The 116,502-nt window shown below is 42.6% G+C and overlaps 1 protein-coding gene across 1 annotated transcript; it reads left to right on the top strand.

Moving 5' to 3' along the window:
* The first annotated feature begins 6,136 nt into the window (after window positions 1-6,136).
* Window positions 6,137-113,860, top strand: LOC126108579 (zinc metalloproteinase nas-4-like). The gene is given in 11 exon segments (XM_049913906.1): window positions 6,137-6,323; window positions 34,434-34,546; window positions 37,337-37,403; window positions 37,833-37,927; window positions 38,181-38,221; window positions 41,174-41,220; window positions 58,432-58,549; window positions 64,165-64,340; window positions 80,823-80,891; window positions 101,391-101,500; window positions 113,729-113,860. Coding segments are annotated over 11 exon segments (1,155 nt in total).
* The last annotated feature ends 2,642 nt before the right edge of the window (window positions 113,861-116,502 follow it).

Genomic DNA, 116,502 nt, shown 5'->3' with positions numbered 1-116,502 from the left:
CAGTAATTCTGAGAATAAAGTACATTCTCGCTTTATTCACACGACTCGTAGAAACGAATGTTTGTGGCTTTGCTAGATGTGGATTGAGGGGTATGGAGAGGGGGGAGGGGCTCACCAGTAGCGGAACCACTCGACCGGCCGGCGGCCCCTGTGCCCTGCGTGGGCGGCTGGTGTGGTGTCTCCCGCTGTGGCGGTCCCCTATAAAGCGGCGCTCCGCCCTCGCCGCCGCACACCGTGCTGCGCGCAGATACCCAGCCAGCGTCGCTAGAGGCCGAGGCGTCGCCGCGCGCACATACGTACACACACGCGCCACCGCAGCCGACGCCGACGAAACCGCCCATGACTTTACGCAGGTACGCGCCAGATTTGCCATGCTAATATATCCACTTGTAACCGTAGTCTCTCCTCAGCTGCACGGCTATGTGCACAGTGGCATGTGAACATCAAGGAACGTGCTGCCGTACCACTTAAGGCATCGATACCTGATACTACAGACTATAACAAAACGTACATGAAATACACTCTCATTTCCGAATATGGTCAACTGTCAGGACCGCGACTCGAACCCGAATGTCCCGCTTACCGCGGGCGGTCGCCTTACGATTACGCTATCCGAGTACAGCTCACGGCAACATCTAAACTTCCATATGTTGTCAACCATGTGAATACAACCTGCATATATATTCTCGTATAGGAGAGAAATTTCCCCTGTACTTCGCTACGTTGTGCAGTTTCCGAGTTTATTTGCGTTCCAATTAGCCAGTCGGGCCGTTGCGCGTGCAAATTCAAGCGGCCCACCTGAGACGGTGTCGCAAAACGTGTTCTTCGTTTGGTATCCTAAAATCGAGCAAGAGAGCGAAACAAACATTGTCATCTACGCTATGAGAGGAACATATGTTCATGATCTTAATGATCAATTATACATATAACTCTGTTACATTCATTTACAACAGTGTACGAGGGCTGTCCAGAAAGTAAGTTACGATTGATCGCGAAATGAAAATCACAGTGAAAATTAGAAATGTTTAATTTGTAACAGTTAGCTACACCTTTCAGCTACTTCTCTACGTAGTCGCCGTTCTGACTCAGAATTCGTCGTAGCGTTGTACCAGCTTTCCAATACCCTCATCATAGAAGGCAGCCATCAGTGCTTTCCGCCAATTCTCTACGCTGGCCTAAAGCTCGTTGTCTGTGCCAAAATGTTGTCTTCATAGCCAGCGGTTCGTTTGAGCAGAGCTGAAACTCAGTGGGAGACAATTACGGGCAGTATTGTGGGTAACCAAACATTTCCAATTGAAACGATGCAGGAACATATTCATTGCCCCTGCAGAATGAGACTGAGAATTGTCTTGAAGAAGAAACCGCACGACACTTATGTAATGTTGGTTGCATAGCTTCAGGGGGAAAATTCTCACCAGGCCATCGTACTTGGCGGGAGACACTATTTTCTATAACATCTTTACGCGCTCACTAAGAGCTCTACCTAGAGTCATACGAGAGACACTGCCCAACACATCTTTGCAAAGCTTTATCGGATTTTCATAGTCGTTTCCATTTCGCGACCGATCGTAACTTACTTTCTGGACAGCCGTCGTACATTAGAATGTTGCGTGTTAAAATATATGAGAAATTGCGCATCGCCAAACCATACTTCCCAATGTCATCCTACATACTTTTCTGGTGTGCGAGCTGTTTGTTGTGCACGTTTCTTTGTCGAAATTATTGTTTTACTGCATTCTTACAGACCTTAAAAACAAAATAATGTAGATATGAAGTCAGATAGACTTACAAGCTTTGGCAATGATACGAACATAGACAGCTTTGTCTTCGTCTTATTTACAAGCGCTCAGATAACAGTGTCAAATTCTGCAACAGCATTACAGCGAGCTCGAACTGTTTTAAATGCTGGAACAGTACAGTTTTAAAATTTGATTGCATAAAATAGAATCTATTGCATTGTGTGGTCCATTTTCAGTCTGCTGCAATTAAGTTATCAGTTGATTAGTTACATATTCCATAGATTAATTGAACCATTCTTTTATCGAAATTATACGACAACAATCAGTTAACAGAATGTGTATATATGATTAGCGTTAACATCGATGAACAAATTCTTATTTTAGTCACATTCATGCAATTACACTTAAAATCAATTTTTATTTTATTTTGTCTTTACTGGCTACCAGTTTTTAAGTAGAAATTCATTAATGAAATAAAAGTTTTCAGGAGAAGCGATTTTAAATTAGATTTAAAACTTGCTATGTTACCTGTCAGACATTTTATGTTATTGGACAAATGATAATAATTTTTGTGGCGGATATTGAACTCCTTTCTGAACAACTGATAGTTTTATTTTGGGCAATAAAGGTTATTTTCCCTCCAGTGCTGTAGGTATGGGCATCATAGTTCTTTTCAAATTGTGATGGATTAAGACACAAAGGAATTACAGACATTGGCTGCGAGAAGGCATTGATACAATTCGGTGGGGAAAGTTGAAAATTTGTGCCGGACCGAGATTCGATCTGGATATTCTGCTTACTAGGCAGATGCGCTGACTATAGAGCCATCCGGGGACATTGGTCATTGCAACGGCATGTGCATATCCGAAAGAACAGGCACCACATATATGTGACGGATTATTAATGATGAATTTCACTAGCGAATGTATGTACTGTGACAGCGCAGATAAAATACCTAGCTCCTTGAAGAGGTACCAATATGACATCTGCTTTTGTGCAATCAATACTTCATTTGTAAGTGACGAGTTATCCTAGAAAATTATTCGTCAAGACATTATTGAGCACAAATATACAAAATATGTCAGGAGATATATTAATGTTTTCCAAGATAAGCAGTTATACGAAGAGAAACAGTAGCTGAACTGTTTGAGACCCTCAGTAAATGCTTCTCCCAGTTTACGTTTTCATCCATGTATGCAGCTAAACATATGCTACATCAATTGTTGGCATGATTCTATTTGTTGTACAGAACTGAATATAGTGTTTTCTGTAAATTTGAGTAAAATCCGTTTTCTGAGAACTATTTTATAATTATTTGGAAAAAATCATTTACTATCTCTTCTGTAGCTTTATCTCTAATGGAATGTATTACAAAACTAGTATAATCTGCAGAAAGTACCAATTCTGCATATTGAATGTTAAGTAGAAAGTTATTCACATGAATAAGGAATAGGCGCCGACCAAAACTGTACCCTGTGGGACTCCATTTGTGATGTCTCACCAGTCACTAATATTTTCTACTCTTCCAACATTATTTGAAATATTCTGCATAACCTTTCGTATTCTGTTTGTTAAGTATGTTTTAAACCACCTGTGCGTAAAGCCATCAGTTCCACAAAAAGCGAGTTTCCCCAAGACAGTAACATCATCTACACAATCAAATGCCTTGGGAAGATCACACATTCTGAGCTGACCAACTCTTTTGGAATCCAAACTGTGATCTTCTAAGTAAATTGTTTCCTTTTCAGTGTGACTACATGACTTTTTTAAATATATTGGAAAAAGATATCAGTAAGGAAACTGGTGCTAATTGTTTTAGTCTCTCTTGTCACCTTTCTTGTAAAGAGGTATAACAGTTGCATGTTTTACCTTGTCTGGAAGAATTCTCTGTACCATTGATGCATTGCACATTTCATGAAAGACGTTACTTATTAAGTTGGATCAACTCTTCAGAATTATTTATGAAATGACATCAACAGCTCATGAGTTTACTTTTTTCAGAATTGTTGTAAATCTATTAATTTCAGTGAAGCATGTTGGTGCTATTTCTAGTTGCTTGCAAGTTTTGTGCAAAAATATTTTTAATATATTCTCTTGCTTCTTCGACTGAACCATTTACCCCATTTTTATTGCAACATTTACAAAGTGATTCTTGAAAGTACTTGCATCTTATGAATTAATGTCTTGTGACATCCGCCCGGAGAAAAAAAAAAAAAAAAAAAAAGATGGAAAGAGCGTCTGCCATGCTAGCAGGAGATCCCGGGTTCAAGTCCCGGTCGGGGCACATATTTTCACCTGTCCTCGTTGATATATATCAACGCCCGTTAGCACCTGAAGGTGTTATTATAATTCCAATTTCGTAGAAGTAACTCTGTCAATACCTGATAAATTGCTGCACAAAGTATTACGAATAATTTAACCTAATGGCATTTCATCAAATTAAAAAGGATTACAGAGGTGTTTGTACCTAACGTCTCCTCGACTTTGAGTTCATTGGAGACTGTATGCTAACAGAGTGTGGAATGAAAGGAGAAGGAAGTTGGCCATAGCCTTTTGAATCAAGCATCCTGGAATACGCTTGAAACAATTTGTGAAGAGCTCTAAAAAGCCAACTAGGACTGATGGACGAATTTGGAGACACACAAACGGTTGTTAAATGTCCTAAACACTGTTTCACAGAATTATCTGTGCTCACATCACCCCGTTGCTCACATTGAGAAAACTCGTGTTTTACTGCAGCCTTGTAGCTAATAGAACGCACAATCCAACGTAACAGTTGCAAATAGGCCAGTCATCGTGCTATCCCTAAAGGCCTCGCAGCAAGAATAGATTGTATTTTTCTCCCCTTCATTCATGTAGTGCACTGTTAGAAATGAAAACCACTGATAGTTCCAGCTAAAGTTGTAACACCTTCCAAACCAGGATGTTTGTAAACTGACACTTCCTCGCAGAGTCACCAGCCAGCACACTAGCAGTGCACCAGTGGAGGAGAGCCCGTAATGACTGAAATGGTGGACTCGTATTCAGAAGGGTTCAGATTTAAACTCTGTCGGGCAATCCTGGCTTTGATTATTCGCAGTTTTCCTAAGGGCCTGGATGCTCCAAGAAAAGCGACAGCCCATTTCCTTCACCATTCTTGTACAGTTCAGGTACTCTGTCTCTAACGACCTCGTTGTGGATAGGAAGTTAAATTGTAAGCTGTCTTTGCTTAAAAAATTTTTCTTCAGATAAATATTCAAAGTAAGATTGTACTTACTGTCATGGTACAGTATTGACGTGTACTTTACAGCAATTCATAAGAATGACGAGTATACATACAAGCCTAAACATTTCAAACATTTTCAGTCGTCCCGATAGAAATGCGTTTCTTCTAGATGTTTTTGAGTCGCAAGTACTAATATTACCTCAGTAAGCAGCCCGCTACAACGATTTAATTTTTAATTCGGGTTCTGAATGAAAATGTTCCAGTTGTGTCTATGCTTCGGAGTCTCCAATTCATTGATATCGAGCTGTGGTTGAAAAGGAACGAGGACACGGAACCAAGATTTATGGCAACAAGTAAAGCCTGTTACAATAAGCTTGCTAGTAGATTCATGGATTTCTGAAAAAAATCATATGTATATAGGTAAATAGTTGGGTTAAATCACGTTAATGCTTCGGGGAGAAATTGTAACGACTGGAGTAAATCACTCGTTTGAGGACAGAAATGGGCAGTAGTAATACACATAACCCTCCTCTCATCGACCGTGACTTGAATACAGTGGTACTGGAAGAGCGAAAGATTTACTGGACATAACAAGAGAAACTTTTTCATATTGATTTTGAAGTTTTTGTGTTAATGGACAAGCAAACTGAAGGTACGTAACATGCCTGCAGATGGCTCTTGATGATTGGATCACAAAAACTGCAAAAGAAAATATGCGGGCACTTTATTCTGATAAATGCTTGTGGCCAATTTATGAAGTTATAGAGAAGTAAGTTCAATGTGCTGGAAGAATTCAAGACGTATTTGATCAGTAGTATTGTACATACGGTTAAATAATGTTGGGGAAATGGAATACAACTAATTATCGTAGTGATGAAAATGTTGAGTTAACGTTGTAAGTGGTGGCTATGGAAGTTGGGAACGCACAGATGATGTCTGCAGTACTGGTAATCTATGCAGGAATCGAACAAGAAATCGAATTCGTTCACCATTATCATTCGACAGTAATAATGCAGGGTAATGGGTTGGGAAAACCTGCGGGGCAGCTTCAAAAATACTCTGGTGTGCAATGTAATTAGAGGTAGCTGCTACGTTGGTACGAAAGCTCTCCTGTGGTCTCAGCGATTTTGAGAGTTTGGTTTGGCATAACATCAGACGCCACGGTGAAGTCCTAGCTGCAGTTGCGCGCAGAATGGTCAAGGCGCGAGACTTTAGTGCACTTGGTCGCTACCATATCATTAGAGACAAATATTTGGGGCATAAGATCTATGAAGTCGTCGAGACAGTGGATCAGAGATCAATTGAGAGTAACCTGGTGATCCAGTTGAAACAGTTGCTGGCAGGGCCTCGTGTTTGGATCAACAGCACGTGGATAACGTGTTCGTCCGCTGAATGGGATACAGGGGAGCGTGTCGCTCACCTGCTCATTGATCGACTGGTTCTGCCTTCAGTGGCGGACACAGGAAAACCTCGAGGAGGGACCGCTAAAGATATCTTGAGCTATCTTTACTTTTAACGTAATAACAAATAACCAAGTCAATTGCAAAGTTTAAGATAGTTTTATTTAAACTGACTTCTACGCTCCTATTCTTCCTGGCAAATTGGTTAATTACATCGTCAATGGGACAGTCAATGCCAGGGTGAGCATTCAACAGGGCTAAGTCATTAAGTCGATCCTCCATCATTGTCGACCTCTGCCATGTCTTTGTACGCCGCAATGTTGAAAAACTTCTTTCTACTGTAGCAATATGCAGGTAGACCAGCAAATATTTTGTACAGCGTGTGCAGAGTAGGATAGTCAGATCTAGGACAGAGCGCCAACGCTTGTATAACAGAATCGCGATCATTAAGGGCATTTATGCTCGTTTGCTTGTACTGAAGAATCTCTCCCATTAGTCTCTTTTTAATCACAAAGAGTGATCCTTCTTGAAAGAACGGTTGTTATGTTAAGTACTGATTCAGTTTATGTACCAGATCTTTACCATTATGTTTCAGTAGTTGTGAGGGCAAAGGTATATTGAATTTTAAATGATAAACATTTTTTTCAGTAAAAAGGTTCTCTCATATCAGTCGTAACATGGTCCAGTGTTAGAATAAATACAGTTCTTTTCCAATATATCATAGCATCATCATTATGATCGCAGTTTTCCCTGTGTCTTTGTTTTCCTGTAAGACGAGGAACACTAATCTCCACGTCTAACTCTTCCCTAACTGCCTTCGCCTCTTCAACAATATGAGCAAAGTGGCTTTCAGCATTAGCTCCCATGCACCCCCACAAGAAAGGGGGAAGGGAGGGTTGCGCGCCCCCCCATATGTATCCATCACTGCGTTCCACCAGCCACCAACTGCATCATCCTATCATACTGGTTGGATCAACATTTCATAGGGATGAAAGTAATTGCCTGTGACTATTTGATTTCAGTCTTAATGAGCGTATCTTTGGCGCTGTCGTGAAGGATGCTACTCGCCTTGAATCGTATAGTTCATCAGAAGACACAGTCGCATAAAGTACCCTATGGAGTCCGTGCCTCGATGGGCCGCATCGCTCATCAGTGTGAAACACTTCCTTCCTCTTCAAACTACTTTCAATACATTAAAAAAACATTCAAAGAAATTATCCATGAAACTTAGTTTGCATAAATCTCAGTTGTTGACGTTGCCTTGCTAACAAGACCAACCATAGTATGACGCCTGATATTTTCATTAGAGACGAAGAGGTCAAAAAAGAATATCCAGTTGTTGATATCAGTTGAATGGTCTAATTGCCCAGGGGTACCAGATTTTTAACTTCATCAATGAGAACATTTGCTGTTCTATATTAATGATTTATTGTTCTTCGTGCTTTAGTTAAACCTTTCTCATAATCAACACAAATTTATTTTTCAATACAAAGTCATATGTTGGATTACAACTGACAAACGAATTTGTTGAAAATTCACAATTTTAAACAAACAATACTGATAAACTGCTTCATAACAAAAAATGTTTGTCGTGAAAAACGACATCCGCTCGTCACTATAGAGAAAAGAACTGCATACAAAAAAATGTGTACAAACAACAAGGGACAAAGACTCTGTCTAGTGTGCCTTTTTTTTTTTGACAGCCCCCCCCTCCCGCCGTCCCCCATGAACCATGGACCTTGCCGTTGGTGGGAAGGCTTGCCGTACCGAAGGTGCAACCACAACGGAGGGGTATCTGTTGAGAGGCCAGGCAAACGTGTGGTTCCTGAAGAGGGGCAGCAGCCTTTTCAGTAGTTGCAGGGGAAACAGTCAGGATGATTGACTGATCTGGCCTTGTAACACTAGCCAAAACGGCCTTTCTGTGCTGCTACTGCGAACGGCTGAAAGCAAGGGGAAACTACAGCCGTAATTTTTCCCGAGGGCATACAGCTTTACTGTATGTTAAATGAAGATGGCGTCCACTTGGGTAAAATATTCCGGAGGTAAAATAGTCCCCCATACGGATCTCCAGGTGGAGTCTACTCAGGAGGACGTTGTTATCAGGAGAAAGAAAACTGGCGTTCTACGGATCGGAGCGTGGAATGTCAGGTCCCTTAATCGGGCAGGTAGGTTAGAGAATTTAAAAAGGGAAATTGATAGGTTAATGTTTGATATAGTGGGAATTAGTGAAGTTCGGTGGCAGGAGGAACAAGACATTTGATCATGTGAATACAGGGTTATAAATACAAAGTCAAGTAGGGGTAATGCAGGAGTAGGTTTAATAATGAATAAAAAAAAATAGGAGTGCAGATAAGCTACTGCACACAGCATAGTGAACGCATTATTGTGGCCAAGATAGACACGAAGAGCACGCCTACCACAGTAGTACAAGTTTATATGGAATGGGGCTAAGAAATGAAAGAGGAAGCCGCATGGCAGAATTTTGCACAGAGCATATCATAGCTAACATTTGGTTCAAGAATCATAAAAGAAGGTTGTATACATGGAAGAGGCCTGGAGACACTGGAAGGTTTCAGATAGATTATATAATGGTAAGACAGAGATTTAGGAACCAGGTTTTAAATTGTAAGACATTTCCAGGGGCAGATGTGGGCTCTGACCACAATCTGCTGGTTATGAACTGTAGACTAAAACTGAAGAAACTGCAAAAAGGTGGGGATTTAAGGAGATGGGACCTGGATAAACTGACAGAAACAGAGGATGTACAGAGCTTCAGGGAGAACATCAGGAACGATTTACAGGAATGGGGGAAAGAAATACAGTAGAAGAAGAATGAGTAGCTTTGAGGGATGAAATAGTGAAGGCAACAGGGGATCAAGTAGGTAAAAAGACAAGGGCTCGTAGAAATCCTGGGTAACAGAAGATATATTGAATGTAACTCATGAAAGGAGACAATATAAAAATACAGTGAATGAAGCAGGCAAAAAGGAATACAAACGACTCAAAAATGAGATCGATAGGAAGTGCAAAATGGCTAAGCAGGGATGGCTAGAGGGCAAATGTAAGGATGTAGAGGCTTATCTCACTAGGGGTAAGATAGATACTGCCTACAGGAAAATTATAGACTTTAGGAGAAAAGAGAACCACTTGTATGAATATCAAGAGCTCAGATGGAAACCCAGTTGTAAGCAAAGAAGAGAAAGAAAAAAGGTGGAAGGAGTATATGGAAGGTCTGGACAAGGGTGATGTACTTGAGGACAATATTATGGAAATAGAAGAGGATGTAGATGAAGATGAAATGGCAGATATTCTACTGCGTGAAGAGTTTGACAGAGCACTGAAAGACCTAAGCCGAAACAAGACCCCGGGAGTAGACAACATTCCATTAGAACTACTGATAGTCTTGGAAGAGCCAGCCCTGCCAAAACTCTACCATCTGGTGAGCAATATGTATGAGACAGGCGAAATACCCTCAGACTTCAAGAAGAATATAATAATTCCAATCCCAAAGAAAACAGGTGTTGACGGATGTGAAAATTACCTAACCATCAATTTAATAAGCCACGGCTGCAAAATACCAACTCGAATTCCTTACAGACGAATGGAAAAACTAGTAGAAGCCGACATCGGGGAAGATCAGTTTGGATTCCGTAGAAATGTTTGAACACGTGAGGCAATACTGACCCTACGACTCATCTTAGAAGCTAGATTAAGGAAAGGCAAGCCTACGATTCTAGCATTTTGACAGTGTTGACTGGAATACTCTCTTTTAAATTTTGAATGTGGCAGGGGTAAAATTCAGGGAGCGAAAGGCTATTTACAATTTGTACAGAAACCAGATGGCAGTTATAAGAGTTGAGGGGCATGAAAGGGAAGCAGTGGCTGGGAAGGGAGTGAGACAGGGTTGTAGCCTATCCCCGATGTTATTCAATCCGTATATTGAGTAAGCAGTAAAGGAAACAAAAGAAAAATTCGGAGAAGGAATTAAAATCCATGGAGAAGAAATAAAAACTTTGAGGTTTGCCGATGATATTGTAATTCTGTCAGAGACAGCAAAGGACTTGGAAGAGCAGCTGAACGGAATGGACAGTATCTTGAAAGAAGGATATAAGATGAACATCAACAAAAGCATAACGAGGATAATGGAATGTAGTCGAATTAAATCGGGCGATGCTGAGGGAATTTGATTAGGAAATGAGACGCTTAAAGTAGTGAAGGAGTTTTGCTATTTGGGGAGCAAAATAACTGGTGATGGTCGAAGTAGAGAGGATGTAAAATGTAGACTGACAATGGCAAGGAAAGCGTTTCTGAAGAAGAGAAATTCATTAACATCGAGTATAGATTTACCGTATGTGTCAGGAAGTCGTTTCTGAAAGTATTTGTATGGATTGTAGCCATGTATGGAAGTGAAACATGGACGATAAATGGTTTGGACAAGAAGAGAATAGAAGCTTTCGAAATGTGGTGCTACAGAAGAATGCCGAAGATTAGATGTGCAGATCACGCAACTAATGAGGAGGTATTGAATAGAATTGGGGAGAAGAGGAATTTGTGGCACAACTTGAAGAAGGGATCGGTTGGTAGAGCGTATTCTGAGGCATCAAGAGATCACCAATTTAGTATTGGAGGGCAGCGTGGAGGGTAAACAAGGTAGAGGGAGACAAAGAGATGAATACACTAAGCAGATTCAGAAGGATGTAGGGTGCAGTAGTTAATGAGAGATGAAGAAGCTTGCACAGGATAGAGTATCATGGAGAGCTGCATCAAACCAGTCTCAGGACTGAAGACCACAACAACATAATTTAGTATTGTCCCCAGAATCTTCTAGAAACCCTTAGTGTCACATCAGTTACTTTTACTGCAGTCGGTTCTTAGGAGCAGTTTAAATTTAAAATTCGCGCTGTAAAATCAAGTAACTAAAATAGTGGCAGTAGTTATTTTAACTAGATTTTAAGTTGGAATGTCACACAGTGGGAAGGCTATGGGTTTTTCTTTACATATTGATGTTAAGTGATTTTCCCTTAAATAAAAGTATTTTGTGCAAAACCAACTAATTTTCCGTAATCAATAAGGAAATGCCGGCTGGTGATAATGAAACTGCAGCTACTCACGGAGGTCCTGTGTGGGTTGTCATTATCGTATGGCAGCGGAACCAGGTAGGTGTTGTAATGCATTAATGCGGAACATATTTACGCTGAAAAAGCAAATTAGTTCCAAATCTGGCTGCCAGGTGCAAAGCTGGTGCTGTGAATGCAGGAAAGACGTATAGAAATGTTTGCATATATAATGGATTAGGAACAGAACGTGGGCAGAAAAGGTCAAACAAGTGAGAAAAGCGTAATGTTGATTTTATTATTAACTGCCACTTACACAGTTCTCTCAAATGGGCACTGGAGATGTCGATGAGATGATATATAGCGACAGATTTGCATCTGGTGACCAAAACTGGAACTAATTTTTTTCCAGTGTAAATCGGTTTAAATCGGTTCCGCATTAACGCCTAGCATATCTATCAAGTTTCATTGCCATACGATAATTACAGCACATAGTGGACCTCCATGAGTAGTTGCATTTTAATTGTAACCATCCGATATTTAGCCAACGAATAATTAACTTTGGTCCTGAATAACATAAATAAAATTTCATAATCTCATAAGTTTACATGACATTCTTTAACACTTAACAGATTTAATAATGGCGAATTATGGTGTTTTAACATAAATGGAAAATTGTGTCCTCACTTATTCTCCTGTAATTTCTCCGATGGATGTCTACCGGTGTCATTCGTTCGCCAGCCACATAAAGACACATTTGATAATAACGTCGCCATACTTTATATTTCCAAATTTACGGCTCACACGTCGGAAAGAGACGAATGCTGCACTAATCCCTTGCCTACATATCGGTGCTTATATACTCGCATAGGAGTCGTGCTATGACACACACATGCTGAAGCAACACTCTCAGATGGAAACTTTTTTAGTGACCCTTATACACACATAAAAATAAGTTTTCTATCAACCCGATTCCCAGAACTCCTGAAGATAGACGTTGATTGTAGATATTGTATCACAGACACAGTCCCTTTGACTTTTCAGAGATGTCACTAACCCGCCCTAAGATATAAACAACCATGCATGAGCAGCGCCTATTAGACGGAAGGAGTGCGACAGCCGATCAGTTCCAGTCATTTCACCAGGAAGGAGGTACACGGTTCGTGTTGTCTGTCGTTCAACCATGCCTAGACGGTCAATACTGCGGTTCGATCGCGTCCACATTGTTACTTTGTGCCAGGAAGGGCTCTCAACAAGGGTACTTTCCAAGTGTCACGGAGTGGACCAAAGCGATGTTGTTCGGACGTGGAGGAGATATAGAGAGACAGGAACTGTCGATGACGTGCCTTGCTTAGGCCGCCCAAGGGCTACTACTTCTGTGGATGACCGCTACCTACGGATTATGGCTCGGAGGAACCCTGAAAACAACGCCACCATATTGAATAACGCTTTTCGTGCAGCCACAGGACGTCGTGTTAGGACTCAAACTGTGCGTAATAGGCTGCATGATGCGCAACTTCATTCCCGACGTCCATAGCGAGGTCCATCTTTTCCACCACGACACCATTCAGCGCGGTACAGATGAGCCCAACAACATGCCGAATGGACTGCTCGGGATTGGCATCACGTTCTCTTCACCGATGAGTGTCGCATATGCCTTCAATTAGACAATTGTCGGAGACGTGTTTGGAGGCAACTCGGCCAACCTGAACGCCTTGGAGACACTGCCCAGCGATTGCAGAAAGGTAGAGGTCCCCTCCTGTTTTGGGGTGGCATTATGTGGGGGCGACATACGCCGCTGGTGGTCGTGGAAGCCGCCGTAACAGCTGTATGATACGTGAATGTCATCCGCTGACCGATAGTGCAACCATATCGGCAGCATATTGGCGAGGCATTCGTCTTCATGGACGACAATTCGTGCCCCCATCGTGCACATCTTGTGAATAACTTCCTTCAGGATAACGACATCGCTGGACTAGAGTGGCCAGCATGTTCTTTATACATGAACACAATCGAACATGCCTGGGATAGATTGAAAAGGGCTGTTTGTGGATGATATGACCGACCAACCACTCTGAGGGATCTACACCGAACCGCCATTGAGGAGTGGGGACAGTCTGGACCAACAGTGCCTTGATGAACTTGTGGATAGTATGCCATGAATGCATGCATTAATGCAAGAGGACGTGCTTCTGGGTATTAGAGGTAGCGGTGTGTACAGCAATCTGGACCACCACCTCTGAAAACCTTGCTGTATGGTGGTATAACATGCAATGTGTGCGAGCTGTGCACGGCTCGTGTTCATGCCATTTATTGTTTGTCATCTTCTTTTGTGGTACTGTCACCTCGTTTTCTTATTCCATTTACTGGCGTCACGAACTTCTGCCTTACTTGCCCATGAGTGGTAACAGCAGCGCTTACCGATAAGTGCACTGTCATACCATCTCTGAAGCGACCGATTCCGGAAACAGCGATCGTGTGAAACCCAACTCGCTTTATTTGTTCATGAAACCCAGAAAATATTAGATACAGGCTCCCAGGTAGATGCCATATTCCTTGACTTCCGGAAGGCGTTCGATACAGTTCCGCACTGTCGCCTGATAAACAAAGTAAGAGCCTACGGAATATCAGACCAGCTGTGTGGCTGGATTGAAGAGTTTTTAGCAAACAGAACACAGCATGTTGTTCTCAATGGAGAGACATCTACAGACGTTAAAGTAACCTCTGGCGTGCCACAGGGGAGTGTTATGGGACCATTGCTTTTCACAATATATATAAATGACCTAGTAGATAGTGTCGGAAGTTCCATGCGGCTTTTCGCGGATGATGCTGTAGTATACAGAGAAGTTGCAGCATTAGAAAATTGTAGCGAAATGCAGGAAGATCTGCAGCGGATAGGCACTTGGTGCAGGGAGTGGCAACTGACCCTTAACATAGACAAATGTAATGTATTGCGAATACATAGAAAGAAGGATCCTTTATTGTATGATTATATGATAGCGGAACAAACACTGGTAGCAGTTACTTCTGTAAAATATCTGGGAGTATGCGTGCGGAACGATTTGAAGTGGAATGATCATATAAAATTAATTGTTGGTAAGGCGGGTACCAGGTTGAGATTCATTGGGAGAGTCCTTAGAAAATGTAGTCCATCAACAAAGGAGGTGGCTTACAAAACACTCGTTCGACCTATACTTGAGTATTGCTCATCAGTGTGGGATCCGTACCAGATCGGGTTGACGGAGGAGATAGAGAAGATCCAAAGAAGAGCGGCGCGTTTCGTCACAGGGTTATTTGGTAACCGTGATAGCGTTACGGAGATGTTTAACGAACTCAAGTGGCAGACTCTGCAAGAGAGGCGCTCTGCATCGCGGTGTAGCTTGCTCGCCAGGTTTCGAGAGGGTGCGTTTCTGGATGAGGTATCGAATATATTGCTTCCCCCTACTTATACCTCCCGAGGAGATCACGAATGTAAAATTAGAGAGATTAGAGCGCGCACAGAGGCTTTCAGACAGTCGTTCTTCCCGCGAACCATACGCGACTGGAACAGGAAAGGGAGATAATGACAGTGGCACGTAAAGTGCCCTCCGCCACACACCGTTGGGTGGCTTGCGGAGTATAAATGTAGATGTAGATGTAGATAATCTTTCCGGGTCGTCGTGAGTCTAGAAGTCAGTTGGAGACGGACCAGGAGTGCAGTGGCACACGGAGTAGCGTCGGGGACGGAGCGCCAGTGAGGTACTGACAGACAGTACTTGCCGACTGCTGGGGACACACATGCACTGTCCGACGGAAGGACACTGGAGCGGGAACGACCGTTGGTTGGTCGTACGGCCGGTCGTCTCATCGGCCGACGTGTATTTCCGTGTGTGAGGCAGTCGGTCGGTTGGTGCAGAGAAGCGAGGAAGTCTCCGTGGCGCATAGTCAGGCCGGAGCCGCTGGCAGCGTGCATGCGCGGTTGGAGTTGTGAGGCGCTTCTTGCGAGGGTTACGAAGTTCGTCGCCCACCGATCCTGGCCACTAAAGTTGAGTGCTCACTTAACCTACTATCAAGCCTCAACTGCTGTCACTTCTCTTCGCTTGATCCTGGTTGTCGCTTTCTGGGAGATTCCTGTGAGCAACAACGTGTGTGCGTTGAAGTTGGCTAGAATTGCAGCTGTCTTCCTGTGTGGCGTTTAACTTAATTGATATGGTTGAGAGCAGGATACAGGGGCTGCTGGAGTGGATGGATGAGCAACAAATTGAGGATAGATTATAAAATTTAATTTATTACGCAAGAAAATTCATGCAAGATACTGGTAACAACTTATTGACATATAACTTGTTCAATTTAAATCTACATCAGCTGATTCAATACGAATCATCGACAAGTTATCTAACATCAAACAATCTGCAAATATGAGATTTAAACCTTTCCCAAAATTTTAATGTTTGTAAAATGTCATTACGAAACACAGAAAATTTCTAAACTAGTCACTGTATTTAAGCCTTACATGACCTAATGGGCACAATGGCTTACAGGAAACAATGACGTCAAGGGGTTTCCAAAACAGTTTAACACTCAACAGTAGTGAGTAAGTGAAAAGGACCAAAAACAAACACACACGGCACTTACAATTAGCCTTGAATTATTCCTAGCTGTGGTTAAGATTGAAGTAATTTTAATCCAACAGGTAAACAGTGATGTCACAGTAGACTTAAACCTTACTTGACTAGCGTGACAATTTGGGGGTCCCTTAACTGACATAAGTGCAGAAAGAAACTGAAGCCGCGCGGGATTAGCCGAGCGGTCTTAGGCGCTGCAGTCATGGACTGTGCGACTGGTCCCGGCGGAGGTTCGAGTCCTCCCTCGGGTATGGGTGTGTGTGTTTGTCCTTAGGATAATTTAGGTTAAGTAGTGTGTAAGCTTAGGGACTGATGACCTTAGCAGTTAAGTCCCATAAGATTTCCCACACATTTGAACATTTTTTTTTGAACAAACTGAAATGCAATTTAAAGACACTCAAGTAAGGGCATTGTGAAACACTCCATCAACAATTTAAGCAAACACGCCCACATAGGCACTCCAATTCATACGTAAATCAACCAGGCCACACGTCAGTATTTCGACATGCGACGTGAGAACACTCACTGCTGAGCAGCGCAAGCCACAACACGACAGAAAGAAGTCTCGCTGTAACTCCACCAGATGAAGATGCACCAAACTAACAGCTCACCTTTAACAATATTAATCCAAATGCCGCTAATAGGGTACTGGCCAGAATAACACCAGCCCGTAGCCACAGCGTGAGGAAGGTTGAACTCGTAAACAGAACGAACGACAGCGAGTCACTGCAGCACCTCCAGAAAGCAACTGCCACACTCACACCACTTGCCGGCGCGACTTCCGCGGTCTTCCGGCGTCGCTCCGCCCAGACCCGCTCGCCTCTCCCTGCCCGAGACACCCTTTCAACTTCCCGCACGGAATCCCAGAGGGCGCACCACCCAGCGCACCGCAAGGCGAATCGAAAGAGATCGAACACACACCGGAACAAATAAGTCGCAGGAGCACACGGCACATTAATTTAATTCATTCCTTCATTAATGAAGTGTACCAGCTGTATCGTCTGCCTTGTGGCTGTTGGCGTTCCGGTGAACTGCCCTGGTCGTTGACGTAGTTTTTGGCAGTGTATTTTCCTCTTCATGTTGATGCTGTCCAGCACGGCGTGTAGTTCGACAGCTGAGGTGTTGTTAGTAGTTTTGGGCGTTTATTCTGACTTGGCTGGATTGGGCACCAGTATCCAGGACGTTGTGCTATTGACATCTTGTTGTCGTTTTGATGGTCGGGTGGAGCATAACTGATCTAGTTGGTTGGTCCGTCTGCTGGCTTTTGGGTGGGTTCCCTTCCGATTAAGAGGTTGTCGGTCTGGCTTCCTGTCTCACCTAAATGTGGGTTAGTGTTACCTTCCCAGTCCGACCCTTGAAACATTCTGAGCGCCGCTCCTTGTGTTTTACATACTGATTGCCTTTTTAGTCTTAACTACTCTGTGTGGCCTTCAGCCGAGTGTTAGCTTATTAACATTGCAAGGCTTTTCTTCTTAGGCCTTAAGCCGTGAATTTGTTTTGTGCATGATGTGTGGCCTTCAGCCGAGTTTTAACCTCTCTCAAATTCAAAGTTTAAAATCCTTGTCTTGCCCTTAAGTCATAAGATTGTTATTCTTTAGTATGAGGCCTTCAGCTGTGTCTTACACGAAATATTTTAAGGTAAGGCCTTCAGCCTTTTCAAATTGAAAGCTCTTCTTCCTAGGCCTTAAGCCGTTAAATTGTTTTGTTGGTTTGCGGCCTTCATCCGAGTTTTCAACCTATTCAGATTAAACACTGAAAATATTTGTCTTGGCCTTAAGCCTCAACACTGTTCTTGATTAATATGTGGCCTTCATCCGATTTCTATGGAAAAAAATTTAAGCTAAGGCTTTCAGCCTATTTATATTGAAGATAAAATTTTTTTTTCTAAAGAAGTGAAACCTCCTGAAGAACTCCTGTACCTCAATTCCTTGCTTAGGCCTTGTGCCTTGGATTTTCGATGTGGCCTTCAGCCGATCTAAATTAAATCAAAGAAAGTCTTTCGTTAAAGCCTCGTCAGTTTTGATTCTTGCTTATGTGATTGTGTTTTTCAACAAATAAAGTTTATATGTTGAGTGCAACTGACAGTAACTTATTTTGGCCCCTTTGCACAAATATAACCGCATTCGCTCTGTCCTGCTAGCCCAGGGATTTTAGTGTGGTTTTCGTGAGCAATAAAAAGGGCCGAAATTATGTTTATGTTGATCTCTATTCCAGTTTTCTGTACTGGTTCCGGAATTCTGGGAACCGAGGTGATGCAAAACTTTTTGATGTGTGTACATCGTGTCTACACCAAACGGCTGGTTCTATTGCTATTCCACATCTATGTTGCCCTGAAGATGTGGTTCAGGCTCGAAAGATCTGCACCCTTTGTACACACTCTGGCCCGGTTCTAAAAGTAATATTATGGTGCAATATAAAGTTACAGCTGTAATTTGGTTTGAAAATATCTCATAGCTATAACACTATTCTGATGTTAGTAAGTATCTAAAGATAAGTGTTTGATCCCTGCCAGATGTACAACGGCAGTTTTTTTCCGGTGGTCAGGAAGCGTTGTAGGAGCGAGAGTTTGGGAGGGTGTGGTTACATTGTCATTAGCGCAGCCCTCACTTAAAATGAAGTTACATTGCGATCCCGACTGAAAGTTACAGGAAACTTCAGGTTGTGGATTATCCAGCTTGCGAGTTACCCGTGCATTGTGTGCCAATTTTTGAAACAAATAAAAACAAAACATTAAGTATTCTGTTAGAATCCGAGCAAATATATTGGTATGGAACACAAATATTTGGTAGCAGAAACGCAGATGACATAGTCCGCGATTGGATAAACAGTAGTGTCTGTGAACCAGGATTTGAGTAACTAAATCACGCGGACGTAGTGAACAAGGCGTATTCGGCAGACGAAGAGAGCGAAGCTGAAGCGACCGAGGGACCAGTTGTGTATACCGGACTGAAATGTGTTCATCTGTTATTAGAGTATGCAGGACAAAACCCGTTTGACTATACCGATGGTCTGACTCTTCGGAAAACGAGGACGATCCGTTGTCAGGAGGAAAAGTGATTGAAAATCAGAAATCGAAACAACTGGACCCTCATTTTCCGAAAGACAGCTTAAAACATGTGGTTTGAAATACAGTGTCAATTTCCGTCTAGTAAATCGTAAGTTGGGGGTGACTGGGTGCTATCGGACGCGGTTAATATTGGACAAGAGCCATTTCTAAACTCGGCCAATATAGTTGGCTCCTGTCGCACCACTGATGTGTGAACTGTGGAGGAACGAGATCTGTAACGCGATTTTGAATCAAAACAAATGTGTGTTGCGGAGTGCCAACAAAGTCATCTGCTTCTAGGGAATTTCCAGTTCTTATAGTTAACTTTGGAGGATTGTGGCTCTGGCTCTGAGCACTATGCGACTTAACTTCTGAGGTCATCAGTCGCCTAGAACTTAGAACTAAAAATAACTAACCGAAGGGCATCACACACATCCATGGCCGAGGCAGGATTCGAACCTGCGACCGTAGCGGTCGCTCGGCTCCAGACTGTAGCGCCTAGAACTGCACGGCCACTCCGACCGGCGGAGGATTGTGTTTGCTTGATAGTATGTAATATCGCATTTTTATTATACCCTTAGATAAAAGTGACATTATTCTCTACACTGAAAGCTGCGAAAATATCTAACAATAGTAAGAACAATGGGAAAGCGTAAATAACAATAAAACAGTCCGTTCTGTTATTCAGTAGTTATGTCAGTGTGACGCCACAGACGGTGCTGATACCAGGGACTTCCTTCATCCGCCAAGCAATTCACAGATGAACATTCTTCAGCCGACGGCAGATTTAGGCGGCCTCACCACTTCGTTCGGGCAGTTCCAGTTCCTGTTATGAACGAGTTACCAGCATTTATCAACAAGTAACGTCCCATTGTCGCAGTCGAAGCCGGATGTCGCAGCGTGTAGCTATGAATTGAGCCCGAATTAAATTACTGTCACCGACAGCAGTCGCAACTGAACTTGTGTTATATTAGGTAGTCGTCTGTCACTGAGTTTGGTTAGGCCAGTTCAAAACTCTTACTTCAGTACCACTCCCTGTTATCAAACTAAAGTTGCGTATTTATTGTGTACATTCTTTTACTGAATGAGTGTTAACTGTTTCTCATCGAGTTGTCAACGTTATTTATATTTTAGTATAATGCTGCCTTGTGATTGGAGAGTTGCAGCGTATAAGCCAGAGGCGTTCACATTACGCCTTTAAACTGGTCGTGCTTGCCTGTTAGCCAGGTAGGCAAGCTGCAGCACGTTACCAGCTGAACGTGTCGCCGGCACGTTAACTCAGCGTGTTCGGTCAGAGAGCTAGCTGCCCTCTGTAATTTTGTTCGCTTTCACTGATGTGTTATGAGTGGAATTCGGAAGTTGATGAAAAGTTTTTCTTTATCCGAGTACCACAAAACGAGGCTCAGTTAAATATATAGGGTGATTATAATTAAAGCCGGCCGGAGTGGCCGAGCGGTTAAAGGCGCTACAGTCTGGAACCGCACGACCGCTACGGTCGCAGGTTCGAATCCTGCCTCGGGCATGGATGTGCGTGATGTCCTTAGGTTAGTTAGGTTTAAGTAGTTCTAAGTTCTAGGGGACTTATGACCACAGCAGTTGAGTCCCATAGTGCTCAGAGCCATTTGAACCATTTTTGATTATAATTAAAGTTAAAGTTTCAAAACGCTTTACAAATACCACCATCGGTCATAGCGGCGTCAAATTGCAACGGAATATTATTCAAGAAGGGGGAAAACGTGTGTGTCAGAATACGTAAATGGGAACAACTGTCACGCACACGACCCGTTGAAGTTGGTATAAACACGCCGGGTACACGGTTTTCCTCCTTTCGCGTCTGCGACGTTCACCATGACTGTCTCAATGCAGGATCGCCCTCTGCTTGTAAAGCTGTATTACAAGAATGATGACTCTGCAAACGTCGCTCTGTAGAAGTTCCGGACACTGAAGGCTTTGAAAAAATGGAGAATGGTCCGAACATTGGACATACCCGTGAGCACGGTGCGTAAAATCCTACGGAACATCCTTCTTTGCTAACCGTTCAAAATTACCCATGTGTACGAGCTGCTTCCTGTTGACCTGCCAGCAAGGGAGACCTTTGCTTTAGAATTTCTTGCTCGCATGGAAGTGGACAATGATTGGCCGTGGAAGATCTTGTGGACAGGATATGTCAATACACAGAGTTGTCGAAAATGGGCAACGAAAAATTCACACGCAAATCAATCTGTACCACCTCATGCTGAAAAGGTCACTGTGTGGGGCACGTTTACGGCATAATTTATCAGAGGGCCATATTTTTTCGAAGAGACAGGTGCTTCCGGTCCTGTTATTTGTACCGTTGCTGGCAACCGCTATGAGTGTCTTCTACGCAACCACGTCATTCCAGCTCCGCAGCAGCGTGGATGTGTAGATGGGATCATTTTTATGCGTATCGTATTCGTCCTTCGAAGTGGCGTTGTACAGTGCGACCTTTCCTGTTGACCACTGAGGAACTTTACTGGAAGACGTTGTTTTCCTGCTTCTCGATAACGCTGCAAGGTCACGCACGAGGTAGCTGGAGAGAAGGGTATAAATGTCCTGCTGGGGTAATGAGACATCGCATTTCCGTCACAGTTTCTTGGAACAGACATGTACACCAACGAAGAAAAGTTAGTTGTGCTTCTAGTGTATGGTGAAAACAGAAGAAATGCTGTTAGAACAATAAAGCAATATGGAGAGCTGTATCCTGATCGTGAGCGTCCTACGCGCCAGCTTCTTGCACGTATTTGCAAGAAACTGCTTGAATCGGGATCATGGAACGCCATACAGAGGACAAGGCAGAAAACTGCAACTGGCGAGGTACATGAAGAGGGCGTTCTAGCGTTCTCACATAACGACGCTACTGTTTCGTCGCGACGTATCGCCTCGGAATGTGGTATAAGTCAGAGAAGTGTTCTAAGCATATTGCACCGGCATGGATTTCACCCGTTTCACCTCTCATTACATCAAGTACTCTTCGGTGTGGACTTCGAACGGCGCCAGGAATTTTGCCGGTTCGCTCTGTAGCGCCTACAGTATGATCCAACCTTTTTCCAACGGGTGCTTTTTAGTGAAGAAAACGACGCTACTGTTTCGTCGCGACGTATCGCCTCGGAATGTGGTATAAGTCAGAGAAGTGTTCTAAGCATATTGCACCGGCATAGATTTCACCCGTTTCACCTCTCATTACATCAAGTACTCTTCGGTGTGGACTTCGAACGGCGCCAGGAATTTTGCCGGTTCGCTCTGTAGCGCCTACAGTATGATCCAACCTTTTTCCAACGGGTGCTTTTTAGTGAAGAAAACGACGCTACTGTTTCGTCGCGACGTATCGCCTCGGAATGTGGTATAAGTCAGAGAAGTGTTCTAAGCATATTGCACCGGCATAGATTTCACCCGTTTCACCTCTCATTACATCAAGTACTCTTCGGTGTGGACTTCGAACGGCGCCAGGAATTTTGCCGGTTCGCTCTGTAGCGCCTACAGTATGATCCAACCTTTTTCCAACGGGTGCTTTTTAGTGAAGAACCGACTTTCACCAACCACGGTAATGTTAATTTGCATAATATGCATTACTGGTCAATAGAGAACCCACGTTGGCTTCGACAGGGGCAGCATTAGCAACCGTGGAGTGTTAATAAAAAATAGCACAAACATGAAATGTGATGTATTCAAGTATCCCCTGTCCCTGCAATTCACTGTCTAAACGGCATCTTTGTATCTGTTATCGTTGGGGAGATAAAAGGGGTGTTATGACTTAGCTGCCTCACCCTGTATATTCCGAATTCTTAATTTCTGACCAATCACATTTAAATTAGGTTTCTTCATTTTGCTGCTCCCATCGTTATGAAAAATGAGCTGCAGTGAAACCACCTACGCAAACATATACCTGGCTAGTCATGTTGGATTGATAGCGCAACTGTTATCATGTACAACAGGCTGAATGGATCCCGTAAAGTTTGCCAGGCTTGCTTAAACCGAAGTCGGTCCGCTTGAACAACCGTGCTCCAGCAGACATGCGCTCTTGTGTCTCCGTTGAGCCAGGCTGAGCTGCTTTAATGGTTGCGGCAGGGAGTGGCCTTTCTAATGTGACATGTAACATGTTTGGATAACATAGCAAACCAGGGGACCAGTGCGAACCTTTCACACATTTATAGTTGTGAATAATGGCAGTATTTGGAGTAAGTGTCGTCTTGGGTTAAGAGTAGTTGTGGAAATGAAGAGCAAACATCTTAAAACAAACCGAATGAAGTGAAAAAACAATAATCATTAATCTATGACACATCCTTGTGTATGCAGTTCTATGCATATATGCGGGCAGGCTGGAAGGAGAATTTGTAGATCCCCGGCTGCGAGCACGACTCCTCAGTACAGCAACTGTTGTATGGAGCTCACTTACCGCTTCCTGTTACCTTTATGTTAGTCACAAAAACTGTTTGGTGAATACTACAACGCATTACAATCTCATGTCTGACACAACCCGACAAAGATTTAAACGTTCAAATTCAATTATGGAAAAAATGTAAAAAGTAAATGAACGTATATTCTTATGACACTGAGTTTTATAACTTTTTAAATCAATGATCATAGTACTGTTTAGTGTGAAAAATGTTCCAATAAAATATTAAGAAAGAAATGTAATTTCGAAAAAGCCCACATGTCCAGTACAGCCAGCCTTCCCTTAAAGGAGTGGCCTTTCTAATGTGACATGTAACATGTTTGGATAACATAGCAAACCAGGGGACCAGTGCGAACCTTTCACACATTTATAGTTGTGAATAATGGCAGTATTTGGAGTAAGTGTCGTCTTGGGCTAAGAGTAGTTGTGGAAATGAAGAGCAAACATCTTAAAACAAACCGAATGAAGTGAAAAAACAATAATCATTAATCTATGACACATCCTTGTGTATGCAGTTCTATGCATATAATTTTGAACAAAATTCCGTACAGAGAATTACAGTACCTCGGTGTAAACGATATTTGACGTAAGAATGTAATCTTCGTGTTCTGTTTGTTTTTAATTTTCTTCAATGAATAAAAAAAGTTAGTTGATTTAGTTACCCTTGAAAAGGCTACATACAATTATCTGTGAGCAAAGACGGGATCTGTAAGTGTAATCTCACTCTTTGAAATGTTTGCCCCTGAGACTTGTTCATAGTGATCGCAAATGTTAAAATTAACCTTAAGCGCGAAATCGGTATGCAATCTTAGAAGCCGGTTAAAAAACCTTTCAAAATCATCCCTATACGACTAGTATGCGTTGAGAAAAAAGAGATGTCGTCATATGATAGCAGTTTCCGGCAAAACCATCCGTGTTGTGGATTATCCGAGGAATCTCGGATCCGCATTAAGGGGACACAGTCGCGAACAGGCTCAAAAAAATCGAATTTTTTTTTAGTCTTAATCTATGCTCCAATTATTTGGCTACAAAATGCCGTTTGTTTCATACGAATCTGATTATTGGAATTATGAATTTGTTCGTGAAGCATGGAAACTAGCGCCACGTCCATTTTTGCTGTGTGTTGCGCAGTACTCAGCATTGACTATAATAAAACAATCATTTATGTTCCACGGATATAAATACTCTTTATTTGGGTTGCAAGAGAGAATTGTTATTCTGATGTTTGCCAGCCTGTCTGCACTGTCGACTATCGTTTGTCAGTTTCTTCATCCTAGTTGTTTACGTTTTGGTGATACAAATGTAATGATTTTGTGAAACGTTATAACACAATGCGTAGAATAAGGAAGTTTGGATATAAGCCTAAGTTTCGTGGAAATAAATATGTAAAAATAAACCGCGAAACTGCTAGTTTTGAACAGAGGGCAGAAAATAATATTGAAAGTGAAGTCAGTGCGAGTGTCAGTGCTTCAAGGAAGAAGCTTCTAGGTGCTGCCGGTTTTCCAAGTGCCACTCAAATGCGTGACAATGCAATATGTGGTGTGAACAGTGTTTCTGTTGTTACTGACACAAACATTCTGATCTGCATGAGGTTATTATGTGAACTTATCGAAAAACACACAAATTGTAAAAACTGTGGCGGAAACGTTACTTTGCACAAAGATGTGGTGAAAACCAAGGGAATTGTTTGTAATTTAGTTTTGACATGTTTAGAATGTAGCTGTACTGCCAATACAATGTCATCCCACGTAACAAGAAGCAGATTGTATGAAAACAATATAAGATTAGTGTATGCACTTAGATCTATTGGAAAAGGGCGAAGTGCAGGTGCTGTTCTTTGTGCAGTGATGAACATTCCTCCACCTCCAAGAAAGTTTGATGTTTACAACAAGACTATTGGTGCAGTTGTAGCTGAGGTAAGTGAATCTACAATGTTGAAAGCAGCCAAAGAAGCAGTTCAGTTGAATGATACGAAATCTGACCCAAGGCAAATTTCTGCTGGTTTTGATGGCAGTTGGCAGAAACGTGGGCATACATCCCTAAATGGCATTGTGTCAGCAACTTCTTTTGATACTGGGAAGGTTCTGGATATTGAAATTATTACTAAGTTCTGTGACATCTGTAGCAAAAATGCCACTATACAACATGTGTGCAAAAAGGACTATGATGGTTCTAGTGAAGGCATGGAAGTGGCTGGTGTTGCTAACATTTTCAAAAGGTCTGTGCAGTCAAGAGGTATCCTCTATACAGACTATCTTGGGGACGGGGACAGTAAGGCTTATCAGAAAGTGGTAGAAGATAAACCTTATGGGCCTAGAGTCAAAATTAATAAACTGGAATGAATCACGACTTCTAAAGATATGTAAGGAAAAAAAGTTAGGTGGTAAAGGGGGCTGACAAAGGCTGAAATAAACAGGATCCAGACTTATTATGGTATGGCCATTAGAAATAACTGCAACAATGTAGAAGCAATGAGGAGAGCCATCTGGGCTATATTCTTTCATAAAATTTCAACAGATGAGGAACCACAACATAACCTTTGCCCACAGGGACCTGACAACTGGTGCAAATTCAACAACCCAGCTACAACTTCCAGCTATAAGCACAAACATTCAATTCCAGATAAAATCCTGCTAGCTGTGAGACCCATTGTCAGAGACCTTAGCCAACAAGAGCTCTTGAAAAAGTGTCTACATGGAAAAACTCAAAACCCAAATGAAAGTTTGAATTCTGTCATTTGGACAAGGCTACCAAAAACTGTTTTCGTTAGAAAAGAAACACTAAAATTTGGTGTTCATGATGCAGTGATGTGCTTCAATGCTAGTGTGTCAAAGAAGACTGATGTATTAAGACTCTTGGGAACAAAGGATGGTATCAATACTGAAAGGGGACTGAAAAAGATTGATATGGACCGTATCTGTTACGCTGATATTTCTGCAGGAAATGCTACCAAGGAGGCCAGGATAGCCAGAAGATCAAAGAAAAGAAGATAAAGATCAAGAAGCTGAGCCACAGTATAGCCCTGGAATGTTTTAAAAGTGTGTCTGTATGACATTGTACATTACTTTCTTTCATGTAAAACTTTAATACCATTTTTCTCAAAACTACATTTTTTGACCTTCTGGTACACTTTTCTCAAAAACATTGACTGCTACAGACATCAGACTTACAGTATCTCTTGTTAATACAACGATGACTAATTAGATAAAAAAATAGACCAGTGGTGATAAAAAGAACAGATTTACAAGCTCCAAGGTGTTTAGAAAAGTTTTAATTTTTTGTCTTATAGAACAAAAAAATGATTATTCATGAAATATATAAAATACATAAACCATTTTTAATGTGATTTGAGAATGGAGTTTCAGCTGTACACTGTAAAAGTTTCAGGTCTTTATCTCCATTAGTTACTTCAGAAAGTGTACCTGACGTTTGCTCATTTTAGCATTTTTTTTAAAACGTGTGGCTAGGGCCTCCCGTCGGGTAGACCGTTCGCCTGGTGCAAGTCTTTCGGTTTGACGCCACTTCGGCGACTTGCGCGTCGATTGATTCCTTATGGGAGTTCCCTCGCGACTGTGTCCCCTCAAGCCGGCTAAGCGGGAGCCCTCTGTGGGCGCCACCCAGCGGGAGTGGAGTGCGCCCCCAGAGTGCGCCGTGACCATGCCCGCCCTGTCGCTGTAGGGATTGGAAAAAAACCGGGCGGTTAATACCGACATCGATATTTTAGTTCTGAATAACCGGATTTTTCTTTATTTGTTTAGTTTCATTTATAACAGTCTTATTTATACACTGACAGAAAAATTCACAGCAGCAAGATCGAGTTCCGCTATACAAACGAACGAGTTCAGAGATCGGGAGCTGTGTTGTCCTCATAGTCATTTTCTCATCATGGATACGCAAGTCTTCCACCGTAGCGGCAATTGAAAAGACTTGCAACTCGGTGGCTAACTTTCCGAGCTGAGGAGTCGCGGTCATCAATGCTATTCGATCATTTCATTTCGGTATTATGAGCCTCGATTTTTGAGCAGAGTTTCAAAAAATTAGAGTCGCGAGGAGAATACTGCTGGATTTATTACAGCATTCAACCCCTGATTACTTGTCGAGAAAGACAACGAACAGTGTATGGACTAAGTTTTTTTTATTTAACTATTTTATTGGACATTTTGATTCGATGTATCATTAAACTTATAATGCATATGTCTGAGGAAGTCTTAGAAGTTTTCGGTTAGCAATAACGAACCGGAAATTCCTTATTTATGATACTGGTTACTTTGAGCGGTTTTAAGAGTCAGGTTAAACTGGAGATGAAGAAACAGGTTCTAACAACCCTACCACAACAAAGTTCAAAATTTAATAATGATTGTGGTGTTGCTCACGCTGCTAAATACTGCATTTTCGGGCAACAACAAAGTTATTATGTGGCAGGTATCATTAGAGCACAGTTAATAAAGTCATTTCATGTAATAATGAATAAACTAGGCACTCATCTTTTCGTGTTTCCTACGCTGGTCTCGTTGTAAAATCATGGCTCAATCTTCGAAAATCTAGGTGGTGATGATTCCAAGCTCGGGTGCAAAGAGGCCTAAGTTTTATTCTGCGATATTCAAAAGTTTTATAGATGTGATTCACAAACCATTCTCGAAGATTACACTTTTGCAGGACAATGGTGATGTAAAAAAGTAATCAGCACTCCGAATTTAAGTTACACTTCCTTTTTATTGCTTTTGTTGCATTATCACGTAACACACAAAACATTACTTCACAATACAAAACATACTTGAAAACAGCTTCCTCACATATTATAAGCTAACTACAATATGCGTCTTTCCAACATGACGTCCAAGACTTGACTTTCTCAAGGTCCGACTCTCTAACTAACTACTAATCGCTTACGCGCCCAAAAATCAAGAGTTACAAGTACGACAAAGATCATAGTGGCAAAAGAAAGAATACACATAAGAGTAATATCATTGCAATATAAACATATCGATGTATCAAAATACCTCTACATTAATGAAATCAAATCTGAATGTTATCTCAGAAATATGTCAACTACTTTACAGAAACACAGTAGAGTATTGCTGGTATCGAGAGGTTGAGCTGAGGTGCCGTAATTTTTACGTAATTCAAGTACCGTTACAACCCCCCCCCCCCCCCCACACACACACACAATTCCATGCACAAGCTGCATGGGATTGGGTGTCCCAAACAGCAAGATAATAAGGTATGATAAAGCCTACACTCCTGTAAGTAACTTAGTGCTTTGTGGTCAGAGTAAACAATCACTTTGTGTCCAAGAAGATAATTTTTAAATTTGTTGAAAGCGCAATGTATAGCCAAAAGTTCTTTTTCAGTTACAGTGTAAGTCTTTTCATACTTATGTAATACTCTACTAGCTGATGCAATGGAATGGTGTTCAATATGATCTCTTACTACTTTTTCCTAAAATAAGTGTGCTATTAATCCTGTATCACTGCTGTCAGTCATTAAACAGAAGGGTAAAGACATGTCAGGCCTATATAGAATTCTGCTCTGTGAAAGTTGTTTCTTTATCTCATCAAATGCTTTTTGACAATCAGATGACCAATCCCAGACAGTATTTTTCTTTAATTGATCACATAAACAAGAGGAGTCCATAACTTGAGTACTGACATACTTTCTGTAAAATCCAGCAGGACCAAAAAAAGATTTTAATTGTTTTTTATTTTTAGGAACAGGAAATTTTCTATAGCTTCAATTTTTTCTCTGTCAGGTTCAATCCCATTTTCTGAAATAATGTGTCCCAAAAATTTCAATTCACTTACTCCAAATTTACATTTTTATAACTTTAAGGTCATACCCCCTTCCCTTAATTTTGTACACACCTGTGTTAACAATTCAAAATGTTTCTTCCCATGTTTTTCCAGAAATCAAAATATCATCTACATATACAGTAAGTTTAGACAGTAGTTCATCCCCCAAAACAAGATCTAATGCTCTAATAAACTCAGCAACAGAAACAGTTAGTCCAAATGGTACAACACAGTAATGATAACTTTTTCTCCCATACAAAAATGCAGTTTATTTTCAAGAATTTATCTCTAAAGAAATTTGGTGAAAGCCTGAAGTTAAGTCAAAGGTGCTCATGAATTTCACACATTCAAATTTATGTAACATTTCATCTACGTTTTCTGGATTATCATTTTCTCTTTTCAAATAATTTTTAAGGTGCCTAGAATCAAGTACAAGTCTAACACCACCTTCACGTTTGGAAACCACCACCAAAGGATTATTATAATCACTGTTACTTGTTTCGATTATACCCCATGCTTCCATTTTTTGTATCTCACTCTCTATTTCTTTTCTTTTTGCAAAAGGAATACTATAAGGCTTGAGGAAAAAAGGTTCATGATTTTTAAGGTGTAAAGTGCATTGATAATTTCTGACTCTTCCAGGTTTTTCGTTGACAACATCTTGAAATTCCCACAATAAATTTTCCAACTGTCTCTTTTGATCACTGTCCAAATTAATTGCTTCCTCTACTTTCCTTTTAACTAGGTTTTCACAATTTTGACCAGAAAAATTTAGCTCAGATTTGTCATCAAAACAGTACAAATTCTCTTCATAGTCTATGATTTTCCTGACATGATTGCAACCTTCTCCACAGTGTATAATAAACAGTTGCGTACATGCAATAATATTGCTTTTGGGTTCACACACAATTAACTTCATCTCACTCCAGCTAAATGCAGCACTTACCTTTAACACCCAGTCCATGCCAAACAATATGTTCTCTGTGACTCTTGAAATTTTCCTGGTGTATCGAATATTCCACAAGATTTCGGGATTGCAGCCGGATTTCATCGACTTCTTTCCGAGTGTCAAACACTCGCCTGATGATGGCTGTAAGGTTGTCAGTCGAAATACCGTGGAAAGAAGTCGATGAGATCCGGCTGCAATCCTAAACTTGGAATAACAAGACAACCCTGCTCAAATTTTACATCTTCTATTTCAAATGATAAAAATACTTGACTTTTGATGACTTAACTGTGTTTGCCTGTAGCTCTTATTATCTATACTCCCATCACAGGGGCCTCAACAAAATCAACACTGTCTTTATTTTATTTCTGAATTTTTCTCAAACAGCTGAAATAGGACTCCCTGTATCGATGAGACATTTACCTGCCCAATTGTTTACTTTAGGTTTAATGTATGGACACCTTAATTCACATTCTTCTACTTTTTCTTTTAATGGTTCATGTAACAGGTCATTTTCAATTTCTCTAAAATTACCCTCATTATTTTCCTGATCAGTTTTTAATAGCTTCACACACACATTGACACTTTCATTAACCTTCATCTATGGATACAACAGGTTGAGCAGACAACAGATATTCATTACATTTTACACTCTGCCACCAGTGAGGATATAACCTCCTACAAATTTTAGCTAAATAGTTCCACAACTCTTCCCTATCTGTTTTGTAATTGCAACTGTTCCATAATATTGTTAAAATTTTTTCACCTTTTCCTACAGAACTTGTATGTGGGTTTAAATACTTCATACTATTAGCTGGCACAACATTACAATCCTCTGCTACATTAGATTGGTTACACTAACTTAACTTTACCTGTTCTTCATATGCATGAGTGTCCTCTTCCTCATTACTAACCACACTTACCTCATCATAATGCTCACAATTATCAACTTCATTATCACATAGCTTCACTACTTCACTTGAAATAATCTTGACGAATACCTGATACTCACCCACAGCATTAATCTCACCATTACTTACCTCTGTACACTCTCAACAACATCATTAACTTCCATATTTTCATCAAAATCAAAACTTTGCTCATGATGCATCCTAACCACAGTCACATTAAGTTCCATCTCTCTCTCTTCATATAAATTTTCATTTTCATTAAATAACTTACTCAAATCAGAGCTGTAATGTTTGCCAGATACTTCAGAATTACATAGATTATCATTCTCTACCCAATTATAAAATTCTGGCACAATTGCAATTTCCTCATCTGGTTTGTTCTCAGATGTAGTTACCTTGTTGCTTTCAACATGATTATTTTCTCTTGTTGTATCTCAAAATTAATGATCAAAATTTAAAGTATTAATTTGGTGTTGAACATGAGTGTCTGTTATTTGTGGTGTGTATTTGTTTTGTCTTTCACTGGTTTTATTATAATAATAAGTTACATTTCTCCTTCTTCCTCTGTCTGTAAATTCCCAGTTGTTATTGTAGGTCCTATTGTGATTAAATTTTCTCGCCCCTAAACTGCGGACCCTCATTGAGGCGGTCCGGAGTTTTCCTGCCTGTTTTCTCTGTTTGATATCCAATTTTTCCCTCCTGTTTCTATTTCCAAAATTTCTATCCCTATTTCTGTCATTACCATTATGATCCCTATTGTTTCACCTGTGTCCTTCATGTCTATTGTCTCTGTATTCTCTCCTCTCTCCATACCTGTTTGAATACCACCCCCTCCCCCTGTTGGTGTTCACCATTGTCAAAATTTTGCATATTCCCTCTTTCTAATGCCCTATCCAATTTATCCACATATTTTAAGAATTCTTCCAAAGAATCATCAGGCCCATGAACTAAATCCCATTGCAATTTTTCAGGTAGCCTTCTTTTCAGCACATCTATTTGTGTCATTTCATCAAAAGGTTTATCTAAATGTATTAATTTTCTCAACTGATCTTTACAAAATGCTTTCATGGTGCCCACTCTCCCTCTGAAAATAGGTTCATTTAAAAATTCATTTTTAATCCTCCCCTGTTCAGACTCTGACCAAAATTTGTTTAAGAAGTTTTTCTCAGAATTTGCAAAGGTTTCCCACTGATTGAAATTTTGGTTAGCCCAGGATAGGGCCTTCCCTTCAAGAAATTTTTTGACAAATTTAATTTTTGAATTATCAGACATTCCTGGCACAAAATTGTCCTTACAATGGTGCAAAAAATCAACTGGGTGCAAATTATCACAAGGAAAACTTTTCACTAACAAGTTCGACCATGCTGGTCCATGACTGTACAAATTCTTGTTAGCAACATATTCTTCAACTTGATTTGTTTTAGTTTTTAATGTGTCTAATTTATTGGTAAGTTTTGATTCTAAACTGTCAACCTTTTTCTCAACACTACTGATTGCATTAACATTGTTTGCTTTCAAGTCATGTAATTTTGCATCTAGTGATTCATTTTCATTTTGAAGTTCCTGAATTTCCCTGACTCTGTTACTATTTTCAGCGATGAACTCATTTTCAAAAACAATTACTTTTTGCTCCATATTGTCTACCCTCGATTCTATCACCTTTTGGTAACCTTCTGGTGTATTTTTGACCTAAATTAACTCAGTTTTTATTACATTTAATTGTTTATTCAAATTCTCCCCTAACCTTTCGTCAATTTCAGCCTTAATTTCAGATTTGAAATTATTTATATTTTCATTTTGTTTAGTCACGAGTTGCAGAATTAACTCTAACCTATCAATTTTTTGATCCCCCCCAACTATTTCTTCACCTGCATTAATTTTATCCATTATTAACTGTTAACAAAAAATGAACCACTAGAAATGACAATACCAAATTACAAAATTCGTTAGAATTTTTACTTAACTTATAGCTGAAGTCTTCTCCGTCGGAATCCAGTCGCAATGTTTATTTTAAATCCTTTGTCGTCCCATTGTTTTTTGCGTCCATTTTTCGTCCTGTGGTTGTCTCCTTTTGATTGTCAGGTTTTTGTCGATATTTTTCATTACAGATTCACTATGTACAGGGGATCACAAATTTAGCATTGGAGGGCAGCGTGGAGGGTAAAAATCGTAGAGGGAGACCAAGAGATGAATACACTAAGCAGATTCAGAAGGATGTAGATTGCAGTAGGCACTGGGAGATGAAGAAGCTAGCACAGGATAGAGTAGCATGTAGAGCTGCATCAAACCAGTCTTAGGACTGAAGACCACAACAACAACATGTACTTTTCCTGAAACACATCTACAGTTAATTTTTGGATATTTGGTGCTGCCTATCCCGGACGAGCCCCCACGTTCTAACAACCCTACCACAATAAAGGTCAAAATTTAATAATGATTGTGGTGCTTCTCACGCTGCTAAATACTGCATTTTCGGGCAAAAACAAAGTTATTATGTGGCAGGCGTCATTAGCGCACAGTTAATAAATTCATTTCATGTAATAATGATTAAATTAAGCACTCATCTTTTCGTGTTTCCTACGCTGGTCTCGTTGTAAAATCATGGCTCAATCGTCGAAAATCTAGGTCGTGATGATTCCAAGCTCGGATACAAAGAGGCCTAGGTTTTATTCTGCGATATTCAAAAGTTTTATAGATGTGATTCACAAACCATTCCTGAAGATTACACTTTTGCAGGACAATGGTGATGTAAAAAAGTAATCAGCACTCCGAATTTAAGTTACACTTCCTTTTTACTGCTTTTGTTGCAATATCACGTAACACACAAAACATCACTTCACAATACAAAACATACTTGAAAACAGCTTCCTCACATGTTATAAGCTAACTACAATATGCGTCTTTCCAACATGACGTCCAAGACTTGACTTTCTCAAGGTCCGACTCTCTAACTAACTAATAATCGCTTACGAGCCCAAAAATCAAGAGTTACAAGTACGACAAAGATCATAGTGGCAAAAGAAAGAATACACATAAGAGTAATATCATTGCAATATAAACATATCGATGTATCAAAATACCTCTACATTAATGAAATCAAATCTGAATGCTGTCTCAGAAATACGTCAACTACTTTACAGAAACACAGTAGAGTATTACTGGTATCGAGAGGTTGAGTTGAGGTGCCGTAATGGTTACGTAATTCAAGTACCATTACAAGGTATAACCTAAAACCGGTTGTCTCGACGATAACTGGCGCCCCTGTGTTGCAGGCCGCTGCCGCGCCCGTGGCTGGCGCTTTCCCTGTTGGCCGCTGCCGCCGCAGCCGCCGCCTTCGATCTGCCACTCGGCGTTCCCGACCACGTCAGTCGCACCGGACTCCACGCCTTCCAGCCAGACAACTTCCGGCTAAGTAATCCAGCATTCACGCACCACGAGGTACAATACTGAAGACACCGAAAGTCCACATAAATCTATTCTGTTTCTCTACTTACTCCGCACGACACGTAGAGTTCTTATCTTCTTCATCAAACTCACTTTAAATTTGAATTATTGTTTCCGGTCTTATAGAGGACTCACATTTCTGCAGTCCCCGTCTCAAAAATTCCAATGCCTCACTACCTCATACATCCTGGTATCCTTAGCCCAGAGGTTTCCGCTGTCGTTACCTTGTAAATTGTCTGTCTCTCCTTAGATATTAACACATTTGACATGTCCAACAGAACAGATACCACTGGTGCTACAGCTGCCATATAGAACAAACTATTAAGAGAAATTAGGACATTCGGCCGTCTACAAGCACTGAAATGAATCAACGGTGAAGGCCGAAAATTTTTGTCGGACCGGGCTTCGAGCCCAGCTGCTCTGCTACCCTAGAACGGTAGGCTTAACCGTCTCGGCCATCTGGACGCGCTTCAGGTCTGACGTAGCTCTGAGTCTGTCACGTGCTAGTAGCCCCCTTCTCCTTTAGCAACACTGCACGATTGCTCGCAGCATTCGCTAAGTCCCGCAGGGGTTCTGAATATTCTGAATATACACTACTGGCCATTAAAATTGCTACACCACAAAGATGACGTGCTACAGACGTGAAATTTAACCGACAGGGAGAAGATGCTGCGATATGCAAATGATTAGCTTTTCAGAGCATTCAATGTTGGCGCCAGTGGCGACACCTACAACGTGCTGACATGAAGAAAGTTTCCAACCGATTTCTCATACACAAACAGCAGTTGACCGGCGTTGCCCGGTGAAACGTTGTTGTGATGCCTCGTGTAAGGAGGAGACATGCATACTATCACGTTTCCGACTTTGATAAAGGTCGGATTGTAGCCTATCGCGATTGCGGTTTATCGTATCGCGACATTGCTGCTCGCGTTGGTCGAGATCGAATGACTGTTAGCAGAATATGGAATCGGTGGGTTCAGGAGGGTAATACGAAACGCCGTGCTGGATCCCAACGGCCTCATATCACTTGCAGTCGAGATGACAGGCATCTTATCCGCATGGCTGTAACGGATCGTGCAGCCACGTCTCGATCCCTGAGTCAACAGATGGGGACGTTTGCAAGACAACAACCATCTGCACGAACAGTCTGACGACGTTTGAAGTAGCATGACCTGTCAGCTCGGAGACCGTGGCTGTGGTTACCCTTGACGCTGCATCACAGACAGGAGCACCTGCGATGGTGTACTCAACGACGAACCTGGGTGCACCAATGGCAAAACGTCATTTTTTCAGATGAATCCAGGCTCTGTTTACAGCATAATGATGGTCGCATCCGTGTTTGGCGACATCGCGGTGAACTCACATTGGAAGCGTGTATTCGTCATCGCCATACTGGCGTATCACCCGGCGGGATGGTATGGGGTGCCATTGGTTACACGTCTCGGTCACCTTTTGTTCGCATTGACGGCACTTTGAACAGTGGACGTTACATTTCAGATGTTTTACGACGCGTGTCTCTACCCTCCATTCGATCCCTGCGAAACCCTACACTTCAGCAGGATAATGCACGACCGCATGTTGCAGGTCCTGTACGGGCCCTTCTGGATACAGAAAATGTTCGAAAATGATTTCTCACGATCTAAGCACCCAAACTGCGTGAAAATGTAATCACATGTCAGTTCTAGTATAATATATTTTTCCAATGAATACCCGTTTATCATCTGCATTTCTTCTTGGTGTAGCAATTTTAATGGACAGTAGTCTAAAAAATGTGTTGAGGTTGTTTCACTAGAATATTTTTGTAAGAAAAAATGAATAACTCGGAATCAGGGTTTTGACACTTATTGCGCTCTATGCTTGTTGTGTAGCACACCACGTACAATAGACGTGAAGTACAGAGCTGAAACTGACGTAATCTGGTTCCTCTCACAGTTTCTCTGGTGGTATAATAACACATGAACAGTTAAAACATTCACGACACAGATGATACAATTCGCAAACATATTGGTTCATTACGTTACTTCCTAAGCAAGATTAAGATGATGTTGCGGCCACTGGAAGGACAGCTGGGAAAGGAAATAAAGCAGACATCCAGGATTGCCCAGGAATACCGCTGTAAAACTACTGCAGGCTACTACCCAATTAGCCTCCTGTCTGTTACTTAAAAACAAACCGTATTTATAGAAACAATGAAAATTTCAATGTTTAATTCAGGTTTTATTCGAAAATTGTTGATTTGTAACGTGAAAAAAGGGATGTTGTATAAAAAATTTAAAAAAAAAGTCAATAGAAGTTTATCATGTAATGCTAGAAAACATAACTGCCTCAAAGACAAAAAGGTAAAATTTAAAATAAACGCACAACAAAAAATATCAAAAATCGCTTCGGTACTTCGTCAAGCTCATGTAAAACGTGTTTCTGTTATTCACAAATAGCTCTCTCACTTATTAATAAATACAGAAAACTCTTGCCTTTAATCGTGATGAAAAAAACAATAATGATTATACAGGTTTTTTTAATGTTTTGTATGTAAATTGCGCTTACATCAAAAGTAATTGCTTTGGTTATATAAAAGTGGAGAAGTTACACGATCAAGTTTCTCTCTCATACATTCACTTATGTTTCTTTCTCTGGCAATGCTAGCAATACTACCATTAATCCTACCATTTACTACATCGTCTATGTTCTTTACCAAAAATACCAAACCATAATTGTGGTAGAGCGCCACTCTAGCACACCTGTGAGCAGACATGTTGATGGGTGTGCCTGTTGTGTGTGTTGCAGGAAGCAGACGAGCCAGGGGAACCCATCTCTGACGAGGAGTTCGCGCTGTCCGCCACCTCTGCCGCAGGTGCGTGCCGGTACTTCAGCCACTTTAGAAGAACACACAGCCATATAAGCATTGTTCCTTTTCACACTCCGTTGTACAATGGAGCAAACAAATTTTAACATTCCTTGCTCTCTGATTTGCAGGTTGCAGATGTAAATTGTGATGTTTCAAAATTATACATCTGCGATAATTCAAGTGTATATTTACAGACATTTCAGTGTTATTTGAGAGGGGTACGTCAAAAACGTAAGCTTGAAAGGTCACCTCCCACCAAAAGAATTTTTTTGCAGTTGGTGGCTTAATTTATTTCATTAAGTTTGCCTAGAACATTTCGAAATGGCGTGGTATACTCCTGGGCCGGAATGTACGGCTTGGTGCTACCTCGCTGCCTGCGCCGCCCTTGGAGTTCGGAGCCAGCAGCGCGATGTGTTGTGTTGTGTCGTGTTACAGCGCTGCTGGAGCCGCCACTGGACGACGGCTCCCCGGACCCCATCCTTGCTGCGGGGCTCTTCGAGGGCGACATCGCTGGGGTCTCCCCGGAGGACGTTCTGGAGGTGAGTGGGCGTCGACACAGTGTACCGCCAACCGTCGATCGGAAGTGCAGCACTGTATCCGAGCCAAAACTCGTTGCCTGTGAACATACCAGGCATAAAAGATGGTTATAGATTAACTTCTTGTTGACATGCGTTGGTTAGAGACATTGAGAGATTTGTCACGGAAATAATCGTGCCTTTTTTCTCTTTTCATTGATTTGTTTCTTTTTCATTGTTTCCATTTTTTTTTATTTGCTGCAGTGAGTTGCACTCTTGAGAATCTACTGCAGTTCGAAGACTCGCAAACAAGAGAGAAATCGCTCCTTTAGAAGCACAATAAATGCGAATGTATTACTGTTTATTTAAAAGACTCTGAAAAGTGGGGTTTTGGCTGTCTCATTCTACCTTCCACTGTACCTTCAAGAACGTTTCCAAAAATTTTAGCATGCGAACATACTCGCGCTTTTTTCAGCATGCAACGCACCTCAAACCCCCTCAAGCTCCCCTAAGCACAACTCACTCACATCCAGCAGCACATCGGTGTTAAGTCGCTCATACCCATCCACTCCCAGTCGCCCTTTCTCTCTCACTCTTTCAGCCCAGCTCGTTGTCGTTGTCTCTTCGTGTCTCTCTGTTATTGTCTCCTGTGTTATAGCCACAGTCCCCTACGTTCTGTGTTACTATTAGTTGTTCTCTATATCTATATAGAACATACATGCAACTCTTAGATCGACGACTGACAGAAATACGAGTAAGTCAAAGTCTGGTGACAGTCGAACATTTTTCCAAGTCCAGCAATGCTCAAAATATTTATGAGTCCAACTGCAGTTGGAATATTTCCACGTTCGAAGACCTAGCAATTATCAGAATTCCTTCAAGTCAAAAGAGAGCCGAAAATATTGCGAAGTCCAAGACTATCCAACTGGCAGAAGTTTTTTAACACCATACGCGACAGTTTCACCACTCATTCCACAAACTAACATGCCTATCTACAACCGAGCCCAGCAAGAGACTGCCTTCTCAAGAGTTGTAACGTGGTTACTTATTCTAGGATTGAGAACAACTGTGTAAGTTGAAATGATATGTTCAATGTCACAATTTTAGCACAAAAAATACACGCTTTTACGCAGTTTTCAATTTCACAACATAAAACAATTATCAGGATAACGCATCTCGCCGATATCAAACAGTGAAATAATCCTAAACACAACAATATTAAATATTAACTCTTAGAAAGAATATTAATCCTAAACACAACAATATTAGAGTTTAATTAGAAGTTTTTTTACAAAATTGTTCCTACACGTACATTATCATGTTGGTCAGTACTACAAAAATCTTCCGATTCCGGTTCATAGTTCAGTACTATTTAGGATGACAATCAAGTCTACGGTGGATGGTTAGTTATGTGACAAACTGAGCGAAAGATTACCCAAGGCCACTTGAGTTTATAGTGGACGCAAGCTGGCGAACCAACAAAGTTTAAGCATCTGCTTGCGGTATTTACCTTAAGCTGCGACGAGCTGCCGTCTGCTAGGCTGCTCTCTTCTGCTGAAATTCCTGTAAAACTAATCAAACCTTTGCTGAACTTTCCAGCAGAAACTTTTCCCTATGTTTCTCGTTACGCGAGAAAACATGTACTCAGCCCTAGTCTTTGTAGGTGGCGATATGCACGCACATGGTTGGAGCAGGCTGCATATTACAGTGCCCTCTCAGTTCTCTCAAGAACAATTAATGCTCCATTCTGCACTTAACTTTAGTTCAGGGAAGAGTCCTTGAAAATTTCTCTCTTGTCTTACTCATGGCCGAACTGCCTCCCCCACTTGGGTTCATTCGTTCTTCATGTTCATGGCCTTTTTCGACCTATAGGAGCATTCCTCTTATTTTTTGGAAACTCTCTCTACCAATCGCAATGTTCCTTCTATTAATCTACGTCAAAACTCCAGTTTTTTTTCCTAGTGCGTTTCCGCCAATCGGACGTTTTGCGCCCATTATAGACGTCTAAAGTACATTGACCTTCACATGTGTCACACTCGCTGGACACGTGATCGGAATGCGTCACTGGTTTTGTTCGTATCCATTTGGAATTCCAAAATGCAGCTTCCTAAAGCTTTTTTTCTGTCCCTCTGTAGATGTGCCGCTACATGCATTTCTCCTGCCTGAGTCACCTCGTTGGGTCATTGACTTTCCACCTGCCACCCCTTTAAGTGGTTTCTGTGGTAACCCCTGTGGCGTGCCTTCTCTTCTGCCCTTGTCCCTCTGGCTTTCAAACTAAATCGCCTCCCGCTGCTTGTTCCACCTGCTGCTCAAAGACATGCATTATATAGGAACAGTGTGTTAATTAGCATTGATTGTCATCCCTTTTTGCATTACATACTGATAGGCAAATTTGCTCATAAACGCTGAATTACATTAGGTGTCATATTCACCTTCTCGTTGCGATGCATATAGCCCTCATGTAAGGTGCGAATCTGACTTTCATTTATTTTGCCACCTTACAGAGTTTCTCTCTCCTACTTATGGTCACAGTGACCATTTTTCAGTGCCATTCAATGTATATGTTGCTTTAAGACATAAAATTATTTCAGTTTACTTGTATGTTATACAAATCAGTTTACAGGGCTATTCATTCAACATCTCATGATGTGTATATAACGTCCCTATTGTTAATACTTTAGTGTAATGCGTACATTATTGATATTACGTTTGGCAACATAAAATATTACACAAAGGCAGGTAGCTTAATAATAGTATGAAGTAATTATTTTCTCTTGTGTTTAGGAAGGGCAAATCAGCTGCTTTTATGGCTGGGTGTTATTGAGAGTGGGTGAATCATGTCGGAAACCTTTTCACATAAATTACCTGAGTACAAATGGCAGTACCACCAGTACACTGCTCTTTTATGCCTTGTGTACGTAATACTACCGCCACATGTATATGGGCATATCTCTATACTATGACTTCTGTCACCTGGGTGTATGATGAGACCGATGACCTCGCCGTCTGGTCTCCTTCCCCAAATAACCCAACTCAACCCTCACCTGGGTGTATTTTGTTCAGCCCTGGATCTGCTGCCATAATTAATTACGACTGTCAGCCATGATACCAGTTCTGGATACCTGGTATGAATGGTTTGCCTTCGAGATGAGTGTTTGGAGTCTTTGGTCAGTGTGTTAACAGTGTCGCAGTGCTGAGACCCCGCTGTGTGGTGTGTGTTTTTCAGGACCCGGATGCCGCCTACCACGACGGATCGACGCGGCGCTGGGAGGGCGGCGTGGTGCCCTACGTCATCTCTGCAGCCTTCAGTGAGTGTCGCCACCGCATGCCGTCTACAGACCGGTTCTTACAGCTTCTGACGCCGCGCAGTTACACAGAGCTTGTGATTCATGCGAACAGTTTTAATGTGTCGATTATAAACAATTTTTACGAAGGCATTTATCCTGCACTCACGATAATTTACATATGTACGCGCCCATTCTGGGAATTAGCCATTATAGATCTGCTGATAAACGATTAAGAACGCGTATAAAACAATGAGTTCTCTTGCAGAAAAGCGTCTACTGAAGCACAGTCAACACAGATTCAGAAAATATTGTTATCGTGAAACACAACTAGCTCTTTATTCATAAACTGATTCTATATTTATAGCTTTCCAGGAGGCTTTTGACACCATCCCTCAAAACCAACTTCTAATCAAATTGTGTGCCTGTGGATTATCCTCTCAGTTGTGCGACTGAATTAGTGATTTCCTGTTAGAAAGGTCACAGTACTTAGTAATGGACGGAATATCGCCAAGAAATGATACATGGTGCTCCCCGAGGGAGTGTTATAGGCCCTCTGTTGTTCCCAATCTACATAACCGATTTAGGTGACAAACTGAGCAGCCCTCTTAAGGGGGAACGTTAGCGAAAGCGACGAAAATTGTGAAAAATTTGTTATTGAATCTTCATTTACTACACAATGTTTAAATATCAATTCTTGAACATTACTTTCCAATTCCACTTCTACGTGGGATAAAAATGACAATTAACAAAAGCTTGCAGGGGGCCACGCACCTTTGTTGTTTTGTATTTCCTCATATTATTTATTCTTGTGGTGTTTTCTTCCAGTTTTATGCAGCCACAATGTGGGAATATTTTGGTGCTTAGCAGATCCAGAACTTCTATAAAAGTGTATTCATGGAAAACCACGCAACCAGACAACATTTCTTTAGCGCATAATGCTTGTTTAGTTTTTAACTGTGCTAATATTGGGAGACTATGGACTCTACAGATGCTAGGATTTGATCCAGGACCTTTCACGCTGTCGATATTCGAGGAAACCGATAACAGGAGGCTTAATGCAGCTGACATTATTGTTGCTCAATTTCAAAACCAGGTTAACCTAAGAGGACAAGGAAAGAAAAGACTGCTTGAGGATGAAGAGGAGGATCCATGTGGCTTGCTCTAGTTCACTCATACACTCCTGGAAATGGAAAAAAGAACACATTGACACCGGTGTGTCAGACCCACCATACTTGCTCCGGACACTGCGAGAGGGCTGTACAAGCAATGATCACACGCACGGCACAGCGGACACACCAGGAACCGCGGTGTTGGCCGTCGAATGGCGCTAGCTGCTCAGCATTTGTGCACCGCCGCCGTCAGTGTCAGCCAGTTTGCCGTGGCATACGGAGCTCCATCGCAGTCTTTAACACTGGTAGCATGCCGCGACAGCGTGGACGTGAACCGTATGTGCAGTTGACGGACTTTGAGCGAGGGCGTATAGTGGGCATGCGGGAGGCCGGGTGGACGTACCGCCGAATTGCTCAACACGTGGGGCGTGAGGTCTCCACAGTACATCGATGTTGTCGCCAGTGGTCGGCGGAAGGTGCACGTGCCCGTCGACCTGGGACCGGACCGCAGCGACGCACGGATGCACGCCAAGACCGTAGGATCCTACGCAGTGCCGTAGGGGACCGCACCGCCACTTCCCAGCAAATTAGGGACACTGTTGCTACTGGGGTATCGGCGAGGACCATTCGCAACCGTCTCCATGAAGCTGGGCTACGGTCCCGCACACCGTTAGGCCGTCTTCCGCTCACGCCCCAACATCGTGCAGCCCGCCTCCAGTGGTGTCGCGACAGGCGTGAATGGAGGGACGAATGGAGACGTGTCGTCTTCAGCGATGAGAGTCGCTTCTGCCTTGGTACCAATGATGGTCGTATGCGTGTTTGGCGCAGTGCAGGTGAGCGCCACAATCAGGACTGCATACGACCGAGGCACACAGGGCCAACACCCGGCATCATGGTGTGGGGAGCGATCTCCTACACTGGCCGTACACCACTGGTGATCGTCGAGGGGACACTGAATAGTGCACGGTACATCCAAACCGTCATCGAACCCATCGTTCTACCATTCCTAGACCGGCAAGGGAACTTGCTGTTCCAACAGGACAATGCACGTCCGCATGTATCCCGTGCCACCCAACGTGCTCTAGAAGGTGTAAGTCAACTACCCTGGCCAGCAAGATCTCCGGATCTGTCCCCCATTGAGCATGTTTGGGACTGGATGAAGCGTCGTCTCACGCGGTTTGCACGTCCAGCACGAACGCTGGTCCAACTGAGGCGCCAGGTGGAAATGGCATGGCAAGCCGTTCCACAGGACTACATCCAGCATCTCTACGATCGTCTCCATGGGAGAATAGCAGCCTGCATTGCTGCGAAAGGTGGATATACACTGTACTAGTGCCGACATTGTGCATGCTCTGTTGCCTGTGTCTATGTGCCTGTGGTTCTGTCAGTGTGATCATGTGATGTATCTGACCCCAGGAATGTGTCAATAAAGTTTCCCCTTCCTGGGACAATGAATTCACGGTGTTCTTATTTCAATTTCCAGGAGTGTATAAGGTAAGGCCTGATACTAACACTGTCAAATCTGTGATTCAGGTTTTCCGAACTTATGTTTTGGCAACTCTTGTACCTTTTCCTCTCAAACCACTGACATTATAGCACCTAAACTCGACGTTCTGTTAGTCAATACTGTAGTGAAACATTTTGTGGAAGGAATTTTCATTTTCTGCAGTAGGAAGCCATTTACGTGAGAGAAAAGACCTAAGATTTGGTGAATTTTTTTCATAGAAATTTATAGAGCTGTAAAAATGTAGCAAAAGAAGATACCAATATTCTGTTCTGTAGATACTTGTAATAATGGTATGTCAAACTCTGCAGAAAAATACATTAATTTCAGCTCGTTTTGTGTTGTAGCGAAACAGCGGAGAGTGTGTCACGGATATGATAAGTGAATTGGGTGGCAATCATTAAAGAATGCGTTTTCCGTTGCGGCGAGATCTCCTCTGATTGTGAAAATACATAGGGAGAAACGATCATCGTAATAAATTAAGAGAAATCAGGGCTTGTACAGAAAGATTGGAGTGTCCATTTTACCCACGCGCTGGTAGAGGGTGGAACGGTAGAAAAATTATCTGAAGGTATTTCGAAGTACCCTCTGCGATTGTGAATTGCAGAGTAGTCATGTAGATGTAGATAAAGATGAGAATTAAGGAAATAAATTTACTGACAATGGTGTCAATACTTCTCGTAGAAACGTTTCATTCATTAGGAGGACTTTTCTGCGAATACCCTTAATTATGAATTTGAATCGCAATTTACTTTTTGGTACTCTGGTGCACGTTATCGTCAGTAATTTAGCATGACGCACATATTTCTCAGTATTGGCGTAATTGGCTTAGTAACCTACAAGTCGTGCCTTGGGAGGTTTGATTTAGTACTGAACCGATGCTGCAGTTCATACCAAAGATTTTCGACGGCTTCAGTCTAGGTCTCTGCACAGGCCAGCGCGTCAGTTACTTCGTACTATGATGCAACAGTTGACTGGAGCATAATCACTTTGGCACAGAAAATGTTCAGTTACAAATGGCTGCCACAGATTAGGAAACAATTCATTGTTGAAGATACTTTCCTTTTGGTAAAAACCAGTACTAAGGGCCTAAACGAGAAAAAACGTCCCAGATTATCAAACCACCACCACCACCACCATCCCACCAACACTCGACTTCTCTGTCGCCTCACTACACTCAGATATAGTTCGGCAGGCAGCCGCCGTGTCCATAACTCGCCCACTCGTATTCATACATGCTCGCCAGATTTTCAGGATCCTACTGTACCATAACATCTGAGGTAATTCGGGTCTCTCTTTCCCTCGTTTTTAAACGGGGAACATTCCAGAAACTCCCTGTCATACGTAATAACAAGAGCTCTTTTGTTGAGGAGCTAGCTTTCATCGCTGTTGCCAATCTGTTTCTACGGTGTTCCTATCTCTCACCATTATGCTGTAGGGAGGAACTGATGAGTATTTACTTAAACCTCTCATATAAAATCCCATACGAAATTAGCCACACAGAGCTCACAGATGCAGTATCACCACAATTTCTGTTCGTTCGGCGCAAACATGAAGCATATTTTCGTGGACGGGTGTCCTCTGCATATGCAAACCTCTGATAATGGCGGTCGATACCGCTGACTCACTGCAGTGTCGTCGGGCTGCTTTGTGCGAAGCGTGCTCCTATATTGGTTTCCACCGTTTGGTCTTTCCCTCCTAGATGGAAACTGTAATTGATATAGCTAGTACATCAAATGTACTAACGAAAAGCAATCCCAACACAAAAACAATTAGTGTAGAAAGTTGAAATTTCGGCAATGCATTCTCTAGGTGACATATTTCGGTGATTAACATTGCAAGATTATATGTTAATGTAAACGCGAGATAAGGCATTGCAAATGTGAAATGCAGGTGCATTAACAATCGGTGTAAGCGCCAGAAAGTTGAATGCAAACATGCAAACGAGCGTAATTTGTGTCTTACAGGTCCCGGATGTCAGTTTGTGGGATGGAGTTCCACACCTCTTGCACTTTGTAGGTAAATACAGGGTCAGTTAATGCTGTTTGTGGATGACGCTGGAGTTGTCGTCCGATGATGTCCCACATGTGTTCGATTGGAGAGACATCTGGTAATCGAGTAGGCAAACACAACATGTCGACCGTAGAGCTTGTTGTGTTACAACACCAATATGTGGGCGAGTGTTCTCCTTTTGGAAAACACCTCCTGGGATGCTGTTTATGAATGGCAACACAACAGGTCCAGTCACCAGACTGACGTACAAATTTGCAGTCAGGGTGTGTGGGATAACCACGAGAGTGGTAATGCTGCCGTACGAAATCGCACCCCAGACCACAACCCCAGGTGTAGGTCCAGTGTGTCTAGCATCCAGACAGGTTGGTTGCAGGCCCTCAAATAGCCTCCTTTTAACCAACACACGGTCATCACTGGCACCGAGACAGAACCAACTTTCATCATAAATCATACAGACCTCTACTCTGCCCTCCAATAAACTCTCACTCGACATCACTGAAGTCGCAAATGGTGATGGTTTGGGGCCGGTGGAATGCTCGCCTAAGGGCGCCTGGCTCGGAGCTGTCCTTGAAGTAACCGATAGTACGAGTAACAGTTCGTTGTGTCACTGTGGTGCCAACTGCTTTTCAGATTGCTGCTGCAGATGAAGTACGATGCGCTGGAGCCATACGCCTCATCTGTCGGTAGTACCACGTCGCCGTCCAGTGACGGTCTTCTTGTGACTGTACATTCCTGTGAATGCCAGCAATCACGTACAGTGCCTACATTCCTGCCAAGTTTTTCTGCAGTGTCGCAGAAGTTTATCGTAAACTCATTGCACGACCTCATGCAAACTCAATTAGCCGGCCGGTGTGGCCGAGCGTTTCTAGGCGCTTCAGTCTGTAACCGCGCGACCACTACGGTCGCAGGTTCGAATCCTGCCTTGGGCATGGATGTGTGTGATGTCCTTAGGTTAGTTAGGTTTAAGTAGTCTAAGTTCTAGGGGACTGATGACCTCAGATGTTAAGTCCCATAGTGCTCAAAGCCATTTGAACCAAACTCAGTTAGGTATTGATAATGACGTTTTTGTAACCTTAAAGGCGTTATTGATTAACATCAACTTACCATTTCCAATCTCAAATATAACTAACGCTCATGACCGTTACAGTGTGTATATAAAGCAGACCTAATTACATCCTCGTAGTGGCGCTACTAGCACGACTCTTATGCGACTGGCGCGAAACTGGAATAGACATCATCTTTCAGGTGCAGAAACACGACTACCAACTTTGGTTTACGTCGCACAACTCCTTTGTAGTGTTCCGATTTTTTTCATGAGTGCACATAGTTTCATCTTTAAAACGTCATTAGGTTTCCTGTTACACAAAGACTTAAAAATCTTTTGAAATAAAAGTTTTTAGCTGCGTTCAGTATATGTGCGTTCCATATACAAAGTGCAGCTGTAGATCCTGTGTTGAGAGTTGTTGTGTTATACTCCTTCTTTCCGGTCATCAAGAAATCTCTATTCTCGAGTTATTCCAGATACCATGGTTACCATCTCCAATATATTGGTAAACCGTTTCCCATATTCTGTTAGTTTCGATTCTATTTAAATACTTCTTCCAGAACAAGCGTTCATGAAATTTTGCCATAAATGCGAAGCAGCATGCTCGCCAAGGGATGGAGTCACATGCTTCTCAGCTATTGAGATGGGTGGGAAACGCAGACCTTTGTCTCGCTGGGGTTTGGATTCAAGTGATTAGCAGCGTGAGGTAGAGTGTGCTCAGAGCTGACACCCTGTTCTCTGATACTTCTGAAAGCTCGAATCTTGCACACTGATGGCAGACGATAGTCTCACGTCAAATCATACAGCCTTCGGCGGCTGACTGTGTCTTATGCAATTCTCGGGTTGATGAAGATCTCTCCCGTGTATCTTCTTTTGCTCAAATCCGTCTTTAGAACCATTTTAGCATAAAATAAAGAGCTTTGGATGCCTTATAATCAAACAACGAAGCAGGGGTGGATAACAACCTACAGGAGGAATAGTATACACAAGAATGGAAAGGAAAATGAGGCCCTGCTAGAGAACCATCAGCTTCACTCTAGAAAAGATACAGACCGAGGTAAGGCAGTGGTTAGCACACTGGGCTCGCATTCAATAGGTCTAATCTCTGTTTGGCCTTCCATATTTAGGTTATCCGTGTTTTCCATAAATCGCTCCAGGCAAATGCCGTCATACAAGTGGTGCATATTCCTTCTATAGGGTGGTCAGAAACTGTCTGAAGAGCTTTTAAGGGTGTTACAGGGTAGAGTGTTATGAGACGCAACTGTTAAGAAAAAAATTTGATACGTAGCGACCTTATAGAGTTGATTAGGATTGGCGTTAGCTAATTAGAATGTTGCACTCGCAAATTCAAGCGGTTCTTCAAACCGAACAAGAGAGCGATAAAAAAATTGGACTTGGGGCGGTAGTAAGGATAGAACCGGTGCCAAAGGCTGAGCAGTCTCGTGCGCCATCATCTACCTCTGTGAGAGTAAATGGCACTAATTGTATTTGGCGGACCTCTTGAATTTGCGCGCACAACGGCCCAATTGACTCGGAAACGGCACAACGTATGGAATCTTTATCTTATCAGTTATTTCTCAGCACAGCCTAGCCTGAAACACTCTTACAGGCTCTTCAGGTCGGTTCTGACCACCCTGTACAGTCTGAACACACACTGTTGTATTTCTTAGTAAACATATGCAAAATATGTACTAGCGACTTCCCCTCGTGACTGGTTTTAGGCTGAACAGCGCCACACATCTACAAGTTACTGAAAAGCACAAATTCGCATAATATTTTTGTACCCTGTGTGGGTTATGGTGTAATGTGTTGTGCTTTCTACTAGGACTTCCAGAAAGGAGAGGTCCTTATAAATACTCCGAATTGTGATTGTTTTGGTGAATTTCGGAGCCATCTGCGTCATTTAGATTTCCATTTATGTAGCTTTTAGTACGCGCATCAAGGACCTACTGCCGAGAAATCTTCAATATTGACAGTTACGATAAATCACCGACGAATGTATCGCCACAGACTTTAAAAAAGAACTGGATAAAATTCAGTGTAAAATATTACTTCATCAAAATAGAAAGACGGAAACAAGTTTACAATTTACCCCCGATGTCTTAGCGTTCAAAATGGTTCAAATGGCTCTGTCCTAAAACTAATAATTAATTTTACACCATTCACTCCTGCAATGCTTCCGAGTAATGTGGTGCAATGACCGCATTGCAGTCCGGTAGGATACAGAATTTCGACGCTAAGACATTGCCGGCGGGTGTGCCCGAGAGGTTTTAGGCCCTTCAGTCTGGAACCGCGCGACCGCTACAGTCGCAGCTTCGAATCCTGCCTCGGGCATGGATGTATGTTATGTCCTTAGGTTAGTTAGGTTTAAGTAGTTCTAAGTTCTAGGGGACTGATGACCTCAGATGTTATGTCCCATGAAGCTCAATGCCATTTGAACTATTTTTTTTTTAACGGGCGATATCACTCTCTGATGTCAAAACGTAACTGCAGATCTAGGTCGGAATTTTCGCACTTAATACATAAATAATGAAACAACCGAGCTATCTATGCGATGGTCATAAAAATTGCGATCTCTTTCATTGCTTCACTGTTGTTGATGCACTTTCCCCTTCCAACTCCCCCTTCCTGTCGATTCCCTCGACAGGTCTCACCTCAGAGTATTAAAATCGTCAGTAGATACGAGGGGCGTAAATAAGTAATATAACGCATATTTTCTCGGCATATTTCGCTTCAAAAATTGCCCTATTTTTTATGGGACATCGTCGAATATTCTCTCTTCCGTTCCTTTACTTACATGAAGTTCCGATAGATGGCGGCGCTCTAGGCTACACTGCCTTCAAAATCCGTCTGTAAAGTATGTGCGTTCCAAAGGAGACCTGTCATTAAGTTTGTTGCGGTAGAAAACCAAAGCATAGCAAGTATTCATAGGCGCTTGCGGAATATTTACATAGACCTGGCAGTGAACGAAAGCACAGTTAATCGTTGGACAAGACTTCTGACGTCATTGCGACGAGGTCACGCAAACCTGTCCGGTCTCCCGCGTACTGGCCCGCCGCACACAGCTGGGACACTTGCAATGTTGGAACGTGCGGACACTCTCATTTGAGATGATCGACGGATCACAGTCAAATACATCGCTGCTCAGCTGGACGACCCTGATGGTAGCGCTGACACACTTGTCTACCAATTGGGGTACTCGAATGTGTGGGCTCGCTGGGTTCATCGCCGCCTAACTGAAGACTGTAAAGACCAACGAAGGACTATCTGTGCGGAATTGCTTGTGCGATACGAGACTGGTCGTGACAATTTTTTTGTAGAAATTTGTCACAGACCACGAAACGTGGGTTCATCTCTTTGAACCGGAAACAAAACGGCAATCCGTGTAGTGGCGCCACACCACCTCACCTCTGAAGAAAAAGTTCGAAGCCGCACCATCAACTGGTAAAGTCATGGCGACGGTCTTCTTGGGCTCTGAAGGGGCTATTCGTTTGATATCTTCCGCCATGGTGCAACTATGAACTCTGAAACTGTATTGTACGACCTTCGGGATACTGAAGAAACCACTTCAGCAGATTCGTCACCACAAAAATGCAAACGAATATCTTCTTCACCTGACAATGCAAGGCCTCGCACACGTCTGTACATCCGGGAGGAGCTCACTAAACTTCATTCGACCGCTCTTCCTCATCCACCCTACAGCCCAGATCTCGCACCTTCCGAATTCCGTCTGTTTGGCTCAATGAAGGATGCAGTCCATGGGGAGCAGTACGTGGATGATGAGGAGGTTATTAACGTAGTAAGACGTTGGCTCTGACGTCGACCAGCAGAGCGATAGCATGCGGGCATAAAGGCGCTGCCAGTGAGGTGGCGAAAGACCGTCGCATTTAACGGAGGTTATGTTGAAAAAGAGGATTTTGTAGCCAGACGAGTGGGGAATAATAACGTGTGTTGGAATCCTGAATGAAACCAACCTGCATACAGAAATAAGTGTTGCATTACTTATTAAACGGCCATCAATGCTGCAGGAAAAAATCCTGGGGTGAAGTCGTGCTGGCGGTTGTATCACGCAAGTCAGGACCAGCCATGGGGTGGCGAACTTGGCACGTGCAGCGTGGCGAACCGCGGGTGGGCCGAGGCCCGGCCTGGCACTCGGCTTTGTTCGGCACTTCTCGGAAGTACCCGGCACAGCGCCACGTCTTATGTAGCATTGCGGCGCGGCATTTTTCGGTGGGTACATTTCTCTCAGTTCGACAGAATCGTGCTGTTAGCGTTATTTAACCATCGCTACTTGTTCATGATGTGAAGGACATTCACAAGTCCAGTGGTCGTTTGCACAAAGAGAGGCAGTCTAGTGATCTATCTTTGCAATCCTTTAAAAAGACTGGGGATGAGAATTCTCAATTCGCGTAAGCGACAGGTACTGCTCATTTGCTACAAAACGACGTTACAGTACCATACAGAAAGAATCTAAAAATTTCGTTGATAATGAAAGAGCAAAGAATTACAACGATCGACATACGGATTTAATTGTTCTGTACATCAAAAAGCATTTTGTGCTTAATATGATGACCTGGAGCTGTTGAAGAATTTGGTGGCGCGAACAGCAAAATTTTTCAAGTCGCTCGCATTATTTCGTGATCAGTTGCAACAGTTTTCAGTGGAACTGATCGAAGAGTACGGATACATTACTGCAAATTATGTTGGTCAAGATAAGGTGCTTGCCTGAAACGACTTTTCAATTTAAAACTCACTATTGTTGAATTTATGAAGGACAAAGGAGTGCAAGGACGAAACTCAGATCATTTGGAATGGAGTGTAGACTTCTCATTTTAAGTGTGCTTGATTGCACACTGTACGCATATGACAGTGAAAGGTAATTTTTCTGTAATTGGATGCTGATGCATTTAAAAAAGAAAGGCACATTCGGAGGAATGCAGTCCAGTTTCATAAGGTCACTGGATTTAAGGAAAACATCAAGTTTAAAGAATTCATTGTGGCATTGAAAGAATTACAGGGATAGTTTTATAAAAATTTTGAGGAGACTTTCAGTCTTACATCTGTTTCAGAGCTGTTTTTGAGATCGTTTGCCGTTTCAGTTGAAAGTGACACTTTACATATGCAGGAGAGTTCAAAATTAATTCCAGTTTCGATGACAAGTAATTTACATTCAAACTGTCCAGGATGTCTGCATTGCTTTTCTCAGGTAGAGTTTCCAAGTCACCATAATGAGGTTGCAAAACTGCGACAATAGATCGATGGACATATTTGGGTGAAAGACCTCTTTCCGATTACGAAACTAAGTATGTCACGATTACGTGGCAACTTAAGTGGGAAAGTCTGAGGAATTGTCTGCGTCTGTCTGTATGCCGACAGTTTGTAACATTTAAAATGATATTATGTCTTGAGAGCCCGAAAAATAATTAAATAGTACTGAAAATTTGTTTTGTTTGTGAGCTTTGTTGGTGAGAGATGTGAAATATAAAACCAAGTAGTATGTGGTGCGACTATACTGCCATTTAAATGGCGCGTTCGCTGTTGTCCCCTCTTCCCTCTCCTCGCGTTCAGACAGCGTAGTGTGGCTGTAGGGGAAATGTGAGGCAATGCTGAGCGCTTTCGCATGCTGTTCAGGCTCAGCCCGCGAGCCATAACCTTTACCGCTCCTGATTTAGGTGATTAGGTAGCCACACTACAGTATACAGTAATTTAGCTACTGATTCACTTATTCGTGTATGTGGTCTAGGTTCCGTGGTGACTCAGCACTCAGTCATTTACACTCCTGGAAATTGAAATAAGAACACCGTGAATTCATTGTCCCAGGAAGGGGAAACTTTATTGACACATTCCTGGGGTCAGATACATCACATGATCACACTGACAGAACCACAGGCACATAGACACAGGCAACAGAGCATGCACAATGTCGGCACTAGTACAGTGTATATCCGCCTTTCGCAGCAATGCAGTCTGCTATTCTCCCATGGAGACGATCGTAGAGATGCTGGATGTAGTCCTGTGGAACGGCTTGCCATGCCATTTCCACCTGGCGCCTCAGTTGGACCAGCGTTCGTGCTGGACGTGCAGACCGCGTGAGACGACGCTTCATCCAGTCCCAAACATGCTCAATGGGGGACATATCCGGAGATCTTGCCGGCCAGGGTAGTTGACTTACACCTTCTAGAGCACGTTGGATGGCACGGGATACATGCGGACGTGCATTGTCCTGTTGGAACAGCAAGTTCCCTTGCCGATCTAGGAATGGTAGAACGATGGGTTCGATGACGGTTTGGATGTACCGTGCACTATTCAGTGTCCCCTCGACGATCACCAGTGGTGTACGGCCAGTGTAGGAGATCGCTCCCCACACCATGATGCCGGGTGTTGGCCCTGTGTGCCTCGGTCGTATGCGTCCCGATTGTGGCGCTCACCTGCACGGCGCCAAACACGCATACGACCATCATTGGCACCAAGGCAGAAGCGACTCTCATCGCTGAAGACGACACGTCTCCATTCGTCCCTCCATTCACGCCTGTCGCGACACCACTGGATGCGGGCTGCACGATGTTGGGGCGTGAGCGGAAGACGGCCTAACGGTGTGCGGGACCGTAGCCCAGCTTCATGGAGACGGTTGCGAATGGTACTCGCCGATACCCCAGGAGCAACAGTGTCCCTAATTTGCTGGGAGGTGGCGGTGCGGTCCCCTACGGCACTGCGTAGGATCCTACGGTCTTGGCGTGCATCCGTGCGTCGCTGCGGTCCGGTCCCAGGTCGACGGGCACGTGCACCTTCCGCCGACTACTGGCGACAACATCGATGTACTGTGGAGACCTCACGCCCCACGTGTTGAGCAATTCGGCGGTACGTCCACCCGGCCTCGCGCATGCCCACTATACGCCCTCGCTCAAAGTCCGTCAACTGCACATACGGTTCACGTCCACGCTGTCGCGGCATGCTACCAGTGTTAAAGACTGCGATGGAGCTCCGTATGCCACGGCAAACTGGCTGACACTGACGGCAGCGGTGCACAAATGCTGCGCAGCTAGCGCCATTCGACGGCCAACACCGCGGTTCCTGGTGTGTCCGCTGTGCCGTGCGTGTGATCATTGCTTGTACAGCCCTCTCGCAGTGTCCGGAGCAAGTATGGTGGGTCTGACACACCGGTGTCAATGTGTTCTTTTTTCCATTTCCAGGAGTGTAGATCCTGTAGCCCGCAGGGAAATGTACGTGTAGGCATACTCGTAAGTATGAGTGTAAACAGAAGACAGCGAGCACTGGAAAATCAATTTTTAAACGTCACTTTATGATTTGAATCTTTAATGTGACTTGTGTCATTGTATGGAGCTAGTGAACTCGTTGCTATCCGCCCCAGAAAACCAATGCATTCGATCCATACAGGCATTAATGTTTCTAAGAATACCAGAGATGGAGACAAGTGACAAGTTCTGGAGTTAAGGTGTGGATGCAGAGTTCGGTTCTGATGGGGTCATAGTTTGTAGCTATCTGCACCCCTTCCCCACCACTCAATGTACCTTGTTGTCATACCTATTTCTAACATGTCGCAGATGCGTAGGATGTAAGTAATAATAAGCAAAAATGTACAAACTTATATAATACGAGGTTCACTCGAAAAGAAATGCACACTATTTTTTTTAATCCATCTTTTATTCTACATGTTTGAAAGTTTTACAGTGTGTATATACAGCCTTTGGGAACAATATTTTCATTTCTCCACATAATTTCCATCCCTCTCAACTACATTATGCCATCTTGGAACCGGCGTCTGTATACCCGCATGGTAAAATTCTGGACCAACTTGTTGGAGCCACTGTTTGGCAGCGTGCACAAGGAAGTCATCATCTTCAAACCTTGTTCCACGAAGAGAGTGTTTCAGTTTCCCAAAGAGATGATAGTCCCATGGAGCCAGGTCAGGGCTGTAAGGCGGGTGTTTCAGTGTTGTCCATCCGAATTTTGTGATCGCTTCCATGGTTTTTTGACTGACGTGTGGCCGTGCATTGTCGTGCAACAGCAAAAAATACTGCTTTTGTCGATGTGGTCGAACACGACTCAGTCGAACTTTAAGTTTCTTCAGTGTCGTCACATATGCATCAGAATTTATGATGGTTCCATTGGCATGATGTCCACAAGCAGGAGTCCTTCGGAATCGAAAAACACTGTAGCCATAACTTTTCCAGTAGAAGGTGTGGTTTTGAATTTTTTTTCTTGGGTGAATTTGCATGATGCCACTCCATTGATTGGCTCTTCATGTCTGGTGAAAAATGATGGAGCCATGTTTCATCACCTATCACAATTCTTCCAAGAAATTCATCTCCACCATTCTTGCACTATTCCAAAAGTTTGCTGCATACCGTTTTTCTTGTTTCTTTGTGAGACACTGTCAACATCCTGGGAACCCACCTGGCACAAACCTTTTTTAACGCCAACACTTCACAGTATTAGGCCTGCCGCTGCGAGGAAAATCCTCAATGTTGCTGTGCCTGCTTTCATCACGAAACCTGCTTTCCCACCGACTAACTGTACTGCGATCGACAGCAGCATCTCCATACACCCTTTTCAACCTCTTGTGGACGTTTCCCACTCGTTTTCACAGCACAGGAATTCTGTGACAGCACGTTGCTTCTGACGAACGTCAAGTGTAGCAGCCATCTTGAAGACATGCTGTGACGGCGCCACTCACGGGAACAGGTTGAACTAAGTTTGAAAACGAGCAGGAAGGATGTATCTACACACTGTAAAACTTTCACACATGCAGAATGAAAACTGTATTCTTACAAAAATAGTGTGTATTTCTTTTGGAGTGACCCTCGTAATAACAATAATAAATTGTTTACATCAGTTCTTACCTCATTCACTTTAGTACGACCTCCAGTTTTCAGTTTGGAGGTTTTCATAACTAAGAAGTTCATGTGTTACGCAATTTATTTAAGAACTACAATGGCAACAAGTTCTCACAACATTCTCAATTTCGCAATTTACACGGTCTCAAGTCGACATGCGCTCCCACCATCATCAACACTTTCCACTGCAGTATCGCTGTGAGCACAGATATATACCATCGTGTAACTGGGCGATGGTAAGGCCGGGGGGGGGGGGGGACACCTGTTTCTTTCCACCCACATTCAGTAAAGTCGGTGGTTGTGTTATTTTGTCAGGCTGCATACCTGGTCACGTGGGCAGGCTCTCAGACAAGCAACTGGGAAGTGTCTTACGATAACCACAGCGTGTAATTATGTAGAGTTCCTTCCCACGTCCGAGATATCTAGTTTTCGTAGTAGTTACCTCAGAAATCTGGAAATGGATATGTGCAGTATCTGATCAAAAGTGTCTGGACATCCCATTGTAAGAAGGAGAGGATCCAACCACGTACAAGGGGGCGACAAGTAGTATGTTGTGAGAAGAGAAGCAGAAACAGCAGAATGGGTCAGTCAGGTGGGCTCAGTGACTTTGGACGTGAACTAGTCACTGGATGTCACTTTAGTAACAATACCTAAGGGAACTTTTAGCCCTTTTAAAGCTGCCCAAGTCGATTGCTGGTGATGCAGTTGTGAAATGCAAACGCGAAGGAACAGCCACAACTAAATGAAGACCAGGCATACCTCATTTGCTGAGGGAAAAGAACCGTCGAGCAGCCCACGAAATCAACCGAAGGAATCATATGTGAGTTTCAAATTACTATACCAGCAGTCCAGCTAGTAGCAGAATCACTGTGCAGAGAGTGCTAAAAATAATGGGGTACAATGGTAAAGAAGCTCTTCAGAGACCACGCATTTGTGTAGTCCATGCTAAGTGGCACTTGATGCACGTAAAGAGTGATGCTTCTGGACAGCAGATGAGTGGAAAACAGAGATTTGGAGTGCTGAATCACGCTATACGCTACTGCAATTTCATGGAAGGGTTTGGATTTGGCGAATACCTGGAGAAAATTACCTTCCAAAATGTGTGGTGCCATCAGGGAAGCATGGAGGAGGTGATTTTGAGGTATGGGGATCTTTTTCGTAGAGAGTTATGGTTCTCTCACTGCGCTTAAGAGAACGCTAAATATGGAACGATATTAAAACAATATTATGAAAAGAAAAGTTGCTACTCACCATATAGTTGAGATGCTGAATCACAGATAAGCACAACTAAAAGACTGGCATAAATAAAGCTTTTGACCAGTGCGGCCTTCGTCAAAAATTGTAATTTTCATTCTGTGTGGGCATGACAACCAAAAAGCTGAAAAGCTGTCTGTCTGCATGAATCGCGACTGCAAACTGTTTTCAAGAAGTAAGTGGACTACACTGTTGCTGAGCACATGACATCCTTCATTTCAATGACTGCTTCACAGCCTGTGCCGTATGGATCCTTCCCACCAACACCAGCTTTCTGAAATGCACAGGTGGGAACTTCCCCTCCAATACAGCCTACGTTCCTGTAACCTTCCTGGCCTCAACCTTTGTTATTCACTGTCCTCACCCACCTGGCCCCTTCCCTGTTCCCATTCCAGCACTACACAGCCCTCATTCCACCATCGCACCCACTCTTTTTACTTTTCTCCTTTTCCACTACCCCTCTCCCCACCTCTCCCCTTCTGTCTAACCTGCAGCATTTCACTGACCACCTCCCCTACCCTACTATCCCTCCCCCTCCCTGCCCCAGCCTGCTCCACCCTACCATATCTCCCCTCCCCACCCGAGCCTCCTCCTTCCTGTCGCCATTCCCACCACCCACTCGTGCTGCTGCTCATAGTGTGGTTTCGGTTGCCTGAGACTGCAGTTGTGTGTGTGAGTTGTGTTTGTGCACGCGCATGTGTGTGTGTGTGTGTGTGTGTGTGTGTGTGTGTGTGTGTGATGTGTTTTTCATCTATTTCTGATGAAGACCTTACTGGGCGAAAGATTTATTTGTGACAGTCTTTTTGTTGTACCTCTCTATGACTCAGCATCTCCACTATATGGTGAGCACGAACATTCCTTTTCATAATATTATTACATTCCAACCTGGATTGTTTGAGGGATATTAAAACATTTATCAAGATTATGTAAAGGAAGTTGGGAGACAATGATTGACTGCATGAGCACTACAGTGCACCCTGTCATAAAGAAACGTTTGGGAGAATAGGGTTTCTGAACATTGATATTCCTGAAATGGACTGGCCTGCTCAGAGTCCAGCGGAACAACTTTAGGACAGGTCAGAACATCGACTTGGCTGAAGACACAAGCGCCCAACATGGCTACCTTCTTTGGTTTCATCTCTGGAGGGAGAATGCGTTGCTGTTCCTCCACATAAATTGAGACACCTCGTTGAAAGTGCCCTGGAAGAGTCTAAGGCATAAGAAAGCCGAAGGCTCGACACACCGGATACTCACTAATAGCTGTCCGGATCCTTTTCATCAGATGGTGTATACTGAAGTAACCTCCCCCCAAACACACCCACACACACACACAGACACTCACACACATTTGGATCTGTAAAACCGGTGAAGTTGTGGCACGGCGCAGCACAGTTGGAAGGGCAGTGAGCGCACAGCGTCTCTGTAGGGTTTTTGTCTCTCCTCTCTTTGCAGCGGGCCGCGAGCGGCTGGAGGTGGCGGCGGCCTTCCGGGAGTTCCACGAGCTGACGTGCGTGCGCTTCGTGCCGCGCACCGGGCACACCAGCTACGTGCACCTCCGCAAGGGCACCGGGTGAGTACAGCCACTGCAAGCTTAGCCATTCGTGGCTTAAATAAGTACAGCGAAGAAAATTCCAGCTCTGACACGGTATAAGTTATTAAAGGCAAACGGCCTCGGGGGTTAATTGTACATCTTCAGCAATTTTGATGCAGTGAATTACAACCAGATGGCATCTGAAGTCAGCAGTATATAAAACAAAGGAGCTAGTAGCAACGGTGGAATTTTATGTACTCTGCAACACAGTATCTGTTGCACCGACGCACGTTGTGCAACAATCATGGACCCCTACCAACTAGTTTACAGGGCCATCTGAAACCCAAGAAACCTGCTAAGGATCCATGCAAACAAATCCTGGTTATTCGTTTGACCACAGGATTATACGGTTCCACACAGGTCGTTCTGAGCCAATCCTGATTGACTGGCTCGCACACCATCACCAGGATGCGGCTGAGAAAACAAAGACTTTTTCGAAAAGGGTTGAACCCACCGAGGATCAATGACTCTAGCCACCGACTAGCAAGATTTACAACCACCCGACTAAATCAGCCGGTTTCTTTGGGAAATCGTGTCACTGCTGTGGTCCCCTCAACGTGAAATGAACACGAGCGTGCAAATTGCGTTTAACAAACGATTAATCACAAAGTTCAGAAGAAAATACTCAAATTCCAGCAGCATAGTTTATCACTATTAATTGCAACATAAAACTAAAGTTTTTTATCCTAAATGTTCACTGTAAAAACAAGCCAACAATTCCTTCCCACGTGAGTCTCAATGTTAACTGCAGCACGATAGGTAAAGTACTCCGCTACCTCGAGTCCCTCGATAAAGTTACACTTCATAAGCGCGCTAAAACTTAATCGTCGAAACCACCGTCAAATATTCTAAATCCCGTGAAAAGTTAAAGTTGGCCATATTCTTACCCGCTACTATTTTAAGTCCAACAAAACATTAAATGAATCCCACATTTATTAAGGTCATTTTGCGACCTCTCGCTTCAGAAACAACACAATATTAAGTCAGTTATTAGATCAATTCATAAACATGCTTCTATCTGCTTGTGAAAGAATTAAATGAAAACTACAAAATACGTGTGGCGAGCTTCAAGGATGAGCATTCTTGTGCCCTCTACATATATGCCCTTTTGTGCATATGTTTTACTTGTTATTTACAGCTCCATAACTATTTAATATTACTTTTATTAATTTCCATTAAAAAAATTCTCTTAAAGTATATCTAACAGTTAACTGTAGGTAACCATTATCTGGGCTCATTTGGTGAGAAACTAAGTGACTGACACCGCCTTCATACTATGTGTAACTGTTGAGGATTTGTGGCTGTGGCACAAACGAGTATCTATCTTTCATAATATCGTCTGTAACTTTTGATATCAGCTTACATTTGATACTTTCAGCCTTCATTTGATGTGATCGCTGTAATGGTTTAATTTTTATCAGGGGACACGTGCGAAACTTTCGCACTTTTGAAGTAGTAAATCATGACAGTATTTGGAATAAGTATAGTCATTGGGATAAGGGTAGTTGGCGAGAGTGAGAAATATGTTTGTCGTTTCGGAAAGTACATTCGTTTAGAAAAATCAACTTGTACGACAGGCATAGGTAATGGATCACCGCAGAGGTCACTGTTATTATCTGTGACATACTGTATAGTACTTTAAAAGGAATGAAATGGTATTTGTAATGAGATAATATGAAAAGGTGTCTGTTACAGGTGATTAATAAGTTAGCTTCGTAACATATAGGTATGAAGATGGGCATCCATGATGGCCTTTTGCCTATGACGGTTAAAAGGTCTTTTATGTTAACATTTTTTTCACAAATAGTAGGTTTCAGCGCAAAATCGGTACGCAACGGCATAAGTCGGTTAAAAAATCTAACGATTTCTCATTCAACCCTGTACTATTAGTATGTAGTGAGCAGAGCGGATGTTGATATATGATGAATTTCTGTTGCCCACTCTGTCTTAATATATATCGTAGAATCTTGCTTAAAGTTGCAATGGACTCGTCTCACCACTGTCATTTTTATGATGTATTTGGTTTCACTACGTCATTTTTGAATGGGCTGCGATATAGTATTCCTGAACATGCATTAAGCATCTTATATTTCGTTCGCCGTAAGAGCCATTGTGTCTTCCTCACCCTCCTCACGCATGCCTGCCTGGAGCCGCCCTCCACTCCGCTTACCTGGGCCAGCTTGCTCTCTTCGGCCTCTGCACTGACAGTAATGACCCTTCTGCCAGCTCTCGCTAGGCGAGACGAGTTCACGTTGTGTCATAATGGGTTATTTTGCTTTCGAGGTAGGAGAATTTCTGCGCTTCGTCTTGCACATGGTCCCCAATTACGATGTCAAGTTTGTTGTTAATTTCGTCTATCCTCTGATACGGGGGTGTCGGGACAGTCGAACCCGGGACTCAAGATGGACGATCTGAAGCCGGGACCCACCGATCCGGTTTTCGTCAGGAGGCCGAGCAAGTTCAGTAGTATCAAGTGGCAATACAGAGTGATACATAGGTATTTCGTGGCATTACTTTATTGTCATAATTTACAGTGAGGGTGCAGAGTATTGTGGGTAGCCGCCCGAGTGCTGTGCCACACGTCCAGCCGGCTCAGCAGCTAGTGGTTTGCTGACACTGCTGCTGCTGTCTGCAAGACCGCTCAGCTGGAACTCAGCCGTGCTCGCCCAGTCGCCAGTCGCCGAGGCGTCGCCTCTCGTGCCGCGTAGCCGCTTGTGAATCCGAAGACTGTTACAGTCCCTGGTCAAATGGTTCAAATGGCTCTGAGCACTATGGGACTTAACTTCTAAGGTCATCAGTCCCCTAGAACTTAGAACTACTTAAACCTAACTAACCTAAGGACATCACACACATCCATGCCCGAGGCAGGATTCGAACCTGCGACCGTATCGGTCGCGCGGTTCCAGACTGTAGCGCCTAGAACTGCTCGGCAATCCCTGGTCCTCACTGCCTCTTGCCCCGTTTGGCCCGCTCTGTCCGACCGTGGGACAAAGGTGGTTGTACTGGTCACTCGTGGCCCTTGGGCCACCGCTGCTCCAAGGACAGATCTGACTCGAACCCACACTCTCCTGGATGCCATGCCGCAACTTGCTGCTAGTGATGCTTGCCAGATGGCGACACCCGCTGCTGTCTCTGGCACTGCTCCAACGCTGCTACGTCTCCCATGGTGTACGCCTCGCCCGGATCCCGGAATGCCAGGTGGGAAGCGAATGTGGCCCATCCTGGATCCACTGCAGACCGCTGTCACTGCCCTCCTTCAGGCAGGCCGTGCAATCTCCAAGTACCCAGCTGCCGTTCCGTCCCGCCCCGGTGTTGTGCCCCCAGATGAAGAAAACAGCCCGAACAAGTACACAGAAATAAAATAAGAACATTTACAACATCGCTGCCTGACTGGCCCCTATAAGCGTGGACCAGCACAGGTCCGTCCCCACGCTCGACTGGCCTAGCACACCTTCCGTCCAAAGGTAAAAGTACCTCATTATTTAAACTGCCTTTTCACTTACCGCTGACGTAGTGTCAGAGAGAGACAGAAACTATGGCAGAGATACATTCCCAAACGTCAGCCATCTTCAAGTCTCGACTTGGCTCTGGCCTAGTTCCTCGCCTCATATCGCAATAACTTCAAGCAACGCTGCGGTTTGCTGCCTCGTTGTTGCTTCACACAAAACAATTCGTGCGCGCAATAGCGCCGTCACAGCATCGCACTCGCGAATGCCATGTTTGCATTTCCTGCCCTACTAGCCGTTGACTGTTTCAACACTCTGCCAGCGGCCCCAGATTCCATCGTCCAACCACACGTTCATTGACTTTTAACAAAAATTTCCTCTTTCCTACGACTACGACTAATACTAGCGCAGCCTCTGGGTTTAAATCTATATTCTGAACTCTGTGGACTGTTGAATCCATTCGACAGGTGCTACAATTCTACCTCGCTTGCACAAAGGATAGTAATGCTATCACTGAATCTTACGACTAACACCCTTTCACCATTAACTACATCTAAATCTTTGGAGATACTCTACAAGCCAAGGTACGGTGCGTGGCGGAGGTTACCCTGTATCACTACTAGTGGTTTCCTTTCCTGTTCCACTCGAAAATAGAGCGAGGGATAAACGACTGTCGGTATGCTTCCGTATGAGGCTTAATTTGCCGTATCTTATCTTCGTTGCATGTTGGCGGCAATAGGATTGTTCGTCATTCCACTGCAAAAGACGTTTCTCTAAAGTTTCTCAGTAGCGTTTCTTGAAAAGAACGTCGCCTTCCCTGCAGGGCTGCCCATTTGAGTTCCCGAAGCATCTCCGTTACACTTACGAGTTCTTCGAACCCACCGGTAAGAAATCTAGCAGCGCGCCTCTGAATTGCTTCGACATCTTCCCTCAATCCGACCTGATACGGATCTCAATCGCTGGAGCACTACTGAAGAACAGGTCGCGACAGCATCCTATATGCTGTCTCCTTTACAAGTGATCCACACTATCCTATAATTCTCTCAATAAATCGAAGTCGACCATTCGCCTTCCGTACCAAAGTTCTCACATGATCGTTCCATTTCATATCGCTATGCAACGTTACGCCCAGATATTTAAATGACTTGACTGTGTCAAGCAGGACGCTAGTACTACTGTATCCGAACTTCACATGTTTGTTCTTGCTGTTCATCTGCATTAACTGACATTTTTCTACATTGAGAGCTAGCTGCCATTCATGACAACAACTAGAGGTTTTTGTCTAAGTCATCTAGTGCCTTCCTGCAGTCACTCAACTTCGACACCTTACCGTACACCTCAATATCGTCAGCAAACGAGCACAGATTGCTGCCCACCCCGTCCGCCAAGTCATGTAGAGAACAGCAGTGGTCCTACCACACTTCCCTGGAGCGCTCATGACGAAACCCTGGTCTCTGATGAACACTCGCGTTTGAGGACAACGTATTGGGTTCTATTACTTAAGAAGTCTTCGAGCCACTCACTTAGCTGTGAACTTATTCCATACTCTCGTACCTTCGTCAACAGTCTGCAAAGGGGAACCGTGTCAAACGCTTTCTCGAAGTCTAGAAATATAGAATCTGTCTATTACCCTTCATCCATAGTTCACGGTGTATCATGTGAGAAAAGAGCAAGCTGAGTTTTGCACGAGCGGTGCTTTCTAAAACCATGCTGATTCGTGGATATAAGCTTCTCAGTCTCGAGAAAGTATATTATATCCTGACTGAGAATACGTTCAAGGATTCTGCAGCAAATTAAGACAGGGATATTGGTCTGTAATTTTGCGGCTCTATTCGTTTAGCCTTGTTATATAGTGGAGTCACCTGCGCTTTTTTCCAGTCGCTTGGGACTTTGTGCATGGCGAGCGATTCGCGATAAATGCAAGCTACGTAAGGGGCCAATGCCGCCGAGTACTATCTGTAAAACAGAGAGTGCTCCATCTGGTCCTGGTGATTTTCTGTAACTGCGCTTCGGAACCTTGCTTTAATTTATGGTTTGGTCTTCGATACGCATTACAGGAGAGACGGTGAGATTTGATTACAGGTTTAAGAGGCGGAAACTGCCAGCAGCGCTACGGCAAGTAACTCTGGTCTCTGTGCGCTGTGGCAGGTGCAGCAGCCTGATCGGGCGCGTGGGCGGCGAGCAGACGGTGAGCCTGGGTTCCGGCTGCTTGAAAAAGGGCGTCGTGCAGCACGAGCTGATGCACGCCCTCGGCTTCTGGCACGAGCACAGCCGCTCAGACCGCGACGCCTACGTCACCGTGCTGCTGCGCAACGTTAGGCGAGGTAGGGATGCCAATTATTGCTGAAAAAACCGGTTTTGGATTATATCGGATTTTTCAACGCTAATTTTTTTAAAAACCAAATTCTGTTCGAACAGGCCTTGAAGGCCCAACGGTACCGGCCGACTGCCGTGTCATCCTCAGCTCATAGACGTCACGTATATGTAAGAGCGTGTGGTCAGCACGCCGGTCCCCCGGCCACTGTCGGTTTTCGTGACCAGAGCCGCTGCTTCTCAGGCAAGTAGCTCCTCCATTGGCCCCACAAGGACTGAGTGCATCCCACTTCCCAACAGAGCTCGGCAGATAGAACAGTGGCCCATCCAAGTGCTAGAAGAGCTCGATAGCGCTTAACTTCAGTCATCTGACGGGAACTGGTGTTACAAATGCGACAACGGCGTTTGCAACGCCAGTTTAACCGGACTGTTAAAACCGCTAGAAATAACCAGTTTCTGAAATAACCGATTATCGGTTTGTTTTTCTGTTATTTCCTGTAATAATCGTAGAAACCAAATAAAGATTGCAAAGTTTCGACTCCCTCAGTTTCAAGATGCATAGGACTTAAATGTTAAACTAAACAGTTGTGGAATTTGAAATAACTACGCAGCCTCCAACTCACAGTTAAAAGTTTTGGCTGGTTTCGTTGTCTAGGGGCTGGGATATGTAGTTACCGCATTACAGGTCAAATATTGCTGAGTCTACAGCACAAGATAAGAATACACACATGAATCGAATGGTCGAAGGTTTCTATCACTCGGCAATTGCGAATTATGAATGTAACATATAAATTTATAAATGAAAGATTGCAAGCAAATAAAATCTGCAGGTACTATCTTAACGACTTTAAATGATGAGTACGATAGTAGAAGTACTTTTGAGAATGCCGTATATTTCTGAAAAACACTTATTGGTGTCGATGGTCCAGCAATTAAATAAAATATAAGCTGAATAACAGGGAAACAATAGATTCCTACTGCACGTAATTAGTTATTAACAACAACATAGCTCGCGAGATATTCACTTCTAAACGCACACTACGTCTTCACTGTAGAAGCCACGGAAATCTCACGAGTTCACAAGTCTGCACTCCAAAGTATTTCTGTCTCTCGTGACCACGCGCAAACCGCTCCACACTGCAAGTCCCCTCTGTCCGCCGCTCGTGGTCTCGCGGTAGCGTTCTCGCTTCCCGAGCACGGGGTCCCGGGTTCGATTCCCGGCGGGGTCAGGGATTTTCACCTGCCTCGAGATGACTGGGTGTTTGTGTTGTCCTCATCATTTCATCATCATCCCGGAAAGTGGCGAAATTGGACTGAGCAAAGATTGGGTAATTGTACGGGCGCTGATAACCACGCAGTTGAGCGCCCCACAAACCAAACATCATCATCATCACTGCAAGTCCCTCTCGCGACCGTGCGTCCGCCGCGTCCAGCCCTCCTTCTGTCCCGTAGTGTCGAGAACTCCGCACTGCCCAGAACCACCTTCCATCCAGTCTCCCCATTCACGAGAGCTGTGATTGGCTAGAGTGCTCACGCCGTGTCTTCAATCCAACGCACTCACACAAAAATAGTGAAGCACATTCAAAGTACTGGATTTACATTTAAATAACTTGAAATTAAATAAATATCCCTACAGCTGGACCGTAAACACGCTCTAACACACATTATTAGATACATAAACAAATTAAGTAAACATATATCAAAGGAAAAGAACAAAAGGTAGGCCAGTAGCCTAATGTCTCTGTGCTTTCTAAAACACAGTAAATATTTAACCAATTTCTTCATGATTAGTATATATCGGATATAAACAAAGACATAGATGAATAAATACATTTATAAGCATGCTGCAACTTTTTTTTTTCGCGTAACAGTGGAGTAGTTATGGCCTGACACGATCGATAGTAATCGGCCACTTATAACTCTTGTACTATTCAAGTTACATGCTTGTAATTCATACTAATTTAGGTTTACACTAATAGTTTTCTAAAGACATGGCGATCGACCAAATCGGATGAAGCGTTTATATTTTGGAAATTCGTTGCTCTGTGTTACTTGTATAATTTACCGTCGGATACGAAACTTTAAACTAATAAAGATATTGAAAATCTGATTACGCAATCAGAATCATCATGCAAATAATAATAATAATGTACATGTTTCTTTTTGAGGTATCACGATTCATCTGGCTACTATTAATTTCTATACGGTCCGTGCGACCACTGCTTCCTAAGAACTTAGAATATTTTCAGGGCACAACGACTCGCCTGTTATCTCACACAGTCAAATAAAAGAAAATTTAGTCCGTCCACTCTTTTCGAAGTGTGGTGAGTGATTGACTACCACAAAAAATGAGCAATATTCTCCTTCTGATTCTAATTTTTTGAAACTCTTCTCAAAAGCCTTATGATAAACGTGGATCATACCACTACTTAGACATTACGAATAGTCAATGCTAATGGATGACAACTGAGGCTGAAGATCTGTATTTTTCATGTTAATTTGTCAGTTTTCAAGGGTTAAAAGCAGATAAAGGCATGCTGTGTAGAAACAATCAGCATATCAGCTGCTTTCTATTTTTATTGTAAACTATAAATGAACTGTTAGGTATTAAGTTTTCTCTTCGTATTATGTCGCAAGTTTGTTGTGGCTCCTTCTGTTTCTAATCTTTTAAAGCGAATGGAGCATTGTACTTCATTCATACTACACTTTGTAAAATATTTGCAATGAAGGGGTGGTCACATTCTGTAATACACGTGATGTCCGACGACGACAGTGAGAAACTAACATATAGACCAGAGGGGCCTAACATCTAGTAGGCCACGCCACATGCTAACAGGTATATAATTGTCTCAGAAGGGCTGTGTCAGTTCTTATGCCATTTGTTTGTCGCTCGTTTCAGTCCTTATTGTTATTAAAATAGCACTGAAAAATACCAGTTATTCAGAACCAAAATACCGTTATCGGTTTTAACTGGCCGGTTCTTTTCCATCCCTAGCCCCACGCCGTCGGGGCATTCAAAGCCGTGTGACTCTTCACACCACACTACATGCTACCAGTCAGCTGGAGTCCAGTTTCTGCGTTGTCTGGCCAAATGTAGACGTGCAGCTTTATGTACCTACTCACTCTCTCTCTCTCTCTCTCTCTCTGTAAAACACATACACACACACACACACACACACACACACACACACACACACACACACACAGTAACATGAACATAGTATTCCTACAAACAAAGTTTCCAACACTCCACAGCGACAAGAAGCAACAATTAAGACGTATTTCACATCAGTACAAAACATAAATCCATAACACAGCCAACCACACAACAAGTCATAAACATTAAAGTTTTACACTCATGCTCCAGACGCTGAAAATAACACCTCTCAAGCCCCTAAGTACAAACATGAACTAAAAATAAGCTAACAAATTGCTGTTGAAAATGAGTACAAAACAGGCACCATAAACCATCTCAACAACAAAATAAACATGAAAGGTAATGGAAGTGCCACACAAGTGCACATCCAAAGAGGCAGAACACAGGCAACACAACAGACCACATTTCGTCAGAAAAAAACAAATGTTACGCACTAACATAAAGTACATAATAAACAATGGAAATATCATGTGAGTAGGACCTTCCATTGGGTAGACCATTCGCCGGGTGCAAGTCTTTCGATTTCACGCCACTTCGGCGACTTGTGCGTCGATGGGGATGAAATGATCATGATTAGGACAACACAACACCCAGTCCCTTTGCGAAGAAAATCTCCGAGCCAGCCGGGAATCGAACCCGGGCCCTTTGAATTGACATTCTGTCACGCCGACCGCTTTTTTTTGCCTTTTGTTCGGTATTGTTCGTTGCATTTCGTATGAGCGAACGTCACAAGACATCCGTTCAAGTTGATTGTTGATTCGTTTACTCAGTTTTTTTTATTAAAGAGGGCAAGCAGCCCTTTGACCGAACACACTGAGCTACCGTCCCCGCATCACACACCTACCAGGGGCGGACATAATAAACAATAATAAAATAATATATAGAACCGGAAATGTAATGAAGAAGCAAGGGATCCTTGTAGCATTCAGAGCAAACGACGCATTACAAGAAAGACTAAGATCAGACAAAGGAACTCCAGACAATTTCAGCAATGCAAGAATATACCACCTCACATGTAACTCCTGTCAAACCCAGTACACAGGGCAAACTTGCAGAAACAAGAAAATACTCAGAACACATGAGATCTCGAAACAGTAAAAGCAGAATTCCGCGTTGGCAGAAGGCTTAATAAATGAAATCCACAATCCTACAAATATCGAAACTAATCTCACATCCTAAAACACAACAACAATTTACACCAGAAATTAACTTTAGTAATAAATTATTACATACGAAAGACTATAGTGAAAGGAAAAACGTAATAAATGAAAGCACAACGCTTTGCAACAACACACTCGTCGTTGCCTTAAGAGAACTGACCCAGGACACAGAAGAGAAATGAAATACACACGCACACACACACACACACACACACACACACACAGACACACACACACACACACACACACTTAAACGCATGATTACCCCCCACCCACCCAAATCCCACACAGAGACCTACGTAAGGAACAGAAATAGTCAGAATTCGAACTAAGAACACAGGAATTTCCTAACAGGGTACACAGGTCACACGGGAGCTCTGAAGAGTGACATCACACATTCAAATTTCGCAGAGCATTTAACTATGAACCAAAATTTGCTTGCAATACATCTCGCGACACACACCAACATTAAGATTAATTATGACCAATCTGAAAAGATACAACTACTGGATATAAAGTCCGCCTTTTGAGTAAAACACAGTTTCTTCAAGTGACCGAAACATGTTTCATCACCTCTGTGCCGTTATCAGTTGGTTTTCATTAGTGAAATCCGTTTTCCTTTTGGGAAAATGTTCACATTTCACATATTTCAATAAAGAAAACCCACTGATAATTCGCAGAAATGGCGTGTTGGATGATACTCCAGAATTTAGATACACACGCTCTTCATTTCGACATTTTATTTAGCTGACCATCATTATGAATTTAGATGCCTTTTCCCGTGTTCATTATGCATGACTTATTTTGGCTTCAGACAGTAATTTATACTTTGATATAATCTCCAGAGCTGTGTGTACTTCTTCTTCACATCGGATCAAGAAGCCTATATAGTCTGCATGCGCATTACACACAATTTTTCCATTTCGTATACAATCCTTGTAATTTTTCTGCTAGAGTGGCAGCAAAGATTCGACAGCAATGGCGACAAGCGCCGTGGTGATCGAGCATCCCTGTCGCATGGAGTCGTTTCTCTTTATCTCTGTGTTAGTTGTCCATTGACTATATTATTTGGCTACACCACTGCATAAGATATTTTGTATGATACTGGTTAATTGGCACGGGAGACCCATCGTGCGAAGATGGTGGTAAGCAAAAATTGCTCCATCAAACGGTTTCTCTAACTCTAGGAAGACTATTGCGCACTTTATTTGAAAAGGTTATGTATTCAGAAAAATGAAGGATTTTCTTTTCTCTTCCGAAGCTCATTTGGTACTGCCCAGGCTGTTGTGTCCATCGCAGTTTTCAGTCTTTTCACTAATAACTGCACCATAATTTTGTAGTCGCCATTCAAGAGGCTCATTGCCTTTAGATTCCCAACAGTTTTTTCTTCTCTTTTTCGGTACTGAGACTATCATTTCCTCTAGGACACAATCGGAATCCCACTGTTTAGATTTATTATCTCGTTACAACTGCACAGCAGTTTAGTCTTTCTTTGTGTTTTGGACTTTGTAAGGTAGCGTCTTTGTCCCAGTCCTCATCAATTTCCATAGTGAAGTTTTCTATTTCCTCGGCACCGAGTTCTCTTCATTCATTGTTTGATAGTATGTATTGAGCATCTTCATTGGAGAATTGTTGGTCTTTAGTGCTATAAGTTGGTTGAATATGGCGGTTTGTATCGTCTCGTGAGAATTTTCCCATCGTTTGGTTTAAGTTCAGTGAAACTATCGTAACAGATGGTATTTCAACATTTAATCTTCATCTATCTTGTCCGCGGTCTAGATCTTATTTTGTTGCCTCTTCAGTGGTATTGGTTTTGCTATAATTTGTTTTATCTTCGCATAATTTCCTATTACTTGTTCTTCTGAAAGGTGCAGATCTCTGAGGCAGCTATAACAGAATTCCGTTGTCTTTCTATGCCACATACTTTTATCTCTTGAATGCGACATGATAATCCAAGTTGCGTGTCATGCTTCAATTCCTAAGTATTAGTCAACTGTAGTGCAAGGATTAGATTGTCTAATAACGTCGATTTGTTAAGGTTAGTTGTTTGGTCCTTAAGACGGAAGATCCGGTTAAACCCTCCTGCGAGGATAATTTTTTCTTGAATTCTGCGCATTTTTTAAGGCTTGGTCCTTAAGACTGAGTTACTGTTACTGTCGTCTTCACACTGATTTGATGCAGCTCTACGTGCCGTTCTATCCCGTGCGAGCCTCTTCTTCATCTCTAAATAACTCTTGCAACCTCTACGATTCTTACCGCCCCCCCTGCTCCCTCCCCCACTTCCTTCACTACTAAACAGATTATCCAATGATGCTTCAGAATGTGACCTAGCAGTCGATCCCTTCATTTGATCAAGTTGTGACACTAATTTCATGTCTCCCCAATTCTGTTCAGTACCTCCTCATTAGTTACGTGGTCGACTCACCTAACCTTCTACATTCTTCTCAAACACCACGTTTCGAAAGATTATGTTCTCCTTTTGTCTATACTGTTTATCCTCCATGTTTCATTTCCATACATGGCTACACTCCAGACAAAAATCTTCAGAAGAGACGTCCTTACACTTAAATCTATATTCAATGTTAACAAATATCTTTTCTTCAGAAACGCTTTTCTTGCCATTGCCAGTCTACATTTTATATCCTTTCTACTTCGGCCTTCATTATTTTGCTGCCCAAATAGCAAAACTCATCTACTACTTTAAGTGTCTCATTTCCTAAGCTAATTCCTTTAGCATCACCTGACTTAATTAGCCTACATAGCATTACCCTCGTTTTGCCTTTTTTTATGTTCATCTTACATTCACCTCTCAAGACACTGTCTATTCGTTCAACTGCTCTTCCAAGTCTTTTGCTGCCTCTGACAGAATTACATTGTCATCGGCAAACCTCAAAGTTTTTGTTTCTTCTCCCTGAACTTTAATTCTTGCTCCAAATTTTTCTTTGACTTCCTTTACGGCTTGTTCAATATACAGATTGAATAACATTGGGGATAGGCTACAACCCTGTCTCACACACTTCTCAACCGTTGCTTCCCTTTTAGGAGCCCCTCTACTCTCATAACTGCCGTCTTGTTTCTGCACAGGTTGTAAACAGCATTTCGCTCATTGTATTTTACCCCATCAATCTTCAAAATTTCAGTAAACATTGTCAAAATTAAAACTCTGAAACTGCTAAAACGTAGGTCTGCCATTCCTTAATATACCTTCTAAGATAAGTCGTATGTTCAGTACTGCCTCGCGTGTTCCTACATTTCTCCGGAATCCAAATTGATCTTCCCCGAGGCTGGCTTCTAACAGTTTTTCCATTCTGCTGTAAAGAATTCGTGTTAGTATTTAGCAACCGTATCTTATTGAACTGATAGTTCAGTAATTTTCGCACCTGCCAGCAATTGCTTTCTGTGGAATTGGATTACATTCTTCTTGAAGTCTAAGAGTATTCTGCCTGTCTCATACAGTTTGCACACCAGATGGAAGAATTTTCTCATGGTTGGCTTTCCCAAGGCTATCAGCAATTCTGACGGAATATTCTCTACCACTGGGGCATTGTTTCGACTTACCATAGATCTTTCAGAGCTCTGTCAAATTCTTCTCATAGTATGATATCTCCCATCTCATTTTCATCTACGTCCACTTCCTTTTCTGCAATATTGCCATCAAGTTCATCTCGCATGTATAGACCCTCTATATACTCCTTCCATCTTCAGTATCCCTTCTTTGCTGAGGACTGGCTTTCCATCTGAGCTCTTGATATTCATACAGCTGCTTCTAAATCCTTCCATTTGACCTCTGTCCACTCTTGTTTGGCTATTTTTCACTTCCCCTCAATCTCATTTTTTAAACGTCTGTATTCGCTTTCGCCTGCTTCAGTTGCAACATTTTTGAAATTTCTCTTCTCATCAATGAAATTAATTATTTCTTGTGTTATCCAAAGATTTATAATAGGCCTTGTCTTTTCATGTATTGAACCCTCTGTTGCCTTCACTATTTTATCACTTAAAGCTACGCATTCATCTTCTACTGTACTCTTTCCTTTTCTAGTCAACTATTGCCTAATGCTCCTTCTGAAACTCTCAGCAACCTCCGGTTATTTCAACTTATCTAGGTCCCATCTCCTTACTTTCCTTCCTTTTTGCAATTTCTTCAGTTTTAATCTACTGTTCATAACCAATAAATTGTGGCCAGAGTCCACATCTGCTCCTGGATATGTCTTCCAATTTAAAATCGGGTTCCTAAATCTCTGTATGACCATTGTATAATGAATCTGAAAATTTACGATGCCTCCATGTCTCTTCCACGTGTACAACATTAATTTATGATTCTTAAACCAAGCGTCAGCGATGATTAAATTATGCTCTGTGCAAAATTCTACCAGGTGGCTTCCTCTTTCATTCCTTTGCCCCAGTCCATGTTCACCTACTATTTTTCCTTCTCTTCCTTTTCCTACTACCGAATTCCAGTTCCCGGTATCAACTTAATTTTCATCTCCTTTAACTAACTGAATAATTTATACACAGTTAAAAGTCTCCTGCGAAGATGATACTTCCATAAGATTTTCCGAAAGAAGGAACTGTTTCACCTTTAAAGAACTCCGCAATCTTGTGCTTATTATTACTTCTGGACTGTTCATAGATAATGTTGATTTTGCTTTTGTGGAAGGTACCGGCGATTCCTCTACTGTCTGGGAGCTGTTCTGTTTCTCTTAATGGTATTCCTCCTCTTTTGAGGGTGGCCATGCCCGTTGTTTCCTGGTTTCATTATGGCACTGCAGTCCCTTAGTTTTTCTAATTGGATATACGCTACTTTCTGCAGCAAGGCTATGTCTATTTCTGCAGAGGATAAGAAATCTTGCAGATTATTTAACTGTAACGCTGAATGTACTCCAATGATATTTACTGTCTCAACTCTATTCGCTTGTAGTGACTTCATGTACTGTTTCTCTGGCTGGAGTTAATACTCGCCTTTGTAGAGTCAGTTAGGTGCTCCTCTTTCTGATTTCTGTTCCATTGAAGTGTTGTCCTCTCTCAGCATCTCGTGTACTCGTTGGCAGAGTAATGCTTCTTTTATTGCTTCAGGTATCTCCATCACATCTGTATCGTAGACGGTTTCCTCAGTTTCGTCTGTACACTCCCCTCTGCACGTTACTTTGGACTTTTTCTTTGTTATTTCCGTTCTGTTCCAAGAACACAGGCCAGCAAAAAATTTTTTTAAAAAACTATTTTGATAGCTGATTTTCATAGATTTTTGTGTGATGACTCCAAAAGTAGCCTTTGTTTTTTTGTACCAACCATAGTTTTCGAGCAATATGCTTTTTATTATATAGTATAAAAATCCTGTGCTATACGGTAAATGGGGAAATTAATAAAACATTTTGTTACTACATAAGCATGGTTTGTATTTACAATAAGCTACTTAAAACAATGATATGTGTTAATAGAGGTATCGCTTGTCACCTGGAATTGGTTCGTATTTTCTTTCTCTTTTTTCTCTGAAGCTTCTTGTGTAGACTTTTCTACGATAAGTCGCTTGCTGAACTTCTCGGTGAAGTTACCAACGGTAGTCCCCCATCATGTTGTTGTTCCAGCGGCCTTGGTAGCGTTTTTCCATCACTTTAATGTACTGGTGAAAACGCTTTCCTTGTTCCTCACTAACATCTCCTTTGTTGTCCTGGAAGTAATTAAGGTGACTGTTCAAAAAGTGAACTTTCAGGCTCATTGAACATCCTTAAGTTTTAAACTTATTTAACATTGTAGCTATAATAGAAACATATTTTGGGTCTTTTTCATGTCCTAAGAACTTTGTAACGACTTGCTTGAATGATACCCATGCTTCTTTCTCATTTAAGGTCATAGTGGACACAAAGTTAACATCAAACATCAATTTTCTAATGTCAGGTCCGACAAAGACGACTTCTTTTAGTTTAGCTACTGAAAGGTGTGGAAACTTTTGGCAGAGATACTTAAAACATGGTCCATCTTTAGGCAAAGCCTTTACAAAGCCTTTAGGTCCAACTTTATATGTAGAGGCGACTGGAGTAGGTTTTTTGGATCTGAAAGGTTTTTGTATAGAGTGTTCTTCTCACCAGGTTTTAAAGGCTCCCTCACAAGAAACAGTGTTGATCCCCAGCCCCACTGTCGCACTCACACAAGAAACATGGAAATTTGTAAAGCCACCTTGCTGACCAAGGAGCATGCATGTTATTTTTAGACCACCACGTATCATCCACCCATGAGCAGAATAGGCTATTTTCTTTAGCACTATTTCTAGGTTTTCATAGCTTTCTTTCATATGTACAGAATGTCCAACAGGTATAGATGCATGTATGCTACCCTTGTGTAATAATACAGCGTTAAACTAGTCTTCCTTTTTGTATTCAATACCAAACTCATTCATCAACAGTTCACTAAATCACCTTCTTGTTGAAAAAAGGTGGAAAATTGCTGCTCTCTCTTTCTATACATGTATGTGTTGGTTCCAACTTCCAACAAGTTCTTTTCTTTTAATCTAGAGCCAAGCCATTCAGCTTTTTCTTTCGTTAAGCCCAGACCCCTAACCAAATCGTTAAGCTCGGTCTGAGTAAACAGTTTGGGGGTCTAGACTTTCTTTATCATAATGAAATTCATCATCATCTGGTTCATCTAAATCACATTGTACATCAGAAAATGCTTCTGCTGGAACAGAATTTAAATCATCTGGTGTTTCAGGAACCGGCAAATCCGCACCATGCCCTACTGGTCGGATGGGGGACAGAAGGTTATGGTAGCTTATTACCTTCTTGTTTTTCGAATTATGCCCAGTAATATCAACACTGCTAAAGTAGCAATCATCAGAATGATTTTTTGGCTCCCTCCACATCATAGGAACAGCAAATCTAAAGGTTTTTTCTCCTTCTTGGACCATTTTCTCAGATCTTCAACACACACATAACATACCATATACGTCGCCCAAGATTTATTTTGATCACCAAGTTTAGATCCACCGTATGATAGATAAACATTTTTCACAAAGTCTGTAATGTTCCTTTGGTGTTTTTAATCACAAATTCACCGCAAATGTAACAAAAACTTTCAGCTGAGTTTTTACAACAAACATTAGACATTGTACTGAGCACATGTACAGGAAATTGGAAAGTGAGGTTAGGTTGAGAGTAAACAAAACACCATCTGTTAACACAAAAATAGAATCGACCTGTAACCTCCCCCTTACTAATCGACCTATCCAGCTTACGATATAAATTATGATCGTGGATCGCGTGTATACCTAATGGAATTTTTCTAATTGCATAAGGCTATCTTTCCTGAAGAATTAATACCAATAACTAAAGGGTAAGTGTACAACCGATCTTACTGATAGGAAAGTCTAATTACTTTTTCTACACTCCTGGAAATGGAAAAAAGAACACATTGACACCGGTGTGTCAGACCCACCATACTTGCTCCGGACACTGCGAGAGGGCTGTACAAGCAATGATCACACGCACGGCACAGCGGACACACCAGGAACCGCGGTGTTGGCCGTCGAATGGCGCTAGCTGCGCAGCATTTGTGCACCGCCGCCGTCAGTGTCAGCCAGTTTGCCGTGGCATACGGAGCTCCATCGCAGTCTTTAACACTGGTAGCATGCCGCGACAGCGTGGACGTGAACCGTATGTGCAGTTGACGGACTTTGAGCGAGGGCATATAGTGGGCATGCGGGAGGCCGGGTGGACGTACCGCCGAATTGCTCAACACGTGGGGCGTGAGGTCTCCACAGTACATCGATGTTGTCGCCAGTGGTCGGCGGAAGGTGCACGTGCCCGTCGACCTGGGACCGGACCGCAGCGACGCACGGATGCACGCCAAGACCGTAGGATCCTACGCAGTGCCGTAGGGGACCGCACCGCCACTTCCCAGCAAATTAGGGACACTGTTGCTCCTGGGGTATCGGCGATGACCATTCGCAACCGTCTCCATGAAGCTGGGCTACGGTCCCGCACACCGTTAGGCCGTCTTCCGCTCACGCCCCAACATCGTGCTGCCCGCCTCCAGTGGTGTCGCGACAGGCGTGAATGGAGGGACGAATGGAGACGTGTCGTCTTCAGCGATGAGAGTCGCTTCTGCCTTGGTGCCAATGATGGTCGTATGCGTGTTTGGCGCCGTGCAGGTGAGCGCCACAATCAGGACTGCATACGACCGAGGCACACAGGGCCAACACCCGGCATCATGGTGTGGGGAGCGATCTCCTACACTGGCCGTACACCACTGGTGATCGTCGAGGGGACACTGAATAGTGCACGGTACATCCAAACCGTCATCGAACCCATCGTTCTACCATTCCTAGACCGGCAAGGGAACTTGCTGTTCCAACAGGACAACGCACGTCCGCATGTATCCCGTGCCACCCAACGTGCTCTAGAAGGTGTAAGTCAACTACCCTGGCCAGCAAGATCTCCGGATCTGTCCCCCATTGAGCATGTTTGGGACTGGATGAAGCGTCGTCTCACGCGGTCTGCACGTCCAGCACGAACGCTGGTCCAACTGAGGCGCCAGATGGAAATGGCATGGCAAGCCGTTTCACAGGACTACATCCAGCATCTCTACGATCGTCTCCATGGGAGAATAGCAGCCTGGATTGCTGCGAAAGGTGGATATACACTGTACTAGTGCCGACATTGTGCATGCTCTGTTGCCTGTGTCTATGTGCCTGTGGTTCTGTCAGTGTGATCATGTGATGTATCTGACCCCAGGAATGTGTCAATAAAGTTTCCCCTTCCTGGGACAATGAATTCACGGTGTTCTTATTTCAATTTCCAGGAGTGTATTTTTAGTAAATTGAACAGGGCTACAATTTGGAAAAATGGAAGTTATTTTGTGCATTCACTCACGAACAACACTGTACGGAAACGGGGTACCACTGATCATGAATCCAAAAGTTACACTAATGAACGAAAAGGAAATAATTACGGTCGCCATCCCACAAGGGCGATTTACATCCAAAATTCTGTACAAGATGATGGGAAAGAAAAACATTTATTATTAAACACTGACGTGGCAACTGAAGGATGACACGTTTTTTGACACTAATTTTAAGTATGTAATGATAAAGAAAACTGAGAAGTCACTTTTACGTTAAGTTTGTCATTAAATTTTGAAAAAGGCAATCGAGTAATGATTTGAAAATATCCACTTAAGCTGTATGTTAGTATTGAACTTCGTTACGTGAACAGTGACTTTCAGAGATCTCAACATAACGTCATCAAAGAAATTTAGAGAAAGGCAAGCACTTTTTACTTTGCAGCTACTCAGTTTTCAAATTGGATTTCATATTATTGTCTGAACAACTGAGCCCTTTTTTTTTACTGACCTGAACAGAATTAAATACCAGAATACCCGCTCTCTCTGCGCGCTCTGCGCAACAACCTCCTACCGAAAGATTTTATAACGCACAAGCACTGCTATTATCGTTGCTAGTCGATGCAAATGACAATTCCTTCGCCTTTTTCCCAGTGCTTATAAGTTTCACAGTAAAACACAGATAAATAAAATGAAACGTCAACAGACTTTTACCTAAATGTAGACATACAGTGAAGCAATGTCCTTACTTATTAAAAGAAAGCATTTAAATTACAAATATTTACATACAATTAAAAAGAAATTTACATATCGGTAGCAGGTGCCATGCATCCTGCGTTTTCGGTGTTACAGACCCTTTTTTTTGCCAGAAAATGTTTTTCAGCAGTGCTACCAACGTCATCTACATTCATTACACCTCCTTTTTTTTTAGATTATTTTAACCAGATAAAAGCTGTTAAATTCTTTAAAAAAATCGCTTAATTTAATAACTTTAACTGTAAAATGTGAAAAAATGGTGGGTGATACAGATTTTTAAGTATCATATTTGGATTTCCCACCCTAAAAAACATAAGAATAAGGTATTATCAGCAAAAAAGTTTTTCCATCGTTGGCCTGTGGAATTATTCTCTTTATGGTCAGGGCCGAAGTTTTTCCTTCCTGCAAACATCCTGCCAGTTGCACTTAAGGAGGAAAGTCTTTCTTCGCTCTGAATTGCGTTTAGCACACCTGTTGTCATGTTGTCTTTCCAGAGGTTTGCTCCATCTGTTTGTTTCCGACTCTTTGAGCTTTACATTAGTGCAGTGTCTGAATTTACAGTGTCGGTAGAGTTCGACCAATGTTGCATCCACATATTGCGACTACCTTTATACAACGGCTATACGATTTACTAGAGTCCTGGTCCAGCACAAATTTTCATATGTTAGCAGTTGGTGTAGCCGTTGTAAAATCGTATGTGCAATTTGCGGATGCATTTCGTAGTCTTTTAGCTTGCTTACATAGTAGTTCACCTATGTGTTCAGTGCCTTGGTGGGCTATATGCCGCTTCTAATTCTCCTTCGTTTTTGGAGACGATCTTCCGGTTATGTTTTCAGATTGTCTTGTGGCAGGTTTTGATTGCTGGCTCAGGTTGTGGTGAATCATGGATGCGTACTATGTACTCAAAAGTGATTTTAATCGGTTCTTGGGGCTAGGATTCGGTCGCATATAGTTATAGTCTAACTTTTCTTTCAATATGTGTATTCGTGTTGGTAGTGACATTATAGCATTATACAACAAATCTCCTTAAATTGAATACTTGCTGTCTACAATAGCAAGGCGCTTAACTCACCTATGGCAGTGTTGTTGACAGCAGACAGCAATGAAACGCGGCTGGTCTGCGCACAACTGTTACGACATGCAGACTGACTAACCACTCGGCTAGGGAAGGCAGACAAGATAAGGATACTCTCCTAGCATTTGTTGATGTGGAGGAAGCTTTCGTTAATGTATGGTGAAATAAGGTATTCACCATCCTCAGAAGATTACGGCTAAAGTATGGAGACAGACGAATAATACACAACGTACACGAAAGACATAGGTGTAATTATAGAAGGTCAAAAGAGACAGGTTCGCCTTAAGAAGTGTGCAAGCCAGGATTACAGCTTATCACCACTGTTGTTTAAATTGGGCGTCGAAGAAGAAACCAAGGAAGTCAGGAAGCGTTTCATAACGCAATTACAAGTTCCGGGGAATAGTTAAAAACGCTAAGATTTTCAGATGACATAGCATACCCGAAGCATACTTTATGCGTCATGTCGCTTAAGGATAGACGGAACAAAGGCAAAAGTGATGAAGACTAGGAGAAAGGAGCATAATAAGTTGCTTAACCTCGGAACTGATAATGTCTCAGTTGTGGAAGTATCCTCCAGTCTACGAATCGAGATTACACAGAAGAGCAGAAGCAACGAAGGTATAAGCAGTCAGATGGTGCAGAGGAGGAGAGCTTTCTTGTGTTAAAGAGCGCTAATGATATCATATAGGAAGTTTCTGCAAGTGTACGTTCTGAGCACAGCGTCGTGTGAAAGCTGATCCTGGTAGTCAGGAGAATGAGGAACTGGAAGCATTTGAAGTGCGATGCTGTCAAAGAGCGTTAAAAACTTTAGTGGATAGACAACCTGCTAAAAGGAAAGTGTGAGGATAGAAATAGATGGAGAGCAACTACCAGAAGAAGAGACAGGTTAGTGAGACATCCAAGAAGATTAACCTGCACTGGGAGGAGCAGTGCAAGAGATAAATACCGCAAGTAAACCGAGACTAGAAGAGATTATAGAGCTTGAGGGTATTTTTGTTCTGTCGTTACAACTACAAAAATGCGTGATTTGTTTCACCAAGCGCGTTTCCCTTTATTGACGTAAAGCATTATCAGTGGTCTGTAATTAAGTTATTTATATTTTGATTTGCCTTCAGATCGAAAAACAGTTCGTTGTGTGGCCATTGTGTCTGCAGTTGCTTTACAACTCTTGAGTGTATTTTTGTTGCAAATCAAAATGTAAATAATTTAATTACAGACCACTGGTAATGTTTTACCGCAATCAAGCGAAACGCGTCCGGTGAAAAAAGTCACTCATTTTACGACAGAACAAAAATACCCTCAAGAATTGTAAAACAACTACGGTCGCGATGGCCACACAAATGAAGAATTTAGATTATAGAGTGTTGTAGATGTGACGTTGTGACGAAGAGGTCAACCCAAGGTAGGAAACACAGCATACCAGTCTAAACACTGATAACTTAAAAAACCAATAGTCTAACTACTATTTACACAAAGAGTGAGCATGACTATCTTTGCCCGTTTTACTTTGTCGCAGGTTATGAGCCCCAGTTCAAGAAGCATGGTTGGCACATAGCACAAAGCCTCGGCCTGCCGTATGACACTGGTAAGTCTAATATAAAAACCTGACAGATAGCAGCGCTTTCATCTTACTGTGTAATATGATGTTTCCAAGTTATACACAGCATATATAAATTTAAGTATCAGCTTATGTGCACAACTCTTACGCAATGAGACAGAAAGCAATCGCGCAATGTCTGTAGTTTGCAAGAAGCGACAGAGCTTCACATCCTGTCAATGTTATTAAAGGTGAAGCACCGACATTGCTCCCTCAGGACCGAAAGGATGGCTACCATGGCTTTGTCGAAGAGCCGTTCGGTCATTCAATTTGGAAGTTTAAGTTAAGTTCCTATGGGACCAACTGCTGAGGTCATCGATCCTTAGGCCTACACACTACTCAATCTAACTTAAACTAATTTACGCCAAGCACAACACACACACCCATGCCCGAGGGAGGACTCAAACCTCCGACTGGGGGAGCCGCGCGGACCGTGGCAAGGCGCCCTACACCGTGCGACTACCCCGCGCGGCTCGGTCATTCACCTCAGGGTGTTAGAGACGTCGCGGTATACCGAATGTGCACGGCTGGGCAGCATTTCAAGCCTGCTCCTACTGAACTCTGCTAATTGGTTACGGAATGTTCTGACTGATATCATGCAACCATTTCCTGTGACATTTTTATTTCTTGTGCTGTGATCAACTAACATCATTATCTTCACTGGAGCGCGTTTATCGACGCATTTAGTATTGTGTTAAAAGAGAGAAATCTTTGAATCCTGCAGTTTTTCGCAATATTATGCTTGAATGTATTACGTAGTTTTACACATAATTCTCAGTAGCAAGAAATAAATGCTACTTAAGTCGTTATCTTGTAGGCTCGATCTAATCTGAAATTGTTTTCATTATGTCTCTTCTGGGAGGAGACAGCTGATACGACGTAAGCAATTTTTTTTTTGTATGTGTAGACAAGGACGCTAAATAAGGTAGCCAGAAGATTCAGCAATGTTAAAGATGTAACGAAAAGTCAGTGTACAAAGGAGTTAAGCTTTATTGTGTAACGGATGTTTCTGATACTAAATAGTTATCAAGTTACGGTGTTTTATTACTGCATGTTTCATACGTTCCTTACAAGTGGAGTTCCCCACATCGAACGGCTATAATCGAAAAAAAATTATTTTAAAATATGAAGTTCTGTCCGTTCCAAGTTCTGTATTTACAAGTTTGAAGGATAACGAATGGATTTTAGATGCACGAGTTGCCGAAAAAAATCCTTGTTAAAGGAGTTATGTGCAGCAGATTCCCAAAACTCATATGTTAGATATTGTGAAACGAAAAGCTAAACGTTTGCTTAAGACAATACCTGTTACCGCATGGAGAAGTTACAAAGCCATGTTTTGCAAAAACAGTAGTTGCTTTCTGTCGTACGTTCTTCCCTTATTCGTCTTCGAAGTACAAATGTGGAGTTTCAGTGAAATGATTAAAACACAGCGGAATGAAACAATTTGTACACCTGATACTCGAACGTTCGACATAATTTTCGGTATATCGGCAGGGCAGTAGTACAGTAACAAAAACCAGTGTGATGACATTATCCAAATCCTTACCTCGATCGGTTCCATCTAACCAGACACAACTAATTGTAAAAGACGTAACGAGGAATGTACTGAACACGGTGCTAACTAGACTGACATTTCTGGAATATGATGTCTCCATAATTGTGTCAATTATTGTTATTGTTGTTATTATTAATATGTGCAGTTAATGTACTTCATCTATGGTAATGTAAACTTACTAAAATTAGTAAGTTATCATTATAGTAGATGAAGTACGTTAACTGTAAATTCTACTACTACATGAATACATGATATTTCAGAAATGTTAGTCTAGTTGACGCTGTGTACATTATATTCCTCGTTACGTCTTCATTATGCGAATAATGAATCCTCACAGAAATGTGTGGCACCAGAATTAAACGAATCTGGAGAAGAAGTTGAATGGATTGGAGAAAGGCAGATACATATTAAAAATACCTACAATCCTCCGCTTGCGTACAAAGTTTTATAGAGTATTTCCATTGGTTTTAAGGTAACGACAGAATTGGAAACCCCCCTCTCAAATATTCCCTACTGAGGATCATTATGCCCCCCTCACAGCTTCATAACGGATCAAATGGAGGTGGGAGGGTGGGGGAGAGGGGGAAGCTTTTCAGCCACTCACTAAAACGTAAGTACCACAATTATGATGTAGATGACAATGATTACAGGAATTACTTAATAGTGATGGCTGGTGGTAAGATCGAAATTGAGAAAACAACTAGGTCTGCGTACACTGGACGGATTTTCCATGAAAGTTTTTCGTTAATTTCTTGTCTCAGCTCACCTCTCACAGGTCCTGCCTGCGCAAATGAACACATGCTTCCATCACAGATATATGTATGTCGTAGTCGCAAGGTTGCGCTGAGAATTACTGGTTCGTCTCTAGGTGAAGAAAAAGAACTTATTCATCAATATTTGGCCGGTAAAGTGAAGTGAGTTGGTAGCGTACAGTTCCTGACTATCAATCTTCGCGTCAATATCCTCAATTAAATCCAAAAGCTGTCTTCAGTGTCCCATGGGATGAAGGAAGGGGAGTTGCATGGGGGTATTAAAGTCTATGGCTCCCTTCTTCTTGGATTTTTATTTATATAAATTTTATGACATACGACTACTGCAATACTGTAAGTTTTTAATGCAGCGTTCTCACATATTCACGGATCATATAGCTACGTTATCGGCTAATTATTAATTGCAATGAATAATAATAAACATTTGATAGTGATTCTATTCCCCCTTGCGTTTGCAGATGTCAGTGTACCAATAACTGAAAGTAGATAAAACCTCGTTACGTGGATACTACATACAAAGGTATGGCATTAAAGGCACAACCCTAAATTAGTCAGGGGAGGAGAAATCACCTGGACATCAATAAGATGGAGAACGAAAAGATGCTACCAGTAGTCAAAGATTTGACATTCCAAAGAACGGACAACTGTAAATACCTGAGAAGATTTTCAGTGAATGCAAAGCTCGAAAGCCGAAATTAAGGCGTGAGCAGCGACGAATGGGTTGAACGATTTTAAAGAGAACAGGAAAGCAAGCACTTTCTGATATTCCGCAATTTTATTTATCCATAATCAGGTGTTCGGCTTCGGAGGTCATCATCAGTTGACAACTGAATGTCCGCAACCGGAGAATACGTGTCTCCTCCACTTCTGACTCCAATCCCGAGCCGGGGTCGCGTTGTTGTCAAGAGGTCGAGTGCAGAGCGGGGGTGAGTTATCCTGTAGAGGACCGGGCCGCCAATGAAACGTCATTCAATTGACAATCATTTATTGGCGAGAGTTTTACAATCCGTCTTCTTCCCGGCGCTGCCTAGCAGCGACCGCACTGAGTCTGCGCTGCTTGAAAGCGCGGACAGCACGTCAGTGTCCGGCGAGGAACTTGCTGAGCACAGGTGCTGACGATGCCTAAGGTGTTTGCCGCAGCCCCGTTGCAGGAGGATGCAGCAGCCGTGGGTCTCAGCAGCATGGCGTCGCCGTGGGCGCTCGTCAGAGTGCAAGCGCTCTCCAACATTGAAGCTGCGCTTTGGCTCTCAGCTTCAAAAATCTACACATCCGTGATGTCGGTTGTCGAGAAGGCGTGGAGGCAGAAGGCCCAGCAGCAACAGGAAGGACAGCCCCAATGGCGGTCGAAGCACGCAGCCGCTAAGGTGGTACTTGTACTGTCGCAGTACCGGCGACACAGGCGCTCAGCACCTAAGTCGAACGTCTTGCAGACGGACGGATCTGTTCTTCATCCACAGAAGATCGGCCCAGCCTCTATCGTCAGTCTGTCACATTGTAACCGGACGAAATGCGGTTTGCAAGTCAGAAGTCCTCTGCCCCGTCGGGCTGCTGTGGATTTGCAGCAGTGGACAAGTTGTTGGAAGCTTGTAGACACTTTTTGAATTCACCAGAGTATCCTGCATCTTAAACGAACTGGTCTTCCACCGGCATTCGTAACGCAGGTGCAATGGCCCAACTCTGACAGTGAGCTTGAGGAGGGCACAGGTTTTGTATCAGGAGATGACGTGCTTCCCCTCAACCCCTCTCGCCCTCTTTACACTGGTAATCGATTGTGCCCTCGTTTTCTGAGCCTGTCAGTGCTCTTGGCTGATCTAGTGTTTAACTTCAGGGTTTCAGAGCGTTCCTTTACGAGAAGTTTGCCTCCTGAAAGGCGTTCTTGTGGCATCTCTAAGTAAAGTTACTATATTTAGCCTCATTAAAGTAGCACGTAGCCTGCTCGGCTAGCCGCGCGGTCTAACGCGCTGCTTCCCGGGCGGGAAGGCGCACCGGTCCCCGGCACGAATCCGTCCGGTGGATTAGTGTCGAGGTCTGGTGTGCCTGCTAGCCTGTGGATGGTTTTTGAGGCAGTTTTCCACCTACCTCGGTGAATGGGGGCTGGTTCCCCTTGTTCCGCCTTAGACACACTGTGTCGGCGATTGCTGCACAAACACCGTTTCCACGTATGCATACACCATAACTATTCTACCATGCAAACATTTGGGGTTACACTCGTCTGGTAAGAGACGTTCCTTGGGGGGTCCACTGTGGGCCGAACCGCACAATAACCGTGAGTTCGGTGTGAGGCGGCAGTTGGGTAGGTGGACAGCTGCGGCCTCTTGCGGGGTTGTGGACCACTGAGGGCTACGGCGGGACGAAGCCTCTCCGCCGTTTCTAGGTCCCCGGGTTAATACATACATAGATACATACAGGAGCACGTTCTGTCTGTTCCGTACTGCTGTTGAAGTGCTGAATCGGTTGTTCTTGGCTTCCCTCTCTCACAGTCTGATGAAATAAGTTCACAGCTTATTTGTACTTCGGGTCACCCGTGTTGAAATTGAATTAGGGTGCCGTTGTGTAGTCGGCAGACACGCCCCACTTAGCCGCCTCCTTTGGTTCTTAACAAAATTTTATACCTACACTTACTTACTATTCTAGTCTGAAAGCAAATGAGTGGATTTACGAAACTCTAGGGAACAAAATTTTACATTTACATTTGTAACACGCCCAGTACTGTCATTCTTCTCTGCTCATTGTTATTTGTGAAGGAGCTAGAACACATCACTACAAAGAAAAGTGGTGAATTGGTTCTTCTTGGATTTCCCTCCCATGTTTGTTGTCAGAAACTCCATACCTCTAATGGATAAAGCTAAAGATATAATGTGTCATCCAGTTCCGAACTTCTAACACCTCTAGCTTACTTACGAATTACCTACTGATGAGTGCGTTAATATATCTGCCGACTTTTTTTCACATATCTACAAGAAGTCAAATAGAATTAGATGATTAATATTTGGTATTCAAAAATGCGTATAACATAATTCTTTCCAGTCTGAGAACTCTTCTATAGATTGTCTCATAACCTACCCATGACTTTCCCTTTCAGTCTCACACTGTCTGAAATTTTCGTACATAACTTTGAATAAGTTTTCTTACATAAAGCACCCATGAAATGCAAAATTAAATACTGTCTCAGATATGGATAATGTGCTGTGCTAGTGTGCAGGTGCAACTCGACAATTAAAAACATTGTTTCAACATTAAATACCAATATTATTCAGTCATTGCACAATGAGCTATGAAGTTGTTCTATAAATTTCTCGGACTTTAATACAAACACCAACACAAAGAAACTCTTTTTTTGTATTTATAAAAAACAGCGACGTTATATTCGCTGCAGGCTAGCAGCACTCAGAAAATCACTAACATGTAGCTTTCCATTTGAAAGAGCATGGCCACATGTATCTTCTCCATTATATGAAAACTGCCTTCCGAAAATAATTGTGAACAATCAGACTCATTGTGCTCTGCAATGGCTATAGCTATGAACCGACTGATAATGTTCAAAGAATCAAATTTAGTGAAATCATATTACTTCTGTTTGCTAGCCAACATAAACCAGTGGGTAATGACAAAAACTGGTGCTCTGTTCCAGGAGTTGTCAAACTTTCATATAGCCATACAAAAAAGGGTAAAATCTTGCAGTTTTAGTCGTGCATATTACAAGTAACATCGCCAAGGTAATATTCAAAATATTCAAATGTAATCATACCTTTGGGACAAATTGGGGTATGTATGGTCGACTGCAAGAACTGGCGAAAACTATATGTTGATCTGTCAGGCAGAGCTGTGATAATTTGGTTCTCATAATATGAGAGTAGCTGGATCCTAGGGAAAATAGATTCGACTTTTGTGAAAATACGTTTTACCAGAAAAGAGTCATGTGATGTATAGTGTGACTATCTAGATACCGTTAAGAGATGACACTAATGGAAATACTCGAAGTCAATGAAAATGTGGCACAGAACGCGAGGTTACTTTTTTTCTTCTCTGTTAAATTCTTATTTTAATTTGTTTATGTTGTGCCTATATTTGTAAAAACCTCGAATCTGTAAAATCTGTGTACGTCACACGCCATTTTATTCGAAGTTGAGACGTTTTGTTTTCACTCGATGCTGGCCTAAGAAACCGAAAACCGGTTTGTGAGCAAATAAATAACACTAACAGAACTTCAAGTAAGTGTTTACAATTTCATTATGCTTGTCACACTATACGAGGTACCGACGAAGATGTAATTTAATGTCCACAATAATGTTTCTGTATAATATAACTTCACATTGCTTATAATGTACAGTGACTGGAGAAATCAGCGGCCAAGGCGCCCTGCCGGTAATGAATCCAACAACAAATGTTTGAGAAAAGCGAGGAAAAGCTATATGATTTGACTGGAGCTAGTAACAATCCAAAATCTGGATTAAAAGGAAAATATTTTCTTTATCTCACTTATTTTAGTAAGCAGCACTAACAAAAGTCATATTAAAGTGTACTTTACAGAGTAAGATGACGTTATGATTAAGGTAATGGACTCATAGTCGGAAAGAGTAAGTTCAAATCTTCAACCACCCTCCAAGATGCAGGATTTCGCGGCATCCCTAACTCACTTACTTGAATGGCGGAATGGTTCCTTTAAAACATTCTCAGCCAATAACCCGCTCCATCGTCATGTAATGCGACCACACGTTCCATCTTTAATTACTTAGAGATCGATAGGGCGTTAAACTCTGAATGAGTGCCCAGTGGCGTAGCCGGTGTAATCCACGGGGAAACGCCTACGTGGCGCGCCACCACACTGCCGACGTCTCCCCTTTCGCAGTTGCTCAGTCTGCTTATTCCTTTATTGAGTTCAACATGACTTTATAATGAAGTAAAAGGTGCACATTTCAGTCATTGTTTTTTCAAGCAATTCACAGCATGGAACAACACACTCTCCAAAATCGCTCTGTTTACAACAGTAACACGATTCCGTTTTCACTGTTTTATTGCTGATAACTGTTGTGTTGTAATCAACAAAATACTAAACACAGAATATACTGTTTGCATTTAGTTACGATGGCGTTCTTGGCCTCCACCTTCAAGTCGAGAATAAGACAAAAACATCTCCTTACCAAGGAAATGTAGGTCTTAAGATACTCTCGCTCAGCACAGTCCAATGAGAGTCTCTTCTTGATATCCTTCTCAGCACCCTTTATATCTGACTGCCCTATAGCACACTCCCTTCTTCTATTTCTTCTCCTTCCTCCTATTTCCTACTATAGCCCTTACTCATTTCATTCAGTTGTCACTAAACCTCGTCCAGACGGAAACTGTCTCCTGGGCACGTGCCCCGGCTTCTACAGGGTGTTACAGAAAGGTACGGCCAAAGTTTCAGGAAACATTCCTCACATACAAAGAAAGAAAATATGTTATGTGGACATATGTCCGGAAACGCTTACTTTCCATGTTAGAGCTCATTTTATTACTTCTCTTCAAATCACATTAATCATGGAATGGAAACACACAGCAACAGAACGTACCAGCGTGACTTCAAACACTTTGTTACAGGAAATGTTCAAAACGTCCTCCGTTAGCGAGGATACATGCATCCACCCTCCGTCGCATGGAATCCCTGATGCACTGATGCAGCCCTGGAGAATGGCGCATTGTATCACAGCCGTCCACAATAAGAGCACGTAGAGTCTCTTCATTTGGTACCGGGGTTGCTTAGACAAGAGCTTACAAATGCCCCCATAAATGAAAGTCAAGAGGGTTGAGGTCAGGAGAGCGTGGAGGCCATGGAATTGGTCCGCCTCTACCAATCCATCGGTTACCGAATCTGTTGTTGAGAAGCGTACGAACACTTCGACTGAAATGTGCAGGAGCTCTATCGTGCATGAACATGTTGTGTCGTACTTGTAAAGGCACATGTTCTAGCAGCACAGGTAGATTATCCCGTATGAAATCATGACAACGTGCTCCATTGAGCATAGGTGGAAGAACATGGGGCCCAATCAAGACATCACCAACAATGCCTGCCCAAACGTTCACAGAAAATCTGTGTTGATGACGTGATTGCACAATTGCGTGCGGATTGTCGTCAGCCCACACATGTTGATTGTAAAAATTTACAATTTGATCACGTTGGAATGAAATCTCATCCGTAAAGAGAACATTTGCACTGAAATGAGGATTGACACAATGTTGGATGAACCATTCGCAGAAGTGTACCCGTGGAGGCCAATCAGCTGCTGATAGTGCCTGCACACGCTGTACATGGTACGGAAACAACTGGTTCTCCCGTAGCACTCTCCATACAGTGACGTGGTCAACGTTACCTTGTACAGCAGCAACTTCTCTGACGCTGACATTAGGGTTATCGTCAACTGCACGAAGAATTGCCTCGTCCATTGCAGGTGTCCTCGTCGTTCTAGGTCTTCCCCAGTCGCGAGTCATAGGCTGGAACGTTCCGTGCTCCCTAAGACGCCGATCAATTGCTTCGAATGTCTTCCTGTCGGGACACCTTCGTTCTGGAAATCTGTCTCGATACAAACGTACCGCGCCACGGCTATTGCCCCGTGCTAATCCATACATCAAATGGGCATCTGCCAATTCCGCATTTGTAAACATTGCACTGACTGGAAAACCACGTTCGTGATGATCACTAACCTGTTGATGCTACGTACTGATGTGCTTGATGCTAGTACTGTAGAGCTATGAGTCGCATGTCAACACAAGCACCGAAGTCAACATTACCTTCCTTCAATTGGGCCAACTGGCGGTGAATCGAGGAAGTACAGTACATACTGACAAAACAGAAATGAGCTCTAACATAGAAATTAAGCGTTTCCGGACACATGTCCACATAACATCTTTTCTTTATTTGTGTGTGAGGAATGTTTCCTGAAAGTTCGGCCGTACCTTTTTGTAACACCCTGTATAACATAGATAAGGCATTGCCCTGAGTGGTTTCTTTTCTTAGTTAAAGGGGCCATACGTACTTTGTCACTGACTGGCTCCAATTTTTATGGGAGCCTGTTGTTGAAGGTATGCCGGAGCGTGACGCGTTCTTTGCTCAGAGATATAAGACAAGCCTCTCAAACACTTGATCTCTCTGCCAGCTGTTCATTTCATGCATGTGAGTGCTATCGCTATTCTCATAAGTGGATAGATACCAGTGATGTGACTATAATGATACTCGGTTCAATAGATTCTGACCTATATGAAGCCTGCGAATATCATTTTGTGGTCTGAATAGTACGTCCTTGCACAAAAATTATGTTTTCTAACATAACTGATTTTGAAGTTCTCAGGTGTTGTGCCAGACGGGGTTTGTGGAAGCCACACAAAATTTCAACGATACACCTGCTCGCCATCTTCATTTGCGACTGTGGAGACCTGTAGTGGCTCGCCAGCTTATACATTCTTTTATAAGAAAAGCGGTGCCTACCTAAATGGGAAAGGGCTGTGACGTCCTCGCAGGGAAAGGTGACAACCAGAGCCCCCTGCAACATAAACGTGCAGCGGACAAAGCATGCGCACCTCAGGAAACCTCAACCTCAAACCGTGGACTGTAGGGTAAGCGAGCGGGCAAGATGCTGGCCTCCGGCGTCGAGCCCTCATACAAGTAGATATGAACTTACTGAGCTGCAAGTTCCACCACAGCACCAGACGCATCGCCCGAGATCCTTTCAAGCCACAGACAGCACATTTGGACAGGGCTGAGAGCAGACAGTTTGAAGATAGTAGATCACGTTATATCAGGAATCGGATGTGTGCGAAGTAAAGGATCTCACGTGTACCACAGCTGCTGCTGGTGGAGAGTAGCGTCGTCGTAAAGCTCTCCTACCGCTCAATGTTTCTTCCTGACCGCACCAAAATAACGTATACTGTATGTATTCAAAAATACTACACCAAATGGATTTCTTTGGAGAAATAAATACGCTCAGCGTCGCTTTGCAACGAAATAAGGTAACTATTTTTTTATTTTTATTTTTTAGTCGTCTGTCTTCTGACTGGTTTGATGTTGCCTGCCACGAATTCCTCTACCTGTGCCAACCTCTTCATCTCAGAGTATCACTTGCAACCTGTGTCCTCAATTATATGCTGGACATATTCCAATTTCTGTCCTTGTCTACAGCTTTTGCCCTCTACAGGTCCCTGTAGTACCATGGAAGTCATTCCCTGACCTCTTGTCAAAGGTCCTATCATGCTGTCCCTTCTCCTTGTCAGTTTTTTTCCATACATTTCTTTTTTCTCCGATTCTGTGAGGAACCTCCTCATTCCTGACTTTATCAGTCCACCTATTTTCTACTTTCTTTTCTAGCGACACCTCTCGAATGCTTCTATTCTCTTCCTTTTCGGTTTTCCCACAGTCAATGATGTGCCCCATACGTACATTCCCAGAAATTTCTTCCCCAAATTAAGGCTTATGTTTCATACTAGTAGACTTCTCTGGCTCAGGAATGCCCTTTTTGCCGGTACTAGCCTGCTTTTTATGTCCTCCTTGCTCCGTCCGTCATTGGTTATTTTGCTGCATAGGTAGCAGAATTCCGTAACTTCATCTACTTCGTGACCATCAATTCTGATGTTAAGTTTCTCGCTGTTCTCATTTCTGCTACTTCTCATTACTTTCGTTTTCTTCGATTTACTCTGAATCCATGTTCTGTACTCATTAGACTGTTCATTCCGTTCATCAGATCATTTAATTCTTCTTCACTTTCACTCAGAACAGCAATGTCATCAGCGAATCGTATCATCCATATCCTTTCACCTTGAATTTTAGTCCCACTTCTGAACCTATCTTTTATTTCCATCATTGCTTCTGCGATGTATATATTGAATAGTAGGGGCCAAAGGTTACATCCTTTTTAATCCCAATACTATGTTCTTGGTCTTCCACTCTTATTGTACGCTCTTGCCTCTACTACATATTGTATATTAGCCGTATCTCCCTATAGCTTGCCAGAATTTCGAACATCTTGCACCATTTTACACTGTTGAACGCTTTTGCCAGATTCACAAATCCTATGGAGGTGCTTTTATTTTTCTTTAGCCTTGCTTCCTTTATCAATCACAATGTCAGAATTGCCTGTCTGGTGCCTTTACCTTTCCTAAAGCTAAACTGATCATCATGTAACACGTCCTCAATTTTCTTCCCCATTCTCCTGTATATTATTCTTGTAAGTAACTTTGATGCATGAGCTGTTGTAATTCTTGCACTTGTCAGCTCTTGCAGTTTCGGAATTGTGTGGATAACATTTTTCCAGTGTTCAGATGCTACGTCGCCAGACCTATACATTCTACACACTGATGTGAATAGTCACTTTATTGCCAATGATTATATAAATTCTGATGGAATGTTATCTTGTCCACCAAAGTAATCTTAAACTCTGATTCTAGTACTGGGTCCCCTAGCTCTTCAAAATCGATTCCTGTTTCTTCTTCTATCACATGAGACAAATATTCCCCTTCAACGTACTCTATCCACATATCCGCTCTCTCCTCTGCAATTAACTGTGGAATTCCCATTGCACTCTCAATACTACCACCTGCGATGGGGCGGGGTCGGTCGTCTGTGTTGTTTTTAATGCTATCGTTCAGTCCACCTACCTCGATAGGATTCTTCTCGATGTCCCTTCACTCTGTGGTAGCATAGACGTGGTAGGCAGTGTAAAGCAGCATCGATGAAACCACTACCTAATACCTACCACACAGAGGCCGCGTAACTAGTTGAAAGTCACTTCCTGAAAGTTCATGATTAAAAAATCGGGCGTTCGGGATATTCAGTCTACTTGCAGAAAAGCATTTAAAATTAGATTAACTCTGTTTTTTATTTGTATTGAAACACATGAAATGGGTATCAAGTCCGTATTTAATATGGTGAAACATTATCATTGAAAGTTCACTGTCTGTATAACAAATATTCACTCGAAAAGCAGGCAGAATTTTAGCAAGTCCGACCCGACTAATTTTTACGTTGTACCAACCACAGACTCACAACTATTTGCGAGTTAAACATTCGGTCGTTTCAGTGGTCTTCTTCGTAAGAAGTGCTCGCCAGAGTATTTCATAGAGAGCACGCCACGCAGAATTGTTACTACGACCAGAAAGTTGACACCCTCCTATCTCTGAAACTATTTAACTTAGAAACACCAAATTTTCATTAAAATGTTCGTAACTCCCGCCGCTTCAGTCACGATATGTTCGAACCGAAATTAGCTCACTATCTCCTGATCTTACAGAATATTTTTAAGGAGCGGTCTAACATCGTCTTACCCATAGGCTGGCTAGCAAGCTGCTCTATCGAGGTACTCTCCTGTCTGACCACGCCCCTATTTGCACGGGAACGGCTCAATTCTGATTGGCTGTTGATCTAAACGGCCAAACAGAACATTGCTTCCTGATCATTCTAGTGGAAAATCTTGCCTTATCCAATCACTAATTTGATAGTAATTAATGTCAGCAAAACTTCAATTTCTTGTATTATGTTTAATCAAAATAAACAAAGTGCGAAATATTCTTCAAATTGATAAACTAATTCCGCCTCTAACTGCCATTCTGGCTGCTTTTATACAAAAGCATGCTCACACAGACATACGTCACCTGAATCGTGGTTGCAACATAACTTTCCCACGGTTCGTTTGTACAAGGTTTTACGTAAAATGAAATATTAGATTTTAACGTATGTCCCACATACACTCTCTCAATCATTATCACGCACTCACACAACAAAATATAATAAAATAATAATTTTGACCGATTTTTGTATTATGTAATGCAAAGTGACTAAAGTTTTAAAAAGAAAATTCTAATTAATTAATTTTTATGGACTGACAACTTTGTAATGCTTCAAATTATAATGAAAGTCAATCTGTTACTGTTCCTAACTTGGTTTTAAAAAACAAGCGTAGGTTTTAGGACTTTTGGATAATACACTTTATCTCCAGAACTGTAATAAATAAAAATTTGAAATTTCGACAGCGTCATTCCATTAATAACAAAAGGCTGTGTACCAAAATCTGATAATAACTAATATGGATTATTTAGATTAGTAAAGGGTATGAATCTTCGTATCAACTGAATGTTACGCTATGCAATTCTCACGGCAGGTAGCGTCAGCTATGCTGTGAGCAAAGTGAAAAAAAAAAAAAAAAAACAAAGCCATCCTGCAGCCACCGTACAAGATGGCTGTGTGCCTTACTGCAACGAATGTCATCCCGTAATAACTTGCTGTGTTACACGCACCCTATGAACCTAAAATTACTTTTAAGTGCATTTAAGGTTCATGTAACGGCAATGTTATTACTGAATTCTTTAACTGAACCTACAAATTAAATTATGGGATTTTTAATGAAAATTGTTCCCACTTACAAGTTCTTCAAATGAACGAAATATCGAAAATACATTACAATTTTTCCGATGTTACATCAGATTTCAAAGGCTTGGACTTGATAGCGAGTAATAAAATTGATTTACATTAGCAAATATTCAAGTTTTCCTCGAAATTAAATTATACTTTTAACCAATTGCTTGACAAATTTCTATATCGTTTTGCAACGAAATAAACCTCTTAATGCTCTTTACAGCCGGTATTGTAGAGTTCATGAAACCTAATATACACCACTGGCCATTAAAATTGCTACACCACGTAGATGACTTGCTACAGATGCGAAATTTAACCGACAGGAAGAAGATACTGTGATATGCAAATGATTAGCTTTTCAGAGCATTCACACAAGGTTGGTGCATTTTATAGTGGGAGAATTCCTAAGCAAGTTCCCGCTGAAAGCAATACTTATTACTATGTAAATAAGCAAAAAAAAAACAATTTTTTTTCAAAAATTTATGTTTTCTTTAACTTTTCTTTTCAGAAAAAATATTTACCTTACAGTTGCTATAAAATATCTTATGACTTTACGTAAAACAAGCTATGATACACAGAGAATGCAAAATTACTGGAAATGTTGAAAATATTCACGCCAACTTATGTGGCTCTCAAATAAACATCAGATACATAATCTATTTACTTACTTCTACTAGGCACTTTTCTTATGCCTCTTACCACAAACATCTTCAAACATCATTTCTACCTGTTCTGAAAATGGCTTAGAAATCACATATTAAGGAGTCACATTACATTATTTTTTCAGTATATCTTTGTACATAGCTTTCACTCCACATTCATTGGTGTTAGTCTTTAGCAATCATTTACGTCCAAAAATATCTTTCTTTTACCAGTTCTCTTATTATCTGATGGCATTTACTCTCTTTGTACAATTTTATATATATTATTTACTACGATAGGTAAGAAGGAAAGAAAATAGCAAAAAAGTTCTGATTGATGAAGAGTTTGGTTGATAATACAAAACGAAAAAGAAATTATATTTTCAACAACTCAGGTCTGGTGTTCGTCATACACCTGACGACGCTAAGAATGTGCGTCCCCTTAGGTCTATTAACTACTTCTGTCCCCATCATCCTTCTGTATGTACTTTTTTAAATCAGTGATATTTCGCAATCCCAGAAGTTTGTGCAACTTAACATATTCTAGTTTATATGCATTGGCATGAGGCTTGGCCACAATTCTAAAGGACCCCACATACTCATCTGTGAACTTTTTTGTTTCTGCAGTAAGCTTTTTAGTTTTTTCCTTGGTTTCACCAGCACTAAATCACCTACTTGAAAACTTGTAGGACACGCTCTCGCATCATGTCTTCTTTTTTTTCCAGAGCCCTTTTCCTAATACTTTCCCGTGCTATCCTCTTTTTCTGCTCCCTGGCCATTTCAGAAAGAGTGTGAAATTCAAAATATTCTAAGTAGTTGGCTCAAGCTCAGTGCTTCTAATGACAATACGTCCTACAGAGTCGATTTAGATTAGTTATTCTTTTGCACGTATTTCCCTGGGTAAAATAGGCTGAAATCTTTATTTGTTTTATATTCCTTTTGTTTAAACATTCATCAAACCTCTTGGACATGAATTGTGGTCCATTATCTGAAAACATGGCTTTCGGCACCCCAATGTTAACAAAATAATCTTTCTCTAGTTTACTAATAGTTACTTTGGAGTTTGCCTTTTTAATAGGGTAAAACGTAACATACCTCGTAAATACATCTACCGGTACAAAGACATATTCTCAACCCCACCTTGAAACAGGTAAAGGGCCAAACATGTCCACAGCTACAAGATCTAGCTTATTCTGAGGTTCTACAGAATATGTTTGTCCCTGTACGATTGTATTATTTGCTCGCACCTTCTGACATCTGCCACAAGATTCCAGCCTTTTCTGTACCCTGCGCCACATTATATCGAAAATTACTACCTTATTCAGTTTCGCAGTACTTTTTCTGGCTTCATAATGCCCGTGCTTCCTACGCACATAATCTACCAGTAAGTCCACATGTTGTTCTGGGAAACAGATGCGTCATTATTCCTCGTCTATCTTTCTTCGCCTCAATCATATTTCCTGATGTATTTTGTAATATTCCGCTATTTTCGGAAAATCTGGATGACCTAGCCGGCTTTTTACCAGTTTAATATTGTCATCTTGATTTTGTTCCCTCCTGAGGTTCTTACAAATGCGTTTAAGCGGTCGTTCTTTCTCTAATTGTATTCTTGTCAGCAAAACATCACTCCATTCCCATTGTCCTAAAGGAACTACTTCTTACCCGTTTTCTTTCACATTTCCAGACAATATATCGGCTGCAATGTTCTCTGAGCCCTTTATGTACTTTATATCAAATTGCTGAAGATTCGTATACATTGACCACCTCCTCAGTCTGCCGTGTTTTAGTTGGCATGTCTGCAAATATGATAAGGCCCGATGGTCACTGTACACTATTACTTTGTGGCCTAATAGGTAATGTTAAAATATATGTAGCCCAAATATAATTGCTAGAGCTTCCGGCTCCGAAATGTCATAGTGCTTTCCGCCTGTTGCAACGATCGACTAGCAAGTGCGATCGTTTTGTCATCTTGGTTTTCTCCTTCTGTTTCAATTTGGAACAGTTCCACCCTCAGACCAGAACAACATTCATCTGATCCAAAACAGAAAGGCTGGCAAAGTCAGGATGGTTACGATCTGACTATTTAGCGGCGTCTCTTTAAGTCCTTCAAAGGCCCTCTGACACACACTTGTACATCTAACGGTACATTTTTCTTTAATAGTTCTCTCAGACAAGGTGCATTGAATAATTGTCCAGGCACAAATTTTCGATAGAATCCAAAAAGACCAAACATACCTTTTAATTCCTTTCGGGCAGTAGGTGCCAAATAATTCCTAATCGCTTTAATTTTTTAAGGATCGGGCGTAATTCCTTTTCCACTAACAGTTAGTCCCAGGAATTTTATTTCTTTCCTCACAAACTCCGTTTTGTCTAATTTGAGTTTCATTCCACCCATTTCTATTTCTTCTAAAACCTTATCCAACAACATACGGTGTTCTTCCCAAGTGGGAGTTGAAATCAACACATTGTCCACATAAACTGTAATTCTTCTTAATAACTGGTCACCTAGCACTAGGAACATTGCCCTAACAAATGCACAAACGCTGATGTTTAACCTAAAGGGCACAGCCTTGTACTGATAGCACCTTTCCTCGAACAGGAAAGCTGTGTATTTCCCAGATTTCTTCGCTAAGGGTAGGTTCCAATAACCACAAGTTACATCAATCGATGTGAAAAATTTTGTACCTGAAAGTTTTTGCAATAATTCTTCTATATTTTCAGACCTCTCACTCTCTTGCAATATTATTTTGTTCAAAGTTCTAGCGTCCAAAACGAGCCTAATAGAACCATCTTTTTTAGGCATGACAACCAATTGGTTGTTATACACACTAATTCCCCTTTCTATAATGTCCGCTTTAAGCATTTTCTGAATCATATCTCTCACAACTTCTTTGTGTACTTCCGCAACAGCGAATGTCTTTCAGGAGAAATGTGCATCCTCTTTTACAGTTAGATAACATTCGTAATCTCGAACTAGTCCTGGCTGGTTAGAAAACACTTCCTGATGCCTGCTCAAAATTTGTTTTAGCTCATCCTTTTGTGTTTCTGTCAAATCCGATAATCCCTGTACTTTTCCGTTAATTCTTATTCGGATGTTTTCTACCTCAGAAGGATCTACTTCCTTCCTTTCGCCATACTCATTATACCCCACAATATCCTCTTTCTTTCTTTTGGCGGTAACGTATAGGTCTGTCACTTTGCTCGTCGGATTCATATTGCCTTTTACCAATAAAAGGAATAGCTTACTGTTCTTCCCTTCACCACAATGACCGCTTCATTACGTCCAAACTCCACTTTTCCTTCGCACTTTTGTAAGAAATCTGCTCCCACCAGCATTTCCACGCTTAAGCCATTCATTATCAGAAAATTGTGGTCCAACTGTACATCACCGATCCTGACAGGTAGCATAACTTCATGTTTAACTTCTTTCTTACTTTCCCCTGTGGCTACAATATTTATGCCATTCACTGGCATTATAACCACTCCTTACTAGCGGGGAGAGCATTCACAAAACCCTGTGACACTGCACATAAATCGGAACCACTATCCAGTAAACAAGGAACCTTCCCATTAAAAATAATAACTTCTATTATAGGCTGTCCTGCAGTTTTCTCTCTGACTTCAGAATCAGGTTCATCTAACAAATATTGCACTTTACATCACGTCTATTGAATCCCGCACCTTCTGTGGAAATTACGCACATATTCACGGAGTCTTCTTCCTCTTTAAATGTGGCAGATTTAATTAGTCTGTCCACTACTGACAAATCAAAACTCTTCTCCCAACATTCTCCTTCTTTAATAATAATAATAATAATAATAATAATAATATAGGATTATGCAACCTTTCCTATTGTTTTGCCAGAATTATCAAAATAACCCCCTGCTTCCTCCACTTCTGTTTCTTCTTCGTCACTATGAGACACTACTCCTAATCTATGTAAAACTTCCTCTGCCTTTCTATATTCTTCCTCAGGTACCTCTAATACCGCTTCCCCTATTACAGTGCTAATTCCACATTTCACTGTAAGCTCCTCATCTGCATTGCAGTGCTCACTCACACTAACATCCTCTTCTGAATCGTTATTTTCTAATAGCTGTTCCTCATTAACGTGGTTCCTGGGACCGCTGTTATGACCTTTTCTTACACTACTACACTTCAATGAAAAACACATATTTTAACAGTGTCCCTCTCCTCTGCAACATCTGTTTTTACTATACGAACTCCAAGATGTTCAGTTGGTGGCTGCCTTACAAACGGTTCTGCTAGCGGATTTAACCTGTGGTGCCACATCCTGCAAATGCCATTAGTTTCCCCCCTCTCCTACGCGGTCATTGTCACTGGCATTTCTTTCGTCTGGCTGTCTACGGCACTCCGCGCAGTCAGTGGACTGCTGCTGTCTATATTCAACGTTTCGTTCTCTGTCATTACACCTACTTCCAACAGAACCCCCTCGCCCTCGGTACCTGGTTCTTTAATTACTGGATCTTTGCAGTCTTGTTTTATTTGCATGTGCCTCAGCTCTGCTTTCATTTTGCTTAACAGGAGGCCTATAATCCCTCCTAGCATTCTCCTCCTCCTTTAGAAGATTTTCTACCTTCTCAACATAATAAATGAATTTATCAATATCATCCGTAGGTTCAGGGATTAATTTATTACGCCAGTACAAAGGCAACTTATTCTCTATCTCGCTAATGATCTGTTCCGTCTCCACTTTAGAGCTCAAATATGACAAAGTTGTGACCGATTTTTGCACAAACCTCTTAATAGTATCTTTCTTCGGGTGATATTTTTCATCTGACCATCTGCTTCCGTTTGCCCCAATATTCCTCAAAAAATGCCTGTTTAAATCCTCTATCTTGTCATATTTATCTACTGCCCAATTTCCCCACACTCTAGCTTCACCCATCAAATTTGACGCTATAAAGCCAATTTTTTTGCTTGTCGTTCCATGATTTGGGCAAAACCTCTTCAAAATCATCCCAAAATTCTTTAGGATGTACATTTTTACTTGGATCAAATCTCACAAACAGATGATGTGTCACATTTTCAATTTCTGAGGATTCTACCACACCATTAGATATTACATAGCCACTACTGTTAGCAACACTTGGTTATACTCTTTTTAATCTACCATCATGGTTACGTAGTTGTTCACCTACAGCTGTAGTAAATTGAGTTTTGTTAGTTTCCAGGTTAGTAGATTTAGCAGCCACTTGCACACCAAATTTCTCGCACACATACTTTCCTTCCTTGATTTGATTTACCATTATGGTGTGCATATCCTCCCATTGTTTTTCCAGATTATTTACTTGTTCCTGCATTTTATTTAAATCTGTATTTACTTGTTCCCCTAACTGTTTGCTGTCATTAGCAGCTAATATTTTTCCTCTCATAATTGTTAAGACAAGACTTTTAAATGAGCCTTGCTAAAGATTGTGGCAGCAATGAAAACAAGAAAGGAATGAACTCAGGGCATGACACAGGATGTGCATATGGAGAGACCAAACAAAATATAACTAAAATTTGGTTATAAATTAGCAGTGCCAACCATCACACCGACTTATAACCTCTTGTTTCCATAAAACAGCAACATACGAGAATTCGAATGAACTAAATAGAATTTATCTTTCACCATTTAAAAATTAGTGCTGTAATTTGTTTTTGTTAATTGGAAAGATTAGTTAGGTGCTAAACTTTGTTGGGCTATTTGATGTAGTTCAAGGATAGTGGTCCCAGAAGAGATGGAACTACTGTTATAGATAGCCAAGAGTTTTTCTTTTCTTTACTTTTTACTCAGTAGGCTTCGTGGAACCATACTAGCCAAAGCTACTCGATCGTGGAATGAGTCAGTGCGTGGTATACAGAACGCTGAGCAGAAACTTTACAAACAAGAAAAACAAGAAAGTCATAATTCATAGCATGTGGTTTGCACATGTCACGGCAGTTAGGTAATAGTGGTTGTTTGGAGCTTTTGCTTGTGTCTTTTGGAAGTGAAAAACACGCTTGACAAGCAACAAAATGGAATTTTATGAAATGGAATTGCATGTTTATTGCATACCTGTCTGTCCCAGTGCTGTTCGTTAGCTTTGTGACTGCAGATACGTTGTTGAGATCTGCAGCGGCGGCGGTGTCCGCCTGTTGCAGGCTCGCTGCTGCACTACGGCAGGCTGGCCTTCTCGCGCGACGGCCGCTCGCCGACCATCGTGCCCAGGGACCCACGAGCCGCCATCGGCCAACGGCTAGGCTTCAGCGAGGTGAGTCATGACACGCGGCGCTCATCACTTCTTAACACTCTCGACAACTGGGACGCTGCGGGTGTTCATCCTAGTTTTAGAGAGTCCGAGATGAAAGAAACGACGTAATGCCGCAGCTCTGTCTGGTTACCGCACTTGCACAGCAAGTAGTAGTCGTCAAAGCCGAGTACAGACACATCTGCATTCAACCTTCCATATCTCAAAACATTTCTTTACTTTTTTCCCGTCAAAACTCTCAGGAGCTCTGCGTTTTTGCTGTTTTCCCTTCTACCATAGCAAAATTTCTCCCTTTTAAAACAGATCTGACAGAACAGTGCGAGACGTAAAGAGTGCGTTAAAGGATCTTGATGTTTTTACTAGCAACGCACTGCTTCCCTACTAATGCGTTTCGGGGTTAACCTTCTACGTCGCTTTGTTGTTTCCACACGTTGCGCCGTAGTCTGAGCTGCCTATCGTGATCATGTGCGCACCTCATTGTTCGCTACTGCCGTCCGTCGGACTGAACTACTTTTCTGGAAACCTTCCTTACAGAGTTCCACACATTTTTGGTTTTGGTGAAGCAGTTATTTCCTTTCGAAAACTTTTGCCATGATCTCTGATTGCTATTATTATCCACAGAATTTAAACTCTCGCATTTCGAAGGACTGAAGGGTTATCTGTAGATGCACTGTTATCAAGAGAACAGCCGTTCTTTTAAGATATTCCGATGATTTTGCTACGAACTCATTAGTGCCTTCGAGTAATAACCAAGGTGTATGTTTCACCCAAATATAGACAAAATCCTGGTGTTCAAAGAAAATTAATTGATTCTGCGTCGAACCGTTTGTATTTCTCAGAATATAATCTCTGAGGTTTGCATGCGTGTACTGGTGTTTCAGCCGCGCGGGATTAGCCAAGCGGTCTAAGGGGCTGCAGTCATGGACTGTGCAGCTGGTCCCGGCGGAGATTCGAGTTCTCCCTCGGGAATGGGTGTGTGTGTGTGTCCTTAGGATAATTTTGGTTAAGTAGTGTGTAAGCTTAGGGAGTGACGACCTTAGCAGTTAAGGCCCCTAAGATTTCACATATATTTGAATATTTGAACTGCTGTTTCAGAGATCAGAAAATATTCAGTCAAACGGGGTATGCTATCACTTCTACTGCGGTGGATGGAAAACAAAAAGAAAGATCAGTGTCAGAGGAGAGGAGAGGAGAGGAGAGGAAAGAGAGAGAGAGAGAGAGAGAGAGAGAGAGAGAGAGAGAGACCATTATGCGCTATTGTAATACGTGATTTTGCCTTACTCTAATTCCCTATACCTTCGCTGGGGACTGAAACCACACGATCAGTGGTGCACGTGTGGATAGTTTCAGAAGGGAATACTGCGCAATGAGAAATAAAACAAGAAATGATCGAGGAAGTTGGGTCACAAGCTCAATGAGCGTTTCATTTTTCAAGACGTGCAATTGTTGGAAGAAAAAGGGAGAGTAATGAAATGGACAATGGGAAGTAGATGGCGAAAACAGCACTTTGCAGTGTTAGTATTAAAGGAATAGATAATGTGTAGTAGGTGCCTGAAAAAGTAATCGCTTTCCCCCTCTCTCTTTCCATCAACCGGATCGTATTTTATTTGGAATTCACTCTCATTTCCGGTACAGAAAGGTACTATTCCTGACGAGAAAAAAAGGAAACCAGAGTTTCACGTCCGATCGACTACGTGGTCATTAGAGGTGGAGCACGAGCTCGGATTACGAAAGGATGGGGAAGGAAGTCCGCCGTGCTCTTTCAAAGGACGATTTGCCTTGAGCGTTTCGGGGAAATCACGGATAAAATAAATCCAGATGACGTGACGGGGATTTGAGCCGTCGTCTTCCCGAATGGGAGTCTAGTGTTCTGAACACTGCACCATAGACCTCGACCTGACGAGAAACATTGTATCTGTTGTATTCATTCTCAGTCTGATGATGGTGATAGCCGAAACATCTGAAGTCGTACAAGATTGCCAACAAATTTTGAATCTGCACTGAACGTCATTAACACACACAGCGCAATATTTTGGGTAGCAGCTTCAGCTCGTGATTAAGCGTACAAAAGAAATATATGGCAGCGTAGTACGAGGGGGAAAGATTTACTACAGAGACGTTTGTTGCTCCCATCTATTATACACCCATATGATGGGAAAAGAAGAACAAAGGGTGGGAAGTTCGTAGAGCTGTGCAGTTCACTCGTTGTAACTTCGACGCCAGGTACTGAATCGTCGATATGAGTTCGCGGGTGTCATTGAATGTGACATTTGTGCCTGCTACCTTCCTCCCTGTGGTTTTGTTTTCGATACACTAGGTTTCTCTAAGGACACAGGACGCAGGCTGTCCTCAACGGTGCTGCTGCCTCGCGAGATTTCTCAATCACAGACGTGGCCAGAAGCGGTGTGCTAGGCGAATTATGCGACCTACTGCTATGTCGATGTGATCGGAAACGTTTATTGGTGGACCCAGATCAATTGTATGCAATGCTACACACGTACCATCAGTCTCAAAAGGTCGTCAGCATCGCCCTGACTCTTGAGAAAGCGTTAAAACTCACTACTCCTATAACATTAGTCAACGCCCTATAGTGATTCAATTGTTTTCTTTTAAGCCAGGTCTGACCACTGCATAGGAAAACGAGCACTACAAAAAGTGACAGCTCCGTCTTAGTCTGGTTTCTGTCCTCTCCCACCGATACAGTAGGTGCTCGAAGAAATAACAGAACCTAATACGTTGTCATGGATGGTGAGAGTTCATCGGAGACAAAGACGGCGTGTGCAAAGTGTGCCAGGTCCGCTCTTGTCCTCTACGTACACGATATGACGGACAGGGTGGGCAGCGATCTATGACTGTTTGCTGGCGACGCTGTAGTGCAGGGGAAATCGTTATCGTTGAGTAACTGTAGGAGGATACAGAATGACTTACAATTTCTGTTTGTTATAACGGACGCCAGCTTATTTTTACGTGTAGAAAATTGTAATTTAATGCACTTGAGTAGGAAACACGGTAATGTAATGTCCCAATAAAGTATTGGTGGTGTACTGTTTGACACACTTGCGTCCATTAAATATCTAGGCGTAACGTTGCAAAGGGATATGCAATGGAACGAGCACGTGAGGATGGTAGTAGGCAAGGCGACTGGTCGACTTCGGTTTGTTGGGAGAAAGTGTACGACATATTTAAAGGAGACCACATACTAACGGTAGTGCCACACATTCGTTAAGTATTGGTCAAGCGCTTAGGATCCGCACCGGGTCGGATTAAAGTAAGACATCGAAGCAATTCAGAGGCGGCTGCTTGATTTGTTACCGGTACGTTCGATCGACACTCGAGTATCATGGAGATGATTCGTGAACTCAAATGGAAATCCTTTGAGGGAAGACGACAACCTTTCCGCGAAACACCAATGAGGAAATTTAGAGAAATGACTGACTGTAGAATGATTCTACTATCGCCGACAAACATTTCGCGTAAGGATCAAGAAGATAAGAGAAATTAGGGCTCTTACGGAGGCATATAGACTCCCCTCTCTCCTTTTGCATGTGGAACAGAAAAGAGAATGACTTGTATCAACAAAGGTACCCTCCGCAACGCGTCATGTAATGACGTACGGAATATACTGGGTGTGGCGGGTATAACTGCAGATATTTCTTTTGCTGACTGAGGATCTACATCTACATCTACATTTATACTCCGCAAGCCACCCAGCGGTGTGTGGCGGAGGGCACTTCACGTGCCACTGTCATTACCTCCCTTTCCTGTTCCAGTCGCGTATGGTTCACGGGAAGAACGACTGCCAGAAAGCCTCCGTGCGTGCTCGAATCTCTCTAATTTTACATTCGTGATCTTCTCGGGAGGTATAAGTAGGGGGAAGCAATATATTCGATACCTCATCCAGAAACGCACCCTCTCGAAACCTGGACAGCATGCTACACCGCGATGCAGAGCGCTTGTCTTGCAGAGTCTGCCATTTGAGTTTGCTAAACATCTCCGTAACGCTATCACGCTTACCAAATAACCCTGTGACGAAACGCGCCGCTCTTCTTTTGATCTTCTCTATCTCCTCTGTCAATGCGACCTGATACGGATCCCACACTGAGGAGCAATACTCAAGTATAGGTTGAACGAGCGTTATTCTCGTTCTATTCGAGGATGGTGTACTAAACAACATTACATCACTATTTTCGTCATCTGCAGACTAATAATTATAATTATTACAAGTCATATGTTTTTAGGTTGGTTATTACCTCCAAGTATGTACAAATGTGTGTGAAATCTTTGGGACTTAACTGCTAATGTCATCAGTCCCTAAGCTTACACACTACTTAACCTAAATTACCCTAAGGACAAACAAACACACCCATGCCCGAGGGAGGACTCGAAACTCTTATTTAACATTCAGACCTTTCGGCTTTCGGGATCAGAACGTACACATCTCCATTGGTGATTCCCTACTCCCATTAACAGCATTTATGTAAGGTGCGGCTTCCTGCCCGGAATTCCAGGTTTCTCTTCAACGGCTGTCGGAAAACTTCTGCCGTCCTGGAAAGCCACAAGCGTTTAACCTGGCGTAGTGGGGTCAGACCACAAATCTATTAGACAGATTACGCCTGGAGAACAGCCTCCGTTCCCCAGATTACGGAAAACCAGCCCTAGCGTTCGTGTTTGCAACCAGCACGACCCGATAGTCGCGACCGCGGAATGATATGCTACCATCAGACATGTGTTATGCTTTCGGGGGACTTACGCCTTTGCTGAAGCATTGACTTCCACCGTCAATATGACATCAGTTTCAGTCATTGGTTTCCTTTTAAAAACACATTTGAAACTTCAAAAGGAGGCATCAGGCACTGTATTGTCGATGTTGTAGGATAATCATTTCAATGAGATACTACCAATACTCTCTTGGCACTGAGGAATGTAAAAAGTTGAAATTCTGAACATTTAGTATTTTCTGGTGTCAATATTCGTGTTGTCAACGTCACACCAGCGGGCGTTTCACAATACCTGCAAGAAACTAATCGAAAGATCTAGCAACACTGCTTCTATCTATACACTTTTAAAGCAATGCTAATTCACAATCTTCTACGATCCAATGGCGTTCAGTTGTTCAGTTTTGTCACTATAAAAATTACAATGCTTCTTCTTGACGATGTAAAGTAGCTGTGAGTGAATAATGCTCTCTGAATTTTCTGTACTAGTTCCTCTGCGGATTCCCTAACACGTTTAAGACTATAGTGGATAGTGGACGCCAATATAGTGTTCGTCTGAGCGTCAGATACGTTTTCTATACAGTTAAGTGCTACAGTGCGCGAACTAACATACACTACTGGCCATTTAAACTGCTACACCAAGAAGAAATGCCGATGATAAACGGGTATTCATTGGACTAGAACTGACATGTGATTTCATTTTCACGCAGTTTGGGTGCATAGATGCTAGGAAATAAGTACCCAGAACAACCACCTCTGGCCGTAATAACGGTCTTGATACGCCTGGGCATTGAGTCAAACAGAGCTTGGATGGCGTGTACAGGTACAGCTGCCCGTGCAGCGTCAACACGATACCACAGTTCATCAAGAATAGTGACTGGCGTATTGTGAAGAGCTAGTAGCTCGGCCACCATTGACCAGACGTTTTCAATTGGTGAGAGATCTGGAGAATGTGCTGGCCAGGGCAGCAGTGGAACATTTTCTGTATCCAGAAAGGCCCGTACAGGACCTGCAACATGCGGTCGTGCATTATTCTGCTGAAATGTAGCGTTTCGCAGGAATCAAATGAAGGATAGAGCCACGGGTAGTAACACATCTAAAATGTGACGTCCACTGTTCAAAGTGCCGTCAATGTGAACAAGAGGTGACCGAGACGTGTAACCAGTGGCACCCCATACCATCACGCTGGGTGATACGCCAGTATGGCGATGACGAATACACGCTTCCAATGTGCGTTCACCGCGGTGTCGCCAAACACGGATGCGACCATCATGATGCTGTAAACAGAACCTGGATTCATCCAAGAAAATGACGTTTTGCCATTCGTGCACCCAGGTTCGTCATTGAGTACACCATAGCAGGTGCTCCTGTCTGTTATTCAGCGTCAAGGGTAACCGCAGCCATGGTCTCCGAGCTGATAGTCCACGCTGCCGCAAACGTCGTCGAACTGTTCGTGCAGACGGTTGTTGTCTTGCAAACGTCCCCACCTGTTGACTCAGGGATCGAGACGTAGCTGCACGATCCGTTACAGCCATGCGGATAAGATGCCAGTCATCTCGACTGCTAGTGATACGAGGCCACTGGAATCCAGCATGGCGTTCCGTATTACCCTCCTGAACCCACCGATTCCATATTCTGCTAACAGTCATTCGATCTCGACCAACGAGAGCAGCAATGTCGCGATAAGATAAACCGCAATCGTGACAGGCTACAATCCGACCTTTTACAAAGTCGGAAACGTGATGGTACGCATGTCTCCTCCTTACACGAGGCATCACAACAACGTTTCACCAGGCTACGCCGGTCAACTGCTGTTTGTGTATGAGAAATCGGTTGCAAACTTTCCTCACGTCAGCACGTTGTAGGTGTCGCCACCGGCGCCAACCTTGTGTGAATGCTCTGGAAAGCTAATCATTTGCATATCACAGCATCTTCTTCCTGTCGGTTAAGTTTCGCGTCTGTAGCACGTCATCTTCGTGGTGCAGCAATTTCAATGGCCAGTAGTGTAATTATCTGCTGAAGATCAAAGTAAGTAATTGATTATAGTGAAAACTACCTAAGAAACGGAACTCAGTAAATATTACTCGTTGACAAACAGTGTCCGTTCCACAGACTAAGTAAGGGTTTTTATATTCAAGGAAGTCGAAGTGTTGGAAAAGCTTCGCGGAATAGAAGAGATGCAGATGCTTAATGCTTGTTGAAAAAGATTGCTAGCTGACATTCGAAGTCACAAAATTTAATTTAATTTGACAAATCATCGAAATATGTCTATATTGTTTCCTTATACAGTATGGAATCATTGAGCCGCGACAGTAAAACCACTAAGGACATCCATTCAAAGCAATTAAGATTGAACAATTACATAATTATGTTTGTTGGGAAGACAAGGACGACCACATTCCCTGAAAGAATCACAATCGACGCTTACGAAACGGCAGGTGTGGCTACAGCGTTTTTAATATAATTTTAGTTTTGTGCAGTTTCAGCCGCACTGCTTTCGCTGATACTGCTGCGTACACACGACTTGGCTTTTCATCTTTCTTTGTCACACGGTCATAATAACGACAATAGCTGTAAATACGGCATGGTGCTAACGGTTGGAGTATCGTCTAGGTAGATCGTGCCTGCAGGTCACACGTGTGTGTAATGTTGTATCTAAGAGTTTTATGCCGGTGGCTCTGATGAATGCTTGTCTAATGAGACGTCGTGCTTATGTCGTTCTTGCTGAGAGAATAGAAGTACGGGTCTGATATTCGATGCTGAAGCACACCACATTCCGCTTGAAAGGCAGCAAGAGGTTCACACATAGTTTGAAAGTCCATGTGGAGATCACCAAGAACAGTTTCATATACTCTTACTCCACCAAACATCCTGAGGAAGTTTGTAATTTAGTCCAAAAGTGTGATGATCAGGCTCCGTCAGCCACGACCATAGCTTCCTTGACAGGCTAAGTACTGATGGCTCAAACAGTTTCTATACAGAGTGTCAATTTTAACTGAAGACATTCAAATATCTCGAAAACTACGCATCGGACCAAAAAAAGGTGTTCCAATTTATTTGTCTCAAAAGGGGACATACAACGACACCATACACGGCCCACCACCCCAACCCGTGCGTGAGTGGCTTTGAAATCTTCAACGGGAACCCCCGTTTTTATTGCAGGTTATGATTCTGCGGTAAAACCTGCACATGTTTTGTCTGAAGCATTTTCTTCGTTTCGCCACAGATGGCGCTGTAATCGGAGGAACAAAAATGTACTGGCAGAAGTAAAGCTGTGCTTCGGTAGCTCAGTTGGGAGAGCACTTTCCCGCGAAAGGCAAAGGTCCCGAGTTCGAGTCTCGGTCGGGCACACAGTTTTAATCTGCCAGGAAGTTTCATATCAGCGCACACTCCGCTGCAGAGTGAAAATTTCATTCTGGAATGTAAACACAGTCATAATTCACGAAATACTACTAAAATGGCCCTTGAAGCATTAAAAGACTCGTGGAACCCCACCTCCATGCTGCAAGGGTAGTACAAGCCAGTATTTCATAACTTCTAAGTGTCTTCAAGTTGGCGGTACAACGTTTGAACCCTTACTCCCATTGGAAAAGTAAGTTAGCGTTCGCCTTGAGCCATGGATGCAGTGGCGCGTTGAGTAGTCCCCTGTTCGATACGTCATGTCGGAGGAATACAGCATGATAAGTTGTGGAGCTCCCGCTGCGAGCTGGTGACGTGCGCGCACATGTTGCAGGTGGACGTGGCCAAGATCAACCTGCTGTACGGCTGCCGCGAATGGGGCTTCCAATTAGAAGTTATGAAATATTGCTGTGGAATCGTAATCTGCAGTAAAAAAAGGGGGTTCCCACTGCAGATTTCAAAGTTGCCCCCACCACCCACGCGCTTGATGGGATGGAGTATCGAGTGTGGTATCATTGGATGTACCAGTCCGAGACAAAGCAATTGGAATTATAACTTTTTCTGAAGCAATATGTAGTTTTTGAGATATTTCAATGTCTTCAATTAAAAAGAACCCCTTGTAGAAGGACCAGAACCGAACACCTTAGAGTCAAACTCACCGGTGTGCGTTAGCGCTCCCGCTACGGAGTGTGATTCTAACGGTACTGGTAACAAATGTGTTAGCAGACCTTCTTCCTACATCGCTAAGTTTAGTTTACCAGTGAATTCCGTATCTTTCATTACATTACATGCAATACGTTCAGACACGTGTAGTAGATACGTGGCTGTTGTCGCAGACGATTTATTTTATGAAACAGATCTGATGATGATCATTAAAGACCAAAAGCGGTAATCTGATAACAAACAGTTTGTGACCATAGACGTAAACTGAAGGAAACGAATCAACTTCGTCAGGTGCTGATAATACCGGGTGATCAAAAAATCAGTACAAATTTGGGAACTTAATAAACCACGGAATAATGTAGATAGAGAGGTAAAAATTGACACACATGCTTGGAATTACATGGGGTTTTATTAGAAAAAAAAAAAGAAAAAAAAAAGAACTGCTAGACGCGTGAAAGATCTCTTGGGCTGGTCGTTTGGTGATGATCGTGTGCTCAGCCGCCACTTTCGTCATGCTAGACAAGCTTTTAGCTAAAACATGACAGATGCGTGTGGTGACCTGCAGGCACAATCTACCTAGACGTAGTTTTCCAGATACAGGGTTATTACAAATGATTGAAGCGATTTCACAGCTCTACAATAACTTTATTATTTGAGATATTTTCACAATGCTTTGCACACACATACAAAAACTCAAAAAGTTTTTTTAGGCATTCACAAATGTTCGATATGTGCCCCTTTAGTGATTCGGCAGACATCAAGCCGATAATCAAGTTCCTCCCACACTCGGCGCAGCATGTCCCCATTAATGAGTTCGAAAGCATCGTTGATGCGAGCTCGCAGTTCTGGCACGTTTCTTGGTAGAGGAGGTTTAAACACTGAATCTTTCACATAACCGCACAGAAAGAAATCGCATGGGGTTAAGTTGGGAGAGCGTGGAGGCCATGACATGAATTGCTGATCATGATCTCCACCACGACCGATCCATCGGTTTTCCAATCTCCTGTTAAAGAAATGCCGAACATCATGATGGAAGTGCGGTGGAGCACCATCCTGTTGAAAGATGAAGTCGGCGCTGTCGGTCTCCAGTTGTGGCATGAGCCAATTTTCCAGCATGTCCAGACACACGTGTCCTGTAACGTTTTTTTCGCAGAAGAAAAAGGGGCCGTAGACTTTAAACCGTGAGATTGCACAAAACACGTGAACTTTTGGTGAATTGCGAATTTGCTGCACGAATGCGTAAGGATTCTCTACCGCCAAGATTCGCACATTGTGTCTGTTCACTTCACCATTAATAAAAAATGTTGCTTCATTACTGAAAACAAGTTTCGCACTGAACGCATCCTCTTCCATGAGCTGTTGCAACCGCGCCGAAAATTCAAAGCGTTTGACTTTGTCATCGGGTGTCAGGGCTTGTAGCAATTGTAAACGGTAAGGCTTCTGCTTTAGCCTTTTCCGTAAGATTTTCCAAACCGTCGGCTGTGGTACGTTTAGCTCCCTGCTTGCTTTATTCGTCGACTTCCGCGGGCTACGCGTGAAACTTGCCCGCACGCGTTCAACCGTTTCTTCGCTCACTGCAGGCCGACCCGTTGATTTCCCCTTACAGAGGCATCCAGAAGCTTTAAACTGCGCATACCATCGCCGAATGGAGTTAGCAGTTGGTGGATCTTTGTTGAACTTTGTCCTGAAGTGTCGTTGCACTGTTATGACTGACTGATGTGAGTGCATTTCAAGCACGACATACGCTTTCTCGGCTCCTGTCGCCATTTTGTCTCACTGCGCTCTCGAGTGCTCTGGCGGCAGAAACCTGAAGTGCGGCTTCAGCCGAACAAAACTTTATGAGTTTTTGTACGTATCTGTAGTGTGTCGTGACCATATGTCAATGAATGGAGCTACAGTGAATTTATGAAATCGCTTCAATCATTTGTAATAGCCCTGTACTTGAATGCCTTCAGTTAAAATTGACACTTTGTATAGAAACTGTTTCAGCCATCAGCCTGTCAAGGTGACCAAGTCATGGAATAGCGGCGTGCACATATACAGAGGGCAGTTCTATCGTGTACACGTGGTATAAAAGGGCAGTGCATTGGCGGAATGGTCACTTGCACTCAGGCGATTCATGTGAAAAGACTTCCCACATGATTATGGCCGCACAACGGGAATTAACAGATTTTGAACGCATAATGGCAGTTGGAGCCAGGCGCATGGGAAATTCTGTTTCGGAAATTTTCCGAGATTCGCAGTGTCAAGAGTGTGATGACAATACCAAATGTCAGGCAGTATCCCCACCACGGATAACGCAGTGGGCGACGGCCTACACTTAACGATGTAGAGAGACGGGGTTTGTTTAGAATTGTCAGTGCTAGGAGACAAGCAAAACTGTATGAAACAAGCGGCGAAATCAATCTGGGACTTACGACGAACGTGTCTTTTAGCACACTGCGGTGAAATCTAGCGTTATGGGCTATGGCAGCAGACGACCGAAGCGAGTGCCTTCGTTAACAGAACGACATCGCCTGTGGCGCTACTCCTGTGCTTGAGATCATATCAATTATACCCTAGACAACTGGGAAACTGTGGCCTGATCAGATGACACCCAATTTAAGAGATAGGATCTGATTGTAGGGTTCGAAGATGGTGAAGACCCCACGTAGCAAAGGACCCGTCAACAAGGCACTGTAGAAGCCGATGGTGGATCCATAACGGTGTGGGCCGTATTTACGTAGATGGACCTGTTTCTCTGGTCCAACTAAACCCATCATTGACTGGAAATAGTTATGTTCGTCTACTTGGAGACCATTTACAGCCATTCATGAACTTCATGTGACCAAAAAATGATCGAATTTTTATGGATGGTAATGTGTCGTGTCACCAGGCCACAATTGTTCGCGTTTGATTTGAAGAACATTCTGGACAATTCGAGCGAATGGTTTGCCATCGACATGAGTCCCACCGAACATTTACGGGCCACAATAGACAGGTCAGTTCGTGTACAAAATACAGCAATCAACACTTCCGCAATTATTGACGGATACAGAGGTAGCATGGCTCAATATTTCTACAGGGGACTTGCAACGACATGTTGAGTTCATGCGAGGTCGAGTTGCTGCCCTACACCGAGAAAAGGAGAGCCGACACGATATTAAGAGGTATCCTATCACTTTTGTCGCCCCCTTTATAACGCCACTAAATATTCGGGCCCATTAAGCTATCCACGCGGTTGTTGGGATTGGTTCAGTTGTGAAGACGTCCACATCAAATGGTGAGGAATCGACCACAGCCTCTCAACTCGGAAGTTGAAGTAATACTTGGCCGTAATACTAGTAACCTAACTTTCCTTGTATTATCAGGTGTTCGTATTATTTAGTCCGGTCACTGTCAAAATAGTCCTCGACAGCATGATAAGATGTGGAGCTCACGCTGGGAGCTGGTGACGTGCGCGCACGTGTTGCAGGTGGACGTGGCCAAGATCAACCTGCTGTACGGCTGCCGCAACACGCTGGTGAGACGGCCCACACCGCCCACACAGCCGCCCCCGCGCCCTGGTGAGTACCCTCAGTGTTGCTGGCTGCTAGCCTGGTGGTGAGCGCGCCCTGCAGACGCCTTCCTCTGTTCCAGCAGTCTGCGCCGGCAGCGACCGCTTCTGCAACCATTGGGCGCGCTTCGAGCAGTGCCTGCGCCTTCCCTTCTGGATGAAGGTGCACTGCTTGGACTCCTGACGCTCCTGCGGTGAGTCTCCAACTTTAAGAGATCCTCTTTCCAAAAATATAAGAAGTTCTTGCAGTTTTTATCAACTTTTACATACTGTTTTAGCTCATAAGTGTGGTAATATAGTACATCGAAAAGTTACAGAAAGAGCGGCCCCGCACCACCCAAAACAGAATTTGATGAACATTATTAGCGTAAGATTTTTCGTTGGTGAGAATGTTTGCTCGTCGCCTTGGTAGGAGATGACTTGGTCTTCAGGCTGTTCATTCTTCAATGAAAACGCTATTCTTTGACAATTCTTCACATTCTGTTGCACATATGTCTGGTCACAGAAGGAAAACGTACCATTCACATTATTGCACATAAGAGAAATTTCTGCGCAACACTTTTCAGAACAGAAGACATATTACTGTCGCTCAAAGACAAAAGATAAAAAAGCGAATTGCAGACATAATGGCTCCCAACACTCGACTGGACTGATTGCTATGGGCAACTGACTGTGGACTGACTCCCAATGGCTACTCTCTCTTTTGCAGGACATTCAATTCTGTGCAAAACAGAATTGTTTTCCTTAAAGTTCTCAAAGACGTTTTATTGAAATAATGTTTTATAGCAGCATCCAGTTTTACAAACAGTAATCACCTTTAGCTTTTTATGGTAACAAAAACGTGAGAATAAAAACAATAATAATAAAATTCTCCTGCCTTGCAGCCACGTAGAGTGGTTTAAAGTCCACGAGCTCTTGGCCCAGTACTGCTCGGCCATTAGCAAGTGGTGACTGTCTTTGGTTGCGGCTACCGTCCTTAGACAGCCGCGCTGCCTTTTGTGACGTGACCGGTGCTCGCTCCAGCGCCATACAAGGCGATGTTTTCGTTGCCTGTCTGCCGCACCTGCATCTGTCTCCCGACGGTCGGGTCCCAGACCGTGTTTAGCTGCAGGCCACCATCTTTATTGATGGCTTTGTCACAAATTTTTTATCTCGATCGCTTCTTTAAATACGCTGTCCCTGAAACTGCTAGTCCAGAGACATCAGTCATTATACGGACTAGTAGTTTCAGGGATAGCGTGATGAAAGAAGCGATAGAGGTAAAAATTTGTGACAAAGCCCTCATTAAAGACGGTGATCTGCAGCTGAACACGGCTTGGTGCCCGCCCGGCCGTCTCAAGATTGGGCATCTGAATATGACAGCAACAACCAAAGGCAGTCACCACTTGGCAATGAACGAGGAGTACTTGGCCGGAAGCTTGTGGATTTTAAACCACTTTACGCGGCTGGAAGTAGAAAGAATTTTGTCAGTACGTGTGGCCGCGAAACCGTGCATTCAAAGATGATAATGACTGTTATTTTATATAGCGACAAAATAGAATACTCATTTCAAGATATACCCCGTCACAATGTTTTTTTACATTTTGTTATATAAAAATTTGACTTGGACATAAGCTGTTTACGAAGAAGTTAACTGTCTTTTTGAAATATAATAGTGGTTCTTTGTCTAGTGAGCAATGCAATGATATTTGATATTAGGAAAATTAAATTCGGAAAACAAAGTCCACGTGATGTTTGTTATAAATCATTTAAAAAAGAAACCAAATTACATTTCTCGTAGTTCCAAACTCTTCTGATTATATTTTTTTACGTTAGATCTATAGGATGACTACTTTTAATAATGTTAAACATTCGCATAGTAGTATGCAAAAAATATAAAATTTCGTAAATACTTCATGGTATAGTGTACTTATGTGAAGATAATGGATCCGAGTATTTTACTTTCGAAATCAGAACAAACATTGCCGGCAGGAGATGAGGGATCGCAGTTTTTGATCAATTCAGGATGGTACGTAAGCTCGGTTGCCATAGGATCCCTGAATCTTTGTTTGTTATAAAGTGTACGGTATTTCCAGTGCAAGAAGGTGAGGATGGCCTGAGTGCTTATAGGCCTTATTGCAGGTCGCGATGACGATGCGAGGTGTTTGGTAGGGCAGCAGGTATGTAGAACCAGGTGTACGGCCGCCATAACGTCGTAGAAGCAAGGAGAACTCAACTGCACTTTTATTCATTATGAGCAGCACAGCAGCTGACGTGACGTCATGCTGCAGTGAGAGTCCAGCAGCGCAGACTGGTCCCAGAGAGTAGCGGGTGTGCTCACTCGCTGAACAGAACAGTCGTGATCCATTGAAGTACAGGGCTGTTGCAAGCTGGTCAAGTCGTTTGTTGCAAATGTGCGGTCAGCTCAGGGAGTACTCAAGCACAGAATCGGACTGAACGACCACAGCACAGGATGGAAGTTTGTGTTAGCAAAGTGATTGTACGCGGGTAGAGGTTGTGGCTAAGAAGTAAGGGGGCATGTACGAACCCTGGAGCTCCGGGTTGGTGCCGTGAAGCTGGTTAAGTCAACCACCAGATAGCTCCCACCTGGAAGGCAACCATTCGGCTCCTGGCAGCATCAGGCATCGGCGCGCCCCCTGATTTCACAACTAGCGGTGTCTTCGTCTAATGGCATGAGGCTGGATGACCGAGAT

The sequence above is a fragment of the Schistocerca cancellata genome, chromosome 1 (assembly GCF_023864275.1).
Source record: "Schistocerca cancellata isolate TAMUIC-IGC-003103 chromosome 1, iqSchCanc2.1, whole genome shotgun sequence".
In the NCBI taxonomy this organism is placed as follows: Eukaryota; Metazoa; Arthropoda; class Insecta; order Orthoptera; family Acrididae; genus Schistocerca; species Schistocerca cancellata.
Note: the sequence above shows the minus strand (reverse complement) of the source record. Positions and strands in the feature narration are given on the sequence as shown.